At 45.6% G+C, this 144179-nt stretch overlaps 1 protein-coding gene across 1 annotated transcript; it reads left to right on the top strand.

Annotated features, from left to right (window-relative positions):
- Nucleotides 1-43489: 43489 nt before the first annotated feature.
- Nucleotides 43490-126525, top strand: LOC115094706. The gene is made up of 4 exons (XM_029607958.1): nt 43490-43691; nt 76477-76627; nt 90545-90718; nt 125564-126525. Exons 1-4 carry the CDS (start codon nt 43490-43492, stop codon nt 125796-125798), a joined length of 762 nt encoding a protein of 253 aa, XP_029463818.1. The 3' UTR covers nt 125799-126525.
- The last annotated feature ends 17654 nt before the right edge of the window (nt 126526-144179 follow it).

The raw sequence follows: 144179 nt of genomic DNA, 5'->3' as shown, positions 1-144179 counted from the left end.
GTTGTTAATTCAACAAAAAGCATACTTTGAAATGTCTGAATAAAAATGCTAGAAATCTAAAAAATAGGATGGGATAGTTAGCTGTATAGCACTGGATGAAGAGGTAGATATAATTGGCATCTCAGGGACCTGGTGGAAGGAGAATAACCAATGGGACACTGTGATACCAGAGTACAAATTATATTGAAATAATAGGATGAATCAAATTGGTGGAGGGGGGTCACACTATATGTTAAAGAGAGCATTGAGTCAAACAGGATAAAAGTTCTGTAAGAAACAAAATAATATGTTGAATCTTTATGGATAGAAACTCCAGGTGAAAAGGAGAATAAAATAGTAATAGAGGTTTTTTACACCCATGTGGCCAGAATGAACTAACAAACAATGAAATGCTGAAAGAAATTATGGAAGCTAACAAAATCAGCAGCACAGTAATAATGGATAATTATAATTACTCCAGTATTGACTGGTGAATGTTGCATCAGGACATTCTAGAGAAGTAAAGTTCCTAGATGAAATAAATTCCTGCTTCATGGAGCAGCTGGTACAAGAACCAACAAGAGGGGAAACTATTTTAGACCTAGTTCTTAATGGAACACTGGATTTGGTGCGAGAGGTAACAGAGCCCCTTGTCAATAGTTATCAAAACATTATCAAATTTGACTTAATAACCAGAGGGAGCACAAAAAAGAAAGGTACTATGACAGCATTTAACTTTCAAAAAGGTGACTATGATAAAATGAAGAAAATGGTTAGGAAAAAACTGAAAGGAGCAACTGCAAAGGTTAAGAGTTTAGCTCAGGCATGGATGTTATTTAAAAGTACCATCTTAGAAGCCCAGACAAGATGTATTCCACGCATTAGAAAAGATGGAAAGAAGGCTAAACAATTACCAGCATGGTTGAATGGTGAAATGAGTGAGGCTATAATATCTAAAACAACATCATTCAAGTAATGGAAAAGGAATCCAAATGAAGAAAACAGGAAAAAGCATAAGCACTGGCAAGTCAGATACAAAGCATTGATAAGGAAGGCAAACAAAGAATTTGAAAAGAAGCTTGCTGTGGAAGCAAAAAATCATAATAAAAACTTTCTCAGGTATATTCAAGGTAAAAAGCCTGCAAGGGAGTCATTTGGACCATTAGATGATCAAGGGGTAAAAGGAGCACTTAGCCATATCAGAGACTAAATGAATTCTTTGCTTCACTGAGGAATATGTAAGAGATACCCATGCCAGAAATGATATTCAAAGGTGATGATTCAGAGGAACTGACACAAATCTCAGTGAACCTAGAAGTTGTACTAGGGCAAATTTACAAACTAAAGAGTAGCAATCACCTGGACTAGATAGTATACATCCCAGAGTGCTGAAAGAACTGAGAAATGAAATTGCAGACCTGCTATTTGAAATTTGTAAGCTATCATAACATCATGTATTGTTCCTGAAGCCTAGAGGCTTGCCAATGTAAGCCAATTTTTAAAAAGGGATCAAGGGTTGAGCCAGGAAATTACAGACCATTAAATCTGATGTCTGTGCCAGGCAAAATAGTAAACTATGATAAAGAACAAAATTGCTGAGGATATAGATAAGCATAATATAATGGGACAAAATGTAAATGTCAACAAGGATTTAGCCAAATGAAGTCTTGCCTCACAAATTTGCTAAATTTTTTGAGGGCATAAACATGTGGATAAAGGTGAGCCAATTAATATAGTGTATCTTGATTTACAGAAAGCATTTGACAAAGTCCCTCATGAGATTCTTCTTTGGAAATTAAAAAGTCATGGAGTGGGGGCAGTGTCCTATTGTGGATTGCCAAATGGTAAAAGAGAAAATAGAGAGTAGGGCTGAATGGTAAATTTTTCCAGTGGAAAAAGGTGAATAGTAGAGTGTTCCAGGGATCTGTTCTGAGACCACTATTTTTTAACATATTTATAAATGACCTGCAAATGGGAACAACAAGTGAGATGATCAAATTTGCAGATGACACACAATTATTCAAAGTTGTTAAATCACAAGAGGATTGTGAGAAATTGCAAGAGGATATTGCAAACCTGGGAGACTGGGCATGCACTTAGGGAAGAGTAACCTAAATTATAGCTACATAATGCAAGGTTCCATATTAGGAGTCAATCCTCAGGAAAAGGATCTAGGTGTCATCATTGAAAAGACATTGAAATGTTCTGCTCAGTATGCTGCAGCAGCCAAAAAAAAACAAATAGAATGCTAGGGATTATTAGGAAAGGAATGGAGAATAAAACAGAGAATACCATAATGCTTCTGTACTGCTCCATGTTGAGACCTTGAGTATTGTGTGCAGTTTTGGTCACCACTCAAGAAAAATATAGCAGAAATAGAAAAGGTACAGAGAAGGGTGACCAAGATGATAAAGGGGATGGAATAATTCCTTATGAAGTAAAGCTAAAGAGGTTAGGAATCTTCAGCATGGAGAAGAGATGGCTGAGGGGAGATATGATAGAGGTCTATAAAATAGGGATGTGCATCAGGGACGGATACATTAGATTCAGTATTCGTATTCGTCGGGACTCAAATCCGTTACATCCGTTTTCGGGGGCCCCCGATTCGTCCATTAGTTACGTATGGTATTCATTTCCCATTAAAGTTAAAAAAACCCCCATCCCAACCCTTTAAATTTAATTAACTACAACCCTGCATGTGACAGGGGCCGACCAATGGCACTGGTAGTCCCTGTGACATAGTAAGGGCAAAGGCTATTGGCGCAATTTTGAATACGGCAGCCGATGGCCCGAGTGCAGGAGAATGCTCCAGGACCCCCACTGAACCACTAGGGACTTTTGGTAAGTTTTGGGGGGGTCAGGAGGGTGGGGGTTTTATTCGTTAGTAGGGATGTGAATCGTTTTTTGACGATTTAAAATATCGTCCGATATATTTTAAATCGTCAAAAATCGTTAGGGCCACGATACAATACCAATTCCCCCGATTTATCGTCAAAAAATCGTAAATCGGGGGAAGGGGGAGGGCAGGAAAACCGGCACACTAAAACACCCTAAAACCCACCCCCGACCCTTTAAATTAAATCCCCCACCCTCCCGAACCCCCCCCCCAAATGCCTTAAATTACCTGGGGGTCCAGCGGCGGTCTGGAATGGTCTCCTGCAATTGAATCATGTTGTCTTCAGCCGGCGCCATTCTGTGCTGCCATTTTGCAAAATGGCGGCGCAAAATGGCGGCGGCCATAGACCAACACGATTCGACTGCAGGAGGTTGTTCAGGACCCCCGCTGGACTTTTGGCACACCAAAAAAACCCTAAAACCCACCCCGAACCTTTAAAACAAATCCCCCACCCTCCCAAACCCCCCCAAAATGAGATGACCTTGAATTTTAACTGAAATTCCACTGGTAGCCAGTGCAGCTTCTAAGAACAGGAGTAATATGATCATTTCTCTTTAATCCTGATAGAAGCCTGGCTGTTGTATTCCTAAGGAACTACAGATGCTTTAACTAATATAATGGAAGACATTGGTAAAGAGAATTATGAAATCTTAAATGACTAATAACCAGCAAAAGAATGACCAGAGCCAAATCTTTCCTTTCTGAAAAGGGATGTAGCTGACAAATTTTCCTAACTGGTAAACAGAACAACTGCTAAAATCTGATGTTGCAGAGTCAATTGAGAATCCAACTAGATCCCTAAATTTCAAATTGTGTCTTCGGAGTCAATCCCATTCTTGCTACTATTGGTAGAACAGATAATACTTGGTCATGCTTACTGAGCTGAAAAGCCTCAGATTTAGTTCCAACAATGTCACCACTGCTTGTAAACAATTTTTTAAATACCTAATCCCAGATAGATGGGCTGTATAAATAAGAGCAACGATCTGGATATCATCCACATACGTAAAACAATCTACTTCAAAGTCTTGAATTGCTCAACTAAGTGGGGCGAAGTATACATTAAAGAGTAATGGAAAGAATACTGAACCTTTTGGAACTCTACAGCAGGCATTTAACAGGAAAACATATTGTGATACTTTTATACATTTATTTTTTGTATTTTCATATGCACTTAAAAACTCATTACTTATCTCAGGGAAAAGGCTTGACACTTGTTGTTCCATGCGCAATCTACAGATAAGACACGGAAACTCCAAAAATACTAATCAAATGTTGGAATAGTAATCTGTTGTTTATGCACGGAACATGTATTCAGCCTTTCTTCTAAGTTAAGTGTACGGAACCTTTGGTTTCCCTAACTAAAAGGAGAATACCAATTGATTGGGGAGGTCCTGTGTAGAAATAAGTGAGAGAGGTATGGGTATTGCTCCTCCATGTGGGAACTGCAGATGTTGTCACCTAGTTGTTTTTCATAGGGATGTGAATCGTTTTTCAACGATTAAAATTATCGTCCGATAATGTTTATATCGTCTTAAATCGTTATAGAACACGATACAATAGAAATTCTAACGATTTATCGTTAAAAATCGTTAAATCGTGTTAGTGCGCACTAACTCGAGTTAGTGCGCACTAACTCCCCGTTAGTGCGCACTAACTCGATTTAGTGCGCACTAACTGAAAATGATACAAATAAACACTTTCCAGGTCACTGAAGGTCAGTTAGGAATGAATATGTGTTCCTATTGGCTGGCTGCCCTCTTATCTATTGATGTTACCAAGGTTACCACTGAGGTGATGGTTGGGGGGATGGGAAATGGAACTGGAAACTAACGAACACCAACAGAAAATTAAACAAAGTGTTCACACTTCCCAGGTCAGTAAAGGTCACTTAGGAATGAATATGTATGTATGTATTCCTATTGGCTGGCTGTGCTCTTATCTATTGATGTTACCAATATGGTTGGGGGGATGTGAAATGGAAACAGTTGGAAGCTTGACAAAAAAAGTAATGTAATGATCAGCACTCACGTGACTAGAACTTGTTTGTTTATTATTTTTGTTAGCAGGCACCTGAAATGCTAGTGCATGTTGAATTTGCCAATCACTGTGCATTTTAGAAAGGTGGTCCTGGCTGGAACTGTACACAGTTCAAATATATGTAATTGATTGTTGGTAAGTGTATTTTTTAAGTAGCCACACTGGCACCAGTATGTTTACTTTTCCTCCTACTTAACTCACTAGCTCAGCTTTGTAAGAAGGGCTTCTCTGCTTGTGTGTTGTTTTTGTTTGGTGTGAGGAGAGCAGAAACATCAGATCTTTATTCAATCTACTACAGTCATCTCTTACAGTGCCCTATCCCTATTAATACCAGGAGTGTTGTGATCTTCCTGCACACAGTGCCCTAACCCTGATACCAGTCTGAGACAGCTCCCTCCCTGCATTACTAGTGAGAGGCTGGCTTCACAGACAGGGGGGAGCTGCCTGACCCTCACTCTTGACTTCCCCCATGTCCCAGCTAGTGAATGGTGTGTGGGTGAGGGGGGGGGGGGAGGATGGTGAAGTCTGAGACAGCTCCCTCCCTGCATTACTAGTGAGAGGCTGGCTTGACAGACAGGGGGGAGCTGCCTGTCCCTCACTCCTGACTTCCCCCATGTCCCAGCTAGTGAATGGTGTGTGGGTGAGGGGGGGGGGGGTGGATGGTGAAGTCTGAGACAGCTCCCTCCCTGCATTACTAGTGAGAGGCTGGCTTCACAGACAGGGGGGAGCTGCCTGACCCTCACTCCTGACTTCCCCCATGTCCCAGCTAGTGAATGGTGTGTGGGTGAGGGGGGGGGGGGAGGATGGTGAAGTCTGAAACAGCTCCCTCCCTGCATTACTAGTGAGAGGCTGGCTTCACAGACAGGGGGGAGCTGCCTGACCCTCACTCCTGACTTCCCCCATGTCCCAGCTAGTGAATGGTGTGTGGGTGAGGGGGGGGGGGAGGATGGTGAAGTCTGAGACAGCTCCCTCCCTGCATTACTAGTGAGAGGCTGGCTTCACAGACAGGGGGGAGCTGCCTGACCCTCACTCCTGACTTCCCCCATGTCCCAGCTAGTGAATGGTGTGTGGGTGAGGGGGGGGGGGGAGGATGGTGAAGTCTGAGACAGCTCCCTCCCTGCATTACTAGTGAGAGGCTGGCTTCACAGACAGGGGGGAGCTGCCTGACCCTCACTCCTGACTTCCCCCATGTCCCAGCTAGTGAATGGTGTGTGGGTGAGGGGGGGGGGGAGGATGGTGAAGTCTGAGACAGCTCCCTCCCTGCATTACTAGTGAGAGGCTGGCTTCACAGACAGGGGGGAGCTGCCTGACCCTCACTCCTGACTTCCCCCATGTCCCAGCTAGTGAATGGTGTGTGGGTGAGGGGGGGGGGGGTGGATGGTGAAGTCTGAGACAGCTCCCTCCCTGCATTACTAGTGAGAGGCTGGCTTCACAGACAGGGGGGAGCTGCCTGACCCTCACTCCTGACTTCCCCCATGTCCCAGCTAGTGAATGGTGTGTGGGTAAGGGGGGGGGGAAGGATGGTGAAGTCTGAGACAGCTCCCTCCCTGCATTACTAGTGAGAGGCTGGCTTCACAGACAGGGGGGAGCTGCCTGACCCTCACTCCTCCGTGGTATTGTGATCTTCCTGCACACAGTGCCCTATCCCTGATACCAGGGGTGTTGTGATCTTCCTGCATGCAGTGCCCTATCCCTATTAATACCAGGAGTGTTGTGATCTTCCTGCATGCAGTGCCCTATCCCTGATATCGGGATGTGTGCAAGAAGATCACAACACCCCCGGTATCAGGAATAGGGCACTGTGTGCAGGAAGATCACAACACCCCAGTATCAGGAATAGGGCACTGTGTGCAGGAAGATCACAACACCCCTGGTATTAGGATAGGGCACTGTGTGCAGGAAGATCACAACACTCCTGGTATTAATAGGGATAGGGCACTGTGTGCAGGAAGATCACAATACACCTGGTATCAGGGTTAGGGCACAAGTTCTAGTCACATTGACTGATCACATTACTTGTTTTGTCAAGCTACCAACTGTTTCCATTTCCCATCCCCCATATACTGTCAGTAGGAAACTTGGTAACATGAATAAATAAGAGGGCAGCCAATAGGAATACATATTCATTCTTAAACTGACCTTAACTGACCTGAAAAGTGTCAAATTGTATCATTTTCAGTTAGTGCGCACTAACTCCCAGTTAGTGCGCACTAACTCCCGTTAGTGCGCACTAACTCGAGTTAGTGCGCACTAATCGGAAAAAACGATTTTTAACGATTTTTTAACTAAAAAATCGTGCCTAAGACGATTTTCTTGCCCTGCCACACGATTTCTATCGTTAAGACGATATGGAAAACGATTCACATCCCTAGTTTTTCATCCCAAAGCACTAGGGATGTGAATCGTGTGCCTGATCGTTTTAACGATCGGGTTCGGCTGGGGGGTGGGGGGAATCTGATCATTAGAGATGTGAATTGGGATCGGTTCCGATTCCAATTCACATCACTAATTTTTTTTAGTGAGGCCCGCGCTGATAAAAAAAAACCCACCCCGACCCTTTAAAATTACCCCCTTAGCCTCCCCCACTCTTCCAACCTCCCCAAAACTTTTTACACATACCTGGTGGTCCTGGGGCGCTGCGGGGAGCGATCTCCCGTTCCCAGGCCATCAGCTGCGCTAAAACAAAATGGTGCTGATGGCCCTTTGCTCTTACCATGTGACAGGGTGTCCGTGCCATTGGCCGGCCCCTGTCACATGGTAGGAGCCATGTGACAAGGACCGGCCAATGGCACGGATATCCTGTCACATGGTAAGGGCAAAGGGCCATCGGCGCCATCTTTATGAGTGGCAGCCGATGGCCCGAGAGCGGGAGATCGCTCCCCGGACCACCAGGTAATTTTAAAAGGTTTTGGGGGGGGAGATCAGGAGGGTGGGGGAGGCTAAGGGGGTTGGTTTAAAGGGTCGGGTGGGTTTTCTTTTTATTGGGCCATCGGCGCCATTTATATTAGTGGCAGCCAAAATGGAGCCGATGGCCCAAGAGCGGGTGATCGCGCCAGGACCCCCCCCACACTGGACCACCAGGTAATTTAACATTTTGGGGGGGTTCGGGAGGGTGGGGGAGGGTAAGGGATTGGTTTTAAAGGGTCGGGGTGGGTTTAGGGGTTGTTTTGGTGTGCCGGTTTTTCCCGCCCTCCCCCCAAATAATTCCTGTGCCCGATTTAACGATTTTTGATGATAAATCATGGGAATTTGTATTGTATCGCGCACTCTAACAATTTGTGATGATTTAAAAAATATCGACGATTTTTTTAAATCGTCAAAAAACGATTCACATCCCTACAAAGCACCATGTAGCCACATGGATTTTAAGTTTGCATTTTGTTGAAGCAGGAGCTCTCTGCCTCCTGTCTTCCATTTTTCCTAATTTCTAGTAAAGGAGTAAGGAAGTTTTGCCATTAAGGAGTCAGCCTCCATTGACGTGTCTATCCTGTGAGAGCCTTGGTACCCCTTCACAGTGGATTGGGGTGTCTGCTGTGTGAAGTCAGGTCATGTGTTAGGGAAGATTCTGGCAGACATCTATCTCTCCTCGATAGGCTAAAGCTGACTGGTCACCTGCTACAGAGGAAGAATATTTTTGAATTTACTGTCTTTATGCACTCTCTCTTCTGTTTAGAGGTAAGGAAGTTGCATTGCAACCTTCCTGCTTCTTGCTTGATACTTTTCCCACGTTTTTTTGGTTCAGATAATATTTTCATTCTGTTTGGAGTGGATGGCTCTTGGCACCTCAGAATCAGTAAACCAAACCCTTGAGAAATTGAAGTCTTTGATCCTGAGAGAAACAGAAGTGGGCAGAGATTTATTTAAAGGAAGAATCCCAGCAAAGTGCACTACAGGCAAGAAGGATACAAAGTAAAAGTAACAAGAACTTTGTTGCTACTGTATGAAGTATTATCTAATAGGGAATAGATGTTGCGGTTTGTGGACCCTTGGGCTGCCTGCGGATGATAAAGAAATGCTGAGGAGAAGTCCACAGAAGATGTAGTGGCCGGGAGGCGGAACGGAGCCAGGAGACCAACCAGGAGCTTCACCACTGGAAGCTCGAGCTCCCCCCGGGAGAAGCCCGTGAGGACCCGAGCTGCTTGGACTTAGGTGCGGTCTCCCGGAGAGGAAAGTCCAAGGTGGAATCCAGATGTCGCAGTGGAGGCAGAGAAGCAGAACGTATGGGCGGTCCGAAGGTCAGGCCTGGAAGCAGACAGGAACTCCAAAAGACGTACCGAAGTCAGGAACCAGGAAGACAGGCCGAGAAGATCAGGACAAGGCTGGATCAGGAACAAAGGATGGAACTGCAACTTGATGACTCCAGGGAGCGAACCTCATTGCAAGGCACTGGCTTGAAGCTGCAGCTGGGTTTAAATGCCTGCCAGCGTCTGACATCATCCAGGAGGCCAGCCGATGTTTCCCACCACTGTCCCTTTAAATTAAATCCCCTTGTGCGCATGCGCGCCTAAGGGGCGGAGACAGAAAGAACAGCTCAGTGGCATCTCCCTCATGGGTATGCCACCACCGAGAAGGCCTACTAAGGCCCAGGGAGAGCCAGAGGATACTGCGGCATGTGGCGAGGCCCGCGGGAGGTAAGAGCCCAGTCGCCATAACTGCAACTAGGATCGCAACAGTACCCCCCCCCCCCTCTTATGCCCCCTCCTCGGAGGTCCGGGTTTACCAGGATGGTCCAGATGAAACTGGTGCAAGAGAGACTTGTCCAATATGTTGCTGGCAGGCTCCCATGTATCGTCCTCAGGACCACATCCCTCCCAGGATAATAAATACTCCCACCTGCGATGATGGAATCGCACATCCAATACCTCACGTACTTGGTAAATGATCTCCACTGTTGCATCTATCTCAAGTGGTTCAGATGGTTTCCAATGGAACCTGGAAAGAATTACTGGTTTGAGCAAAGCGACATGGAATACATTGTGAATCCTCAATGTATTTGGGAGCCGTAAGTGGTAAGATACTGCACCCACTCTTTCAGCAACTCGGAATGGCCCAAAGAACTTAGGCGCCAGACGCATCGAAGGTAGGCAAAGGTGAATATTATTTGTGCTTAACCAAACTTTGTCTCCTGGCATAAATACTTTAGCCGGACAATGATGTTTGTCGGCAAACTTCTTAGCTGTGGCAGTGGCATGCTGTAGTCTCACTTGAATTGAGTCCCAGAGACCATGGAGTTGTTGAGCCGACATCTGGGCTGCCGGAGATGGTACAACTACGGGCAGTGGTAACGGTAACTTGGGTTGTCTCCCATAAACAAGCTGGAAGGGAGATCTCCCTGTGGCCGAATGGGTGTGATTATTGTAAGAAAATTTGGCCCATGGTAGTAGGGACAGCCAATTATTTTGTCTCTCTGTCACAAAAGCTCGAAGGTAAGCTTTTAGGGAGCGATTAGTGAGCTCTGCTTGTCCATTACTCTAGGGGTAAAATGGGGAGGTGAAATCTAGGCGAACTTCAAATGTTTTGCACAGAGCCCTCCAATACATTGCTGTAAACTGTGGACCTCTCTCATAAATGATGTGAAGCGGCAGTCCATGAACTGGAAAGATGTGTTCCATAAATAGCTAAGCCAACTCCGGCGCTGAAGGAAGCTTGGATAGCGGAACAAAATGAGACATCTTGGAGAATCAATCCACAGTGACCCAAATGACTGTCTTTCCTTCGGATAACAGAAGATCTATTACAAAGTCCGTGGATACGTGTGTCCATGGCTCCACTGGAATTGGCAATGGTTGCAGGAGTCCCCAAGGATGACCTGATAGGGGCTTCTCTTTGACACAAATCGGGCAGGAGCTTACGTACATTCGGATGTCTTGTCCCATGTGAGGCCACCAGTAGTACTGGGAAAGGAGTTCTAACATCTTTACCCTACCAGGGTGGCCAGCTGTGAGTGTGTGCCAATGAAAGAACTTTTTTCCTTAGACGACTGGGAACCACAGTTTTTCCTGTGGGGACTATGTCTGTGCTGGCCACACTAACCTTTACTGGATCTAAGATGTACCAAGGTGGGTTAGCCAATTCTTCAGGCTCTGTAGTATGAGATAATGCATCGGCACATATATTCTTAGTTGCGGGTCTATAACACAGTGAGAAATGGAAGCAACTGAAGAATAGTGACCAGCGGGCCTGTCTGGGGTTCAGACGTTGAGCTCGGCATAAGAATTCCAAATTCTTGTGATCTGTATATACTACAATGGGGTGTAGAGCCCCCTCCAACCACTGTCGCCACTCTTCAAATGCCAACTTGATCGCTAGGAGTTCCTTGTCCCTAATGCCATAGTTCCTCTCTGCTATGGAAATTAGGGATGTGAATCGTGTCCTCGATCGTCTTAACGATCGATTTCGGCTGGGAGGGGGAGGGAATCGTATTGTTGCCGTTTGGGGGGGTAAAATATCGTGAAAAATCGTGAAAAATCGTTAAAAAATCGAAAAATCGAAAAATCGAAAAACCGGCACACTAAAACCCCTAAAACCCACCCCCGACCCTTTAAATTAAATCCCCCACCCTCCCGAACCCCCCCCCCAAATAACTTAAATAACCTGCGGGTCCAGCGGCGGTCCGGAACGGCAGCGGTCCGGAACGGGCTCCTGCTCCTGCATCTTGTCATCTTCGGCCGGCGCCATTTTCCAAAATGGCGCCGAAAAATGGCGGCGGCCATAGATGAAAAAGATTGGACGGCAGGAGGTCCTTCCGGACCCCCCGCTGGACTTTTGGCAAGTCTCGTGGGGGTCAGGAGGCCCCCCACAAGCTGGCCAAAAGTTCCTGGAGGTCCAGCGGGGGTCAGGGAGCGATTTCCCGCCGCGAATCGTTTTCGTACGGAAAATGGCGCCGGCAGGAGATCGACTGCAGGAGGTCGTTCAGCGAGGGTTCCGGCGCCTCGCTGAACGACCTCCTGCAGTCGATCTCCTGCCGGCGCCATTTTCCGTACGGAAAATGGCGCCGGCCATACACGTATGGCCGGCGCCATTTTCCGTACGAAAACGATTCGCGGCGGGAAATCGCTCCCTGACCCCCGCTGGACCTCCAGGAACTTTTGGCCAGCTTGTGGGGGGCCTCCTGACCCCCACGAGACTTGCCAAAAGTCCAGCGGGGGTCCGGAAGGACCTCCTGCCGTCCAATCTTTTTCATCTATGGCCGCCGCCATTTTTCGGCGCCATTTTGGAAAATGGCGCCGGCCGAAGATGACAAGATGCAGGAGCAGGAGCCCGTTCCGGACCGCTGCCGTTCCGGACCGCCGCTGGACCCGTAGGTTATTTAAGTTATTTGGGGGGGGGTTCGGGAGGGTGGGGGATTTAATTTAAAGGGTCGGGGGTGGGTTTTAGGGGGTTTTAATGTGCCGGCTCACGATTCTAACGATTTATAACGATAAATCGTTAGAATCTGTATTGTATTGTGTTCCATAACGGTTTAAGACGATATTAAAATTATCGGACGATAATTTTAATCGTCCTAAAACGATTCACATCCCTAATGGAAATCATTTGAGAGAAATAAGAGCAAGGAAGCAACTTCCCATTGTTGGAAACTAGACTGAGGACTGCACCTACTGCAAGATCATAAGAACATAAGAACATAAGAAAATGCCATACTGGGTCAGCCCATCCATCAAGCCCAGCATCCTGTTTCCAACAGTGGCCAATCCAGGCCATAAGAACCTGGCAAGTACCCAAAAACTAAGTCTATTCCATGTAACCATTGCTAATGGCAGTGGCATCCACTTCCACAACGAAAGTTCGTTGAGGATCTGGGTGATGTAAGCAAGTGTCCAATAGGAAAGCCTTCTTCAAGTCCTCAAACGCAGTGCAGGCCACCAAAGGCCATTCTTTGGCATCAGCTCCTTTCTTGGTGAGAGCTGTGAAGGGTGAAACTCTTTGAGAGTAGTGAGGAATAAACTGCCTATAAAAGTTCACAAACCCAAGAAAACGCTGGAGGGCTTTACTTTCCACAAGCTGAGGCCATTCCTAAATGGCGGACACCTTTTCTGGGTCCATATGGAATACAGTAGATGAAACTATGTAACCCATGAATGGGAGTAACTCCTGCTCAAACAAGCACTTCTTCAATTTTGCAAAGAGACGATTGTCCCTCAAGATCTGTAAGACCTGTCTCATGTGCTGTCGGTGGGTGGACAAGTCCTTGGAGTAGATCAAGACGTCATCCAAATAAACAATGACAGATGTATGTAACATCTCCCAGAGTACCTCATTCATCAGGTTTTGGAAGACTGCTGGGGCATTACATAGCCCGAAGGGCATAACAAGATACTCATAGTGTCCGTCCAAGTATTGAAGGCGGTCTTCCACTTGTCCCCGTGGCGGATTTGCACAAGATTGTAAGTCCCATGGAGATCGAGCTTGGTGAAAACCTTGGCCCCCTGTAGCCGATCGAGCAGTTCAGGAATGAGTGGTAATAGGTATCGATCCCATCATGTGATAGCATTAAGTCCTCTATAGTCGATGCAGGGCCTGAGGGAACGGTCCTTCTTTCCAACGAAAAAGAAGCCTGCTCCAGCTGGAGATTTGGAGGGACGGATGAATCCACGGGCTCGGTTTTCCTTGATGTATTTTGACATAGCTTGCATCTCAGGGAGAGACAGAGGATAAACTCTCCCCCTGGGTGGCGTTGTACCTGGCGATAACTCAATAGCACAGTCGAATGGCTGGTGCTGGGGTAGAAGTTCCGCCCTCTCTTTGGAATATACATCTGCAAACTCTGCATACTGAGAAGATATTGCAAGTGAACTAGTCATTAAGGCCATACTGGGCTGAGGTAACATCGGGAAGAAGGAGGAAAAACAGTTTGAACTCCAGGCTGCCACTTGTAGGGTATCCCAATGGATAATGGGTGAGTGTTTCTGGAGCGAAGGTATCCCCAACACGATGGGATGGACGGCTCTCTCCAAGACCAGGAAAGAGATCTCCTCCGTATGAAGAATACCGATACGGAGGGTTACTGGAATGGTAGATGCAGAGACACACCCAGGAAGTAATGTGCCCCGAATGGAAGTAATCCGTAATGGTGGATCATGAAGAAGAACCAGAATCTGTAGCTGTTGTACTAAGTCAGACAGGATAAAGTTCCCTCCTGCTCCAGAGTCAATACTCGAGGGTTACTGGGACCGTACATTGAGGAGCAGGGTTGATGTAGCCTAGGGACAGCTCCCCTATGACACCTAGGGTTTTGCGTTTTCTGAACGCTCTCAACACTGGGCCAGGAAGTGGCCCTTGCCACCACAGTACAGGCAGAGGCCCAGTGTTCGATGTCGTCTCCTCTCCACTGGCTTGAAGCTGCAGCTGGGTTTAAATACCCTGCCAGCGTCTGATGTCATCCGGGAGGCCAGCCGATGTTTCCCGCCACTCTCCCTTTAAATTGAACCCCCTTGCGTGCGTGAGCCTAAGGGGTGGGTACAGAGAGAACAGCTTGGCGGCGTCTCCCTCATGGGGCCGCCGCCACTGAGAAGGCCTACCAAGGCCCGGGGAGAGCCAGAGGATACTGCAGTGTGTGGAGAGGCCCGCGGGAGGTAAGAACCCAGTCACGGAACCCGTGACCGGGATCACAACAGTAGAAGTGTGTATAATGTTTTTTTTCATGTCCGTTTTGTTTTTGGATTGGGCGTGGGCCATTTCGGTCCACCCTCTGATTGGAATTTATTTTTTGGCAAAATTTTGTTTGCTAAAAAAAAAACCACCCCAACCCTTCCAATTTCATTAAATATAAAGCCCCCCACCCTCTTTGCCCTTACCATGTGTCAGGGGCTGCTGATGCCATTGGACAGACCCTGTCCTCTGCCCCATGGATGACCATCACCATTTTGATTACTGGCAGCCGATGGCCTGGGAGCAGGAAATTGCTCCCAGGCCCCCCACTGGACCACCAGGGACTATGGGTGAGTATTGGGGAATTGAGAGGGTGGGGGGCTTTATATTTAGTGAAATTGGAAGGGTTGGGAGGTTTTTAGGAAAAGCACACAAAATTTCTTGGGTTTTCCTATCATTGGTTTTTTTTTTTTTGCTTCCTAAAATGCAACGAAATAGGAAATATTGTCTTTATTTCCTATTTCATTGCAAATGACTGCATTTCTAATAGGGAGTGAAGTGCCCACCAGGCACTGCCTAATAAATTAAAGTAATTAAAGAGAATTGTGAAAGAGGATCAAACCTGGGACTAAGTTTTGATAAATGATTAGGACTATATATTCTAACTATTTTCAGTGGGGAGACCTGAGAATTAAATTTGGGATTTAAAGAATTGAACTAATTTCAATCTAAAGGAATATTGGACTTGAAGGAACTGGAGTACAAAATAATTCAGGGTAAATACAGAGCTTCCATCAGAAGTAGAGACTTTGCTAAAGGAGTGGAGTCACAAGTTTATTATGTCTTCCTGCTGTCTTATTATTTACTTACCTGAATTATGAAATGAAATGAAGTATAAAATGCATTCAGTCAGCTAAGTTGGAAACCACCATTCTCATGTGTTTATTAGATGCAGAGACTGTGCTAATTATTAGTGCTGGAACAAAGGACAGATAAGGGCTGTGCTTGCAAAACAGCAGGGTATAAGAACTATTGTTTGCCCCCACAATTGGGATCCTGGGACTCAGAACTAGGGATGTGCAATCCTGGTTCGGAGGACCCAAAAAACAATTGGAATTCTTCTGAAATTTCTGAAAAATTTGTTTTTCGGGTTAGCGCACACTAACTCCCATTAGTGCCTGCTAACTTTAAAATGTTAGCGTGTACTAACGGGAGTTAGTGCACAGTAATGGGAGTTAGCGTGCACTAACCTGAAAATCAGGGGTCCCCGAAAAAAAAAAGCCCGAACTGCAGGAAAACGACATTTCTCATGGTGGGCTGAATCCAAAGCCCGAAACGAATATTTTACCCGATGCACATCTCTACTCAGAACTTAAAGGAGAGAATGAGAGACAGTGAAAGATTGGCTTGCAGAAAGAGTCCATCTCTTATTTCCTTTTTCTTTTATGTGCCTCTGGGTGCCAGGGAAAGGATCCATCCCACCCTGGGCTTACATAATTAATGAGTTTTTAAGTGTGTATGAAAAAAAAATCTATGTCTAAAAGTATCACAATCCTTATTAACATTTTCTTCACTTAGTTCTATCTAACAGAGTGTAACCTGAAACAATTGGCACCCCAGATGGGACAATCAATAAATCAATCAGTACTTTTACCTGTGCTGTAAAGGGATGGGAAAGGGCATAGCTAGTTGGCAAAGCACAGAGATTTAATTCTGAAATCCCTGTGCCTGAGTGATTTATGGCAAGATTTGCAGCTTTGGCAAAGTAGGTGCAAAGTCAGTAAAGAGTCTCCTTTGGAGAATGTGCTTGCAGACCTCCTAGATGCTCATTTGCATCCAATTTACAACTATTCAACTCCCCCCCCCCCCCCCCCCCCCCCCCCCCCCCACAGTTCCTATTTCAACTTTGAATAATTTTTGTGTTACAGTCAGTTCAAATACTTATTCACTTCAACTTTCTTCCCAGCCTCAAAATGGTTGAAGCAACCCTGATGTGAATGTATAAGAGGTAAATGTGATGATTATTTGATTAATTACAATTGGTGTTTCTATGTGACTGTTTATGTATTATATAGGCAAGTGAGATTCAGAGGAATAGGATGTCAATGTAAAATGCAAAGGCAACAGTGAATTGAGCATATAGTGGGAATAAAGAGGAAGGAGTCTGATTAAATTGTGATTTAATGTATTTTACAGGTAGTGATACTCATCTTCAGTTCGTTATGGGAAATACCCAAAGGAGAGATTATAATACCTCAGAATGCCCTTTGGTTACAAACTCAGACTGGATGTCTTCAATCCCAAGTGAAACATCTCTCACTGATCTCTCCATTCCTGGCACCAGCTATTCTTTGGCTTTTTATGGTGGAAACGCCTTTCAGTGCCAGAGCTGGCCTCTCTCGACACAATATGAAGCTGGGATACGATTTGTTGATATACATTTGGGACATTTTTGCAACCAGCTGCGTTTGTATTTTCGTCATTATTTTCAAAATATATTGTTTGATGCTGTTTTGACAGAAACTGCTAATTTCTTAAGAAAGCATTTACAGGAAACCATGATTATGCGCATCATACTAGAAAGTTGCGATTCCAGTAACAAAGAAACATTCCATGAAGCGGTAGCCAATTGTATCAAAAATACTGGATCAAATTGGTTCTGGACTCAATCTACCATCCCCAAACTTGGTCAAGTAAGAGGAAAGATCGTCATACTGCAGGATTATGAGGGTCCTGTAAATGGAATCCCCTTAAGAAACTTAAATGTTGCTGAGGATGCTTTTGTAGCAACAATATTTGATATACATTGGAAATGGACCCGTGTTCTAAGAAATTTAAATGCAGCTCAGAATCATGCATATGGTGGAATGTTTCTGACCTTTTCCGCAGGTTTTAGTATGGGAGCTTATCCCTGTACAGTGGCTAACCAAATAAACAAACAACTGTTCTCTTTACTGGATAGCAAGAGAAATCAAAAGACCAGATGGGGAATTATAGCCATGAATTTCCCAAGTTCTAACATAGTCCAGTTGATTATAAAAAGCAACCATGCTGTCTGATTTTCACAAGATTTTACATGTTTAAAACTGTACTTTAGCTATGTAAGTTGGCTTTTGAAAATTGCTACAATATATGCTTCTGAATTATCAATGTTTTACCCACATTAAGTGCACTTAACATGGGTAAATGGCTTTTAAAAATTGCTACAATGGTATGTTACATTTACATGTGCAAATCCTTTAAAAATTCACCTGAGCAGATTTTAAAACTCAGTCAAAATAGTTATTTTCAGTAATGATTTGTAGCATAGAATTTCTGAAAAAAATCATTCAACTGGAGTCCTAGGAAAACATCAAGAATATGTAGTAAAGATGTGAATCAGAACCGGAATCGGTTTGGATTCCGGTTCCGATTCACATGTGATTTTTTTTTTTCATTGGGCCTGATCGCAGTTTTGTTTATCGGCTGCGCCCGAGCCGATAAACAAAAAACCCACCCCTACCCTTTAAAACTAATACCTTGGCTTCCCCCACCCTCCTGACCCCCCAAAAAACGTTTTACAGATACCTGGTGGTCCAGTGGGGGTCCCTGGAGCGATCTCCTGCTCCCGGGCCGTCAGCTGCCACTAATCAAAAATGGCGCCGATGACCCTTTGCCCTTACCATGTGACAGGGTATCCGTGCCATTGGCCGGACCCTTTCACATGGTAGGAGCACTGGATGGCCCGTGCCATCTTGTGCTCCTACCATGTGACAGGGGCTGACCAATGGCACCGGTAGCCCCTGTGACATAGTAAGGGCAAAGGCTATTGGCGCCATTTTGATTACTGGCAGCCGATGGCCCGAGTGCAAGAGATAGCTCCCGGACCCCCGCTGGACCACCAGGGGCTTTTGGCAAGTCTTGAGGGACCCTCTTGACCCCCACAAGACTTGCCAAAAGTCCAGCTTTCAAAAAGGAGATAGAGCAGCTTTTAAACTAGAACAAGGGGGAACGCCGACAGTCACTCAGCAATGCATGGTTCGGAGAAATGTATTTATTTTATTTTATTAATGTTTTATTGTAATTATTTCTGTTTTCTTAACTGTCTTAAGTTAATTTATTATGTAAACCGTTAAGATAGAACTTTTTGTTCTGGGCAACAGTATATAAAAATTGCACAAATAAATACATAAATAAATAAATAAATATCCTTGAAGGATTCTAATGAAACAGGAGAGTTAGGGCATCCCAACAGAGAGGTTCCAATAATAGCAAAAGTAGTACATGTGCCTATATGTAAAATAATCACCAAAGCTAATGATTTCCGAATTATCCCTAACAACTGAAAAGCAGGTTGTTAATACAAACAGAAAACACACTTTGAAATGTCTGTATGCCAATGCCAGAAGTCTAAGAAGTAAGATGGGAGATTTAGAGTGTATAGCAGCAAATGATGAGATTGACATAATTGGCATCACAGAGACTTGGTGAAAGGAGGATAATCAATGGGACAGTGCTATATCAGGGTACAAATTATATCGCAATGATAGGGAGGATCAACTTGGTTGGGGTGTGGCACTTTATGTCCGTGATGGTATAGAGTCCAACAGGATAAAGATCATACAAGAGACTAAATGCTCAGTAGAATCTATATGGGTAGAAATCCCATGTGTGTTGGGTAAGAGTATAGTGATAGGAGTATACTACCGTCCACCTGCACAAAATGGTCAGACAGATGATAAAATGCTAAGAGAAATCAGGGAAGCTAACCAATTTGGCATTGCCATAATATTGGGAGATTTCAATGACCCCAATATTGACTGGGTAAATGTAAAATCTGGACTGCTAGAGACATTAAGTTCCTGGAATGTAATAAATGACTGCTTCATGTAGCAATTGGTTCAGGAACCAACAATAGAGGGAGCTATTTTAGATTTAATTCTTAGTGGAACGCAGGATTTGGTGAGAGAAGTAATGGTGGTGGGGCCACTTGGCAACAGTGATCATAACATGATCAAATTTAAACTAATAACTGGAAGGGGGACAATAAGTAAATCTGCAGTGTTATGCTCAGGAATGTGGAACCTTGGGCCGACGAGGGGATGTTACACCTTGCAGAGGATCCGTAGGTTCTCTCGTCGGGTGGCGAGGCAGGACAGAGGAGGAGAGCAGCTGACCCTTGGCACTGAAGACAGAAGCTACTGTAGAGACGGACAAGGAGATGAGCAGAAGGACGGTCTTCACCACTGGTGGTCTGCGGTCCCCCTGGGAGGAGCCCGTAGGGACCCTAACGCTGGGACTTAGGTGGACCTCGAGAGGTCAGAATAACGGTGCAAAGGCCAACTGGAGCTTCACCCTGGAAGCCAGCGGTCCCCCCAGGAGAAGCCTGTAGGGACCCGGGCCGCTGGGACTTAGGTGGGCCCTTGGAGACAGTAGCCTTGAAGGAGTCCTAGGTCGAGTGCCAGAGGATTAACGCTCACCAGTCCGAGGTCGTGTACCAGAGAGTTACCGCTTGCCGATCCAAAGTCAGGAACCAGAGAATCACCACTTGCCAATCTGAATTCAGGAACCAGAGAATCACCGTAAGCCAATCCGGTCAGGAACCAGGAACACCAAGACGAAACAGGAACCAGAGTCCAAGCGCAGGGAACTCACCGAAGCAAGCAGACTAGACAGCGTTGAAGGACGTTGCCAAATCGAGGAATGGTCAGAGGAAGTCTCCTTATATACTTCCTCTGACCCTAGAGATAAGAACCAGCTGCAGGCAATTAAAGGGGCGAGGTCCCTTTAACTCTGTAAAAAGGGACGTGGCCTCACGTCCAAGCAAGACAGCGGCCATCTTGGAACCGGGCTGCGGAGCAGCAGCTGCCGCGCGGGAGAAGCAGGGACGGCTCTGATCACGGCGGCCAGCCCGAGGGCCCGTGCCGCCGCGCGGCGGTGCAGAGCTCAGGGCAGGGCAGTTGGTCCCGACGCTGCCCTGGTCGTCGGAGGAGGTAGGGGGCCACGCCTGCGGACGGCCGTGGGCGCGGAACACAACATGCAGCTCTAACACTAAACTTTCAAAAGGGAAACTTTGATAAAAGGAGGAAAATAGAAAAAAACTGTAAGGGGCAGCTGCAAAGGTTAAAAGTGTTCAACAGGCATGGACATTGTTTAAAAATACAATCCTAGAGGCAAAGTCCATATGTATTCCACACATTAAGAAAGGTGGAAGGAAGGCAAAACGATTACCATCATGGTTAAAAGGTGAGGTGAAGGAGGCTATTTTAGCCAAAAAAAAATCCTTCAAAAATTGGAAGAAGGATCCATCTGAAGAAAATAGGATAAAACATAAGTATTGCCAAGTTAAATGTAAAACATTGATAAGACAGGCGAAGAGAGAATTTGAAATGAAGTTGGCCACAGAGGCAAAAAACTCATAATAAAAACTTTTTTAAATTTATTGAAGCAAGAAACCTGTGAGGGAGTTGGTTGAACCATTAGATGACCGAGGGGTTAAAGGGGCTTTTAGGGAAGATACGGCCATTGCAGACTAAATGAATTCTTTGCTTCCGTGTTTACTAATGAGGATGCACTACTACAAGGCACTCTAACTGGGCCTCGGTCTTAGCAGGGATAGCTTTCTTCTTTGCCTTCAGAGCCACTGTGGAATAATACCAATTTTAGTTTTTAACCTTGGAGCATAAAGTCAGTTAGCAGAAATTCTGAGCTACAATGATATCTCTGCCCTCATTGCTGAGGAAAAAAACAAAACCTGTAGTTCCGTGAAACATAATGAATTTGCAAGGAAAAGCTTGTGGGGTTGCTTGACTGGCTAGACCCCCCCTTCAAGCCTGCTCAGCTTTTTAAAGATTTTGCTGACAGTGTCTACGGGATGGCCCCCCTTCTTGGAGTGGAGAACTACGGACAGCAGCACTTGAACCTTTACCTAAAGTAAGGATGGAAAAGTACCGTTATCTTGGTACGCTAGGCCTTGGGCTGGAGACAGCTCTCCTACAGACTGCAGCTGTGCTGACTCAAAATTATGTTTTCATAGTAGGGAAGACAAATACATTCCGTTCCCTTGGGTAAAACTGTACTGGCAAGTAATCAAAAAGTCACCCCTTAGCATAATATACTCTAAAACATTATTAAAACATTTTGTCAATAAAACTTTAGCAGTGACTGCTTCACTTAAATGACGTCAGAAGCTATTGTGTATTCAGTGCACTTTTCTAGTCAGTAAACTCTGTCTTCATCTACACACAATGACACACAAACAAAACACATAATGACAGAGAACCACAGACAGAAAACAATTATCGAACATTAAAGTTCAAAAAGTAGGCCTTTTAAAAGTAAAAACAAAAATCTTTGGATCCACAATTAAGCAAACAGATCTGTTCAGAAAAAGAAAACCAAAATCTAGGAGATTCCTGTACGGCAGCTTTTATTCTTGTAAATCTATAAAAGAACAATCTCACATACAAAGAGAGGTTAATTGTAATCTTTTAAATCACATTACAAAGTTTTAAACGGCTAGCTATAAGTAACTGAGCAGCACCGTTAAGGTTAAAAATCACTACTTTGATTATCTTCTAACTAAAGATTCTAATTGATTAATCACGGAAACCAGAATTGTTTACATTCCTTCAAGTGTAGTCATATGTAAAAGCCAGGGGTTTATAACAATTTTTTCCTGTATGTCCTTTCTCAATAACAAATGCCACAAAACTTCTAACTAAATATAAGCCTCCCTTCAACATCCTGTTACGGATGTATGCAATGGCGGATTTTCACTCCCCCCTCCTCTGGATCATTTGCTCCTCTGTTCACAGTGGTGTTTATATTAATCAGAGGAGGATTTGGTTTTATGTTGTTCCCAAAGGATTTCTAAGTCTCACTTAAATCAGTCTTAAAGTGCTCATAGCGTTATATCTCTTTTGCCAAATGGGCAGGGAAAAAAGAATAATAATTTTATTTTTTTTTGTTTCTCCAGTTTTTAGCCAATCCTAACAATAGTCATATCAAAGCTGTGCTCATTTGTGAGCATTGTGGCATGGATATACTTAGAAATCTTATTTTCTATATCACCAAAAGAATTTGTCTGCTAAGGCATTAGAATGCCATGGATTCTTCCCACATACTGCTGCTCCAAAAAGTGCTTTTTCTTAGTTGCTGCTTTTAATTCTAGTTTAGTGTCCTTGTGCTTCCTAACAAACGACACCTTCTGTTGTCACATAATGCTAAAGTTAAATACACAGAGAATGGGATACATAATCATGACACATTTGTGTAAGAGCGACAGAACGAAAAAGTGTTCTACTACTGCAAAGAAAGGAATGATAGGGGCAATAAAAGGTAACGGAGTGTTGCCAGGCACTCCCCTTTTCCTAAACCTGGTATTGTGTGTTACTGGGGTATTGTGTGCTACTGGGGCATCTACCCTATCTGCTATTATCTCACGACACTTTTTATTCTGTCCCTCAATTGTTCTTAAACACTTGTCTAAAGGTTTTAAAGATGTTGGGTCATTATGCTGATAGCCACAGGCTCCAAGTCTTTCATTAATCTGTTCACGGGCTGGGGAATCCAATTCTATAACGGGAGTACAATGAACTCTGTTCGTGATATCAACCCTAGCGGAGTTCCCTGTAGGCTGATATCCAGCTGCCTTTAAAGGCTGGTCACTAACTTTCTGTGTCTGTATAGCGGGAAATTCATGCCCCATTCTATCTTGCTGTGTGAAATCTTCTAACACTTGGGTAGCCTCCTGTTCTACCGCTTGCCGAACAATAAGGCATGCTTGTTCGACAGTATTTACTTTTGACGGGGATTCTACTTCTGCCTCCTCTGCACTGTCTGTATCTGTGGAATCCCAAATATTCCCGTCCCATGTTTTATTTTTCATTTTATTCACTTGTCTACGCTTTCGATATTTATGCTGTGCCAGCCGCACAGCTGCTCGTTCTGCCACTGATTGATAATGGTCTGCTTTCTGGGAAACTGTTTCTAAGTGGCATCGCAACATAATGTTGTCTTTTTGCAGACCATCCATTTCTTTGTCTAGTGCAGCTAATTTCAATTGCAAGCTGTGCTTTTCTTCGTGACACTTTCTGTATCCTGTCAATAAAAGCCAGCCACGTCTTCCTACTGCCTCTAGTTCCTTCCCTTTTTTTACTGGGACTTGTAATTTGTCTACAATATTTACAGGCTCGCTACCTATATCCCATGCTTCTGCCAATCCCACATTCTTTGCCCATTCCTGTGCCAGCACAGAGTAGGGAATTTTTTTCCATCCTGGGATTTTAACATCCACAGGAGTAACAGGTTCGGATGGCTGCTTTGCTTTCCTTGTAAATAAAGCCTTTTGAAATAAAGCCATCCCTACCCTCGTCTCCAAATGTAAGGAATCAGGTAAAAGTAAAATAATATGTTTATTGATATACAATCTTAATAATTCTAAGTACTAAAGGTATACAGTTCTAAGTACTAAAATATACAATTCTAAGCATATACAGTTCTAAGCATTAAGAACAATTCGAAGCATATCCGTCTACTTTTTCTACGCACCAGTAACTGAATATAGTAACCAATGCAAAATAGGCACAAAAAATATATACACGCTAATAGCAAACCAGACAATAAATACAAGAAAAACAACAAATGCTGTAGCGTTAAAACCTTTGGCGCCTTTTTCTCAAAACTATCACCACAATTCACACAGGACTCAGCATCTGCCGAGAACGTGAATCTAAAACTTATCACCACGATTCACACAGGACTCAGCCTCTGCCGAGAACGTGAATCTAAACCCCTTAGGTGCACCTTTCAGCAAGATTCACACATGACTTGGCTTTAAACTGATTACTCCCTGACCACGGCTGATCATTCCGAGTCAAGGGAATCACCAAAGAACGTGAATCTTCTACACTTCACTAGAAACAATCAGAGTTGCTCCCACAAACATATGCGGAAGATGGCCGCATTCTCCACCAAATTGTTTAAAAGGCCCAACGCAAAGTTGGGCCTTTAAGATTGTTTAAAAGAACAACTCTGATTCTACTTTTCGTTATTATTCTTTAATGTAAATCATATACTGTGTATAAACAAACAGAGAGCGATACATACGGGAAGCAAATATATACTTACGTTATAGTAAATAGCACAGCGCTGGCTCTGGTACAGATTCCTTGCTAACCCCACTACATACCAGCTCTGCTTATATAGGTTAAAAAAACAAAGTCAGCAGATCATCTGATTTCTGCTTGCATGCTTCACACCACTAATTATTTTCGCTGTCAGCTTACAAGCAGCTGTTATTTGTCTCCCCTTATCTTATCTCCCCCATCGCAGACAGTTTATAGCTTTCTTCTTCAGAGTCTGGCATTCAAGGTCTCAGGTTTGTGTTTCTGGTATTTTTCCATCAACAGACACACCATCAGTATGTTCAGCAATGGTGGAGAAGCCGGGGATTGAACCCGGGCATAATCAGCAGGAGATATCAGTTCCTGAGATGGTTTTCAGAGGTGATGAGTCAGACGAACTGAACGAAATAACTGTGAACCTGGAAGATATAGTATGCCAGACTGACAAACTAAAGAGTGGCAAATCACCTGGACCGGATGGTATGCATCCTAGGATACTGAAAGAACTAAAAAATGAAATTTCTGATCTATTAGTTAAAATTTGTAACCTATCATTAAATCATCCATTGTACCTGAAGACTGGAGGGTGGCCAATATAATCCCAATATTTAAAAAAGGCACCAGGGAAGATCCGGGTAACTATAAACAGGTAAGCCTGACTTCAGGCTGGGAAAAATAGTGGAAACTATTCTCAAGATGAAAATTGTAGAGCATACAGAAAGCATATAGACTGATAATGAAACACAGTCAACATGGATTTACCCAAGGGAAGTCTTGCCTAACAAATCGGCTTCATTTTTTTGAAGGGGTTAATAAACATGTGAATAAAGGTGAACCGGTAGATGTAGTGTATTTGGATTTTCAGAACGCGTTTGACAAAGACCCTCATGAGAGGCTTCTAAGAAAACTAAAAAGTCATGGGATAGGAGGCAATGTCCTTTCGTGGATTACAAACTGGTTAAAAGACAGGAAACAGAGAGTATGATTAAATAGTCAATTTTCTCAGTGGAAAAGGGTAAACAGTGGAATGCCTCAGAGATCTGTACTTAGACCAGTGCTTTTCAATATATATACAAATGATCTAGAAAGGAATACGACGAGTGAGGTTATCAAATTTGCGGATGATACAAAATTATTCAGAGTAGTTAAATCACAAGCGGATTGTGATACATTACAGGAGGACCTTGCAAGACTGGAAGACTGAGCATCCAAATGGCAGATAAAATTTAATGTGGACAAGTGCAAGGTGTTGCATATAGGGAAAAATAACCCTTGCTGTAGTTACACGATGTTAGGTTCCATATTAGAAACTACCACCCAGGAAAAAGATCTACGCATTATAGTGGATAATACTTTAAAATCGTCGGCTCAGTGTGCTGCAGCAGTCAAAAAAGCAAACAGAATGTTAGGAATTATTAGGAAGGGAATAGTTAATAAAACGGAAAATGTCATAATGCCTCTATATCGCTCCATGGTGAGACCACACCTTGAATACTGTGTACAATTCTTTTTTTTTTCAATTTTTTTCTTTATTGAATTTTTCAAATGATATACATAAAACATAAAAAAAATATGGGGCGGATTTTCAGAGCCCTGCTCGCGTAAATCCGCCCAAAACCGGGCGGATTTACGCGAGCAGGGCCCTGCGCGCCGGGAAGCCTATTTTACATAGGCCTCCCGGCGCGCGCAGAGCCCCGGGACTCGCGTAAGTCCCGGGGTTCTCCGAGGGGGCGTGTCGGGGGCATGTCGGGGGGCGGGCCCGGTCGTCGCGGCGTTTCGGGGGCGTGTCGGCAGCGTTTTAGGGGCGGGTACGGGGGTGTGGCTACGGCCCGAGGCGGTTCGGGGGCGTGGCCGCGCCCTCCATACCCGCCCCCAGGTCGCAGCCCGGCGCGCAGGAGGCCCGCTCGCGCGTGGGGATTTACGCCTCCCAGAGGGAGGCGTAAATCCCCCGACAAAGGTAAGGGGGGGGTTTAGACAGGGCCGGGCGGGTGGGTTAGGTAGGGGAAGGGAGGGGAAGGTGAGGGGAGGGCAAAGGAAAGTTCCCTCCGAGGCCGCTCCGATTTCGGAGCGGCCTTGGAGGGAACGGGGGTAGGCTGCGCGGCTCGGCGCGCGCCGGCTATACAAAATCCATAGCCTTGCGCGCGCCGATCCAGGATTTTAGCAGATACGCGCAGCTCCGCGCGTATCTACTAAAATCCAGCGTACTTTTGTTTGCGCCTGGAGCGCAAACAAAAGTAGGCTATTCGCGCGCCTTTTAAAATCCGCCCCTAAATGTTACTTCACAATCCAAAAATATAATTCTAAATTTGAGAACAAATAATCTTCTCCTATAAAACAAAACATATAGGGGCGGATTTTAAAAGGCGCGCGAATAGCCTACTTTTGTTTGCGCTCCAGGCGCAAACAAAAGTACGCTGGATTTTAGTAGATATGCGCGGAGCCACGCGTATCTGCTAAAATCCTGGATCGGCGCGCGCAAGGCTATGGATTTTGTATAGCCGGCGCGCGCCGAGCCGCGCAGCCTACCCCCGTTCCCTCGGAGCGGCCTCGGAGGGAACTTTCCTTTGCCCTCCCCTCACCTTCCCCTCCCTTCCCCTACCTAACCCACCCGCCCGGCCCTGTCTAAACCCCCCCCTTACCTTTGTTGGGGGATTTACGCCTCCCAGAGGGAGGCGTAAATCCCCGCGCGCCAGCGGGCCTCCTGTGCGCCGGGCCGTGACCTGGGGGTGGGTACGGAGGGCGCGGCCACGCCCCCGGACCGCCCTGGGCCTTAGCCACGCCCCCGTACCCGCCCCCAAAACGCTGCCCACACGCCCCCGAAATGCCGCGACGACCGGGCCCGCCCCCAACACGCCCCCGACACGCCCCCCTCGGAGAACCCCGGGACTTACGCGAGTCCCGGGGCTCTGCGCGCGCCGGGAGGCCTATGTAAAATAGGCTTCCCGGCGCGCAGGGCCCTGCTCGCGTAAATCCGCCCAGTTTTGGGCGGATTTACGCGAGCAGGGCTCTGAAAATCCGCCCCATAATCTTCTAACTTTTCTCAAATTTGGACTCTAATAATGAGGGGGATCTGATTATCAAATAAATTTCCATAATTACAAATCATGTGGAGGGACAACTACATCTTTATTCTCTATTGTATCTCCTAGAGTCATTTCTTGGTTAATTTTTGGATTTGATTTATCTTGCAAGAAATTTTCTAATTGTAACGGTTCATTGAAACTGAATTTCTTACCCTGGAAATTTATAAAACACCTAGATGGATATCTCATATAAAAAGTTGCTCCGATTTCCAGGGTTTTACTTTTCAGTTCCAAGAATCGTTTTCTACGGACCTGAGTATGTTTTGAAACATCTGGAAACATATAAATCTTTTTACCACAAAACTGCAGATCCTTATTTCTAAATAATTTTTCCAATAAACATTCTTTTTCACTCTCAACCATAAAAGATACAAAGAGAGTTGCTCTACTATTGATGATATCTATTGATTCCTGTAAAAATTTAGTAATTCCAATACTATTTTCCTCGCTTATCCTGTTCTTATCATATCGAGGCATAAAATAATATATTTTTGAGAAAGATGGTATATCCTTTTCATCATACATCAAGATTTCTTTTAGATACTTTATTAGCATTTCTCTTGGGGATAGTAACCTCGTTATTGGGAAGTTAACTATTCTTAAGTTTTTTACTCTTATCAGGTTCTCCAAGTTTTCTAAATCATAATGTATCGAAGTATTATCTCTAACTAATACATTTTCTATTTTCTGTAAACTATCTATTTTCCCTGTTGTTTCATTCATCAATATTTCTACAGCACTCAATCTTTTACCTTGTTCTGAAATTGATGTTCTATTAATACTAATAAGAGAAGTGAGAGAAGAATTAACTTGCGTCAAATTCATATCCAATTTCACCAGAACCCTCCACAGATCCGAGAGAGTCACTTTGGAAGGGTCCACAGCCGAAATCTGTGGACTACCAACAGTTACCACTGGACTCCTTTCCTGTGCCACAGTTGACGTATCTCTGAGGCACACAGAAAGGTCAGATACATCTGCCGCAACTTGCACACTTCCTGCACTTGCGTTGGATGCATCTTCCCCATCCAGTTGGTCCTCTCCCGGATTCTTGTGCGGTTGAGGGGGAGTTACTGCATTGCCTGGACTCAGCGAGGCTTCCGACGAGTCTTGCAAACTGTCCATCTTTGGCAGACCCTGCTGACTTACATGGGCGTCCATGGGTCCAAGCTTAGGTGTTGTCGTTGCAGGAGACGAAGTGGTAAATCTGGCCTTCCTTTTGCGGCCCATCAAACTGCAGATGTTTTCTTTCCCAGCCAAATCCCAGTCAAAGCCGGTCTAAGCCGCGCGCGCCTTCGGCACACGCCGGCATCTCTCGGATTTTAAAGACCCGGACTCCTGATGATGACGTATATCGCTCCATGGTGAGACCATACCTTGAATACTGTGTACAATTCTGGTCGCCGCATCTCAAAAAACATATAGTTGCGATGGAGAAGGTACAGAGAAGGGCAACCAAAATGATAAAGGGGATGGAACAGCTCCCCTGTAAGGAAAGGATGAAGAGGTTGGGGCTGTTCAGCTTGGAGAAGGGACGGCTGAGGGGGGATATGATAGAGGTCTTTAAGATCATGAGAGGTCTTGAACGAGTAGAAGTGAATCAGTTATTTACACTTTCGAATAATAGAAGGACTATTGGGCATTCCATGAAGTTAGCAAGTAACACATTTAAGACTAATCGGAGAAAATTATTTTTCACTCAACGCATAATTAAGCTCTGGAATTTGTTGCCAGAGGATGTGGTTAGTGCAGTTAGTGTAGCTGGGTTTAAAAAAGGTTTGGATAAGTTCTTGTAGAAGTCCATTAACGGCTATTAATCAAGTTTACTTAGGGAATAGCCACTGCTATTAATTGCATCAGTAGCATGGGATCTTCTTAGTGTTTGGGTAATTTCCAGGTTCTTGTGGCCTGGTTTGGCCTCTGTTGGAAACAGGATGCTGGGCTTGATGGACCCTTGGTCTGACCCACCATGGCAATTTCTTATGTTCTTATGGAGTTTTTTGGTCTATAAAACGAGACCACATGTTTATATGCAGAAACCAGTTTTATGGATAAACAAACTGTTCCTCACAATAAGCATCATAAAGGTCAGCTATTTTGGGGGCCAAGGATGATCCTATAGCATTGCCATTCTCTGGGAGATAATCTCGCTGCTGAAACATGAAAAATTTGTTATACAGAACAAGGTGTGCCGACTCTAAAATAAACTGAGATGGTATACGCTGTGAAAGGGTCCTTTTCTGTAACACTTCCACTATGGTGTCGTATGGCATTGATGGTGGTAGATTGGAATACAAATATTCTATGTCTAAAGATACCAATAAAATCCCTTGACAAGAACCTGTAAATAACTTAATTTTCTTAAGCCTGTCAAGAATCCTAATATAAGACCAAATGCATGGTACCTCTGATTTTAAAAATTGGTCTATAATTAGTGACAGTGGTTCAATCAGGGAACTATTACCAGAATATAGCCGGCTAAGTTAAGGGCATTCTGGGGGAAGTAGCTGAGAGGAGTTTAGTTAGGGGGTCATTTATTGCGTGCAATAAGCCTGTATCGCATGCAAAAAGGCCCTTTTGGGGTTTTTTAATGTGCCCCTTCTCCCCCCCCCCCAAAATATGATAATAAAACCACATGAAATTCATAGGGTTTCTTCGTTTCTTCGCCTCCTCCTCCCCCGAAACACAACCAAATAGAAAATATCATCTCTATTTCCTATTTCGTTGCAAACCAATGCACATCCCTATTACGCCGCATGATTTAACTATCACGAACAGTTTTGGATTACAAATTAAACAGTTATGCCCAATGGTCTTAATGAGGAATTGGATTGGTCGTCATTAATGAGTGCGTAAAACATCTCCTTCTATTGGTTGCTTTTGAATTCAAAGGTGCAGTATAAGTGTCAGTTGGATTAAGATTTGGTTAGTTCCCGTCTATTCTAAGCAAGTTACCTGGAAGGAAGTAAGAGATTGCGTTTCCCCTGATGAAGGAATCAAAGATTTTGAAACATGGCTGTGTCGGGAGGTCTTTCATGTGGGATGAAAGATCATTCAAGCTGAGCACGGGAAGATTTTCTAACATGTTTAAGATTGAGTAAGTGATTGAAAGTTCAAAGAAGTGAAAAGAATTGATTTCTGCATAAGAAGAATACCTCACCTTATTTATATATTAAAAAGTAAAAAAGTATTCAGGTTGTTGCTAGTGGGATTTTCTGGTTTTTTATAAAAGAGGGAGGTGGTATATTCATGATTATGTAAAACAACCAAATGAGCAGTAGCACCATTAATTTGGTAGGGGTCAAAATATGAAAGGGGTCAAAATATGAAACTACCATATTCCCTCTCTATAATTTTTCAAAAATTTTTCAAAAAAAATTTTTTTTTGATTGCTAGACTGTCTTTTGCACAGAAGGTTTACATCCCGGTATGTAAAGAAATATCAGGGGGTTGGTGTGAATACAGTTGGTACATCCTCATGCAGTCAGGAATTCATGACTGCTTCTAGGAAGGACACATGGCTGGTTTCTAGGTAGGAATGGCTGGTTTCTAGGTAGGAATACACCCATGACAACCACCACACACCTCACCACTTTTTATTGTCTCCCTAACAGCAGAGACCCTGGAGGACTACTCTGACCTTCTACGGTTAACTGTCTCGCTGCCCAACCCTAGTATATGTAAACTCTGGAGTAGATTTAAAAAATTTGCGCGATCGCGTACTTTTGTTCGTGCACCAGGTGCAAACAAAAGTATGCTGGATTTTATAAGATATGCGCTTAGCCGTGCGTATCTTATAAAATCCAGGGTCGGTGCGAGCAAGGGGGGTGCACATTTATGCAACCTGCACGCGCCGAGCCCAGCGCGCGCTGCCTGTTCCCTCCGAGGCCGCTCCGATTTTCAGTGCCATCCAGCCAGTCCTGGATATGGCGTAGGACACACGCTAAGTTATAAGCTCTCCAGTTTGGGCACGCTAATCCCCCTTGCCGATTTGGGAGCTGCAACGTTTGCATACTTGTAGGCAAGACACTATGCTCATAGTCTAGTGGGCTCGTACACCATGGGATCGGTGTGGGACCCATTGCGTGCATTTTTTATGCCCCGGGGCAAGTTAGGCCACTCATGCTCAACATTGTCTCAGGCATTACGAGAAATACCTGTTACGGAAGCAAAGATGGTAATCCAAAATAAATGGGTACGCACAGCCAATATTTACTTGGCTATGTCGGATATTGAGGATATTTTGGTAAACTGTAATAAAATATCAGAAAATGTTGTGCTTCAAGAATTGGGGTTTAAACTCCTACATTGTATGTATATATCCCAGGCTCAGAGATGTGCGGCCCACCTCAGTGAATCCGCAGTCTGTCTTAAATGTAAAAAGGAAATGGGGACATATCTGCATGGGCTATGGGAATGTCCTCAGTTGGAGGTTTTCTGGTCAGAGGTGCTGACGAGCCTGGAACAGATACTCCACACTTCAGTTCCCAAGGACTTGCGGCTGTGCCTTTTCAGATTACCCCACGGAGCCCTGAAAAAGCTGCCAGAGTGTGATGTGCGTTTCCTGGAAAAGGACCTGCTCATAGCGGTACAGACGATCATGTCACAATGGATATCGGCAGAATGGCCCTCTGGTGGGCAATGGCATGCACGTCTGGTGTCGCTATTACAACATGAGTTTTGGACGGCACAAACACAACCGACGGCAAAGCAGGACATTTGTGCTGGGGTCTGGAGCAAGTTTTGGTGGTCCCTCACAAGCTCTACAAGGGATTTGATCCTTACGGTTACTGGATACAAATACAAACATTCGGGAGAGACCGAGTGCTAAGCCTAGAGGGACAATGAGGGGTCAGTACAGGAGTTCTATGACGATTTTGCCATGCTTATGGAATGTGGTGTATGTGGGGGGGGGGGGGGAAAGGGGGGGGAGGGGGGAGGGGTTTCCGCTGTGTTCTAATGTTTTTTAGTGTTCTGTGTTTTATTGTAAAATTGTAATAAAGAAAGAATTAAAAAAAATAATAATAATAAAATTCCACTCCACCCTAAAAAAAACAAAAAAAAAACCTGGCTGTTCAAGCAAGCCTATCAAATAGAGAAGATGAAATAGTGAAGCCGGCAAAGTGAGAGGTATGAACAAATAAAGTGTGTAGCTGTATTTTTATTTTTATGTTTATTTTACTTTATCTTCTCGTCCATCACTATAAGATAGAGTGACACTTTTAAAGTTAGCACTGTTGTAAAACTGAAAACTCCTGGACAATATTGTATCACAAACTAATTATATTGTTTAGAAAACTATGTACCGAACCATTATGGCAATTAATATATTTCAGCATCCTTATTTTATGTGCCCCATTGTAAACCGTTGTGACGGACCCTTCTTAACGACAGTATAGAAAAGATAAAATAAATAAATAAATAAATAAATAAATAAATCTCTGTGGCTAATGTGCACCCAATTGTCAAGGCCTTATAATTTTTATAATGCAGAGTGAATCACCAACAGTTCTTCATAAGGTCCCTACCATCTTGGCCATAAACAGTACTTTCTGTTGTGTTCCGCGCACGTGGACGACCGCGGTCGCGCCCTACTACCTGACCGCGATAGCGACCTGCCGCGACAGCATCAGGAGCGGAGCCTTGGTCCGGAGCCCGTTGTTCCCGCGCATCGGCACGGGCCCCCGGGGTGACTGCCGGGCTGGGAGCCATCCCTGCTCCTCCCGCACGGCATCAGGCAGCTTCTCCCCCACGGCCAGAATCCAAGATGGCCGCCACCATCTTAGGCGCGAGGCCGCGCCTCCTCACCAGATTTAAAGGGACCTGATCCCTTTAACTACCTTCAGCTGTCTCCAATGAGCCAGAGCAGAGGAAGTATAAAAGGAGGCTACCTCTGCTCATTCCTTGACTTGGCAACGATTCCCGTTAGTCAGGTCTGCTTGCTTTGGTGAGTCTTCGTGTGTTTTGGATCCTTGCTCCTTGGTTCCTGTCTCGTCTTAGTGACTCCTGGTTCCTGACTTCGGATTGGCAAGTAGTGATTCCTGGTGTGTGACTTCGGACTGGCAAGCGTCAATCCCTTGATGTGTGACCTCGGACTGGTAAGCGACGACCCTCTGGCACTTGACCTCGAACTTCTTCTGGACCATCGTCTCCAAGGGCCCACCTAAGTCCCAGCGACCCGGGTCCCTACGGGCTCCTCCCGGGGGGACTGCGAGCTTCCAGGGGTGAAGCTCCAGTTAGCCCTTGCATCGACCTCATGACTCCTTGACCTCTCAAAGGTCCACCTAAGTCCCAGCGGCCCGAGTCCCTACGGGCTCCTCCCAGGGGGACCGCGGGCTTCCAGTGGCAAAGACTCAGTTGCTTCCTCGACGTCATGACTCCTCATCTGCTTCCACAGCCACCTCACTCTCCAGTGCCAAGAGTCAGCCGGTCACTTCTTCTGTCCTGCCTCACCACCCGATGGGAGAACCTAGGGACCTACCTCCTAAGGTATACCATCCTCCCATCGGCCCAAGGGTTCACAAGCCTGAGCATAACACTTTCTTTTAAAAGCTTTGTAACATACAAAGCCATCTGGTTGGATATCCGGAAAGTCAATGTTTGGCGATCCTTGGCATACCAGTGAAATCATTTGTACTGTAGATATAATTGTAACACAAAATGTAGAATTTATTCATCTTGCACAAAGTTCATATCTATTTGGCAACTTACAGGCACAGGCATAGGCTAACCAAACAATATCTCATGAGGAATGAGTCCATGTTTACAGTTAGGCATATTTCTTATGTTCATTAAAGCATCAAAGCCGTCTGCGATTGACAGGTGTAACACATCCAAGATGTGTTACACCTGTCAATCGCAGACGGCTGCGACCACTAATGCTCCCCTCTTTCTTTGCTGCCTTGTCATCATTGGGGAGAATGGCGGCCTCCACCAACTATTGCTGTCCTGCCTGGCATTGATGGGACAGCGTGGGTGCTGCCGACCGCCATCTTGCTTCTGGGATCACCTAGCCGCGTGCGAGCATGGGCCAGTCTTATTCACGTCATGGCGGGAACCTCGGGGGCGTCCCCTCCAGATGACGTCATCTCTCCACTGTAGTTAAGTTGGCTGGTCCTGCCTATCGAAGAGTTATCAAGGAGTTCCCTCATTGCTGAATCCACTTTGTCCCTTCGGACTTCTTGTTCCAGTGACTACACTTTGGCGTGAGACGCTCTGGGCCCTTCTTCATCTCTGGCTATCTGCTCCTCAGAGGGCCTTTGCTTTGGACTGCTGTCTGTTCCTGTTTCCCGGGACCCCTCCTGGAACTACCTCTTGTGAGTACCTTCACTATACGGACTTCTACTGTGGGATCCTCTCTGGTGTACCCCCATGCCTCAGGCCACTACCATGTCGTCTCTACAAAGGAACCACTCTGGTACACCCTGTGCTGCAGATCATTGCCGCACCATCGCTACAGGACCCTCACCCGTGTTCCTGTACCTAGGACCACCACCAAACCATCTCTGTGAGAGGAAACCCTCGGTGTACCCTGCACTGCAGGCAACTACCGCATCACCACTACAAAGACACTTCTTCGGCGCACCCCACTCTGTGGTATTCCCTCTGGGTATACCCCTCTGCTCAAAACTTTACTTTTACTGCATCTCCTGCTCCGCGGGCTGTGCCTTTCTTCCTTTCTAATAAAGACTCTGTTCCACAGCTGTGTCTGAAAATGTCATAATGCCTCTGTATCTCTCCATGGTGAGACCGCACCTTGAATACTGTGTACAATTCTGGTTGCCACATCTCAAAAAAGATATAATTGCTATGGAGAAGGTACAGAGAAGGGCTACCAAAATGATAAGGAGAATGGAACAACTCCCCTATGAGGAAAGACTAAAGAGGTTAGGACTTTTCAGCTTGGAGATGAGACGGCTGAGGGGGGATATGATAGAGATGTTTAAAATCATGAGAGGTCTACAATGGGTAGATGTGAATCGGTTATTTACTCTTTCGGATAGTAGAAAGACTAGGGGGCACTCCATGAAGTTAGCATGTGGTACATTTAAAACTAATCGGAGAAAGTTCTTTTTTACTCAACGCACAATTAAACTCTGGAATTTGTTGCCAGAGGATGTGGTTAGTGCAGTTAGTATAGCTATGTTTAAAAAAGGATTGGATAAGTTCTTGGAGGAGAAGTCCATTACCTGCTATTAAGTTCACTTAGAGAATAGCCACTGCCATTAGCAATGGTAACATGGAATAGACTTAGTTTTTGGGTACTTGCCAGGTTCTTATGGCCTGGATTGGCCACTGTTGGAAACAGGATGCTGGGCTTGATGGACCCTTGGTCTGACCCAGTATGGCATTTTCTTATGTTCTTATGTTCTTATGCTGAGACCATGCCTCCCGATGCTGAGGCTCACAGGGCTCCTTCCTATGGGCGGTACCACCTCTCACCTCAGCCCAGGGGTTCACACACCTACAAGTCATATCAGATTGCTAACTCCATGGATTCAGCTGAGGTCTCAGCCATCCAGGTCATCCCTGGCCTGGCCTAATGAATTTCAGAGCAACAAAAGGATTTAGAGACTGGCTAACACCATCAATCAGCTAAGCTCTCGACTGGACTCTGCCTCAATGCCTGTCAAGCCTACTTCCTTTTCTCATGCATTGCCAATCCGGCCCTCCGTGCCTTTGCCGGCACCACCTCATTTTACAGGAGACCCTTGTTATGTAGGGGCTTCTTGAACCAGTGCAGTATGCACTTTTCGCTGCAACCTGCCTATTTCCACGACATAGTGTCCAAAACTATGTACGTCTTGTCCCTCTTGGACAGAAAAGCCCTGGCCTGGGCGTCACCTCTTTGGGAGAGAATTGATCCAATTCTCAACGACTTGACAGGCTTTCTTGCCCTATTTCGCTCCATATTTGACGACCTCACTCGCAAGACCGTCGCTGGATCCGCACTCCTCCTTCTACAACCAGGTGCCAGATCACTGACTATGTTATTGTCCTCAGAATTACATTGGGATCTGGGTTGCCTGCGTGCTATATTCCTGGAAGGTCTAAATTCACACATCAAAGACGAATTAGCAGCATGTGAGCTCCCTGAGGCCCTGGACTTCCTTATCGACCTTGCCGGTCACTTGATCATTGCCTGCGAGAGCAATCACATGAAACTAAGGGATAGAAGAAGATGCCATCAGGGGTTTCACACCCTCGCCCAACACCTACCGCCCAGACTGCTCCCACACCCAGTATCGAGGAAGAAGAATCCATCTATCTGCAAAAGAGAGACATTATCGCCAGAGATCAGGTCTTTGCATGTACTGTGGCCAGCCAGGTCACGCGGTGCCCTCCTGTCCACCCTGTCCAAGAAATTCCCAGGCCTAGGATCCGCCGGAGGGCTCCTCCTAGGTCTAACCGCACCATCTCCTCCACTGTCACTTCCTGTCTCTTTTAACTCGGACACTTTAGAATTCCACACCGTGGCTCTGGTGGACTCCAGTGCCAGTGGGAACTTTATACTCAGACAACTCGTATAGCACCTATGAATCCCCACTGTTTGAACATCTATGCCACTGCTATTGTCTTCAATTCATGGCAAACCATTACCAGATGAAGTTACCTTCTCCACCAAGCCAATCCAACTTCGCACTGGGTCACTGCACACAGAGACCATTTCCTTCTTGGTCTTAGATAAGGCGATACACCCTGTGGTGCTTGGACTGCCATGGTTTCAAATGCACACCCCATTTTGATTGGAACACCTTGCAACTATCTCAATGGGGCGACCATTGCTCAAGGGAGCACAACATCAAATCACGGTTTACACTGACCACAAAAACCTCGAATACTTGCACCATGCGCAACATCTGAATCACAGGCAAGCCTGCTGGTCTCTATTTTTTAACCGGTTCGACTTCCTCTTGCGATACCAGCCAGCTGATAAAAACACCCAAGCCGACACACTCTCCCATTCATTTTTCATGGAAGATGTTCCAGATACGCCGTGTCACATCATTGTCCCTAATAGGGTGCTCCTCTCTGCTACCCACACATTTCCAGCTGGGAAGACAGTGGTTCCCCAACCACTCAGAAAGAAGATCCTCAGACGGGCGCATGACTATCTGCTCACAGGCCATCCTGGACAAGCCAGAATACTTTCTACTCTGCAAAGGTTCTACTGGTGGCCAACCATGAAGAAAAATGTCCAGACTAATGTAGAAATCCACAACAATTAAGGAGCAAACATACATTAAACAGGAGAGGAAGTGCAGTGATTTTTAATGAGTCCCAATAACAACTTTGAAGTTGAGATATTTTAATCTTTTATTGGCGGCAACTCCATTGCTTCACAGAGACACAATATTTAGATGGGGTCCCCCGACACAGACCCGTGTTTCGCCACACGCAGCTGCATCGGGAGGGACGTAATTTACAACGGGATTCTTCAACTATAACAGAGGGAACAATTCAAAAGGGGGAACTCATTACAAAGGATCCAAACAAAACTAAACACAGCTTCTAGCATACACACAAATCAGGAAAGCACTTTAAACTCAAAAAGTTGTTTGTAAAAAATTGTTTTTCAAAACCACTAACAAGTGATACCTGTGAGTGTCAAAATACTCGAAATTACATTTTGAACATGATATAAAAAATAACATTCATATGCAATAACTGAAAAAAATAAATACATAATAATAAAATCCAAAAGGAATTATTACATTGTGGCAATTAATTATATGTAATGTAAACAAAATATTTTACACAATACAGCATGTAATGTAAATTATATGCTCACATAATCTAATCAAATAATGTAAACCAACTTTGTTAAGTGAGTTCGCTCTTATTTTAAGGTGTGCACCCGATGGTGTGTCAAACTTCCTAATAGTGTATGGCATATAACTAGACTCCTCAAGGCAGTAGAGATGCTGAGTGTAATACCAAAACGCCTTAACTAATGATCATGAGCAAGTTAAGTACGGAATGGCAAAAGATAGCACGTCAAGCTTGAACACGGGTCAATAAAATTGGCATATCAGATTTATCCCACGTACCACTTAGTTTTTATCAAGACTAGAAACGGCAAAAAATAATAAATAAAACGTATCGAATTTGAGCATAGAACGGCAGAGACCAGTGTCTCAGATTTAAATCACTCAAGAATTTAAACTTATGTAGAGTCATATCCTACATGAGCTCGGCAAAAACCGCCGGCAGGTCACCCTTGGGGGCTTCTCCAGCGACTTCCTGTAGCCAGCGAGCCGTGGACACATATAGCCATGGACTTCATTGTCGACTTACCACTATCCAGCGGCTACAATACCATCTTAGTCCCTTGGACCGCTTTTCAAAGATGGCTCATTTCGTGGCATTACCCGGTCTACCTTCAGCTCCAAAATTAGCGAAACTATTCATCTGCCACGTCTTTTGCCTCCATGGCCTACCAAAACACAACCTCTCTGATCAAGGGGTCCAATTTACACAAAATTCTGGAGGTCCCTATGCAAAAATTTTGACATCTCCCTGGATCTCACATCAGCCTACCATCCACAGGCCAATGGACAGACAGAGAGGATGAACCATACTTTAAAACAGTTTCTCCAGGCATACGTAAACTCTAGGTGTTGCGATCCCGGGTCGCCCCCGGGATCGGCACTTACCCGCAGCACGGCCCCGACGCGGCTCCGACGTCCCCGGGCCTACACAGGCCTCGCCTGCCACGCGCCTGCTCCGGAGGAGCAGCCGACGTCCTCCCGCGGCTGGCCCCGCCCCTAGGCGCGCGCGCGTGCAGGCTCCTCAGCCTTAAAGGGGCCAGCGCGGGAAAACCTTGTCTCAGCCCGGATGACGTCAGACGCTGCAGGGCTACTTAAGCCCTGCAGCTGCAGCATACCCCTGCCTTGCAACGAGGTTCCACAGGTTCTTCCTGTCTCCTAGTTGCCGCGTTCCTCTGCTTCTTCTCCTGCTGTCCCGGCTGACTCCTGATCCCTTGGCTCCGACCTGGTCCGACTCCTGACTACGCTTCCGCCTGCTCCTCCGACTTCTGGCTGCCACTGCTGCCCTCGGCTCTGACCCGGACTGATTCCTGACTACGCTTCCACCTGCTCCTCCGCCTTTGGCTTCCGCTCCTGATTCTTGGCTCCGACCCGGCTTGACTCTCGACCTCGCTTCTGTCCAGTCCCTTCGGCTTGTCTCCTGGACCTCGTCTTGGACCCATCTGTGTTCCTCCACGCTCCTCTCCGCGGGCCCGAAGATTCTCCTAAGTCCCAGCGGCCGGGCCTCTACGGGCTCCTCCTGGGGGGGCTCCGGCTTCCAGGGCGAATCTCCAAAAGTCCCAGCGGCCGGACTCCTACGAGCTCCTCTCGGGGGGGGGGGGGGGTACCGGTCTCCAGGGTGAAGGTCTTCAGATCCTGGGCCCGACATCTTCCATTCTCTGCTCCACAGCCGAGCCCTTGGTTGCATAGGGCTCCACCTTGGTCCACTGCCCAAGCCTCCTTCCTGGCCATTCGACCGCCTCCCGCTCAGGACGTCTACTGTGTTCCTTCACAGCGTACCATCTTTTCGTTCTGACCGGCCCAAGGGTCCACGAAGTCAACAGATTGCAAGGCCATGGACCCGGCGGACCTTGCCGGCCTCAAAGCTATCCCAGGCATTGCCCAGAAGCTACAACAACAACAGATCTGCCTCGACACACTGATGTCGACGGTACAACGTCTGGCGGATCGGGTTGAGGGGGCCTCCGCAGCCAGTTCCTTGGCATCCACGTCTCAGGCCAATCCGGGTTCCACTGCACCTGTACAGATGCCTGCGCCAGCTCGGTACTCAGGGGACCCGAAGTCGTGCCGGGGGTTCCTCAATCAATGTTACATCCGTTTTGACCTACTGCCCGCGCAATTCCCCACGGATCGAGTCAAGACGACCTACATTATTTCTCTCCTTGATGGGAGACCTTTGGCCTGGGCCTCGTCCCTCTGGGAACGCCAGGATTCCCGATTAAACAACCTTGTGCAGTTCATCAAATCCTTCCGGAGGGTTTTTGATGAACCGTCTCGCGCCTCCACGGCCGCCTCAGAACTGCTTCAGCTGAGACAGGGCAACCGGCCTCTGGAGGAATACGCTATGGAGTTCCAGACCCTCGCCTCCGAACTCGCCTGGGGGGAGGACAGCCTGCATGGAATCTTCCTGGAGGGGCTTTCTCCACGGCTCCAGGATGAACTCGCGGCCCGGGACCTTCCAGACGACCTACAGGAACTCATCGAGTTGGCCGGACGGGTTGATCGACGCATCCAGCGTCGCTTCCGGGAGCGAAGGGCTACCCAGGGACAGACCGGCCGCAGGTCCACACCGCCTCGGGTCCGAGCAGCTCCACCCGCAGCAACGGCTGCCCCGACAGAAGAACCCATGCAATTGGGTCGGGGTCCTCTCTCTTCCGAGGAACGGAAGCGCCGACGCTCGCAGGGCTTATGTCTCTACTGTGGTGGTAAGGGGCACTTCCTGGCTCGCTGCACCAAGTGCCCGGGAAACGCCCGAACCTAGAGTCTAGAGGGGAGTTGATTCTAGGCAGTACCTCTCCGAACTCCCCATGTACCGTTCCGGTAAAACTCTGTCTCCCGGAGGGGGGATTTGACACCTTGGCTCTGCTCGACTCTGGGTCCGGGGGGAATTTTATCCTCCAAGACCTGGTACAACAACTACAGCTTGAGGTCCTGCCCCAGGAACCGCCCGTCCGGGTATCTTCCATCCAGGGGGACCCTCTTCCGGGGACCATTACCACCCGTACCTGCCCACTCCAGCTTCAGGTCGGTCTTCTTCATAGGGAGGAGATTTCTTTTCTTGTCCTCAAAAGATCCATTCACCCGCTCATTTTAGGGCTGCCCTGGCTGAGGGAACATTCACCAGTGATAGACTGGGACTCGCTTCAGATCACCTCATGGGGCCCTGCATGCTTTCAGCGTTGTCTTCCAGCTCGCCCCTTGCAGATGCTCCCGCTCCTGGCAGCTCCGCTGACGGTGCCGCCGCAGTACCATGCCTTCCGGGATGTCTTCTCCAAGGAGAAGGCCGAATTACTTCCTGAACATCGGCCTTTCGACTGCGCGATTAATCTGCTGCCAGGGACTACGCCACCCCGCAGTAGGGTATACCCCCTATCCCTGCCTGAAACTCAGGCCATGTCTACTTACATTAAGGAGAATTTGGACCGGGGGTTTATACGACCATCTAATTCCCCAGCGGGAGCCGGCTTCTTCTTCGTGGCAAAGAAAGATGGGTCTCTGCGACCCTGCATAGACTACCGGGGCCTGAACCAGATAACTCGACGACATCGTTACCCATTGCCCTTGATTCCGGAGCTCTTGGATCGCCTTCAAGGGGCCCGAATTTTCACCAAGCTGGATCTCCGAGGGGCATATAACCTGGTACGGATCCGCCCGGGAGACGAGTGGAAGACCGCCTTTAACACCAGGGACAGCCATTACGAATATCTCGTCATGCCGTTTGGTCTCTGCAACGCCCCGGCCGTGTTCCAAAATTTAATGAACGAGATCCTTCGCGACCTGTTGTATTCCTCCGTTATCGTGTACTTGGATGACGTCTTAATATACTCCCGGGACCTTGACTCTCATCACCAACATGTCCGTCAAGTACTCCTCAGACTAAGAGAAAACCGGTTGTACGCCAAGTTGGAAAAATGCCAATTTGAGCAAGAATCTTTGCCTTTCCTGGGATACATCGTCTTCTCAACTGGCTTCCGCATGGACCCGGATAAAGTCGCCGCCATCGAGAACTGGCCACAGCCACAGGGGGTGAAGGCACTTCAACGCTTCTTAGGCTTCGCCAATTTCTACCGCCAGTTTATTCCACACTACTCCAGTCTAGTGGCTCCGCTGACGGCTCTCACCCGAAAGGGTGCTGATGCTCGAAGGTGGCCTCCCACCGCCGTACAAGCCTTCCAGGACCTGAAGAAAGCCTTTCTACTGGACACCTGCCTCCGGCATCCCGACCCACTGCGCCCATTTGTTGTGGAGGTGGACACCTCCGATGTGGCGGTAGGGGCTGTACTGGCTCAAACGTCCCAGAATGGGAAAACCTGGCCCTGCTCCTACTTCTCACGAAGGTTCTCCCCGGCCGAGAAGAATTACGGTATCGGCGACAAAGAATTACTTGCCATCAAGTTGGCCTTCGAGGAGTGGTGCTAGTGGCTGAAGGGAGCCCAGCATCCCATCATAGTCTACACCGATCACAAGAATTTGGAGTACTTGTGCCGTGCCCAAAGACTCAACCCTCGGCAGGCACGCTGGTCCCTTTTCTTTAGCCGATTCCACTTCTCCCTTCATTATCGACCGGCAGCCAAGAATGTAAGGGCAGATGCTCTCTCCCGAGCTACTGAGACTGAGGACACCCCGGAACCCCTCCAGTACATTTTGGATCCGGCTAAAGTCCGCCTGGCTGCTTCCGAGGTTGGACCCGCAGGAAAGACAGTAGTTCCAGTCCGCTCCTGGAGAAAGGTCTTAGCTTGGGCACACGATTCCCTCACGGCCGGACACCCCGGGATTGCCCGAACCCTTGAGCTCTTAACGGAGTTCTACTGGTGGCCACGGGTCAAGGAAGATGTCCGCCTCTACGTACAATCGTGTCCTACGTGCGCACAACAGAAGCCTCTACCTGGCCGTTCCTGGGGCCTTCTCCAGCCACTCCCCGTTCCTTCGGAGCCGTGGACTCACGTATCCATGGATTTCATAGTAGAACTGCCTCCATCCGAAGGGAAGACGGTAATTTGGGTCACGGTCGACCGATTCTCTAAGATGGCTCATTTTGTGCCTCTAGCCAAGCTGCCCTCCCCCTCCGAATTGGCAGAGCTTTTTGTTCACCATGTCTTCCGTCTACATGGCCTGCCGCTGCATATCGCCTCGGATCGGGGTCCCCAATTCACGGCAAAATACTGGAGGGCCCTCTGTAAGAAATTCGGGGTCCAGCTCGACCTAACCACGGCGTTCCATCCTCAGGGTAACGGTCAAGTTGAACGCACGAATCGAACTCTGAAGGCTTTCCTCCGAGCCTTTGTAGGTGGGCTGCAAGACAACTGGGTTGCCCTCCTACCTTGGGCCGAGTTCTCTTAAAATCGCCATTGACACTCCGCCATGCTGCAGTTCCCCTTCCAATTGGTTTATGGGAAGGTCCCCAAACCTCCACTACCGTTACCTGTGCCGGTCTCTTCGCCAGCAGCGCAACTAATGGCCAGCCAGATTCACACCTTTGGCGCGCCACTCAAGAGAAACTCCACCACACCGCCGACCGGTTCAAGGCTTACGCAGACCGGTCTCGGCGTCCCGCCCCGGTGTTTCTGCCCAGATCTAAGGTGTGGTTGAGCACCAAGAACATCCAACTTCGGACTCCTTCCATGAGGCTAGCGCCCCGGTACATCGGCCCCTTCCGGGTAGCCGAACGGGTTGGAGCGGTTTCCTACCGCCTACGTCTTCCTTCTACCCTTCGGATACATGACGTCTTCCATGTTTCCCTCCTCAAGCCTGTGGTCCTCTCTCGCTTCCGACCGCTGCCTCCGGAGCCCACCGATGTCTCTTCGGATCACGGGGACACATACACAGTAAAGGAGGTATTGGATGTCCGGTTCCGCCGTCACCGCTGGGAGTATCTCCTCTCTTGGGAGGGATATGGACCCGAGGAGAATTCGTGGGAGCCCTCTTCCCACATCTTGGATAAGGCTCTCCTTCTTCAGTTCCATTCCTCTCATCCGGACAAGCCGCGGCCGCCAGGGAGGGGCGTAGGAGGAGGGGTACTGTTGCGATCCCGGGTCGCCCCCAGGATCGGCACTTACCCGCAGCACGGCCCCGACGCGGCTCCGACGTCCCCGGGCCTACACAGGCCTCGCCTGCCACGCTCCTGCTCCGGAGGAGCAGCCGACGTCCTCCCGCAGCTGGCCCCGCCCCTAGGCGCGCGCGCGCACAGGCTCCTCAGCCTTAAAGGGGCCAGCGCGGGAAAACCTTGTCTCAGCCCGGATGACGTCAGACGCTGCAGGGCTACTTAAGCCCTGCAGCTGCAGCATACCCCTGCCTTGCAACGATGTTCCACAGGTTCTTCCTGTCTCCTAGTTGCCGCGTTCCTCTGCTTCTTCTCCTGCTGTCCCGGCTGACTCCTGATCCCTTGGCTCCGACCCGGTCCAACTCCTGACTACGCTTCCGCCTGCTTCTCCGACTTCTGGCTGCCACTGCTGCCCTCGGCTCTGACCCGGACCGATTCCTGACTACGCTTCCGCCTGCTCCTCCGCCTTTGGCTTCCGCTCCTGATTCTTGGCTCCGACCCGGCTTGACTCTCGACCTCGCTTCTGTCCAGTCCCTTCGGCTTGTCTCCTGGACCTCGTCTTGGACCCATCTGTGTTCCTCCACGCTCCTCTCCGTGGGCCCGAAGATTCTCCTAAGTCCCAGCGGCCGGGCCTCTACGGGCTCCTCCTGGGGGGGCTCCGGCTTCCAGGGTGAATCTCCAAAAGTCCCAGCGGCCGGACTCCTACGAGCTCCTCTCGGGGGGGGGGTACCGGTCTCCAGGGTGAAGGTCTTCAGATCCTGGGCCCGACATCTTCCATTCTCTGCTCCACAGCCGAGCCCTTGGTCGCATAGGGCTCCACCTTGGTCCACTGCCCAAGCCTCCTTCCTGGCCGTTCGACCGCCTCCCGCTCAGGACGTCTACTGTGTTCCTTCACAGTGTACCATCTTTTCGTCCTGACCGGCCCAAGGGTCCACGAAGTCAACACTAGGCAGAGTGACTGGTCCAATTTACTCCCCTGGGCCGAGTTTGCTTTAAACTCCCACCAGTCTGCTTCAATTGGATCTTTTCCTTTCCAAATTGTCTATGGACGGCAACCTCTGCCTCCTCTTCCAGTGCCTCTATCTGTGTCATCTCCCACAGCACAGGCCTCGGCGCAAGAACTGCACCAACTATGGGAGCACAGCAAACAACTCCACCAACATGCTGGACAAAAAGCTAAGAAGTTCTACCATGCTCCTCACCTGGCAGCTCCTCAGTTGCACACCGGAGACAAAGTATGGCTCAGTACCTGCTTAATCTGCCTAAAGCTGCCTTCCGTTCGATTTGCGCTCAGATACATCGGGCCTTTTGCAGTACTTCGCCGCTTGGGTCCAGTTACTTACAGCCTTCAGTTACCCTCTTCACTTAAAATCCACAATGCCTTACACATCTCTCTCTTAAAGCCGCTCATCCTGTTGGAATTCTCAAAGAAAACACCTGAACCCCAACCTCTAAGAGCAGAAGAGGACATCACCTATCAGCAGGGCCGGCGGAAGCACTAGGCGAACTAGGCGGTCGCCTAGGGCGCCAGCTTCCCGGGGGCGGCACTGCCCCGGTAAAATTAAGAGAGCCGCGCTCAGCCGCTGCCCCGGTAAAATGAAAAGAGCTGCATTAAGCCGCCGCCCCCCCCGATAAAAATAAAAGAGCCGCTGCCGGCAGCCCGCCCCAAAAGACCCATCTGACCTCCCCCAGCGGTTCGCATGCTCCCGGTCTCTGGTGGAGAGGGTAGCGTCTACAGAGCGGGGTGTGCCAGTGAGGTCCTCAGTAGAGTTGGTATGGAATCGCAGAGCAAAGACATCTAAAGGAGTCCTTCGTAGAAATGGCAATGGCCCATGGAGCATGGTACACCAGGGAGGTCCTTGTAGAGTTGGTAAAGGTCCACAGAGTGGGTACGTCTGAAGGAGTCCTCCATAGTGTTGGTAATGGTCCGCAGAGTGGGGTACACCAGGGAGGTCCTTGGTAGAGCAGGAAGTGGTCTGTAGTGTTGAATACTCACGAACAAGCGGTGTTGGTTCCAGGGAGGCTCCGAGGAAAGGAGCAATCAGAGTTCCAGGCATTAGGCCCTCCGAGGAGTAGATAGCCTGGATGAGGAGAGGGACCCTGAGGACCGGGTACCCAAAATGTCATAAGAACATAAGAACATAAGAAAATGCCATACTGGGTCAGACCAAGGGTCCATCAAGCCCAGCATCCTGTTTCCAACAGTGGCCAATCCAGGCCATAAGAACCTGGCAAGTACCCAAAAACTAAGTCTATTCCATGTAACCATTGCTAATGGCAGTGGCTATTCTCTAAGTGAACTTAATAGCAGGTAATGGACTTCTCCTCCAAGAACTTATCCAATCCTTTTTTAAACACAGCTATACTAACTGCACGAACCACATTCTCTGGCAACAAATTCCAGAGTTTTAATTGTGCGTTGAGTAAAAAAGAACTTTCTCCGATTAGTTTTAAATGTGCCCCATGCTAACTTCATGGAGTGTCCCCTAGTCTTTCTACTATCCGAAAGAGTAAATAACCGATTCACATCTACCCGTTCTAGACCTCTCATGATTTTAAACACCTCTATCATATCCCCCCTCAGTCGTCTCTTCTCCAAGCTGAAAAGTCCTAACCTCTTTAGTCTTTCCTCATCGGGGAGTTGTTCCATTCCCCTTATCATTTTGGTAGCCCTTCTCTGCCCTTCTCTGTACCTCTGTACCACATCAGGAAGCAGTAACTGGAACGCAGAGTCCTCAGGAAGTGAGGCAGAGTTAGCAAGGATGGGTCTCTTTGCCAAGTCATTCATAGGCAGGACCAGCTGGTTTAAATATCCGAGAGGGATGATGTCATCCGGAAGGGATGCCCCCGAGGTTCCCGCCATGACATGGATAAGAATGGCCTGTGCGCACACATGCCTAGATGGACTTGATGGCAATATGGCGGTCAGAGACGTCCATTAGGGGTGTGCATTCGTTTTGAACTTAAATGTAAAACGCTACTTTTTTTTTTTTTAACTTAAAAAAGTGATGAGGCGTAAACGATCGGATTTCCAACTTATTCAACATAGCTATGTTGAATACGTTGGAAATCGCGATTGTTGATCCAAAATAAAAATTTAAACCCCTCACCTTCCTTAATCCCCCCCAAAGACTTACCACAACTCCCTGGTGATCCAGCGAGGAGTCAGGACGCCATTTCTGAACTCCTTTGCGAGGAGCACGTGACGTTGGCGCCACGTCGGAGTGACGCGGCGTCACGTGATTCCCCGCGGGTTCCCTCCGGGAAGGTGGGAGGCGTCGGAAAGAAAGTTCATTCCGAGGCCGCTTCGATTTCAGAGTGGCCTCGGAGGGAAGGAGGCAGGCTGCGTGGCTCAGCACACGCAGGCTGCCGATTTTGCGCAGCCTTGCGTACACCGACCCCGGATTTTAAAAGATACGCGCGGCTACACACATATCTATTAAAATCTGGCGTACTCTTGTTTGTGCCGGTTGTGCGAACAGAAGTACGCACGCGCATACTTTTTTAAAATCTGCCCATTAGGTTTCTAACTCTTTACTCCAACTGTTTCTCTAACTGTCCTTTCTTTTCTTAGATCTAAAGATTCATTCTCTTGCTGATGTCATTGGTACAAATGGTGTACAGCACTGCTCACTATACATGTTCTGTTTTTCTTTTTATGTTTGTTTTTATTTGGGTTCATTTATTTCAATATAAGAGAATTTTTTAAAATATTGTTTATTAATCAATTCCCTTTTTATCTTTTATTTTTTATTTGTGCTGAGTCTCTAATTAGTGTAACTACTCTCACCTGTTCACTTGTATCTAAGGAAGCTTTTGACATCATTCCCTCGTTACTGCTTTACTTTTCAAAGTTATTTTGGTTTATACTACATCAAACATGGGTGTTCGGAACCTACCAAATAGACTATTAATTTAATTCTTTAACTTATTTATTTATTTATTATTTATTTGGCGTATTTTATATACCGACATCAGTTTGCACATCACATCGGTTTACAGGTAACTTAGAAACTTGGACAGTAACAGCTGTCACATAGGCATAGCCTTTACAGAGAAGAAAAACTGCATAAGAAGGTAACCAACAGATTAACTAGGAACAAGTTATCTAGGATAGGATTCTGAGGAATAAGAGGGATTCACTTGTTGAGGTAATTAAACGTATAACTTAACTAAGTACAATAAATTGAGGGGGGAAGAAAAGGGGGGGGGGCGGGAGTGAGAGATTTAGGAGGAAGCTTGGGTCTCAGGTTAAACATTAAACCTGGGGGATAAAGCTTGGGGATAAGGTTAAACACTAAACCTGTGGGAACAGGATAAGAGGATACTGATTAAGAAGGGAGATATTTACACAAAGTTCAAAAATATACAGTATATACACCGAAATTCAGAACATGTCAAATCAAGTGAGGCAGATCTCAGCAATTATTTACATTGGTGGGTGGTATTTGAGGGAAAGACCTGTCGGAAAAGCCAGGTTTTTAGTTTTATTTTGAATTTAGGTGTGGACGTTTCAGTTCGTATGTCTAGAGGCATGGAGTTCCATAGGGTGGGGCCAGCCAGAGAGAATGCTCTTTTTGTTGTGGAGGTGAGTTTGGTAGATTTGATCGAAGGCGGGCGGAGTGTTCCTAGAAAAGTGGAACAAGTTGGTCTAGTGGAGGTGCGCAGCAAAAGTGGAGGGTTGATCCAGTGGGAGTTTTCATATATGATGCTTTTATGAATGAGGGATAAGGTTTTGTATATGATCCTCGATTTGATTGGTATCCAGTAGAGCTCAATAAGTGTTGGTGTAATGTGGTCTCTCTTTCTAGAATTTGTGAGGATGCGTGCTGAGGCATTTTGAAGGAGTAGTAAAGGTTTGGTATAGGTGGCAGGGAGGCCAAGAAGAAGGGCATTACAATAGTCTATTTTGAGAAAATAATAGACTGTAGAATGCTGCGAAAGTCAGTGAAGTATAGCAGAGGTCTGAGTTTTTAAATAGTTTGCAACTTGAAGGAGCAGTCACTAAGGATAGATTTAATAAAGGGTTTAAGGGTAAGCTGGTTGTCAATCATGACACCCAGATTTCGGGTGTGAGTGGGGAAGGTGGTGGATGAGTAGGAAGGGGGAATAGAGGGTGAAGGACGTTTGGAGGAGATGATGAGGAGTTCGGTTTTTTGAGGGTTGAGAGCCAGGTGCATGTTGGTGAGTAAATGGTTGATGGAGGTGAGGCATGATTCCCAGTTTTGGAGAGCGGTTAGAAGGGAATCTGTAAAGGGGAAAAGAATTTGAACATCATCAGCGTAGATGAAGTGCTTGATACCAAGATTGTGAGGAGATTGGTAAGAGGGAGCATGTAAATGTTAAATAGTGTAGAGGAGAGAGAGGAGCCTTGGGAGACACCTCGGTCAAGGCTAATCGGGTCAGATTCGTTGTTATCAATGATGACTGTGTAGTGACAATTTTGTAGGTAAGATTTAATCCAGGAGAGTGCAGTTCCAGATATGGTGATGCTGATGAGGATGTTGATAAGGATATTGTGACTGACAGTATCGAAAGCTGCTGAAATGTCCAGCATGGCAAGAAGATAGGAGTTATCAGTGTCTATTCCTTTGATTATAGTGTCGGTTAGTGAGAGAAACAAGATTTCAGTACTAAGGTGCTTCCGGAAACCATATTGTGTGGAGGGAAGGATATTGTGTTGTTCGAGATAGACAGAAAGGCGAGAATTGACTAGCTTTTCTAGGACTTTAGATAGAAATGGGAGACTGAAAATAGGTCTGAAATTGGATAAACAAGAGGTATCAAGACTGGGTTTCTTGAGGATGGGTTTAACCACAGCTTGCTTTAGTATGTAGGGGACTGTACCTTGTTCTAAGAAACGGTTGAGAGTATTGGAGAGAGGTTTAGCAATAGTTTTGGGAATAGATAGGAGGAGCTTGGTAGGAATAGTTTCAGATGGGTGGGAGGATGGTCTCATTTTTTTAAATATGTTTTCTATTTCCAGGGAGGAGGAAGATTCAAAGGATGAGAGTGTAGTTGACTGATTGATGGTGGGAGGTATGACTTTGTCAGGGTTAAGGGAGAATTGTGCGGTGAGTGAAGAGACTTTGTTTTGAATGAAATGAGCTTGTTCATTGCATCATTTTTTAGATGTTGGTTCTTGTGGTTGTGTTGGAGGGGATCTGGTGAGGTTAGTAATCATGGTAAAGAGAGCCTTGGCATTGCATTGTAGATTATGGATTTTTCTTGCATAATATTCTCATTTAGTTTGGAGAATAGCCTTCCTGTAGTCATGCATGAGTTGATAGTAGGATGTTTTTGTCGCTGGGGAGGGGTGTTTACGCCAGCATCTTTCAGAGGTTCTGAGGAGGATTTTGAGATTCTTGAGTTCGGGTGAGTACCATGGTTTTTTGTTTAGTTGGGCAGGCTTAATGGTTTTCAATGTAACAGGACAGGTTTGGTTCGCGATGCTAAGGGTGACATCGAACCATGAAGAAATGGCTTTTTCAGCTGAAGAGAGATCAAGTTGGTTGGGTAAGTTTGAGCATGCTGTTGTGAGAGTATCTAAGGTACAAGTTTTATGGTATTTAAAGGAGATGGGTTGGGGTGAGAGGGGGGGGCGACTGTTATAAAGCAAGGGTGGTTTTTATGATGGAGTGGTCAGACCATGGTACAGAAAGACATGATGGGGAGTTGATGGTATTGATGTCGGAATTGATGAATATGAGGTCTTGGGTGTGGCCAGCCTTATGGGTGGGGGAGTGTATAATTTGTGTGAAGCCCATCGCTTCAAGAGAGAAAATGAAGGCTTCGCAGGCTGGGGATTGCGGGTTAGAGTCAACATGGAGGTTAAAATCGCCAAGGAGTATAGTAGGGAGGTCAGGGGAGAGTAAATCAGCAAAGAATTCAATGAGAGGAGAGGAGTCATTCTCTAAGAGACCAGGGTGGGTGTAGATAAGGCAGATTTGGAGGAGCTTTGATTAAAAAAAACAATTTTGTATCGTTTGGGAAGGTTGCAGTTTTGGGGAATAAGTTTTAGTTCTTTTTTTGCAGCAAGGAGTAATCCTCCTCCTTTTTTCTTTTTGCGGGGTATAGAGAAAATGTCATAAATATCAGTGGGGAGCTGATTAAGAAGAGAGATATCAGAGGGTTTAAGCCACGTTTCAGTAATGTCGCAGATTTCAGGCTTAGAGTCAGTTAGGAGGTCATGGAGTAAGTGTGTTTTTTTCTGAAGTGACTAGGCATTGAAAAGGAGTAGTGAGATTAGGGAAAGGCCTAGGAATTGCCTGAGGGAGGATATCAGAATGGGAGTCAGTCTTCTTTGCAGTTGGGAGTGAGGGTTAGGTGAAGGGAAGGCGCAGTTTGAGGGAAGTTTTCGCTGAGCAGAGGGGTGGAGAGGAAGGAGAGGGTGTGGGGATTAACTAGTAGTAACTCTTCGAGGAAGGGCCAAGGGGGCAAGAGGAGGTAAAGGAAAAGCAGTGTCAAAACAATGTTATACAGAAAAAGATGCACTATGATAATACTGGGTAATTTTTGTGGACGCACGAAGGGGTGCACAAAGGGGCAGGCCCAGGCGCGCGACACCGGGAGGAGTGCAGCAATTTAAATCCCAGAGGTGTCGCCGTCTGCTGAGGTCACTGCGGCGCCTTGTTTGGATTGGCGGCTGCGAAGAGGAAGGCGGAGTGGAGCAAGGCCCGGAGGAGCGGAGGTCGAAGAGGATCAACCTCGTGATTGGTGGGGAAGCCCGTGAGGGGTAAGAGCGGTGTTGGAGGGCCTTTCCTAAACTTTTAAATCTTTTCTAGTTGTCATAAAACTATTTCTCATATTTTCTTTTGCCTTTTCTAGTATTTTTATTCATTCTAATTCTTTCACCATTCACACAATTATGATGTATGTATGTATTTCATCCAGACTGTATTTAAACTGACTTTACTAGTCTGTATCAGAATGTTATTTAACAGATACTGTCCACAATTCACAATCCCTCTCCCTTTTCAGCACTCACCCAGTAGTTCTCCTCTCTCAGTATTTGCCTCTGTCATGAAAGGAAAAGTCATTAACAGCAAACAGGACTCAAATCAGCTGACTGCTGCTAAACAGCTGATGTTTTCTCTGCTTTCTTCACTCCTGTGCCTTTTCAGCAGTAGCAGTTTCCCCTAGCAACAGCTACAGTTCTGCCAGACTTAGCTCACAGCTCACAACTCCTCTCCTAATTTCTGCTCTGTTTACTTCCTGTTCAGGGCTCAACTTTATTCCCTGCCTCTCTGATTGTATCAAATCTGACTCAATGCTGCCCATCACGTCCTGAGACAAGCAACAGACAGAAACTTCTTTTCCTGACAAAGTGAATACACTGGCTCTCCCCGCAGGTCCTGTTTTCAGGTAAGCTTCTTTCTAATTCATTTATTTATAATATTTACATATTCCCCCCTATTTGAAACGAATGTTGACCTCAACATTCCACTATGATATTATTACTCATTCTTTTTTCATTCATACTTGGTTTCTGGTAAGGTATGTTCTATAGACTGTATAATCAATTATAAATTATACAATTCTATTTCATTTTATGACATATAACACATTTAAATGCACATATAGTCAAATTATTTTAGTTTAACCAATGTTACAACCATGTTGATATTTTTATTTACCATTGTTTATTCTTTGTTGTTTTGAATAGCTGAATAAGACTCAAACTTTATATTGTATCTTAGTTTATGCATTCAAAATATATACATTTTTATTTATGTAGTCTTTCCTTATATTATCTTAATATAATATATAATTTGAATTTAGATGTTTAGGTAATCTTCCTTTATTCACTCTTGTGGACTTTCTTATTGTATTATCTTGTTGTTTATCATTTATGTTACTACATTGTGACCTTGTTTCTTGTATGTCATATTCTCTATTTTCATTATCTTCTTGGTTTATACTTGTTGCATTTTCTAATATATTTCTATTGTCTCTTCTATTGTTACCAGATCGTTTCTATTTCTCTATTTTTTTCTGTTGTTTCCTCTTTTTCATCTTGCTGTACATGTTGTATTTCTTGAGACATACTTTTCTTTTGTTTAACTTGTTTTTCTGGTAGATTATACAGTTTCAATACATTTCTATGTACTGTTTTTGTTTTTCCATCTCTTCTTTTAATTTTATAGACATTTCCAGGTGGATCAAATTTATAAATTACTTCATACGGTTCGGATTCCCAAAAATCTTGAATTTTATTTCTTCCTCTATATTTTACATTCTTTAATAATACTCTATCTCCTATTATAATCAATGTTTCTCTGTGTTTCTTATCTTGTTGAATAGCCTTGTCTCGGTCTTGTTGTAATGATATCATCTGAGCCTTATGAGCATGTTCTGGATTGTTTTCAACATTCAGATGTTTTGTGTTGTTTGCTGAAGTCTGCTTCTGCTCAGAGAGGTGATAAAGTTCCTTTTCCAGCTGTTTGCATTGGGATATAGCAGCATTTCTCTGTTCAATTACTGTATTCATTTCTTCTACAGTTATCTTTTCTTTACACTCTCTGGTCTTGTATATTCGATCAACAATTACAATTCCACTCTTCTCTATTTCTATCCCCGTGTCTGCCTTGTTTACCCTGCTCAGTAATTCCGGTAATATCATATATTTTCTTCAGGGTGAATATTTTCAATCTCCAACAGAGACTGTTGCAATCGTTTTGCTTGTAGAATTTTATTTATTTATTTATTTTTTATTTATTTAGGAACTTTTAATATATACCGATATTCGTGTTCACATCATACCGGTTCACAATAAACTCATGGAGAAATGGAAATAGAAATTACAATAAACCGGAGATGGGGAAGGGGAGCAGAGGAGGAAAAGGGAGAGAGATGGAGTAGGGAGAAAGGCAGTGCCTGAGGGGCGAGAATAACAAGGAGTAAGATAGACGGAGATAAAGGTAGATGGGAACTGAAATAACATTCTTAACAATATCCTTATTGGGATAACTGTATTAACAAAGTATTTACATTTCTGTATATTGCATAATTAACCTTTTCTTGGGGGGTGGAGTGGCTTGATGGGATAAGGCGGTGGGGGGGGGGCAGGGGATTAGGTTTGGTTAGAATCGGGGTAGGCCTGCATGAAGAGCCATGTTTTGATTCCTTTTTTGAAGTGCTTCATCTCTCTTCTCATTGGCTAAACTCAGTCTGGCCATGACAGTTTCATCATGTTCTTGATGAACAAGGTAAATTTCTTCAACCGGAGCTGTAGTCTTTTCAGTGATCTTTGCTTCTAGAGTCTTGTCTTGTATCTCCAAGTCCAGTTTCAGTGTCTCCAATTCCTTGTCTTTCTCAGCCAGTTTACCTTGCAGTTTTTTTATTGTTAACTCCTGTTAATTGTGATAGTTCCTTAAAAATACCTCCTAGGTTTTGCAATATGTTCATTCCTATTATGCCTGGAATTTTCCCTTCTTCTGTAAAGGAATAGTTGACATCTGGTACTATGAATATGCATTTCTTCTGTAGTGTTTGTCCTAAACATGTCACATTGGTTTCCATGCATCCTTTTACCGGTAAATCGAAACCATTTACAGCCATTAATTTTACCCAACTAGCATCTTCCAAATTTGTTGTCTTTTCGAAATGCTCTTTGAAAAAAGATTCTGTGAGTGTTGATACATCTGACCCTTTTACGCTGCCCATTAATATTTCCAATATGGGACGCTTCCCGAAAGCTTTATCTCTTTGCATGTTAGATACTGATGTTTGTCTTACAGAACTTTTCTGTATTTTGCCGGTGTTCATGTTTTCCCTGGGTGATGGAGATGCTATTCTAGAGGTAGACGGAAGCTCTTGTGTCTTTTCTTGTATCACTGGTTGGTATCTGTACCTTTCTGTTATAGGTTTTTCAGATCTGCACCATCTTGCTATGTGACCTGGTTCTTGGCAACGGTAGCAGATTAATTCACCTATCCCATTTCTTAAAGATGTTTTTATTGTAGGACGTTGCCTTACTAATGTATCTATCCCCTGTTCCACATAATAATTTGGTTTCTCTGAATTATTTGGTCTCTCTGAATATGTAACCATATTCTTCGGGCTTAATTTAGCACCAGCATAATTCTGTTTGCTTTGCAAACCCACATTTTGTGAAACATTATAAACTTGTTTAGATAATTCTTCCTGTTTTTCTCTTATATTCTCCTGTTGTGCACACAAGTTAGTTATTATCTTTGTTAGTGTGGCTACTTCTTTAGATAATGTATTATTTTCCTCTTGTTCGATATTAAGTCTTCTTATTGCTACTTCTCCTTTATTTCTGGTAAGTAATCTTGCTGTTTTTTCCTCTTTCTAACTGTGTTTCTTCATCCTCCTCTGCCCAGACTATAGCTTCTTGTATAAGCTCCGAGTAAGTACTGTGTGGATGATTTGTTAATTTTTTCTTCATTTCTTGTCTTAATCCTGTATCTCTGATACCTACAACAAATCTTTCTTTTAGTCTGTTTAAAGCATTCTCTATTTATAGCTCTATTTAATTTCTCTTGCAACTATAAGCATATGTTCTAATGTCTTCATTCAATAATTGTTTTCTTTCATAAAATTCCTGAATCCTTATACTTACCAGAACTTTATCTCCATATACGATTTTTAATTGTTCAAATAAATCTTCTATATTTCTTAAATGATCAGCTGCCATAAATTTAACTGTGTTTCCTGCATGATCAATCAGATGGTCTTTTACTATCTCTATTTGATCTTTGTCTGGTATTCTTAAAACTTTGAGTGCTGCCTTCGTTTTATCTATCCATTCTTCCACAGTAAGGTCACTTTGTTTTCTTGGAACTCCTAAAAAATCAGGTATCTTTTTATCTCTGGGAATATACATGGAAACGGTTCTATGTCCTTCGCCATGCTGAAATCTCTGTTCTTCATGCACTCATCTCCAGCCTTCTTCCATCACCTTTACTCTCTCTTGTAATTGTTCTTGTGTTTTTTCCATTCTCTTTCTCTTTTAAGTATTATTACGTATAATAGAAATCTTCCTAAATCCTGCCCGACTACGCCAAATATGTAATTGGTAAACCAATCCCTGTGGGAAGACTCCTTGTGGCCGAGTGGTGTCAGTAAAGTCATGGCAACAAGTTTGATGTTCAATACACAGGAATATAGTTTACCATTAAATTATAAAGGAACAACTTCACTATTATAATACTAATATTTTACTTTTATTTCTATAAAATTTGCTTTTATAACAGATCAAATGTTATAAACGAAACCCTATATAAACTGAATCATATAAAATAATACAATATAGCCATTTTATATCAAATAAGTAACTACATATGTTTTTTTTGTTGCGGTCCGGGCTCTCGCTCCTGCTCCCGCTTCCAGAGAGCTGGTTTACGGCCTGTGTGGCGGCGTCCCCGCTGGGGCTGCACTGCTGCATGCTCTCCCATGGACGACCTATTTCTAGGCGCGCGTGCGCGCCACTTGGGCACTTTTCTAGGCCGTTTCCCGCCAGATATGACTCCGCCCAAATCCTGACGTCAGACGCCGCGGCCTTGATAAGCCGTCTGCGGTTTTCCAGTCTTTGCCTTGCAACAGGTTAGCTTCCTGTTGTGTTGTGCCCCGGAGTGACTCGTCTTGTTTCATCACTCCGATCCTACTTGCCTGCTACAGTACCTGCTTGGTTCCTGCTTGCCTGCTACAGTATCTGCTTGGTTCCTGCTTGCCTGCTACAGTTCCTGCCTGGTTCCAGAACCCGTACCCAGTTACAGTATCGCTACTGTCCTTGTCTGGTTCCAGTTACCTATCCTGATCCACTACTCGCCTAAGTCCCAGCTGCTGGGCCCCTATTTACAGCAAGCTCAACGTCTGAATCCACGCCAGGCCCACTGGGCACTTTTTTTTACCCGTTTTGATTTTGAAATTCGATATCGACCCACCAACAAGAACATTAAGGCTGATGCCTTATCACAATCTTTTGTCAGCGAGGATATCATAGAGCCTATACAGAACATCATCGATCCTGCCCGTATTATCCTCTGCGACTTTCACGGTTCCCGTTGGCAAGACTGTGGTACCTTCGAGACTTCGCAACAAGGCATTAAAATGGGGACATGATTCCCAAGTGGCTGGGCATTCCGGACAGAAACAAACACTTGCCCTTCTGCAGCGCCACTATTGGTGGCCAGGGATGCGCAAGGACATTCGCGCTTACGTAGATTCTTGTCCTATATGCGCTCAACATAAGAATTCTACAGGGAAGACATGGGGATTGTTACAACCTCTTCCGGTGTCTACTAAACCTTGGTCTCACATTTCGACTGATTTCATTGTCAATCTACCTTCTTCAGAAGGACATACGGTTATATGGGTTGTAGTGGATCAATTTTCCAAAATGGCCCATTTTACACCATTACCCGCCCTCCCATCCGCTCCCCGTTTGGCTCATCTCTTCATGTTACACATTTTTCGTCTCCATGGTATTTCTCAGCACATTACCTCTGACCGTGGATCACAGTTCACAGCTAAATACTGGCAGAGCCTTTGCACTAAGTTTCACATTGCTCTGGATTTCACCACGGCTTTTCATCCCCAAGACAACGGGCAGGCGGAGAGGACCAACCGGTCTTTAAAGCAATTTTTACGAGCTTATGTTAACTCCCGACAAGATGACTGGGCAGAATTTTCCCACAATTTTCATACTTGTACCTCTAGGGGAGCTTCCCCATTTCAAATCGTTTATGGACAGCAATCCGCTCCACCCATACCACTACCTTTGCCGGTCGCCTCTCCGGCGGCCCAGCTTACGCCTTACAACTGAGACAACTATGGAAACATATGCAACAAATGCTACGGAGGGTGGCGAATACGGCCAAGAGATTCGCCGATCGACACAGACGACCTGCACCATGATTCCTTCCTGGAGACAGAGTGTGGCTAAGTACCAGACATATTCGTTTACGAGTCCCCTCCATGAGATTGGCTCCTCGGTACATTGGTCCGTTTCCAGTGATAAGACAATTGGGTCCTGTGACTTATCAATTACATCTACCTCCTACACTTCGTATTCATAACTCCTTTCATGTATCTCTCTTAAAACCCGTACTTCTCACTTGGCCCTCTCGTACGACATAAGAACATAAGAACATAAGAAAATGCCATACTGGGTCAGACCAAGGGTCCATCAAGCCCAGCATCCTGTTTCCAACAGTGGCCAATCCAGGCCATAAGAACCTGGCAAGTACCCAAAAACTAAGTCTATTCCATGTAACCATTGCTAATGGCAGTGGCTATTCTCTAAGTGAACTTAATAGCAGGTAATGGACTTCTCCTCCAAGAACTTATCCAATCCTTTTTTAAACACAGCTATACTAACTGCACGAACCACATTCTCTGGCAACAAATTCCAGAGTTTAATTGTGCGTTGAGTAAAAAATAACTTTCTCCGATTAGTTTTAAATGTGCCCCATGCTAACTTCATGGAGTGTCCCCTAGTCTTTCTACTATCCGAAAGAGAAAATAACCGATTCACATCTACCCGTTCTAGACCTCTCATGATTTTAAACACCTCTATCATATCCCCCCTCAGTCGTCTCTTCTCCAAGCTGAAAAGTCCTAACCTCTTTAGTCTTTCCTCATAGGGGAGTTGTTCCATTCCCCTTATCATTTTGGTAGCCCTTCTCTGTACCTTCTCCATCACAATTATATCTTTTTTGAGATGCGGCGACCAGAATTGTACACAGTATTCAAGGTGCGGTCTCACCATGGAGCGATACAGAGGCATTATGACATTTTCCGTTTTATTCATCATTCCTTTTCTAATAATTCCCAACATTCTGTTTGCTTTTTTGACTGCCGCAGCACACTGAGCCGACGATTTCAATGTGTTATCCACTATGACACCTAGATCTCTTTCTTGGGTTGTAGCACCTAATATGGAACCCAACATTGTGTAATTATAGCATGGGTTATTTTTCCCTATATGCATCACCTTGCACTTATCCACATTAAATTTCATCTGCCATTAGATGCCCAATTTTCCAGTCTCACAAGGTCTTCCTGCAATTTATCACAATCTGCTTGTGATTTAACTACTCTGAACAATTTTGTGTCATCTGCAAATTTGATTATCTCACTCGTCGTATTTCTTTCCAGATCATTTATAAATATATTGAACAGTAAGGGTCCCAATACAGATCCCTGAGGCACTCCACTGTCCACTCCCTTCCACTGAGAAAATTGCCCATTTAATCCTACTCTCTGTTTCCTGTCTTTTAGCCAGTTTGCAATCCACGAAAGGACATCGCCACCTATCCCATGACTTTTTACTTTTCCTAGAAGCCTCTCATGAGGAACTTTGTCAAACGCCTTCTGAAAATCCAAGTATACTATATCTACCGGTTCACCTTTATCCACATGTTTATTAACTCCTTCATAAAAGTGAAGCAGATTTGTGAGGCAAGACTTGCCCTGGGTAAAGCCATGCTGACTTTGTTCCATTAAACCATGTCTTTCTATATGTTCTGTGATTTTGATGTTTAGAACACTTTCCACTATTTTTCCTGGCACTGAAGTCAGGCTAACCGGTCTGTAGTTTCCCGGATCGCCCCTGGAGCCCTTTTTAAATATTGGGGTTACATTTGCTATCCTCCAGTCTTCAGGTACAATGGATGATTTTAATGATAAGTTACAAATTTTTACTAATAGGTCTGAAATTTCATTTTTTAGTTCCTTCAGAACTCTGGGGTGTATACCATCTGGTCCAGGTGATTTACTACTCTTCAGTTTGTCAATCAGGCCTAGCACATCTTCTAGGTTCACCGTGATTTGATTCAGTCCATCTGAATCATTACCCATGAAAACCTTCTCCAATACGGGTACCTCCCCAACATCCTCTTCAGTAAACACCGAAGCAAAGAAATCATTTAATCTTTCCGCGATGGCCTTATCTTCTCTAAGTGCCCCTTTAACCCCTCGATCATCTAACGGTCCAACTGACTCCCTCACAGGCTTTCTGCTTCGGATATATTTAAAAAAGTTTTTACTGTGAGTTTTTGCCTCTACAGCCAACTTCTTTTCAAATTCTCTCTTAGCCTGTCTTATCAATGTCTTACATTTAACTTGCCAATGTTTATGCTTTATCCTATTTTCTTCTGTTGGATCCTTCTTCCAATTTTTGAATGAAGATCTTTTGGCTAAAATAGCTTCTTTCACCTCCCCTTTTAACCATGCCGGTAATCGTTTTGCCTTCTTTCCACCTTTCTTAATGTGTGGAATACATCTGGACTGTGCTTCTAGAATGGTATTTTTTAACAATGACCATGCCTCTTGGACATTTTTTACTTTTGTAGCTGCTCCTTTCAGTTTTTTTCTAACAATTTTTCTCATTTTATCAAAGTTTCCCTTTTGAAAGTTTAGCACGAGAGCCTTGGATTTGCACACTGTTCCTTTTCCAGTCATTAAATCAAATTTGATCATATTATGATCACTATTTCCAAGCGGCCCCACCACCGTTACCTCTCTCACCAAGTCCTGTGCTCCACTGAGAATTAGATCTAAAATTGCTCCCTCTCTCGTCGGTTCCTGAACCAATTGCTCCATAAAGCTATCATTTATTCCATCCAGGAACGTTATCTCTCTAGCATGACCCGATGATACATTTACCCAGTCTATATTGGGGTAATTGAAGTCTACAAAGTCAATAGTGCAAGTAAGAGAGTGAAGTCCCATTCACTAATATCCGAATTTTATTAAACAGAAGTTCATGCTTTATAAATCATTCATATAATACGGCAACTCCATACGGATAACAGCAGAAAATTTAAAGTCCCCCGACACGGTCCCGTGTTTCGCGGAGGCTGCATCGGGAGGGACCAGAGAACCGTGTTATTCACATCTGCAATACAATATACAGTAGTAAGGAATGGAACAAGCACTGCCGTAGGATTTATACAGATTCAGTACACATACCTTTCGGAGTTTTCCTCAGGAGCGCAATCACCCTCTGAATTTCCCAAACTTTTAAAGAGCAAAAAGGCGCGAAGGGCAACTCTCGCGAGATGCTGTAATCAGCAGATATACACCTGTGATGACTAATCTCTACTAGTAAAACTGGTACCATTCGATGTCCTTATTCAGACCGGAGGGGGCAACTGTGTTCAGGGTATAAATCCATCGTTGCTCCCTTCGACTCAGCATGCCAGCGAAATCTCCTCCCCGCAAGGGGGGCGAGACCACCTCCAATACTGAGAAGGAGAGAGCATCGATAAGGTGTTCAGCTTGAAGCCAATGGGACACCAGAGGCTCATCAGTTCTGGAGGACCTAATATTGGAGTAGTGCTCTATGATGCGAGTCTTGATCATCCGGGAGGTCTTACCCACATACAATAGTGGGCAGGGGCATTTAATGACGTAAATGACCCCCTTTGTGCAACAATTAGATTGAAAATTAAATTCAAACACTCGTCCAGTCAAGGGATGTGTAAATGCGGTCAATGATTCCGTGTGGCTGCACATCGTGCAGTGACCACAGGGATTATGTTGACCACTCAGTCGTAATGCCATTTGTGCAGGTGAGGCTGCATGCACAAGACGATCTCGTAAGTTTGTAGCCCGTTTAAAAGTAAACCGTGGGGGACCATGCATTAAATTATTTAAAGACAAGGCTGACCAGTGGCGTTTAATCATATTCGCTATAGCCCTTCCAACAATGTTATCAAAAAATGTTATCAAAAAAGCTTTTAAGCGAGCACTGTATACACACCGCGAGTGGCTCTTTGCACCTCCCACACAGTCTGATGACGTCACACACAACTGTATTCTTCCTTTCTCCATTGTTGGAAGGGCTATAGCGAATATGATTAAACGCCACTGGTCAGCCTTGTCTTTAAATAATTTAATGCATGCTGAGTCGAAGGGAGCAACGATGGATTTATACCCTGAACACAGTTGCCCCCTCTGGTCTGAATAAGGACATCGAATGGTACCAGTTTTACTAGTAGAGATTAGTCATCACAGGTGTATATCTGCTGATTACAGCATCTCGCGAGAGTTGCCCTTCGCGCCTTTTTGCTCTTTAAAAGTTTGGGAAATTCAGAGGGCGATTGCGCTCCTGAGGAAAACTCCGAAAGGTATGTGTACTGAATCTGTATAAATCCTACGGCAGTGCTTGTTCCATTCCTTACTACTGTATATTGTATTGCAGATGTGAATAACACGGTTCTCTGGTCCCTCCCGATGCAGCCTCCGCGAAACACGGGACCGTGTCGGGGGACTTTAAATTTTCTGCTGTTATCCGTATGGAGTTGCCGTATTATATGAATGATTTATAAAGCATGAACTTCTGTTTAATAAAATTCGGATATTAGTGAATGGGACTTCACTCTCTTACTTGCACTATTGACTTTGTGGATTTGCTTATGTGCAAGGTTGCTTCTGTATATTTTCGGTAATTGAAGTCTCCCATTATTACTGCACTACCAATTTGGTTAGCTTCCCTAATTTCTCTTAGCATTTCACTGTCCATCTCACCATCTTGACCAGGTGGACGGTAGTATACCCCTATCACTGTAATCTTCCCTGATACACAAGGGATTTCTACCCATAAAGATTCAATTTTGTATTTAGTCTCATGCAGGATGTTTATCCTGTTGGACTCTATGCCATCCCGGACATAAAGCGCCACACCTCCTCCCGACTGCTCCTCTCTGTCATTGCGATATAATTTGTACCCCGGTATAGCACTGTCCCATTGGTTATCCTCTTTCCACCATGTCTCTGAGATGCCAATTAAGTCTATGTCATCATTTACTGCTATACATTCTAATTCTCCCATCTTACTTCTTAGACTTCTGGCATTAGCATATAAACATTTCAAAGTTTGTTTTTTGTTTGTATTTTTATTCTGCTTTTTAATTGATAGGGATAAGTTAGAATTTTTTAGCTCAGGTGAGTTTTTAGTTACAGGCACTTGGACTACTTTTCTAATTATTGGAACCTCACTGTCGGGATGCCCTAATTCTAATGCATCATTAGTATCCTTTAAAGATACATCTCTCCGAACCATGCGCTGCTGAGCGACTGTCGGCTTTCCCCTTTGTTCTAGTTTAAAAGCTGCTCTATCTCCTTTTTAAAGGTTAGCGCCAGCAGTCTGGTTCCACCCTGGTTAAGGTGGAGCCCATCCCTTCGGAAGAGACTCCCCCTTCCCCAAAAGGTTCCCCAGTTCCTAACAAAACTGAATCCCTCTTCCTTGCACCATCGTCTCATCCACGCATTGAGACTCCGGAGCTCTGCCTGCCTCTGGTGACCTGCGCGTGGAACAGGGAGCATTTCAGACAATGCTACCCTGGAGGTTCTGGATTTAATCTTTCTACCTAAGAGCCTAAATTTGGCTTCCAGAACCTCCCTCCCACATTTTCCTATGTCGTTGGTGCCCACGTGTACCACGACAGCCGGCTCCTCCCCAGCACTGTCTAAAATTCTATCTAGGTGACGCGTGAGGTCCGCCACCTTCGCACCAGGTAGGCATGTTACCAGGCGATCCTCACGCCCACCCGCCACCCAGCTATCTACATTCCTAATAATCGAATCACCAACTATGACGGCCGACCTAACCCTTCCCTCCTGGGCAGTAGGCCTTGGGGAGATATCCTCAGTGCGAAAGGACAATGGATCACCTAGAGAGCAGGTCCTTGCTACAGGATCCTTTCCTGCTACACCTGGTTGGTGCTTTCCCATTATGAGACCTTCTTCCTCCAAGGCAGCACCAGGGCTGCCAGTCTGAAGTTGGGACTGGACTACTATGTCCCTGAAGGTCTCATCTATATACCTCTCTGTCTCCCTCAGCTCCTCCAGGTCTGCCACTCTAGCCTCCAGAGATCGGACTCGTTCTCTTTGAGCCAGGAGCTCTTTGCATCGCATGCACATGTACAACTTCTCACCGGTGGGTAAAAAATCATACATGTGACACTCGATGCAAAAGACTGGGAAGCCCCCCTCTTGCTGCTGGACTGCTGCCTTCATCTCAATTTTGATCAGTTCCTAGTTAAGTTTTAGGTTGCTATGGGAGTAGGAATGTGTCTAAGTTCCTTTAAATGTATTAGTGAATTCACTATATGTCTGGTAGTGGCCTACTGGGGTCTGATTAAATTCTCAATAAAGTTTTTGTTGATGGGGTTTTTTTGTTTTTTTTGTGCAAGTGGCACCTGCCTATAAATTAAGGGATAAGCTTGGGGTGGGTGGGCGAGGGGTGGGAGGGTTGGGAATTTAGTTAGTCAGCCTGAGTGACTCACAGCTCCCTTGATTAACAAATGTTGTTCCCTATTCAAACTTAATCACACTACCTCAACACCTTTCCAAGGTGAGTAACTGAGCTGAACTATTCAACTTTTTTACTTTGGTATATACTGCTCCTAGCTTATTTCTAGCTTCTGGCTACTTTTTTGTGGGGTTTTTTTTTTTTCAATACAATGCACTCAGTTATTATTAAATAAAACACTTAGCTCTTTAAAAGTCTGGAGGACACTTTAATAGTCAGGCAGACTTTTAAAAAATAAACACACTACCTACTGCTACCTTATTGACTGACTAAATACAAACAGTCTAACTTATTTATTTATTTATTTTGAATTTTTATATACCGATATTCCTATAAAGGATATAGATCACACCGGTTTACAAAGAACTTAACTTTCGCTAGGAGGCGATACAATAAACGGTGCATATAAACCATTGAACATTTTAGAAACAATTGGAATTAAGGAACAACAGCAAGCCTATAGCCACAATAAATAAATTGTGAGTCAATCATAAATAAAATAAATAAATAAGATTAAAAAAAAAAAATAATAATAATAATAATAAAATGAATAGTTAAAGTCTTGTATTCATGTTTTAGGATCTGCATCTAGGAGAACCAAGGTTTTCAGGGAAAGTTTGATTAAACAGCCAAGTTTTTAAGTCCTTCTTGAAGGTCAGGAGACACTGTTCTTGACGGAGGTCAGGTGGAAGAGTGTTCCAAAGCGTCGGCCCAGAAGTAGATAATGCTCTTTTGCTTAGTAATGATTTGGTAGGGGGAACATGTAGAGAGCCCAAATAAGCTCTTCTGATAGGTCTTTCAGAGGAATGAGCACGGAATTGATGGCATAGATTGAGAGGGGCAGTTTTATGAATATCTTTATGTATCATCATAAGTACTTTGAACGAAATCCTGGCTTTGATAGGTAACCAGTGTAGGGACTGCAGTATGGGAGAGATATGATCTCTTTTATTTGAATTAGTAAGTAGTCTCGCTGCGGTATTCTGTACCATCTGTAGAGGTTTTATTGTTATTGCAGGGAGCCCAAACAAGAGAGAATTACAATAATCTAATTTGGTAAGGATTAAGGACTGTAGCACTAGTAACTTGTGTATTCACTGCCTACCTACTGCTACCTTATTGACTGACTATTTAAAAATGCAAACAGTCTAACTTGTTTATTCACTACCTGACTATTAAAGGCACAAACACACAAACACACTAAATAATATTCCCAAATAGTTAACTTTGCCCCAATACTTTTAAAAAAGTCAATGTCAATGTCCCAAGCAAAAACTTACTGATTCCTTTCAGCCACCAGCAAGGTGATCCTCTCCTCTCAGTGTTTCCACTGGAATGTTTCTCCAGTGGTAAGGGCTGAAGAGGATACTATTTACCAAGTTTGAGAAGTTCTGGATGTGCGCAGAAGGCCTAAAGGAGGGGGTACTGTTATGGCCACCGGTGGCGGCAAGCCGCAACCAGGGCCAGCCACTCACCAGGGCGGCAGACCGCTCCGCTCGCGGTGACCGCACTCGGCTTCGGTGGGTTCGTTCCGCGGCGGTCCCTGCTGCTCCACCAAACATGGCCGCGGCGTCGGCTGTCCTCCTGCTCGCATCTGGCTCCACCCCCCGCTGGATTCCCCTAGAGCCGCGCGCATGGCAGAAGATAATCCTTAAAGGAGCCACTACAGGAAATAAGATTGGCTCCTTCCTGCAAGCTCCAGCTGTGAGAGAGTATTTAAGGCAAGGCCTGCACCTCAGACCTTGCCTTGGCTTCTTGGCTCCTGGTTGTTCCTGAGTTTGGTTCCTGCGTCTGACCCTCTGTGTTTGATTCCTGACTGGCTATGGTGTATTCTCTGGTTCTCGATCCCTGGACCGGCTGTGGTGTATTCTCTGGCTCTCGACCCCTGGACCGACTGTGGTGTATTCTCTGGCTCTCGACCTCTGGACTCGCTGTGGTGTATTCTCTGGCTCTCGACCCCTAAACCCGCTGTGGTGTATTCTCTGGCTCTCGATCCCTGGACTGGCTGTGGTGTTCCTTAGGCTCTGATTGTCTGGACTGTTCATATCTCTGATCCCACGACCTGCTGGAGGTGCCAGCTATCTGGACCACACAACCTGCAGGAGGCGCCTGCATCCAGATTTCCTGGTCTTCCATCTTGTGAGAGTCCTAGACTTGGCCTCGTCTTCCAGCGACTAGACGCACATTCTTCGCTGGACCAAGGGTTCACATCCCAAGTCATAACATTGGCCTGCTACTGCCTGTCAAGCTTTTGAGACCCTTAAAAAGCCTTGTTAGACACCTGCCTTCATCATCCGGATCCCAGCCGGCCCTCCGTGGTGGAAGTTGATGCCTCCAATGTGGCCGTGGGGGCCGTACTGAGTCAGTACTCTGATTCCGGACAGCTGTTGCCCTGTTCATATTTCTCAAGGAAATTCTCCCCGGCAGAGAGCAACTACTGTGTTGGTAACAAAGAGTTGCTAGCCGTGAAACTTGCCCTGGAAGAATGGAGACAGTGGTTGGAAGGAGCCAACCATCTGGTTAAGATTTACACTGATCACAAAAACCTAGCATTCTTGAAGCAAGCTCAACGCCTGAACCCGAGACAAGCCCGGTGGTCGCTATTTTTTGATCGGTTCGACTTTACCTTACGCTACCGACCCGGCTCGAAGAATATCCGAGCTGATGCGCTTTCATGCTCCTCTGAGGTCGAAGAGATTCCTGACACACCTCAGCACATCCTGGACCCGGAGAAAGTAAGTCTTGCTGCAACCTCAGTGTCCTCCCAAGGGAAGACCGTTGTGCCACGCCGCTCCCGGAGAGTAGTTCTCACCTGGGCCATGACTCCCTCACTGGGGGCCATGCTGGTTTGAAAGGGACCTTAGACTTGCTAAATCATTTCTATTGGTGGCCAACAGTGAGACAGGACGTCCAAGCCTTTGTGGGTTCATGCCCTACCTGTGCTGTTCAAAAGCCGCTCATTGGGAAGCCCAGGGGCCTGTTGCAACCATTGCCCATCCTGGTGGAGCCTTGGACGCACATCTCCACCGATTTCGTCGTGGACCTTCCTGCCTCAGGAGGTAATTCAGTCATTTGGGTAACCGTGGACCGATTTTCCAAGATGGCGCACTTTGTCCCTTTGCCAAAGCTACTTTCTGCACCTGACCTGGCCGGCCTGTCGCTCAGCATATTTTTAAACTTCACGGTCTCCCGCAGGATATAGTCTTCGATCAAGGACCACAGTTTACAGCTTGTTATTGAAAGCCTTATGTAAATGCTTCAATGTGCAACTTAGTCTTTCGTCAGCGTTCCATCCTCAAAGTAATGGGCAGACGGAACGAATCAATCGAACCTTGAAGACTTTTCTCCATGCCTTCGTGAATAAACAACAAGATAATTGGGCCAAGTTACTCCCGTGGGCGGAGTTCTCGTATAATAATCACACGCATCCTGCTACTGAAAGTTCACTGTTTCTTGTTGTTTACGGGAAGCAACTTCGACCACCCCTGCCTTCGCCTGAACCTAGTGCACTCCCGGCAGTGCAACTCTCAGCTTGTCAGCTTCATTCCTTGTGGATCTCTACCCAGGAAAAGATCCGTAAAGCCGCCCTGTCCGCCACGAAATGAGCAGATAGGCATCGTCAGCCAGCACCCATCTTCCTTCCAGGAGACCGTGTCTGGCTTAGCACCAGAAATCTACTGCTATGTATCCAGGGCCGGTGCAAGGGGATTTGGCGCCCTAGGCGAGCCTTCTCCCTTGCGCCCCCCCCCCCCCCCGGTCTCGGTCCCGACCCTTACCTCATTCTCGATCACGCCCGCTGACTGGGGTTTTCTGGGTCGCAAGCAGGTTGGGCACTGCTTGCGGCCTGCCAAACTCCACTCCTCTTTGCCACCACTTGCGGCTCCATATGGCTCGCACCCAGTGGCGCACCAAGGATCTCCGGTGCCCGGGGGCCAATGCATGTGTGTGCCTCTCCAGCATCCCCCCTTAATCCTTCTTGTACTAATGCTTAAGGTCACAGAAAATCAGTGGTGTCTCCAGACAGAAGAATTGGGGGGGGCGCCAAAATGACATTTCTTCATCTCACCCACCTCTATAGCATGGATCCTGCTTTAAAATTGGTTATTAAAAAAAAGTGTTAATAAAAAAGTCCAAAGGGTCCTCTGCGTTATTTTAAAAAGCTGGCCAGTTTCACACTATAAAATTATGTTGATAGCCTCAGTCAACAGATTCTATGTGGCTATGAGAGTGAAGTCAGGAATATATAGGAAGGAACAGAATGTCAATATAAATCCTGTACCTCCAGTTCTGTAACTCTGTGCATCCACTGAAATTCCCCCAAACAATGGAGCTTGGATGTTTCCCTTACAGCTCATCATACTGAAAGATATTTTCAAATTCTGGTGTCACTTCACAGTAACAGCAGCACAAACAGCTTCCACTGCCAGGCACATTGTGAACTAACACAAAACACCACAAAAAAGACACTCAAAATCTATACTGCAATCCCATCATAACATAACAGTAATAACACCAAGGACTCAAACAACAATAACCCTACCTGTGAATAAGCAAGGGTAAATATTACACTGGGTCCTAGAATACCAATACTCCACCTACTGAGGAAACAAAACAAACCCGATTGCTATAGATCCCTATGCTAGCAGAATCTCTCATCATGGTCACACACACAGAGCAGAGACAGACCCTCACCAAATACAGAATACAAAATAAAGGAGCACAAATTAGAAAAAACTGAAATGGAAACCCCAAGAAGCCAGACTCTGTGTATTAACAATGGAAAAACAGAACCACCATTCTTCATAAAACAAATAAAATCAAGAAACATAAAGCATCAGTTATAATAGTAAAACCATACTAATAAAATAATATTTTAAAACTACTGATAAATAGAATTTCTATTAATTAAAATCATATACATTTTTTACAATTTCCTAAAACCAATAAAATATTTCAAAACAGCACATATATCAAATAACACACAATAAAACTAATAAGGATTTTAAAAAGCCCCTGCTGTCCATACATGGGAGCTCTTGATTGAGGTTATCCTCTCTCTCTCACACATACTCACATGTCCATTCTCTCTCACACATACACTGTCACATACATACACATTCATGCTCTTATACCCAACCATAACCTCTCGCTCTCACAGACACTGACACACTCAGGCTCTAAGGCACTCTCTCCCCCTCCACACCCCCCCCCCCCCCAAACTCTTACTCCCCTGGATTTTCTCATACACACTCATGCTCTCACTGGCTCCCTCACATACACACAAACACACACTCCCAGGCAAGCTTCCAATCGTTCTCACACAAACACACACACACACACACAGGCAAGCTCCCAGTCATTCTCACACTGACCCCCAGGCGGGCTCCCATTCATTTTCACACCACTCCCTCCCCATCCCCCAGGCATGCACACATTCATTCTCACACCCAGACCCCCAGGCAGGCACCAATTTATTCTCACACACACACACACATACAGCACAAACAGGCAGGCATCTATTCTCACACATACAAACCCCAGGAAGACACCCATTCATTCTCATACACAGACACACCCTCAGGCAGGCACCCATGCATTCACACACATACACCGCCAGGCAAACTCCCATTCATACACATGCACACACTAAAGGCAGAGACCCCCCTCTCTTTCTTTTGCCAGCAACCTCAGAGCCTCTCTCATTCCTCTGCTGCCACTGTCACTGTTGCTGTATGGCTATTGCGGAGGTGCTGATTGCTACTATTGGCACTGAAGCCCATTCTGCTGCCTCCTCTGTGCAGGCCTCATGGTACATTGTGAGATCCGCATAGAGAAAGTGCTACTCTTGCACATTCCCAAAGATTACATGTTCCAATCAGTAAAAAATAATTTATTTTTTTTTACATTTGCTGTCTGATCTTAGTTTTCTAATCAGTTGGTCACAGGCTTTTTTTTTTTCCACCTTCCCTTTCTTATTTTTTTGCCAATTCCTTTTATAACATATTTCTTTTCTCTCCATCTGTCTTCTTCCCTCAAACACACAGTCAGGTTCTCATTCTCACATGCTTTCTCTCTCTCTCACACACACACATACACAGGCACTCACTCTCACATGCTCTCTCTCATACAATCATGTATACACCGTCTCTCTCTTGCACATGCTGTCTGACTCTGGCACACAGGCTCTCTCTCACTCCCACATGCTGTCTTGCTCAAGCACAGGCTCTCACTGTCACATGCTGTCTCTCTCACACACACACAGAGGCTCTCACATGCTGTCTCTGCAAACATTCAGGTCCTCACTCCCACACACAGTCTCTCAACTCATCTCATACACGCACACATACACACTGTACAAACCCTCAGTCTCTCTCTCACCTCTGGGCCTCCTCTTCACAGCCGCTGCAGGATGGGCTCTGCAGCGGCCCCGGACTTCTCGAGCCGCGCTGCTCCTCTTCTGTACGCGGCTGATGCTCCTCCTCTTTCCTGCCCGCGCGGCTCCGGCAACATTTTTCTTCCGGGGCCGCGCGGGCAGGAAGGAGGAGAAGCTCCTGCATTGGCTGATGCACCTCCTCCTTCCTGCCCGCGCAGCTCCGGCAACATTTTTCTTCCGGGGCCGCGCGGGCAGGAAGGAGCTGGAGCACCAGCATGTTTAGACGCGATTGTTTTCTTCCGGCCGTGGTGACTTGAGCTCCACCACGGCCCCGCCGATCTTCTTGCTGTGTGTATTCGGCACACAGCATAGCAGTAGTTCACCGCTCAGCCGCTATTGGGATGACGTCCACCGGCGGCCATTGGCCATCAGCGGCTCGGCGCCCCCTAATGCTCAGCGCCCTAGGCGATCGCCTAGTTCGCCTAGTGCTTCCGCCGGCCCTGTATGTATCCCATCTATAAGATTAGCTCCAAAGTTCTGTGGCCCTTTTTGAGTCGCCGAACGAGTGGGAGCAGTTTCATACCGTCTACCTACCCTCCTCCATGCGCATACACGACATGATCCATGTGTCATTGCTGAAGCCTCATGTGTTATCCAGGTACCACTCCCGGGCTCCTGAGCCATCAGATCCTTCAGTACCAGACGAAGTCACGTATAAAGTGCGTGAAGTTTTGGATGTCCAGTTCTATCAACACCGATGGGAATACTTGCTTGTCTGGGAGGGCTGCGGATCCGAAGATAATTCTTGGAAACCAGCCCGTAAAATCCTCGACAAGGACTTATTACCCAGTTCCATCTGGACCACCCAAGTAAACCCGGACCGGCTAAGAGGGGGCGTAAGAGGGGAGGTACTGTTGCGGTTCTGGCCATGAGCACCGTGGCCAGGCCCTTACCTCCGGGCTCTCGGTCCTGCTCCCACTTCCAGAGGGCTGGTTTGCAGCCTGTGTGGCAGCGTCCCTGCTGGGGCTGCGCCGCTGTAAGCCCTCCCATGGAAGCCCTGCTCCTAGGCATGCGCGCGTGCCACTTGGGGGCTTTTCTAGGCCGTTTCCCGCCAGAGTTGACTCCACCCAAATCCTGACATCAGACGCCGCGGCCTTGATAAGCCGGCCGCGGTCTTCCAGTCTTTGCTTTGCAACGGGTTAGCTTCCTGGTTCCCTGTTGTGTTGTGCCCCAGAGCGACTCATCTTGTTTCATCGCTCCGATCCTGCTTGCTGCTACAGTACCTGCTTGGTTCCTGCTTGCTTGCTACAGTATCTGCTTGGTTCCTGCTTGCCTGCTACAGTTCCTGCCTGGTTCAAGTACCCGAGTCTTGCTACAGTTCCTGCCTGGTTCTAGTACCCGAGTCTTGCTACAGTGCCTGCCTGGTTCCAGTACCCGAGCCTTGCTACAGTTCCTGCCTGGTTCCAGAACCCGTACCCAGTTACAGTATCACTACTGTCTTTGTCTTGTTCCAGTTACCTGTCCTGATCCACTACTCGCCTAAGTCCCAGTGGCCGGGCCCCTACGGGCTCCTCCTGGGGGGGCTTCGGCTTCCAAGGATGAAGCCACCTAAGTCCCAGAAGTTGGGCTCCTACGGGCTCCTCCCAGGGGAGTACCAACTTACAGGGTGAAGAGCATCTACGTCCTGCCTGAACATCTGCCTCCCGGCCTGCTATTCATTAGAGACATTGACCATCTTTCCCAGGCTCCAGCAGGTCGGCCCAAGGTTCCACTAAACGGAGACTTCTACAACATTTTTTACTTTAGATTTTTCCAAAAGATAATTATTAATAGTCTCTTCATATAATTATCTGGTACTTTGTTTTGACTTTTCTCTCCTAGTAAAGATAATAATACAGTCCATATGCAGAAGATTGATGGTAGTCTTTGTTTTCTCTTCCTTCTTGCTATAAGAATTATTTCAATTGTGAGTTCAGGCCTGGCTATCACTATAGTGTATAAGCAAAGTTACTATCTATTCTTGTTCTTCTACATTTTCTTTTGTTGCTGGCCAGTTATATCTTCTTTCTTTCTTCTTCTTCCTACTATCTACTCTTTAAACAACTCAAAAAACATAAGACTAACTCCCTATACCGCTCCTCGAACTTCCAAAAGCTTGGTCTGAAGTGTACCTAATGTGAATGTCTCTGTTGACTTATTGAAACTTTGTTTGTGTTAACTATATTAAAATAAAGAATAATTATTATCCCTAACTCTAAAATTACAGAACAGCTAATACGGAACATTCACTCATTTGTGTTGTTTTTACTATCCCTTACTAAAGTGACAATAATATGCGAAGTCACTTATAATTATTTTAACTAAACCTATATAAACTTACTTAAATTGTAATGAAAACCATTACAATCACACTTCCCAAACTTCTTTCAATCATTCTTAGCTGTTCTGATATTTATTTCTATTTCCTATACTTAGTAGGCCTTAAGTGAAGAAAACTCAGTCAGCAGTTCCTCTCCATTCAAGGGCTAGCTCCTAACTGACTTACTCTATGAACTGTCACTTGCTATCATTGCAAAGTTATCCCTGCTCTTGATGATGTCATATCAAATAGTTCTGGGAGCTAATTGTTTCTCCCTTTTAATATTGTCTGTTAGTTCCTTTTTTTTTATTATTATTACATACTGATGTTCTTGTTTAATTTTAGGTAGCATTGTTGACTTTTAATAGATCACTAATTTTAAATTCAGTCTTTGCTCTTTAACTAGTTTTAATACTCTTACACTGGCCTCTTTTCTCGTATCCAAGGAAGCCAATGACACGTGTCCCTAGATACGACATCTCCTACTAGCTTGATTATAGGGATTTACACTAAGCTGATGATGATGCACCTGACTATCCTATGTTTTCTGTGAGTTGCAGTCTATACCAATTGATCTTTTAAGAAAGGTTTTTCTTTTCTTTTTATTTCCATAAAACATTTCCTTACTTTTAAAAAATTGTCTCTTTACTATTTAATTTTCCTTTATTTATCAGTACCTTTTAATATGTACTTAGGTATTGAATAAAATTTATATTTTTTTAATTTAAATTTTGTGGGTCTTGGAATTCTTATTTTTATTTTCCTGTACTCTTTATATTTTTCTTTAAAGGTTTCTGCTTGTAATTTCCTTCCCTGTGTAACCCCCTGTGTCTAAAAATAACTATTACAAATAGAATAATTAAAAGCCTTTTCAGAGGATGTTTGCTACATTTGTACAGGTCAATAACCTTCCCTAACCTGCATGCTACTCTTATTTCAGTTTAACATTGACTAATTCTCCTTATTTTTCACTAAATTGGTGCCCCCCCCCCTTCAGAAATCATGGGAAGTTCATGATGTCACTAGTAACTGTCACTGCAACTTGCCTGAACTTTTTACTTCTCTCCCTTAGGCTTCCCTGATCCTGAGTCTCAGTATAGCTTAAAAAAAAAACAAAAACAAAACTTTACAGCACTCACCAGAGACTGTTTCATCAGTGGCAGTGACAACAGTGGGGAAAGGTTTCTTTCATTTTCCTTTCTGTGTCTGAGGAGGTGGGAGAAAGATGTTCCGACAATAGCAGCCCTTTTTAAAATTACTGCTGACCATTACGGGTCAGCTAAATCCTCCCATTCCTGCTTTCACTCTTTGTCTCTGTCACCACTCCAGCCTCTGCTCTCACTCAGCTTGATACAGTAAAGTGGGGCCGTGGTTACCCCGCTCCTAACCCGCTTTCTACTCACTTTCCGGCCGCGTTAGCCCTTCCTGCGATACACTATCCCCTTTAACCCATCCTTACCGCCTCTTTAAATCCCCGGGTAACCCCTTCCACACGTGGCATGTATATCAGATGTAAACGATCAAATTAGCTATTCCCTCCCATACAGTAACGCGCGCCCCGACTATCGCTATTTTACCCTGCCATTTTGCCCCGCGTTTAACCTGCTAACTTACCGCCTACCCTTACCCCTGCGTTAGAGGCGGGGGTAATGGTAGACGGCAAACTTTCCCCCAAAAGGAAACCTCTAAAAACCTAAAATCCCCTCCTCCCGAAGCGACTCAACATTACTTTCTGTTGTTTTCTTACCTTTTGTTGCTTTTGTTGCGCTCCGGCCAATGAAAACACATAGATGGGCGTGCTTTCATTGGCTGGAGCGCCCGTCGATTTGGGTGCTCCGGCCAATGAAAGCACATAGACGGGCGCACGTGACGCATGCCGTGATGTCACGCGCGCCCGCCTATGTGCTTTCATTGGCCGGAGCGCCCAAATCGACGGGCGCTCCGGCCAATGAAAGAACGCTTCGCTCCACTCGTGCCGGAGAGGGCACAGAACAGTGGGCTCTCACCTCACGCCGAGCCAGGAGAACCGGGACCTGCACGGGGGGGGGCAGGAATGCTGCAAGCCGCTTCACAATTTGTCCGAGCCAGGAAGGAAGGAAGGATTGGGGTGGATGGAGCCCTAGCTGTTGTACTGCTGTTGCCGAGCCAGGAGAACCGGGACCTGCAAGGGAGGGACGGCTGCGAGCCGCTTTCGCCGCCGGCTGCCCCCTCCGGAGGGCGGCAGAGAAGGGAAGGGGGTGAAAAGCAACAAAAGGTAAGTTGGCACATGTCGAGCCGCTTCGCGAGGAGGGGATTTTCGGTTTTTAGGTTTTCCTCGGTTAAAGTTGGGATCCACTTCCTGGTGCCTGTCATTTCAAATGTCATTTGAAATGACAGGTACCAGCGCACCCAGGATACTGTATAGGCGCTGTATTAAGTGCCTATACAGTAAAATGGGTTGCGCGGGCCTAACGCTTCGCCTAACGCTTTGCATACGCGGCTTGCATTTGCAAGCAATTTAAATAGAGTATCGAGCGGTATGTGATCAGAACAGTGCGTGGGGCAAACGAGGGTGCGCCCGGCACTGCTGCACTCTTTCTAACGCGGCCTTACTTTATCGACCCGACTGATGGCAGCTATGCTTCCTTGGAAAGTTAATTTATTCACTGCATGACTTCCTCTTTGTGTACACAGTGTCAGTCACTGGGCATCCCTCTTGTTTCTCCTGTGGCTCCTGTAATCAAGACAGTCTTTCTCCCCCTTGTGCTGAGGATGTCAGATAGGATTAACACTTCCTGTTTGAGAAGTTTCTTCACATTGCGGTTTTTTTTTTTAAATTTTTTTCTTCTTGGGCTCAGTGAGTAGATTAGTGACAGCTCTTTTCAGTGTTCTGGGTAGAGTTGTAATTTGGCCTGTCCTTTCATCTTCCCAGTTGCTTAGTGCTCTCTCTGTTGTTTGTTTGTTTTTATAATCACAGTAATCAGCACCTTCCCAGCTTCAGCTCCCAGCCTCTGGCAGTTCTTTGCAGCACAGCAGAGCGCTGCCTTCAGCCCCTGCCCTGCTGCTGTCACTGCCCCCGGCTCTCTCATCACCAGCTGCAATCACCTCCCAATGACTTCCAGGATCAGGTAAGTCTTTATTTTAAAAAAGTTTTATTTAGGGTACTCCCTTTACACCAATCTACTCCATGGAGTCAGAGAAGCAAAAAAGGAGGTGAGCAATAGTGGTCACAGCCGTCTGGGACCAATGGGTGTAACACAAAGTAAAGAACAATGGAGATTGCAGGGTTCTTGCAGAAGTCAGCTCTGAAGTGGACTTATAGCGGAGATTGTTGACACAGTGACAGACAAAGCACAAAATCTGAAAAGATTTAAAAAATATAAAAATCTTAAATAACTTCACTCTGTTAAACAAAAATTAATATTTGTTAACTGTTACACTTCTCACCCTCAGACACCTTACAGTAACCCTCTGCTCATACAAATAAAATTCTGCTTAAAAGGAGAGCTCATTCAATTATCCTTCAGGATATGAACAGAAAACCAATCATTATAGCAATGTTCTTAAAATATATATTAAACAGTTAATTTTAAAGTCCGATGGTAGGCAGTTTCATCTGTGTTCTCCCAGGCAAGCATTTGGATCCAGGAGCAGTAATTTCTGAATTTTAGTTTGGAGGTGACTTCAGATTAGAAGCGCATCAGAACCGTATCAGTAATGAATCTGTTAAAATGTCTCAAGAATAGTTTCTATAAGTGCTTTGTAATATAAAGTTAATCAACACAACTTGGGCTGAATTTTAAAAGGGTTACACGCTTAAGTTAAGGGGGTGTGTCGGGGGGCGTGTCAGGGGTGGCGCGACGTTCGGGGCATTCCGTGGGGCGTGGTGCCGGCCCGGGGGCATTCCGGGGGACATGACTGAGGCCTCTGGACTAGCCCCCGGGTTGGGTGATGGCGTGGCAGCGGGCCATCGGCGCACGTGAGTTACGCCTGCTTGGAGCAGGCATAACTTGTGTGATAAAGGTAGGGGGGTTTTAGATAGGGCCGGGGGGGGGTTCGGTTAGGTAGGGGAAGGGAGGGAATGGGCAGCGTGCGCAGGGCTTGGCGCATGCAAGTTGCACAAATGTGCACCCCCTTGCGCGCGCTGACCCTGGATTTTGTTCACGCCTGGTGCACGAACAAAAGTACGCGCACGCGCTGGGGTAGATTTTATAAATTTACGCGCGTGCGTACTTTTGTTCGCGCACCAGGCGCGGACAAAAGTACTCTGGATTTTATAAGATACGCGCGTAGCCGCGCGTATCTTATAAAATCCGGGGTCGGCGCGCACAAGAGGGTGCACATTTGTGCAACCTGCGCGCGCCGAGCCCGGCGCGCACTGCCTGTTCCCTCCAAGGTCGCTCCAATTTCGGAGCGGCCTTGGAGGGAACTTTCCTTCTGCCTCCCCTCACCTTCCCTTCCCTTCCCCTACCTAATCGACCCCCCCAGCCCTATCTAAACACCCCCCCACCTTTGTTGGCAGATTTACGCCTGCCGAAAGCAAGTGTAAATCTGCGCACGCCAGCGGGCTGCTGGCGCGCCATCACCTGACCCGGGGGCTGGTCCGGAGGCCTCGACCACGCCCCCGGGCCGGCGTCACGCCCCAACACGCCTCCTGCCTCGCCCTCAAATTTGTGCCACCCACCCGACACGCCCCCTTTGCAAAGCCCCGGGACTTACGCGCGTCCCGGGGCTTGTGCGCGCCACCGAGCCTATGCAAAATAGGCTCGGCACGCGCAGGGGGTTTGGGGTAGGTTTTACCCCTCTGAAAATCTACCCCACTGTTTTTTAAAATGTACCCCCTTATTGCTAACAAAGGAAATATAATTTCAAATTAACTTTTTTTTTTTCAATGGTTACAGTTTACTTGCTTATTACAGAAATATAAATTCCATCTGTCTTAATTCATAAATAAACCTTTAGGATGGCAATAAAGTCTAGCAATAATGTCTAGCAAACTTCACTACAGTTAACTGTTTGGGAAGAAATAAAAGGAAGCTTTACCTGTTTAAAAGAAAAATTTTGTTCTACTGAGCTTAAGTTTTGTGCGATTGTTGGGAAGAAATAAAGCCATTAATAGAGATTTAACATATGTGTTATTTCTAATAAGACTTCCTGAAGAAGTTAAAAACTCTTTCTTTTCTAAATCATGAATAACCCCAAAATCATATTGTGATTTTGTATGAACAGTGGCCACAAGATCTTTCGCCAAAATAATGCTCAAGTTAATCTTACCCATACAGCCATTTAAGTTGAGCTGTTTTCAACAGGAATCAGCGCAATTTCAATAATTACAAGATTTCATCACTGCCCTTTTTTCTCAGTAATTCATTATTTCATTAATGTTAACATTTTTATTAGTTTTTGAGAAAATAGCTCACAAAAGACACTTCTTATGAAATAAGTAAAAAAATTGTCTTCATGCCTTTGCCTGAAAACAAGTCTTACATGGTTCATAAGCCTGAAGTGTATTAAGCTTCCTTTTTTTTTGTCTGCAACAAGGAGTCAGTTCCTAAGGGCCGGATTTTAAAAGGATTATGGGTGTAAATCCTCTTGATTTACGCGCGTAACCGGTCCTGTGCGCACCGTGCCTATTTTCAAAACGCCCGGGGACGCACGTAAAGCCCCGGGACGCATGTAAGTCCCGGGGCTTGCAAAAAGGGGCGGGGTGTGGGTGGTCCTGGGTGGTCCGGGGGCAGGGCGAGGGCGAGACCAGAGGCCTCTGACACAGCGGCCATTTGCCGCTGTGTCAAAGGATTACGTGCCGGCAGGCTGCCGGCACGCGCAACCTGCGCTCCAGGCAGGCGCAAAATGTGAAATAAAGATTTTGGGGGGGTTAGAGTAGGGCTGGGGGGGGGGGGGAAGGTTAGGGGAAAGGGAACGGAGGAAGGAAGTGCGGCTCGGCGCACACAAGGTGCACAATCGTGCACCCCCTTGCGCGCGCCTACCCCGGATTTTATAACATGCGCGCGCCTGCTATAAAATCGGGCGTATATGTACGTGTGCCGGGTAGCGCACGCACATGTAGGCCGTGCGTGCTTTTTTAAAAATCTACCCCCTAAGGGTGGGGCTGTTCTCTGTTCAGACTCATAGAAACTAAAGCATAATTCTAAACAATTGAAAATAAAGAAACATTTTTCTAAATGCATGATATTTCCTCTATCATTTAAAGTACGGATATAAACTTAAACAGATCTTCAGAAAAGAAAAGAATTAAAAAATATTTGCCAAACAGGAGTACGATAATCCTGCGCAGACATTGTCATACTCTGTCTCTTTTCTCTTGTTCTGAGGAAGAACTTCCAAAAACATTCACTCTGATTCACATAATATCTCTTCCTATGCAAGGTTACTGGAAAGCCTAAACATTTTATACTTCAGTGTTTGATATATAACTACATTTGTATTCTTGTAGTGAATAGTATGTCTTAATTTAATTTTTTATAGCTAATTCCCTCTTAATTTAAAAGCAAAAATATGAAAGATACATTTATTATTTTCTTATATAGGCAACTTAAGAAATTAAGCTATACTTGTAGCACTATGTAACACTATGAAAGACATACCACACATTCCTGAGGGAAAGGCAAGAAATAAACATTCTAGCTTCTAGATGTCATTTTAATTATTGTATTATTATTCTTTTTTTTTTCTAAACCCAAACAAGATAAATAATAAAATTAATGATTTAACTTTTCTTAAAAATATCTATAATTATGGATAGATGGGTATATTTTGAATTAACTCCTAAGGGCAGGGTTCATCATTTTTTGTGGAATGATAAATCCTGTGAAAAAGGGGGCGGGGCTGTGAAAGGCCACAGCTGTTCACAACTCGGCGGTGCAGCTGACTCCTCCCTGCCCCATCTCCTCCCCTCCCGGTCATTTATATCCTATGGCACGTGAAAAGGCCGCGCGCGCAGGTTTTAAAATCTGCCCCATGTATTTAAAATATAAACTGGATGTTAATTAATTCATGGACAGCATAAATTCTTTTTTAGGCTTGGAAAAAAAAAAGAACTCCATATGTCATCACAGCTACAGTTCTAGATACTAAAAATCAAACAAAAAGATTTTTTTTTCACAAAGCAGTGCAGAAGATTAGTTTTCACAATAGCTGCGTAGAATTATTAAAATAATGTCTTAATAGCTAATGAAGACTACATCTACTAAGACCAGAAATTCAATAATTAATAATAGCAAAGTAGGCGAAGCATACATTTATAACTGTAAAATAGATATTCAGGGGAGTGAATGACAACAAGGTGTAAGGATTACATGTGATTGGACTGCTAGGAAGTACTGTGGCATTTACATATTTTAAATCATGTACCAACCTTATCTTTATTTGAGTGAGGTTTTAATTCTGGCAACAATTGTAAAAATTACATGCAATAAATGATTCAGGTGGTAATGTAATTATAGCACCTTGTTGTAACAAATAGGGCTGGATTTTAATAGCTACGTGTGGGCGTACATTTGTGCGTGCAACCCGCCGAGAAGCCCTGCCTGGACGCCTTCTCCCTAGGCGCACGCGCGCGCGCAATCCGCGCTTATGAAGGCCATTTCCCGCCACTGGAAGCTCCGCCCTATCCACGACGTCAGACGCCGCGGCCTATGTAAGGCCGCCGCGGAGCCCAGGACTTTGCCTTGCAAAGGGGTTCCTTGCGGTTCTCTGTTACCCCGTGCCCCGGAGTGTGCTATTGCGTTAGCAACTCCGTTCCTGTCCGAGACTTGTTTCACTCCGTGCCCAAGTCTTGCTTCTGTCTGGCTTGCTTGCAGTACTCTGTTCTGCTTCAGCTCCTATCTAGTTCCAGTAGCCAGTCCTGCTTGAGTTCCTGTCTGGTTCCAGTTAGCAATTAGGCAATTGCTACGAAATAGCCTAATTCGTCGTGGCTCGGTGGCCCCGAAACCCGAAAAGGATTTTCCCCGAACTTCGGGGAAACTTCGTTTTTCGGGTTTGTGTGGGGAGAGGGGCACATTTTTTTTTTTAAATTAAAAACCACCCGAAACATTAAGATTAAGTATAATACAACCACCCTCCCCCCATCCCGATCCCTCCCCAAGACTTATAACATCCCTGGGGGTCCAGCGGGGTCCCGGGTTCCATTTGTCCCTCCGTGCCCGGTGTGCTACTGCAAGCCGTGCTCCTCAAAATGGTGCTGAATAGCCTCTGAACTACTATGTCACAGGGGCTACCAGCGCCATTGGTCAGCCCCTGTCACATGGCCATCGGCGCCATCTTGTGCTCATACCATGTGACAGGGGCTGACCAATGGCGCCGGTAGCCCCTGTGACATAGTATGGGCAAAGGCTATTGGTGCCATTTTGATTCCTGGCATCCGACGGCACGAGTGCAGGAGATCGCTCCCGGACCCCTGCTGGACCCCCAGGGACTTTTGGCCAGCTTGGGGGGGCCTCCTGACCCCCCCCCCCAAGGCTTGCCAATAATCCCTGGGGGTCCAGCGGGGGTCCGGGAGCAATTTCGTTGTCGGCTGCCAGGAATCAAAATGGCGCCAATAGCCTTTGCCCATACTATGTCACAGGGGCTACCGGCGCCATTGGTCAGCCCCTGTTACATGGTACGAGCACAAGATGGCGCCAATGGCCATGTGACAGGGGCTGACCAATGGCGCCGGTAGCCCCTGTGACATAGTAGTTCAGAGGCTATTCGGCACCATTTTGAGCACGGCTTGCAGTAGCACACCGGGCACGGAGGGACAAATGGAACCCGGGACCCCGCTGGACCCCCAGGGATGTTATGTCTTGGGGAAGGATCGGGATGGTGGTAGTGGGGGGGGGGGGGGTTGTATGTAATGTATTAAAATGAATTTAAATGCTTGGGATGGGTTTTTTTATAGCTTCGTTTCCCGCTTCGTTTTTTGGGCCAGTTTCGGGTTTCCTCGTTTCGTTTTTCAAAAAAACCGAATTTTACCACGAAGTATCCGAGTCAAAAAACGACCCGGTAGAAAAAAATGAAGCACATCTCTAGTAGCCAGTCCTGCTTCAGCTCCTATCTGGTTCCAGTAGCCAGTCCTGCTTCAGTTCCTGTCTGGTTCCAGTAGCCAGTCCTGCTTCAGTTCCTGTCTGGTTCCAGTAGCCAGTCCTGCTTCAGTTCCTGCTTGCTTCAGTCCAAGCCTGCTTCAGTTCCTGCCTGACCCCTGATCCCTGCCTGCCTACTCCAGCTCCAGCCTCCGTGATCTCCTAAAGTCCCAGTGGCCGGGCACCTACGGGCTCCTCCCGGGGGAGTACCGGCTTCCAGGGTGAATCACCTAAGTCCCAGCGGCTGGGCTCCTACGGGCTCCTCCCGGGGGAGTACCGGCTTCCAGGGTGAAGCTCACATCCAGCTCCTGCCTGGTATCCGCCTCCTGAGCTGTCAATCACCAGAGACTATAGTACCCCTCTTCCCAGTCTCTCACAGGTCGGCCCAAGGGTCCACTAAACAGTTCACTCACAATATCAATTTCAAAATCTTCATCGTTGCTGTCACTTAGTTCTTCACCATAATCCTGTTTTTCGAAAGAGGGTATTTCAATGAAAACTGGCACTGGGATTTCAGCTAAATGAGGCACTGGCGTATAGCTGATGGTAGACTAGGATACGCTATAAACATTTATCTTATAAAATCCAGCGTACTTTTGTTCGTGCCTGGTGCGCGAACAAAAGCACGAGGTTTGGCGGAAATTTTTTAAATCTACCCCATTGTGAGGGGCCCAAGACTTATCTTGATCACCAAGTTTTACCTTTATGCAAAATAGGCTTTCCTCACAAATGTGCTGATGTTTGTCCTTTGACTGGGAATAGTGAAACTGCCACCGATATAACAAAATGAATCAGTGTTGTTTAGGCATTTATGACGAGAAATAGCAGAGGCAGACATGATCTGAAGGAAAGGAAATAAGTACGTATGTAATTAAAAAAAAGAATTCTGCTAACTCCTTGTATTCAGACAAGAACTCGGACTACACTTCGAAATAAGATTCACAATATAGAGCAGCACACAACCTCTCACCACACTGTCTCATGTGTAACTGAATAGCCTAGACAAGTATATACCGTATTTTCCGGCGTATAAGACGAGTTTTTAACCCCTGAAAATCTTCTCAAAAGTCGGGGGTCATCTTATACGCCAGGGGTCGTCTTATAGGGCGAATAATTACCGCATTTTTCACTCCATAAGACGCACTTTTTTTCCCCAAAAGTGGGGGGAAAATGTCTGCATCTTATGGAGCAAATATAAAAAAAAAAAAATCTAACAAAACCCCCCACCCTCCTGACCCCCCCTAGACCTGCCAAATTAATTTACTACAAAACACCCCCCCCCCCCCAAGACCTGCCAAAAGTCCCTGGTGTTCCAGCAGGGGTCCAGGAGCGGTCCGGGAGCGATCTCCTGGACTTGGGCCTTCGGCTGCCAGCAAATCAAAATGGCGCCGACGGCCCTTTGCCCTTACTATGTCACTGGGGTCGACCAACGGCAGCGGTAGCTCCTGTGACATAGTAAGGGCAAAGGGCTGTTGGCTGCCAGTAATCAAAATGGCACCGACGGCCCTTTGCCCTTACTATGTCACAGGGCTACCGCTGCCATTGGTCAACCCCAGTGACATAGTAAGGGCAAAGGGCCGTCGGCACCATTTTGATTGCTGGCAGCCGATGGCCCAAGTCCAGAAGATCGCTCCCGGACCGCTCATGGACCCCCGCTGGACCATCAGGGACTTTTGGCAGGTCTTGGAGGGGTCAGGAGGGTGGGGGGTTGTAGAAAACTAATTTGGCAGATCTTGTGGAGGGGTCAGGAGGGTGGGGGGTTGTATTTACTTAATTTGGCAGGTTTTGGAGGGGTCAGGAGGGTGGGGGGTTATATTTAATTAATTTGGCAGGTTTTGGAGGGGTCAGGAGGGTGGGGGCTTGTATTTAATTTGGCAGGTCTTGGGGGGTCAGGAGGGTGGGGGGTTGTATTTAATTTGGCAGGTCTTGGGGGGGTCAGGAGGGTGGGGGAAGCTGAGGGATTAGTTTTAAAGGGTCGGGGTGGGTTTTTTGTTTATCGGCACGGGCGCAGCCGATAAAAAAAAAACCCGATCGGGCCAGACGAAAAAAAACAAAACATGATGTGAATCGGAACCGGAATCAGAACCGATTCCGGTTCCAATTCACAACTCTATTACCGGTACCTCCTTCTCTGCCTCTCAGATCTCGCACATGCACGTCTGCGCCGCTTCACTGCAATCCTCAGGAGCGAGATCTGAGAGGCAGAGAAGGAGGCACCGGTAATAGGATACAAGGGTGGGCCAGAGGGATGCGTTATCGCTCTGATAGTCTTGGAGACAGGGAGGGCTGGGCAGGCAGGGAGAGCTGACCAATCCAAGCAGGATTTGTATACAACAACCAGCCAATCGCCGGTAAGGTACATCGCTTGCCGTGATTGGCTGGTTGTTGTATACTGAATACCACATACAGTATGGTTATGTAGTGACACAGAAGGGTAGTCTTATACGGCGAGTATATCCCAAACTCTATATTTTAACTGGAAAAGTTGGAGGTCATCTTATATGCCCAGTCGTCTTATACACCGGAAAATACGGTACCTGTCGCTAGTCTCCAAGTTCGTCCCTCACCCCTCCCTACTTGAGGGAGGTTTGCTCTCAGCCAATAGGAGAGCACTAGTGCTTCCCTCGATCCAGGCTCGAACCAGCCTAGAGTGGTCGCATTAAGGGGGTCATTTATCAAAGTGCTATATAGGTAACATCAAGCTAGGTTGAGAGAACATTGCACAAATCTCATCTTTGGGTGTTTCCTCACTCCGAAGGTCATCAAATCTTTACAAGAGTGCACTGTTCTGTTCGTCAAGATGAGTCTCATAAAGAGGTATAAATACCTACCTAGCATGAGGGCCTTATCGCTCTCTCCTTCTCTCTCTCTCTCCCCCTCTCTCCCCCCCCCCCCCCCCCCCCCCAGTGGTGGTAGGCTATGCTCTGTCTCCCCTAGCAGCTGCTATTTGCAAAAACATCTTTCCTCCTCCACCCAATGGTCATAGGTAGAAATTATAACAATTCTCGCACTTACAAAGAGCGAAAAAAGTTATCACAGTTTGTGGTAATACCTATGCAAAGCACTAAGATAGCGCACTTTGCGATAAACAGCCTATTACCATAAAACACGTCCCTTTTCCTATCGCATGCGATATTTAGTGCATTTTGATAAATCTAGGCCTAAGATAGGCTGTAGAGAAAAAACTTGATGTAATAGAAGGAAACTAACTGCAGTTTTGAAATCAGCGTGCCTATTTAAATCTAAAACAGCTGAAAAATCGAACTCAACAGGAATTATGTTAAAAATTGTTCCCCATCCCATAAGAACTCAGGAATATTTGAAAAATCAAAATCCATTTTTGCAGTTTGCATATAGCTTATGGCAGCAGTTTCAGGAAAAATGAAAGCTTCACAAGCAGCAATCTCTGCTGTTTGGAGTAGCCTGCACATCACATAAACTTCTCTTGTAGAGAGAGGGGGAAAAAAAACCATTAGGTGTGCAAAATATAGTGCCATGCATAATACATCACATCTTAATAAATCCCTATGAAAAGATGCTGAAAGTAGAAATTCATGTGATGTACGCAAGGAACCCAATTGCACTGGTACAATTTCTGATATTAGTATCAGGGCTGTGACAGTCTCCCCAAATTCCTGTGAATTATAGGGCAGGGCCCCTCTTTGGGAGAATACTCAGGAGCAGTAGTTGAAAGATACTGATGAGGTAGAGATGGAAGTGGGACATGCATTGGACCATCAGAACAATCTCTGTTCAAGTGTCCTGGTTTGTGACAGTAAAAACAAATGATTTCCTTTTTTATTCCTAGTTAGAGGAACTCCCATTCCTCCATTTGTTTTCCCTCCTCAATCCACTTCTACTTTTGTTCAAAATGTCCTTGATTGTTTCCTAAAATTAGGCAAGGAATTTTTAATTTCCACTAAATCATTTCATGGCTATGGTCCATACACTTGCTGTGCATAATTAGGGGCAGATTTTAAAAGGGTTACGCATGCAATATACGCACGTAACCCTTTAAAACCCCTCCTGAGCACGCCGAGCCTAGTTTGCATAGGCCCGGCGACTTGCGCAAGCCCCGGGACGCGCGTAAGTCCCGGGGCTTGAAAAAGGGGGCGGGGAGGGGAGGGGGTGGGGAGGGGCAGAGCCGGGGCCTCCAGGCACAGCGGCCATTTGCCGCTGTGCCCGGGATCACGGGCCAACCATGGACCAGCGCGCGCAACCTACACCTGCCCGGAGGCAGGTCAGGGGTGAGTTAGGTAGGGAAAGGGAGGGGAAGATTGGGGGGCAGAAGGAAATTTCCCTCTGAGGCCGCTCCGATTTCGGAGCGGCCTCGGAGGGAACGGAGGAAGGCTGCGCGGCTCAGCGCACGCAAGGTGCACAAGTGTGCACCCCCTTGCGTGTACCGACCCCGGATTTTATAGCATGCACGTGGTTGCGCACAAATCTATGCCCGCACCTAAATCTTAAATTCCTGCCCTTAGTGTCTGGATTAGCACTGGGTATTATCAGCATATCTTCACTGAACCTTTAGACCTCAAATCATAAGATTTTTGATGATAATAACAATCTGAATAATCAATGCAGCATTAAAGCAGAGGGGGAGATTGGGCTTCTGGATCATTCTCTTTTAATTGCCCACTGATACTTAACTTTTATAATATACAATTGAGGCCTTGTAATTCAACTAAAACGTGTCACAATCCCTTAATTGAATCATCAGTATGATGACCTGAAAACCTAAAATCCCAGGGGTCTTATCATCAGTTAACGGAGGTAACAATTCTTCTGTCCGATTGATCTGACAAACTAATTTTTCCTTGCTGTCCATAAGCCTGTATCTCAAATTCAAGTAACTGTTCATCATGCTATATTTCTATTCCCTCATCAAAAGGGTAATTTGCAATAGGTGCCCCTCCCCTAGTATATGTTCCATGATATCCGCTCTATGGAGGAGGGCAACATCTTCTGTCACCTTTCCAAAGTTTTCACTGGATACAGTGAAATACTGGGATATTCTTTTAACTTAAATAATTTTATACATAGAACATTCAATTTCTTTCTCATATCGTCTAAGTCTGTTTTCATTTTCTTCAAAGATTCAATTCCAGCATTAATAGAAATCTGATTTTGTTTTTCAGCTTCCTTCATCCAACATGAAAAAAAATTCTGTTTTTGATTAATTTTATTTTTCTTTGCTTCTAATTTTTCTTTTTGCTATAAAATTTTTCCATAATAAAAGTCCCTTCTAGTGGAAATTGTAATTTATAATCATCTTTAGTCAAGCCATGCTATTGTTTTCTATTAGGGATGTGAATCGTTTTTTGACGATTTAAAATATCGTCCGATATATTTTAAATCGTCAAAAAATCGTTAGGGCCACGATACAATACCAATTCCCCCGATTTATCGTTAAAAAATCGTAAATCGGGGGAAGGGGGAGGGCAGGAAAACCGGCACACTAAAACCCCCTAAAACCCACCCCCGACCCTTTAAATTAAATCCCCCACCCTCCCGAACCCCCCCCCAATGCTTTAAATTACCTGGGGATCCGGCGGTGGTCCAGAACGGCGGCGGTCCGGAACGGCCCCCTCAATAGAATCGTGTTGTCTTCAGCCGGCGCCATTTTTTAAAATGGCCACCGCAAAATGGCGGCGGCCATAGACAAAAATGATTCGACGCAGGAGGTCATTTCGGACCCCCGCTGGACTTTTGGCAAGTCTTGCAGGGGTCAGGAGGCCCCCCCAAGCTGGCCAAAATTTTCCTGGGAGTCCAGCGGGGTTCCGGGAGCGATTTCTTGCCGCGAATCGTTTTCGTACGGAAAATGGCGCCGGCAGGAGAACGACTGCAGGAGGTCGTTCAGCGGGGGTTCCGGACCGCCGCTGAACGACCTCCTGCAGTCGATTTTGAAAAATGGCGCCGGCTGAAGACAACACGATTCTATTGAGGGGGCCGTTCCAGACCGCCGCCGTTCTGGACCACCGCCGGATCCCAAGGTAATTTAAAGCATTTGGGGGGGGGGTTCGGGAGGGTGGGGGATTTAATTTAAAGGATCGGGGTGGGTTTTAGGGGGGTTTAGTGTGCCGGCTCACGATTTTAATGATTTTTCACGATAGTTTACACACCCAAACGGCAACAATACGATTCCCTCCCCCTCCCAGCCGAAATCAATCGTTAAGACGATCGAGGACACGATTCACATCTCTATTTTCTATACATTTTATCTAATTGGTGCTTAGACAAACAATTTTTCTCTGTGCCATGTGGAGAAATCTGTGAAAAATATACTTCCCATGTTTTAAAATCTAAATCATCACACGGTCATTTTCTGTATCACATACATCTTTATTCATTCATAATCAGTATAATTCTCCATTTGTTCAATATCTTCTCCTCTACTGCCGTCTACTGTCCATATTAAAATCACCACTTGAGATTTTTACAGCAAAATTGTCTTTTACCAAAAGCTTCTATATCGGCATTATACACGTGATTGTAAATCACATTTACAATCAATTTTTCGAAAGACTTCATACTCTCCTCATAAATATTCCTAGCACTTTCTAGGAATAAAATCAGTGTACGATTTGATTACAAAGGGTTCATACTCTCGTGAACCACAATTCTGAAACTTCATATCAAGAATAACAATCAGGAGAACTTCATATACCCTTCTTTAACATTTCTAGAACTCCATATCAAGAAATAAAATTATCTCCTCTCTCCCTAGAGAGGAACATAAAACAAAAAGCCGCCTTATTCTGGTGCCCCTAGCACCACAGCAATCAACAACGAAGGGCTGGAATCTCCATCCATACTCCTCCCCCACTGACGCAACACAAACTGGTCTGGTATTTGCTTCTAAATCACCAACCTTCCACCGCTTTTTGAAAGTTTATTAGCCCAGCAATTAAACTGTGAAAGCAGAAAAAACTGGAGATGTCATTCGTTTATCACGAATTAGGCAATTTCAATGAAATTGCCTAATTCCTTGTGGGTCGGGGGCCCCGAACCCTGAAACGGATTTTTCCCGAACTTCCGGGAAAATCCATTTTTCGGGTTTGTACAGGGAGAGGGGCACATTTTATTTTTTTAAAACCAACGCAAGCATTACAATTAACTATAATACACCCCCCCTCCACCATCCCGATCCCCCCCCAAGACTTACTAACATCCCTGGTGGTCCAGCGGGGTCCCGCGATCGATTTGTCCCGGCGTGCCTGCCTCGTTCAGAATGGCACCAATAGCCTCTGAATTACTATGTCACAGGGGCTACTGGTGCCATTGGTCAGCCCCTGTCACATGGCCATCGGTGCCATCTTGTGCTCCTACCATGTGACAGGCTGACCAATGGCGCCGATAGCCCCTGTGACATAGTATGGGCAAAGGCTATCGCGCCATTTTGGTTACTGGCAGACGACGGCCTGAGGGCAGGAGATCGCTCTGAGACCCCCACTGGACCCCCAGGGACTTTTGGCCAGTTTGGGGGGGCTTCCTTCCCCCCCCCCCCAAGGCTTGCCAAAGATCCCTGGGGGTCCAGCAAGTATCTGGGAGCAATCTCGTTGTCGCCTGCCAGTAATCAAAATGGCACCGATAGCCTTTGCCCATACTATGTCACAGGGGCTACCGGTGCCATTGGTCAGCCCCTATCACATGGTAGGAGCACAAGATGGCGCCGATGGCCATGTGACAGGGGCTGACCAATGGCACCGGTAGCCTCTGTGACATAGTAATTCAGAGGCTATCGGCGCCATTCTGAGCGAGGCAGGCACGATGGGCCACGGAGGGACAAATTGATCGCGGGACCCCGCTGGACCACCAGGGATGTTGGTAAGTCTTGGGGAGGGATCGGGATGGTGGGGGGGAGAGTTATTTAATGTTTTATAGTTTTAATGCTTGGGGTGGGGTTTTTTTTAGCGTTGTTTTCCCCGTGTTGTTTTTTGAGCCGGTTTCGGTTTTCCCTCTTAGGGCCTCATGTTCCACGCCGCTCGCACGTGATAAGGGACCTTTTGCATGCGAAAAGTCCCTTATCACATGCAATACCAGGATGGGGACGGAGTCGGGGCAGATTCGGCCCTGGAAGAGGAGGAGTCGGGGCGTCACCGGGACCGACTCTGCGCCGACGCCGCGGACAGCGAAAAGGTAAGTGTCTTTTCGCGTCAGCTTTCGCTCCCAATAGCTTCACCTCCTATGGTGGTGCTATTGGGTGCGAAACCGGCAGCGATCGCACCGCGACGGTGTGATCACTGCCGGCTAGCGCAGGCCCTCCCCCCATTTCGGCCCCCCACCCCTCATCTTCTAAAGTATCGCAGGCCTGCGATACTTTAGAAAATGAGGGCCCTTAGTTTTTTATTCGTTTGTCAAAAAACTAACCAAGGAAAACCGAACTTTACCCCGAAGAGTCCAACTCAAAAAACGACCCGGTAGAAAAAACGAAGCTCATCTCTAGAAAACACAGATAAGACAGTATTAGAAGTGGGCACAGGGAGAGCAAAAAATATCAAAGGACCAGCAATTAGATAAAAGGTATTGAAAGAAAAAAATACATATATGGAGATGAGACCAGTTAAAAAGCTCCAAAAAGCAGAGTCTAGAGCAGGTTTCAGGCACCAATTGTCATAAAATATTTACACTCCAGACAAAATAACTTCCCAGCGTAATCTCAGCTGTAGGAGGACCTGGTTCTTAAACAGTTCCATTTAGCAACTATTAGTATGGCTTTCATTAAGAAAAAATAAATTATATACAACACTTCATCTTTCATTATATTTATTAGAGATAAAATTCTATATGGCTATGGCATAATTGATCTGTACATCTGCTCCCTCCCTCCAGCCCCCGGGGCTCACCCCTAATATCTTTTATTAACAAGGCTTGTAACCAATCAATGCTTTATTCCCTGATGACAAGCATGCTTACATGAACAACTCCACGTAACTGCAATATTTGTTTTTAAGAATTAATAGTGCACAGAGAGAAAACACATGTTCTAAACATATCTTAAATGGACCATCATACCACCCTCTGCAAATTGTAGGGCCACGACACCCGTTTTTTTCACTTTAGGGTCTTCTTTAATCATCGGTCCTTACTTCACATAAAAATAGTATTTTTATTAATTTTTTGTAATTTTTTATTTTTAAATAAAATGGAGATACTCCCCCATATAAGCAAAGCCCGACGTGATATCCAGTTTCCCATTTGCTGCTTCGGGGGCTATTATTGTATCATTCTTAAAGCCAGGAATTTGTATCTCTGAATGAAGTAGTTACTCTAGTTCTTTTTAATATAACGGTCATAGTATTGACTCAACCTGCTCATTGACGCTGTGATGTTTTGTCCCCAGAAAACAAATTGTGAAAAAAGACAAAAAAATACTAGTTTCTTCTCTCTCTCCACTTGTTTTATGGTTCTTAATTTTGTTGTACCTCTCTATAATCTCAGCCTATTCTCCCATACTCTTCATTTGTTGGTTAGACATAGGTGCTTTTTCCACAAAAATCCTCAATCAGAAGGAAAAAATACAGGCAGAACATAAAAACTACTCAATAGACACCATTCCCATGTTCTGAATGTGGTAAACATTTCTGAAGGAAGAGAGAACTAAAGCAACATAAAAGAGACTATGTTCAGCTATAGAATATGATAAAACCTTATTTTAAATAAACAAAACCTTACATTTTACCAGGAAATTAATCACACTGATGAGAAACTATTTACCAGAGATGAGATTCGTTTTTTACTACCCGTCATTTTTTTGAGTCGGACGCTTCGGGGTAAAGTTCTGTTTTCCTCGGTTAGTTTTCTTGACAAACGAATAAAAAACTAAGAGGGAAAAACGAAACCGGCTCAAAAAGCGACACGGGAAAACAAAGCTAAAAAAAACCCACCCCAAGCATTAAAATTTACTATAAAACATTAAATAAAACATACTATAAAACATTAAACACCCCCCCCCCCCACCATCCCAATCCCTCCCCAAGACTTACCAACATCCCTGGTGGTCCAGCGGGGTCCCGTGAGCGATTTGTCCCTCCGTGCCCGGCGTGCCTGCCTCGCTCAGAATGGTGCCGATAGCCTCTGATCTACTATGTCACAGGGGCTACCGGCACCATTGGTCAGTCCCTGTCACATGGCCATTGGCGCCATCTTGTGCTCCTACCATGTGACAGGGGCTGACCAATGGCGCCGGTAGCCCCTGTGACACAGTATGGGCAAAGGCTATCGGCGCCATTTTGATTACTGGCAGCTGATGATGAGATCGCTCCCGGACCCCCGCTGGACCCCCAGGGACTTTTGGCCAGCTTGGGGGGGCCTCCTGCCCTCGGGCCATCGGCTGCCAGTAACCAAAATGGTGCCAATAGCCTTTGCCCATACTATGTCACAGGGGCTATCGGTGCCATTGGTCAGCCCATGTCACATGGTAGGAGCAACCGACCAATGGCGCCGATAGCCCCTGTGACATAGTATGGGCAAAGGCTATCGGCGCCATTTTGGTTACTGGCAGACGACGGCCCGAGGGCAGGAGATCGCTCCGAGACCCTGCTGGACACCCAGGGACTTTTGGCCAGCTTGGGGGGGCTTCTTGTCCCCCCAAGACTTACCAAACGTCCCTGGGGGTCCAGCGGGGGTCCAGGAGTGATCTCGTCGTCAGCTGCCTTTGTATGAATAAAATAACTCTAAATAAACAGTATATTCAGGTAATTTTTTCTTTTATTCCCTTTGTATGCACATTTTGTATGATTTTTGGGACAAAGGGAGGGTATCTACCTTTAAAAGTTGATGTGATAGAGAAAAACTGGGGTCATTTTTTGATTCAGATGTCAAAAGTTAGTCAAAAACAAGTGTCAGATCTAACTCAACAAAAATTGTGTTCCCCTTAGAGATCCTCTACATAACAGATACCATAAATCAACAAGTAGTACAAAACTGGACTATTTTTATGTTGGTACACCTAAAATATTTGTGACCGATAATGGACCTCTGTTTATTATCAATACATTCCAGCAGTTTGGGTCAGAGTATGACACAATAGGTTTTATTTACCCATGGATGTCCTCTTCATGCCCTTCACACAAATCCATGCAACTTGACACATCCTTAAATGGCTCCTCAGGGCATGGATCTTAATCATGCCACCTACACCTTCCTCAACAGCATTTTTAGAACTGCTCCGGGGCCATAGAATCCTCAGAAATATGGTCAGTTCCAACCAGAGATTCCTCCACATCCTTATCAAATTACTCATTCTCAACAGCACAGCCATCCTTGTAATCAATTTGTCATCCCATCACTTTTTGACTGTTGAGTTTAAGGTTCATGAACATGATCTTTCATTTGTTCCTTCCATTCCATATGATCTTTTTGATGTTAGAACTAATTGTCTTTGTTTTCAGATATAGGGGCGGATTTTAAGAGCCCTGCTCGCGTAAATCCGCCCAGATTTACGCGAGCAGGGCCTTGCGCGCCGGTGGGCCTATGTTCCATAGGCCTACCGGCGCGCGCAGAGCCCCGGGACTCGCGTAAGTCCCGGGGTTTTTCGAGGGGGGCGGGTCGGGGGTGTATCGGGGGGTGTGTTGGATCGGCGCGGCGTTTTGGGGGGGAGACGTGGCGTTTTGGGGGTGGGCCCGGGGGCATGGTTTCGGCCCAGGGCGGTCCGGGGGCGTGGTTCCGGCCTGGGGCAGTCCGGGGGCGTGGCCACGCCCTCCGGAACCGCCCCCAGGTCGCGTAAAACCCCCAACAAAGGTAGGGGGGGTCTAGATAGGGCCGGGGGGGTGGATTAGATAGAGGAAGGGAGGGGAAGGAGAGGGGAGAGCGAAAGCGAGTTCCCTCCAAGGCCGCTCCGATTTCGGAGCGGCCTTGGAGGGAACAGCGGCAGGCTGCGCGGCTCGGCGCGCGCCGGCTACACGAAATCGGCAGCCTTGCGCGCGCTGATCCAGGATTTTAGCGGATACGCGCGGCTCCGGGAGCACGGAGGTAAGGGCCTGGCCGCGGTGCTCGCGGCCAGAACTGCAAAAGGATCCTTCTTCCAATTTTTGAATGAAGATCTTTTGGCTAAAATAGCCTCTTTCACCTCCCCTTTTAACCATGCCGGTAATCGTTTTACCTTCTTTCCACCTTTCTTAATGTGTGGAATACATCTGGACTGTGCTTCTAGAATGGTATTTTTTAACAATGACCACGCCTCTTGGACATTTTTTACTTTTGTAGCTGCTCCTTTCAGTTTTTTTCTAACAATTTTTCTCATTTTATCAAAGTTTCCCTTTTGAAAGTTTAGCACAAGAGCCTTGGATTTGCACACTGTTCCTCTTCCAGTCATTAAATCAAATTTGATCATATTATGATCACTATTGCCAAGCGGCCCCACCACCGTTACCTCTCTCACCAAGTCCTGTGCTCCACTGAGAATTAGATCTAAAATTGCTCCCTTTCTGTTCAGTTACTGAACCAATTGCTCCATAAAGCTATCATTTATTCCATCCAGGAACGTTATCTCTCTAGCATGTCCCGATGATACATTTACCCAGTCAATATTGGGGTAATTGAAGTCTCCCATTATTACTGCACTACCAATTTGGTTAGTTTCCCTAATTTCTCTTAGCATTTCACTGTCCATCTAACCATCTTGACCAGGTGGATGGTAGTATACCCCTATCACTGTAGTCTTCCCTGACACACAAGGGATTTCTACCCATAAAGATTCAATTTTGTATTTAGTCTCATGCAGGATGTTTATCCTGTTGGACTCTATGCCATCCCGGACATAACGCGCCACACCTTCTCCCGGGTGCTCCTCTCTGTCAGTGCGATATAATTTGTACCCCGGTATAGCACTGTCCCATTGGTTATCCTCTTTCCATTATGTCTCTGAGATGCCAATTAAGTCTATGTCATCATTCACTGTTATACATTCTAATTCTCCCATCTTACTTCTTAGACTTCTGGCATTAGCATACAAACATTTCAAAGTTTGTTTTTTGTTTGTATTTTCATTCTGCTTTTTAATTGATAGGGATAAGTTAGAATTTTTTAGCTCAGGTGAGTTTTTAGTTACAGGCACTTGGACTACTTTTCTAATTATTGGAACCTCACTGTCGGGATGCCCTAATTCTAATGCATCATTAGTATCCTTTAAAGATACATCTCTCCGAACCATGCGCTGCTGAGCGACTGTCGGCTTTCCCCTTTGTTCTAGTTTAAAAGCTGCTCTATCTCCTTTTTAAAGGTTAGCGCCAGCAGTCTGGTTCCACCCTGGTTAAGGTGGAGCCCATCCCTTTGGAAAAGACTCCCCCCCTTCCCTAAAAGGTTTCCCAGTTCCTTACAATACTGAATCCCTCTTCCTTGCACCATCGTCTCATCCACGCATTGAGATTCCAGAGCTCTGCCTGCCTCTGGGGACCTGCACATGGAACATTTCAGAGAATGCTACCCTGGAGTTTCTGGATTTAAGCTTTCTACCTAAGAGCCTAAATTTGGCTTCCAGAACCTCCCTCCCACATTTTCCTATGTCGTTGGTACCCACAACAGCCGGCTCCTCCCCAGCACTGTCTAAAATCCTATCTAGGTGATGAGGAGGTGACGAGGAGGCAGAGTAGCTTAGAGAGACAAGTGAGTAAAGGTAATCCCCGCTATCAATCCTTGCTAACTCGATCTGTTAGCAAATGTTGAGAACTTTTACATTGGAAGTGGATGATGTCACTTCAGGGGGGCGCCCCTGAGGTTCGCGCCCTTGCTGGTACATACATCGAAGCGCATGCGCGCGCCCTACGTCATCAGGAACATGGCAGATCCGCAGCATCGAGCCGGTCCAGGGATGCCGGAGAGAAGTGGCATGGAAACGCCGCGGCAGCAAACCGTCCATCAGACCCGGAGGGAGTCGCCACAGAGGTAGAGAGGCGGAGTGAGGGCATCGAGCAGCGACGGACGCAACACTAAGTCAACTTAATTAATAGCAGGTAATGGACTTCTCCTCCAAGAACTTATCCAATCCTTTTTTAAACACAGCTATACTAACTGCACTAACCACATCCTCTGGCAACAAATTCCAGAGTTTAATTGTGCGTTGAGTAAAAAAGAACTTTCTCCGATTAGTTTTAAATGTGCCCCATGCTAACTTCATGGAGTGCCCCCTAGTCTTTCTATTATCCGAAAGACTAAATAACCGATTCACATCTACCCGTTCTAGACCTCTCATGATTTTAAACACCTCTATCATATCCCCCCTCAGCCGTCTCTTCTCCAAGCTGAAAAGTCCTAACCTCTTTAGTCTTTCCTCATAGGGGAGCTGTTCCATTCCCCTTAGCATTTTGATAGCCCTTCTCTGTACCTTCTCCATCGCAATTATATCTTTTTTGAGATGTGGCGACCAGAATTGTACACAGTATTCAAGATGCGGTCTCACCATGGAGCGATACAGAGGCATTATGACATTTTCCGTTTTATTCACCATTCCTTTTCTAATAATTCCCAACATTCTGTTTGCTTTTTTGACTGCCGCAGCACACTGAACCGACGATTTCAATGTGTTATCCACTATAACACACAAACACAGAGATTGATATTTTATTAGACAATGTGGTGAAGCCACCAGAGGTGGCAGTGGTGAGCAGCAGAAGTAGCCCGGCTGGGCTAGTATCCCTCAGGCGCTGGAACAGCGACTCCTCCGGTAGCAGTGCTGTAGTGGAAAGAACTGAGAATAATGAGTACAGTGGAATATGCACAAAGCCCCAGTATGGAGAACCCCAGGATAGGGAGAGCAGGCCCTCGAGGGGCGAGTACCTGATCCCTGAGAGCTGAGAGGCTTGAAGGTAATGTACTCACACAGCGGTTCCACGTAGGAGATGGCACTAGGGCTGGAACGGAGGCAGGCCCTCGAGGAGCGAGTACCAGGTTCCAGGGAACAGCTCTGAGGTGAAGATGGAAGTACTCACTGGTTTTGAAGATAGCAAATCCTTCCAGGCAGAAGAGAAGATAGGAGCAGGAAACATGGGCCCTTGAGGAGCGAGTACCGGTTTCCTGATAGCGACCTGAAAAGCAAGTGAGGCCCCCGAGGAGCGGGTACCCTGTTAGCATTAAGAATCCAATGGAGATTGGAGAGGCAGAGTAGCTGGGTACGGAGAGTGAATCCCATCCGTAAGATTCCCCCTTCTAACTCAAAGGCTAACAAACATCGTAGGCTTTAAATATCCGGGCAGCGTGACATCATCACAGGGTGATGCCCCTGAGGTTCGTGGCAAGTTGGAAATAAGAGTGAGGGCCGTGCAGTGTGCGCGCCCTAAGGTACCAACGAAGCATGGCGGGAGGCAGCACCCAAGCCGGTCCGGGGACGCCGGAGAGGACGGCAGGCAGACGCCATGGCAGCCAGGCGTCCGTCCATAACGAGAGGAGGTGCAAAGAAAGAAAGGTAGGCAGAGTGGAGCCGTCGGGAAGGGACGGTTGCAACAAGCTGCCCTTGCTGCTCACATGTACTGATATGTATTGGCACAAGATTAGTAGATTTATACAGCTAACTTGCTCAGCCAGATAGGGGCTGAATATTTACCTCCCATCATTGTACTCTGTCCCACAACTGCTGGCCATCACTCTGGTTCAATCTGTTCTGGACTCACATCCTTCAGGTGCTCAGCTCCCTTCTCAATTTTTGGTTGAGTTAAGCCAGATGGCACTCACAAAAAATTTCCTTTCTTTTCAAGGAAAATTATTTCCACAGATTAAAGGCACAGCAAAGGGAGCCATTATGGCCCCTGACAGACCGCTGTATGTGGCAGCTTTTGAATAATACTGGCTATGCACCTTGTTTTAACCTATTTTTATTATATTGATAACATTTTCCTGGTTTGGACTGGTAACCGATATGCAATTTTTCATGTTCCTGGACTGGCTGAATAACTATGACCCAAATTTGCAGTTTGTTCATCATCTATCCGCTGCCTTTGATACGGTAAAACACACCATACTTATAGACCAACTAGTCAACATAGGTATCAAAGGCTCAGCTCTCAGCTGGTTTCAGTCCTTCCTAAGCAACAGATCCTATAAAGTCAGGATAAACAACAAGGAATCGCTTCCAGTTCTTTCAGATCAAGGAGTCCCTCAAGGATCTTCACTCTCACCCACCCTCTTCAATATCTATCTCCTCCCTCTTTGCCACCTGCTCTCAAACCTCAAGCTTATCCATTACCTCTACGCAGATGACATCCAAATCCTTATCCCTATTTCAGAATCCCTTCAAAAAACGATCAGCTACTGGAATGACTGTCTACAGCCAATTAAAGACTTACTCTCAAGCCTCAATTTAGTATTGAATGCCAACAAAACTGAAATGCTCATTATCTCCCAAGATCCCCTCACCATCTCTTCAAGCTCCTCTCACCCAAACTCAATTAGCAAGTTCTCACCAGACGTCAGGGATCTTGGAGCCTGGCTAGACAACAATCTAAACCTAAAAAAGTTTGTAAACAATACCGCAAAGGACTGCTTTTACAAACTGCAAGTCCTCAGAAAGCTAAAACCCCTCCTTCACTTCTCTGACTTCCGGCTAGTACTTCAATCCATCATACTATCTAAGCTCGATTATTGCAACTCCCTCCTTCTCGGTCTACCCTCAAATACCATCAAACCCTTACAAATGGTTCAAAACGCCGCTGCCAGAATACTTACAAACTCTAATAAAAGAGATCACATCACTCCAATCCTTCGTAACCTACATTGGCTTCCTATTAACCACAGGATCCTCTATAAAGTGCTCACAATTATTCACAAAGCAACATACAATCTTGCTCCGATCATATTAAGCACCCAACTCCAACCTCATACTTCATCCAGACCAATTAGAAGCGCATACAAAGGCACATTGCAAGCCCCTCAGGTAAAATCATCACTGAGCAAAAGAGCACTATCTTCAGGAGGCCCCCACCAATGGAATGCGCTCCCCCCAGATCTAAGACTAGAACCAAGTCATCAGGAGTTCAAAAAAAAGCTAAAAACATGGCTTTTCCGTCAAGCCTTCCCAGATATCTAATGCTACCTAATCAAGTCTTTTAACCCAAATCATGGGTTATCTCACTGTTTTTTCCTATTACAATTTTTTTCAACTGTACCTTAATTTTTGAGCTCTTTCATCTTTGTATTTATACTTTACTCACACTCCATTTACTCTATCTCTTTTATATTTTTTTTTTTCTATATAATATTTATTACTACATTACTATGTTTAATTGGTTATCTATTCTATTTGTTCCATAATTTATTGTTAGTTCTATTGTTACCTGTTTTATTGTTCAACTGTTCTATGTAAAGCCCACTACTCTTTTTGGGCATTTAAAAGTTGTATGTAAACCGGATTGATTTGTAGTTCCTACAAGAACTTTGGTCTTTAAAAATTAAAAATAAATAAAAAAAAATCTTCATTTACATCAAGTTGCTTTTTTGGACATTCTTATCTCTTTTTGTGATGGCCATTTTCTGAAATCTATATTCAAAATGCCTATTGATAAGAATACTTTATTACCAGTGATGGATTTAGGATTTGTCAGTCCTTTGACACTATTAGTGATATCGTGCCCCCACCCCTACCCTCGGACAAGGGTCAAGAGAGTAGAAGATTGAAGGCACAGCCTTCCATGCTCACCTTAGTTTGTTCCAGGCCTCATCTCCTCTCTCATATCTCTGAATGACAGAAGGATCTTCCTCCCTCTGCCAGAGCATCTGCACAAACATCATCACACTGTGACCATACTGGATGAAAAAGCTTATCTTGCTGCAACAAAGGGAGAGGAAGAGACCATGTATCTGGTGATAAAGTGTTACGATTCTGCCCTGTTTGGGCAGTATCTTCACTTTTTTCCCCTTCCGTAACAGCTGGAGGCTGCCGACGCCTTCAGTTCGCGGCTGTAGCCGCACTGTGACATCAGCGCGGCCTGAAGACTGCTGACAGCTCACTTGCGCGGCCAGAGCCGCGCCGCCATTTTCCAAGCAGCACAGAGGCTGCTGACCCTCTCTTCGTGGCAGGATCCGCTTGAGCATTGCCATGCAGTCTGGAAGCCGCCGACATTACCTTTCCCCCTCCGGAGGGGAGGGCCTGAAGCCCTGGGCTCTCCTGAGGCAGGGAGCCATTCTGGGTCCACCTTCAGTGGCAGGAAGCTGCCTGTGTCTCTGAGGCCTGCTCGGAGGCCCAGCTCCTTCTCCTGCACTCTCAGCGTTGCAGCATGGGAGCTGTCCGATGTCCTGCATCCCCTGCTTCCTTCTAGGGGGCGAGGCCGTGTCTTCCTACCCTTTTTAAAGGGACAGAGAGGGAGGAGGTCCATCAGTGATGTCATCAGGGAGTCGCCTCTTCTTCAGGATAAAAAGCTTCAGTTTTCATTCTTTCCTTGCCTTCGCAAGGTGCCAGTCCTCCTTAGGACTTCTCGTCAGCTGCTTCTCAAGGCACTTTGTTATTTGTGGGATCCCATGTCTTCATGATGTCCTCACGCTACGTCTTCATCTTCATTGTCTCAAGATCTCCAGATGTCTTATCTTGATGTCTTCCTTATCCGGTTGATCTTCCTCCTGGCAGTGCAAGTCTCCATAAGGTTCCAGCGTCTTATTTTAACCTGCATCGTAAAGGCATCCCCTCGAATTTTCACTTTGCCTGGTTCCTTGAAGTCTGCACCCTGTCTCCACTTCACGAATGAACTCTATTTATCTGATCTGTTCCTGCGTGGCCCTGCCTGGCCTTTATCAGCTGTGCGGGGTGCATTTGGAACAGGCTTCGTCAGAGTCTTCACTTCATCTTACTACTTCTTGTATCTTACTACTTCGTGTATCACTTTCAACACCAAAGAGCAATAGCAATGACTTTGCAGACTTCTTTAATGAAAAAATCAAGATCCTCATAAAGAACAACCTAAAAAATGACTCACAAGACCAGAAATTACTGAACATTCAAACAAAAACCTGGTCCAAATTTGAAACAGCATCTTCCTTAGAAATGCAAATGATCATTAAAAAAATGAACCCAGCTAAACACCCTATTGACGCCATACCCATTACAACAATAAAAAATCTCAAACCACTAATAACCAAGACATTAACTAAAATTGTAAACCTTTCCCTCATGGAAGGAAACTACCCAGAATGCCTAAAATCGGCAATCATCAAACCCATTCTAAAAAAGAATAATCTAGATCCAGAAAACCCACTGAACTACAGACCCATATCAAACCTCCCATTCATTGCCAAAATCATTGAGAAAGTTGCCCATACTCGACTCACGGACCATCTAGATGAAAAGAACATCCTCCTACCCGCTCAATTTGGCTTCAGAAAGCAACTGAACACTGAAACCCTACTACTTGCAATGAATGACTTCGTACTCAAAGGTTTTGAAAAAGGCCAAAGTTACCTTCTAATCCTGCTCGACCTATCAGCAGCCTTTGATACAGTAAATCACTCTATATTGATTAATCATCTATCTGAAATAGGAGCTAACAAAACAACCCTTCAATGGTTCTCCTTGTACCTGTCACAAAGATCCTACCAAGTGCTACTTAATGATTCACTCTCAAAGAAAATCAACATAAACACTAGGGTTGTGAATCGGGCTTCGGACGATTGAAAATATCGTATGATATTTTCAAAATCGTCAGAAATCGGGGGCTCCCCCAAAACGATAGGAAAGCCCCACGATATTGTTCATGGGGATTCTCTTATCGTTTTGGGGGAGGGCGGGAAAAATGGCACACAAAAATAACCCCTAAACCCACCCCAACCCTTTAAAACTAATCCCTTAGCTTCCCCCACCCTCCCGACCCCCCAAAAAGTTTTTACAGGTACCTGATGGTCCAGTGGGGGTCCCGGGAGTGATCTCCCGCTCCCGGGCCATCGGCTGCCACTAATCAAAATGGCGCTGATGGCCCTTTGCCCTTACCACGTGACAGGGTATCGTGCCATTGGCCCGGCCATCCAGTGCTCCCTCCATGTGACAGGGGCCGGCCAATGGCACGGATACCCTGTCACATGGTAAGGGCAAAGGCCATCGGTGCCATTTTTATTAGTGGCAGCTGACGGCCCGAGAGCGGGAGATCGCTCCCGGGACCCCCACTGGACTTGGACTACCAGGTACCTGTAAAATGTTTTTTGGGGGGTTGGGAGGGTGGGGGAAGCTAAGGGATTCGTTTTAAAGGATTGGGGTGGGTTTTTTGTTTATCGGCTCGGGCGCAGCCGATAAACAAAACCGCGATCGGGCCGGACGAAAAAAACCCCACGATGTGAATTGGATCCGGAATCCAAACCGATTCTGTTTTCGATTCACATCTCTACTAAACACTGGAGTTCCCCAAGGATCCATTCTTTCAGCGATGCTCTTTAACATCTATCTGCTCTCATTATGCCACTTCCTTTCAAATCTGAATCTAACCCACTTCATCTATGCTGATGATATTCAAATATTAATCCCAATAAAAAAATCACTAGAGGAAACCTGCAAATTAACACCCAATTACGTAAACAGCATAAAGGAAATACTAGCCAACCTAAAACTCATCCTCAACTTCGACAAGACTGAATTAATATTACTAGACAGAAAGAACAATTCTCCTCAAATACCACCGCTCAACTTCATGAACCAAAATTCGATAATATCCCTAATCAACTATGCCTGCAACCTTGGAGTAATAATTGACAGAGAACTTTCACTCAAAAACCATATATCAACAAAAATCAAAGACGGTTATCATAAACTATTTACACTCCGTCATCTAAAACCTTTTCTCTCCAATAATGACTTCAGATCAGTCCTCCAATTACTAATTTTCTCCAACATAGACTACTGCAACTCTCTTCTTCTCAACTTACCTCTAAACACCAGTCGCCCACTCCAGATCCTGCAGAACGCAGCTGCAAGAATCCTCACAGGAGCAAAAAAGCATGACCACATCACCCTAACACTTATTTCACTTCATTGGCTACCAATAAGATACAGGATTGAATACAAAGTCCTATCCATCCTACATAAAACTATATATGAAGAACAAGAAAATTGGCTAAGCCTCTACATACAACTACATACCCCAAATAAGGGACTCCTAAAAACACCACCAACGCACTCAAATCAACTCACTCCAACCCAAAAAAGAGCAATCTCCCTTGGTAGCCCAAAACTTTGGAACTCCCTACCGACTAAGCTCAGAACTCAAGAAAACCTAAAAACCTTCAAAAAAAGAGTTAAAAACTTGGTTGTTCAACAAAGCATACCAACTCACCCAATGAACAACACAACATCATCACCATCCAATACAACCCCATGAATAAATAAATGAAATTCATCACATCTAGGTTTTCATAAATAAGAAATGAAACAAAAAACTGAACTAAATCCTTACACGTTATCCCCTATGCTTAATAACAGTTTGTACTTTGCATCCCTTGTTTAACCCCCCCTTATCCCTGTAACCTTATTTTTGTAAACCGTTATGATGGTGTTATTTTGAAGTTTCCGAATTATGGTATATAAAACTCATTAAATAAATAAATCTCCTATCTTCTCTGTGTGGGGAACCACCAGCGTGGACTGGGACCTGTCTTCATTGGCTGAGTATATGGGAGCGTGATATGCAGTACCGACTCAGCTCTGCCAACTTGTGTGGGGCCCACTAGCGTGGTCAGCGACCAGCCTATCCCAGCTGTGTAGGGCGCGCTGCCTGCATGGTCCGAGACCAGTCCAGCTAGGTTGTGTAGGGCACGTGATGTCCAGTACTGACCAAGCCCTCTTGAAGCAACTCATTGCCTTCCAGAGTTTCTTCATATTCGAGATCAGAGTTCCTCTTCACTCCACGTATCCAGATTGCATTTCTTCATGTCGAAGTCTCGTCCTACTTTGTGTATCCAGAGGGATGTTCCACTTCACATATCCTGGGTTTTATCTCACTTCAAGTCTTCATCTTTGATGTCCTCATTCTCTGATCACTGTCTACCCTGTCGCAGTTGCTGCTCCTTGCGGCAGGTCTGAAAGGGCTTGGAGTAGTCAGAGGACCACTCATGAGACCAACATTGCATTGTTTGGGTCTCTTTCTGCTGTGTACAGATGTGGCTGTGGTTGAGGTCATCACTCTCCATCTTCAACCCATGCTGGGGCACCTCTCACCTGCCTCGGTGCTTGCCGGCGCTCCTCTGTGGCTGTATCGGGGCCCAGGGGCACACGAAAACACCAGAGATGGAACCGCTACCCGTGTTTCCACAACATAAAGTAGTATCTTCTAAGGATACCGCCATCCCTTCCTCTGCCAGAGCATCTCCTCAGCATCTCCTCAGCAAATCTCCAACTGATGAAGCTTCAAAGAACACAGGACCCCACTGGTCGCACAACAAAGGCATTCATGAGACTCTGAACATGGAATCAACTGCAGCAGTATAGAGGGATATATCCTTGATTTATCTTCTCACTTACCATGGCAGAGGATCAGGGTCTTCCCCAGGAGCACAGCATAGAGTTCAGTCCGCCATTTTGACTCCTTCCAGAAGGCATGTTTTTCCTCCAAGTACACTACATCTAATGTTTTCCCTGATCCAACTTTCTGGTCACAGAGTCAAAGAAATTGATCATATTCATCTGACAAGTCCTACCTCTGGTAAAAACCATGCTGCCTCAGATCTTGTAATCCATGGATTCTAGAAATTGTAATATCCTCTGCTTTAGCAGCAATTCCATTAATTTGCTCACCACAGAGGTCAGACCAACAGCCTTTAGTTCACAGCCTCCTTCTCACCCCAGCCCTTACCCTCCCACCCTGCCAGAACCTTAATTTAAAGTTAATCTTCAGCACAGATTGCAGTAGCTGCTTACTGCAATCTGGACCCATTGTTGCATCTGTTGGTATAAGACGGCTTCGACCTCTGTGCCTCAACTTTCTTCCTTCTCTCTCCACTAGTCTTGGGAAGATGGCTGCTGCCACATCATGGCGGGAACCTTGGGGGCGTCTCCCTCGAGTGACGTCATGCCATCCAGGTATTTAGCCTGCCCTTCATTTGCTAACAAACTGAGTTAGCAAGGATTGGAATTCCTCCGTTCTAAGCTACTCTGCCGCTTCCTTGCTGCTGCTGGAAGCCCTCTCTGCCCTCCAGGGCTATTCATCTCTAACTTGGGTACCCGCTCCTCGGGGCCCTTATGCTTTCTTTCAGGTACCTATCTGGGATACCGGGTACTCACTCTTTGAGGGCCTGCTCTCCCTGCCTTGGTGCCTACAACTCTACTACTTCTGCCTGCCAGGATTTCCATCGCTACATCTATCTACTTCAGTGAGTAATCTAACATTGTCAAGTCTGTTCCACCTACAGCTCAGCACTGGGAGCTTGCATCCAGGACTTCCTCTCTTACCTCGCGCTGCCTACCATCTATCTAGAGTGGGACTGGTCTCCTCTGCCAAGGACCCCTGGACTCCTTCTACTGGGTTATCTCACTGCTGCCATCTCCTGGGCAGTATCACCAAGCTGTATAATAAATATTATCATCTGTGTCTATGTGTATAGAGTCTAGCCTAGTACTGCGGTTCCTCTCAGGGCTCCTCCCCATGGGAGTGGCCATCGCCGCAGTACCCAAGAATCCACTCCAACACCTCAAACCATAACACCCATAGGCCCTTCTGTTGCTAGGCACACAGCCTGGAAGCAGAGTCTTCCTGTGAAGTGCATCTAAGCTATGCTGGAATCCTTCATTTCTAGCATATGTGCCTAGCGACGGCAAAAAGACCAGGCCTGAATTGCGGTAAACTGCTACCTTGATCCAAGCTGAAGATTAACTTTAGAATAAAGTACTGGGAGGGTGGGGGGAAGATGAGAGGCCCTAGAGAGATAAAATTAGTTAAAGTTTTACCTGGCTAAGGACTTGGGGGATAGGGGAGGGGACAAGACTGGCGCTGGCCCATATAATTTTTAAATATTACATGGGATGGAAGGGGTTTTAAAGAGGAAGCTGCGGGCTCAGCCTGGTAGGGTTGAGAATTTAGAGCTATAGTGAGATGAATGAGGGTGGTTGTGTTTGGGCCATATAACTTTATGCCTAACCATCAGTATTCAAAAGAATATCCAGTTATATTTAAAGCTATCCGGCTATGGTTAGCTGGATAACTTTAATTGGGAATATTCGATGTGACGTTTATCCCACCCAATATCCAGGCCAGGGCAAGTTATCTGGCTAACTTTAACCAGATAACTTGTCTACTTGCCGGCTTACTGAATATTGCCACCAATATGTTCACATAACTTTAGGGACTGATTCACTAAGGCTTTTCTCCCATTCTATGTCTATGGGAAAAATGCTTAATGAATCAGTTATGTGCAAAAAATTAGAAGGCTTTGTACAGTACATGGACCATTGAACATAAAAGTATATCCAGAACAGTGTCGCGTCTGCTCCATTGGTTTGTATTTTCCTTTATCTTTTTTTATTTTAAATGTTATTGATTTAGTGCAAAATACATGGGTAATCACAGTAGAGCTTTATTTCTTTTAATTTATAGATTTTTCTTAGCCAGATACTAATTTTGGCAGGCAATTTTCTAAAGCCATTTACGCTGGGAAAATGATTTTTTTTTTTTTAATGTCTACCTTGCAAGTGGGCAAAAGAAGATACTTTGTTCCATAATATTCTTATTTTACCAGCATTCTTGTGGAGGCATTCTCGGTATGGGATTACTCTAGGGGAGGCAACGGTGTATTTAGATTTGTAATTTTCAAAAGTATGCATGTTGTTATTCAGGGCAAAAGTATCCACAGAAAATAAGGTGCAGATATTTGTGGGTACTTTTTCCCTAAGCAAATTTGAAAGGGAAAGTGCACACATACAATTTTGATTTCAAAAACTGATGCAAAGCCTGCAGGTAAACGTTCCCACAAACTTTGCATCAAAATGAAGTTTTGAAAATTGCCCCATTAGTTAAGCAGAACATAATCAATAACCAGGTTGATGTTTTTCCATAGAAGGAATTTTTCTTTCAGATATTGAAGGTGTTATTGTTTTAATTTGTCTTCTGGCCATTACTCAAAAAAATAGACACCTATTCTTTTATTTTTCAATTATGTTCAAAGATGTTGCTAAAATCTCTCCATCATTTGTATTTTAAGATCCAACCTAACTGTTTTGGTCATTTTTGTATTGGTAAAACGGTATATAAATTCTTTAAATAAATAAATAAATAAATAAATAAATTCTTTAAAATAAACTCTCATTTTAATGTTGGCATGTTATTTTGTAACCTATGCAATAAACTTTTGCAGCATGTTAATGTATTCTTAAATGATATGGAAAAGGGAACTACAACTGAAGGGATCAAATTTGCAAAGTAATCAAAATTATTCAAAATTGTTAACACAGCAGCATATTGTGATAAAATGCAGAAGGATCTTGTGAGACTAGGAGACTGGGCATCAAAATGGCAGATGAAATTTAATGTGAAAAGTGCAAAGTAATGCACAAAGGGAAAAATAATCCCTGTTACAAGTAAAGAATTTCAGATCTATAGCTTAAAATTTGTAACCTATCATTAAATCATTTATTGTACCTGAAGACTGGAAGGTGGCCAATGTAACCCCAATATTTAAAAAGGGCTCCAGGGGTGATTCAGGAAGCTATAGAACAGTGAGTTTGACTTCAGTGCCGGGAAAAATAGTGGAAACTATTCTAAAGATCAAAATCACAGAGCACATAGAAAGACATGCTTTAATGGAACACAGTCAGCATGGATTTACCCAAAGCAAGTTTTGCCTCACAAATCTGCTTCATTTTTTGAAGGGGTTAATAAACATGTGGATAAAGGTGAGCCAGTAGATGTAGTGTATTTGGATTTTCAGAAGTCGTTTGACAAAGTCCCTCATGAGAGGCTTCTAAGGAAATTAAAAAGTAATGGGATAGGAGGCGGTGTCCTTTTGTGGATTACAAACTGGTTAAAAGATAGGAAACAGAGTAAGATTAAATGGTCATTGTTCTCAGTGGAAAAGTGTAAACAGTGGACTGCCTCAGGAATCTGTACTGGGACCAGTGCTTTTCAATATATTTATAAATGATCAGAAAAGGAATATGACGAGTGAGGTAATCAAATTTGCAGATGATACAAAATTAATCAGAGTAGACAATCACAAGCGGGTTGTGATAAATTGAAGGAGAACCTTGCGAGACTGGAAGCTGGGCATCCAAATGGCAGATGAAATTTAATGTGGACAAGTGCAAGGTGATGCATATAGGGAAAAATAACCCATGCTATAGTCACACGATGTTAGGTTCCATATTAGGAGTTAACACCCAGGAAAATGATCTAGGCATCATAGTAGATAAATTGAAATTGTCAGCTCAGTGTGCTGCAGCAGTCAAAAAAGCAAACAAAAAGTTAGGAATTATTAGGAAGTGAATGATGATTAAAAGGAAAATGTCATAATGCCTTTGTATCGCTCCATGGTGAGACCACATCTTGAGTACTGTGTACAGTAGGGATGTGAATCGTTTATCTGACGATTGAAAATATTCGATATTTTCACTATCGTCAGATATCAGGGGGTCCCCGATAGTGTTAGGAAACCCCACAATTAATTTAGTGGTTTTCTTATCGTTATGGGGGGGAGGGGGCGGGAAGAAAGGACACAACCTAAAAACACAACCTGACCCTTTAAAATGAGTTTGTTAGTATCCCCCCACCCTCCGGACCCCCCCCCCCCCAAATTTTTAAATACCTGGTGGTTCAGCGGGGGTCCCGGGAGCATTCTCCTGGGTTCGGGCTGTCGGCTGTCACTAATCAAAATGGCACTAATGGCCCTTTGCTCTTACCATGTGACAGGGGCTATCGGTGCCATTGGTCGGCCCCTGTCACATGGTAGGTGCACTGGATGGCCCGCGCCATTTTTAAAGATGGCGCCGGCCGTCCATTACTCCTACCATGTGACAGGGACCGGCCAATGGCACGGATACCCTGTCACATGCTAAGGGCAAAGGGCCGTAGACGCCATTTTGTTTACTGGAAGCCGACGGCCCGAGCACGGGAGAATGCTCCCGGGACCCCCGCTGGACCACCAGATATTTACAAATTTTGGGGGGGGGGTCCGGAGGGTGGGGGGATATTAACAAACTCATTTTAAAGAGTCAGCTGTATTTTTTTGTTATCAGCTTGGGCACAGCTGATAAAAAAAACCCCGATCAGACTGCAAGATAAAAATTTCACGATGTGAATCGGAACCGGAATCAGAACCGATACCAGTTCTGATTCACATCTCTAGTGTACAGTTCTGGTTGCCACATCTCAAAAAAGATATAGTTGCAATGGAGAAGGTACAGAGAAAGGCAACCAAAATGATAAAGTGGATGGAACAGCTCCCCTTTGAGGAAAGGCTAAAGAGGTTAGGGCTGTTAGGACCCTTGGGCTTGCTGAGACTACAGGTGTTGTACTGTGGGGACCCACAGTGGGCATCACAGCTGGAAGGAGGCACTGAAGAGGTGTTCCGAAGAAGGCTTCGCCACTGGAAGCCCAAGGTCCCCCCAGGAGCGGCCCGTAGCAACCCGGGCCTCTTGGACTTGGGTGTGACCCTATGCGACCAAGGATCAAGGAAGCAGCCAAAGTGATAGTCGATGGGAGAGGCTGGACCCAGGAGGCCAGAAGAGTCTTCACCCTAGGAAGCCCGCGGCTCCCCCAGGAGGAGCCCATGAGAGCCCGAGCCGCTGGGCCTTAGGAGAATCCTCCAGGCAAGCGAGTACTGGATTCCTGTAGACGACGAGGAAGCTAAAGTCGGAGTCAGTGGACGAAGCAGGATCAGAAGTCAGAGGTCTGAAGCCAAAACCATGGACGGAAGCTGAAGTTGGAGTCAATGGACGAAGCAGTATCAGAAGCCAGAAGTCAGAAGTCCGAAGTCAAGATAGCCGGGAGTCCGGGGACAGCAACTAGCAACTCCTAAAAGTGAACCTCATTGCAAGGTGAGGTAGGAGTGTGGTTGCAGGGTTTAAATATCCCTGCAGTGTCTGACGTCAGCTTGAGGGCAGCGCTGCAGTTTCTCGTGCTGGTCCCTTTAAATGAGGAGCTCCGGCACATGCACGCGCATAGGGGGCAGGGCCAGCCGCGGCAGAACGCTGGCATCTCCCTCTAGCAGGGAGCGCCATGTCGGAGGCCAGAACAGGCCCGAACGAGGCACCAGCGTCCCGGGCAGAAGTAAGTGAAGGTCCCGGGACACGGTCCGGGACCGGAACAGTACTACCCCCCTAACCCCCCTTCCCAGGGGCTTGGGCTTGGCTGGATGATCCAAGTGGAACTGATGGAGGAGATTCTTGTCCAGGATTTGAGACGAATGTTCCCACGAATTCTCCTCTGGACCGTACCCCTCCCACGAGAGGAGGTACTCCCACCGGCGACGGTGGAATTGAACATCCAGAACATCCTTCACGGTATAAGTAGCACCCTGTTCAGCTGTAGAGGTGGTCGGTTCAGGAGGTTTGGCCTGAAATGGGGAGAGGACCACAGGTTTGAGCAGGGACACGTGTAAAACATTATGGATCTTCAGGGTGGACGGCAGTCGTAGCCAATAGGATACTGCCCCAATTCGTTCTGCTACAGTGAAGGGACCGATATAGCGGGGAGCCAGCCGCATGGAGGGAATGCGTAGCTGAATGTTCTTGGTACTTAACCATACCTTATTCCCCGGATGGAAGACCGGAGCAGGTCGTCGTGACCTGTCCGCGTATTCTTTGGCCTTGGCGGCCGTCAGACGAAGTTTCTCCTGGGTGGACCACCAGAGGTTGTGCAGTTGTCGTGCCGTAAGTTGTACTGCAGGAGACACTACCATCAGAGGCAATGGCAATGGAGGCCTGGGGGTCTTTCCATAGAGCAACTGGAAAGGGGACCGGTTAGTTACAGAGTGTTTATGGCGGTTGTATGAGAATTCTGCCCATGGTAACAAGGCGACCCAATCATGTTGAAGGTCTCGATGAAGGCCCAGAGGAAGGCCTTTAGAGTTTGGTTCATACGTTCAGCTTGGCTGTTGCCCTGGGGGTGAAAGGCAGTTGTCAGGTCCAGTTGCACTTTGAATTTCTTGCAAAGAGCCTTCCAATATTTTGCCGTAAACTGAGGACCACGGTATGATGTGATGTGCAACAGGAGTCCATGTAGTCGGAAGATATGCTGTGTAAAAAGGTTAGCCAACTCTGGTGCTGTAGGCAGTTTAGCAAGAGGGACGAAGTGAGCCATCTTTGAGAATCGGTCGACCGTGACCCAGATCATGGTTTTTCCATCAGAGACGGGTAACTCCACAATAAAGTCTGTGGACAGATGAGTCCAGGGCTCAGTAGGAATGGGTAGCGGCTGAAGGAGTCCCCAGGGGCGACCATGCAAAGGTTTCTGCCAGGCACAGGTAGGACATGATTGAACATAGAGCCGAACATGAGCTGAATGTATCTCTCTTGACCTGCGGCCACCAGTAGAATTCAGTCAGAAGTTCTAGTGTCCGGGCAGCTCCTGGATACCCTGTGGTCAGGGAATCATGGGCCCACGCTATCACTTTCCTTCATGAATGAGTGGGCACCGCTGACCTACCTGCGGAAGCCACCTCGGATGCGGCTTGAAGAACTTTGGCCGGGTCCAGGATATATTGAGGCGGGTTGATGGTATCTTCTGTCTCCGTTGTGCGGGAGAGAGCATCCGCTTGGATGTTCTTAGATGCCGGTCTGTAACGGAGGGAAAAATTGAATCAGCTGAAAAAGAGTGACCAGCACACCTGCTGTGGATTAAGACGTTGGGCGCAGCACGGATACTCCAAGTTCTTATGGTCTGTGTAAATGACTACTGGGTGTTGGGCTCCTTCCAACCATTGGCTCCATTCCTCGAATGCTAGTTTGATGGCCAGTAGCTCTTTGTCTCCTATGCCGTAGTTTCTCTCTGCGGGCGAGAATTTGCATGAAAAATAGGAGCATGGCAGGGATTTACCATTCCTGGACAATTGGCTTAGGACGACTCTGACTGCCATGTCAAAGGCATCAACCTCCACGATAAACTGACGTTGAGGGTCCGGATGTCGAAGGCATGTTCCCTGGAGGAAGGCATTCTTCGGTTCCTGAAAGGCTTGTAGGGCCGTTGCCGGCCAATTACTTACGTTGGCCCCCTTTCTAGTGAGGGCTGTCAGCGGGGCCACCATGCGGGAGTAGTGTGGAATAAATTGCCGGTAGAATTTGGCAAAGCTGAGGAACCACTGAAGCGCCTTGACTCCCACAGGTTGAGGCCAATCTTTGATGGACGTGACCTTCTCTTGTTCCATATGGAACCCGTGGAGGATACAATGTACCCCAGAATGGGTAGTGATTCCTGCTCAAATTGGCATTTCTCCAGTTTAGCATAAAGTTGATTATCTCGCAGTTTCTGTAACACTCGTTGGACATCTTGGCGGTGTGTCTCCAAGGCCTTGGAATATATTAATATGTCGTCAAGGTAAACAATTACTGAAGTGTGTAGCATCTCTCTTAGTACCTCATTCATGAGGTTCTGAAAAACCACTGGGGCATTGCAGAGGCCGAAGGGCATGACCAGGTATTCGAAATGGCCATCCCTTGTGTTGAATGTGGTCTTCCACTCGTCACCTAGCTGAATTCTCACCAGATTATACGCCCCACGGAGATCCAATTTTGTGAACACCTTGGCTCCTTGTAGCCGATCCAGTAATTCTGGAATCAATGGTAGTGGGTAGCGGTCACGCTGCGTGATGCTGTTCAGACCACGATAATCGATACAGGGTTGGAGGGACCCGTCCTTAGCTACGAAGAAGAACCCAGCTCTGGCCGGGGAGTTGGACAGTCGAATGAACCCTCGGTCCAGGTTTTCTTGGATATAGGCGGACATGGCTCACGTCTCTGGGAGTGACAACGGATACACCCGTCCACGAGGCGGTGTGGTGCCTAGGATCAAGTTGATAGCACAATCAAAAGGTCGGTGCTCCGGAAGAAGCTCGGCCTTCTCCTTAGAGAAGTCATCGAGGTAACCTTGATGAGTGGGGCAGCAATGTTAATGGAGCAGTCAGGAGAGGTAACGGAGGTCGAGGAACAGTAGTCAAACAAGTGTCAAAGCACGAGGGTCCCTAGTATGCCACATGGAGGATATCCCAACAGATTACCGGAGAGTGCTTCCACAGCCAAGGTAGCCCCAATATGACCGGATGCATGGACTTCTCCAAGATGAGGAATGAAATTTCCTCCACATGCAAGAGACCTGTGCATAGCGTGAAGGGCTTGGTACAAGTAGAGATGGTCCCTGGAAGAGGGGTCCCCTGAATGGAAGACACACGGATGGGGGAGTTTTGTGGTTGGAACCCAATCTGTGGTTGCTGGACTAAGTCCTTGAGGATGAAGTTTCCCCTGGCTCCAGAGTCAATCAGGGCTAGTGTATCAAACTTCCCTTCTGTAAGGAGTAAGGTCACTGGAACGGTACACAGGGAAGCAGGAGTGGTGTTACCTAGGGTTAGCTCCCCGACTATCCCTAGGTCCGGGGCGTTTCCTGGACGCTTGCCACAGCAGGCAAGGAAATGTTCCTTGCCACCACAATACAGGCACAGACCCTGAGACCGACGTCTTCTCTCTCCTCTAGAGAAATTGGGCCCCAGCCCAACTGCATGGGTTCTGCATCTTGAGCCCCCGGAGAGGCAGAAGTGGAGTGCCTGGTTTGGGAGGGTATGGTTCCAGAGCCCCCGGGGCTCTGAGCGGGCTTCCTCTCCCGGAACCGGCGTTGGATACGGCAGTCTACATGACCCGCCAGATCGATAAGATCATTCAAGTCGTCCGGGAAATCCCTAGCCGCCAACTCGTCCTGAAGTCTTGGGGAGAGACCCTCCAGAAATATGCCGTGCAGGCTATCGCTTCCCAAGTTCAACTCAGCTGCAAGGGTCTGAAACTCTACAGCGTACTCAGACAAGGGCCAGTTACCCTGGTGTAGCTGAAGTAATTCAGATGCGGCTGTAGGTCCGCGGGAGGGCTCATCGAAGATCCGTCGGAAAGTGGAAACAAATTGTACCAGATTGGCTAGGCGGGAATCCTGTCGCTCCCATAGCGAAGAGGCCCATGCCAGTGGTTTCCCATCCAATAAGGAATTGATGTAGCTGGTCTTGATCCTATCTGTGGGAAACTGAGCTGGCAGTAGATTGAACCGAATAAAACATTGATTAAGGAACCCTCGGCATAGCTTCGCATCCCCAGAGTACCGCGATGGTGCTGGCAATTGTATGGGCGTGGTCGGTACGGCGTTGGCTCTGGCTACTGGTACCGGAGGGCTGGTATGGTGGTTCCGTCGATTCGGTCAACTAACCTCTGCACGGTCATCATTAGGGATTCGATGAAGGTTTGCTGCTGTTGCAACCTTTGTGCAATACCTGGAATGGCTTTCAGGCTCGAGAGATCCTCCGAGTCCATGGCCTTGCAAACTGTTAGGGTTGTGGACCCTTGGGCCGGCTGAAACTGCAAGTGTTGTACTGTGGGGACCCAGAGTGGGCGTCGCAGCTGGAAGGCAGTGCTGAAGAAGTGTTCTTCACCACTGGAAGCCTGAGGTCCCCCCAGGAGGGGCCCGGGCCTCTTGGACTTAAGTGTGACCCTATGCAACCAAGGATTAAGGAAGCGGCTGAAGCAATGGTCGATGGGAGCGGCTGGGCCCAGGAGGCCAGAAGAGTCTTCACTCTAGGAAGCCTGCAGCTCCCCTGGGAGGAGCCCGTGAGAGCCCGAGCCGCTGGGACTTAGGATAATCCTCCAGGCAAGCGAGTACTGGATACCTGTAGTCGAAGAGGAAGCTGAAGTTGGAGTCAATGGACGAAGCAGGATCAGAAGCCAGAAGTCAGAGGTCTGAAGCCAAAACCAGGGGCAGAAGTTGAAGTTGGAGTCAATGGACGAAGCAGGATCAGAAGCCAGAAGTCAGAAGTCCGAAGTCAAGATAGCTGGGAGTCCGGGGACAGCAACTAGCTACTCCTAAGAGTGAACCTCATTGCAAGGCGAGGTAGGAGTGTGGCTGTAGGGTTTAAATATCCCTACAGTGTCTGACGTCAGCTTGAGGGTGGCACTGGAGTTTCCCGTGCTGGTCCCTTTAAATGAGGAGCTCCGGCGCACGCACGTGCATAGGGGGCGGGGCCAGCCGCGGCAGAACGCCGGTGTCTCCCTCAAGGAGGGAGCGCCGTGTCAGAGGCCAGAACAGGCCCGAATGAGACACCAGCAGACCGGACCGGGGCAGAAGTAAGTGAAGGTCCTGGGGCACGGCCCAGGACCGCAACAAGGGCTGTTCAGCTTGGAGAAGAGACGGCTGAGGGGGGCTATGAGAGAGCACTCTAAAATCAAGAGAGGTCTAGAACGGGTAAATGTGTTTCAGTTATTTACTCTTTCAGATAAAAAAAACTAGGGGGCACTCCATGAAATTTAACAAATAGCACATTTAAAACTAATCAGAGAAAATTGTTTTTCACTCAATGTACAATTAAGCTCTGGAATTTATTGCCAGAGGATGTGGTTAGTGCACTTAGTGTAGCTGGGTTTAAACAAGTTTTTGGATACGTTCTTGGAGGAGAAGTACATTAACTACTATTAATCAAGTTGTCTTAGAGAATAGCCACTGCTATTACTGGCATCAGTAGCATGGGATCTGTTTAGTGTTTGGGTACTTGCCAGGTACTTGTTGCTGGGATTGGCCACTGTTGGAAACAGGATGCTGGGCTTGATGGACCCTTGGTCAGACCCAGTATGGCAATTTCTTATGTTCTTATGTTCTAATACTAGGCTCTGTATTGGCAGTCACCACTGAAGAAAAGGACCAAAGAATCCTTGTAGATAATACACTGAAATCCTCAACTCAATGTGTGTTGGCGCTCACAAAAGCAAATAGAATGTTAGGAATGATCCTAACAGGAATATATTTCTTCATTAAAAATATTTCCATTCTGCAATTTTCAATACAAATTTCTCAATGCAGATAAAAGAAAATATCATATTGCCACTGTATTGAGCCATAGTTTGACCGCACCTTTAGATCTGTGTTGTTGTAGTTACAACGTCTCAAAGCAGAACTAGAAAAAGTGCGGAGGATGGTGCAAAACTAGGTAAATGGAATGAAATAGCTCTTCCATAATGAGACATCTCACAACTTAGGGCTCTTCAGCTTGGAAAAGAAATGGCTGAGAAGGAATATGATAGAAGTTTATAAAATCATGAATGCGGTGGAACGAGTATTTTATTTTTACCTAATTTACATACTTCTTTTTCAGGCACTTCAAGGTAGATTACGCTCGGGTATAAAAAGAACAGTCATTTTTCCTGTCAAATAATACTAAAACAATGGGACACTCATTGAAACCAGCAGATTTAAAATAAATCACAGAAAATACCTTTTCACCCACTGTACATTCAACCTATGGAATCTGTTGCCAGAGGTCATGGTCAAGGTGACTAGCATAGCGGGATTTAAAAGTGTTTTGGACAAGTTCCTAGAGGAAAAGTCCACAAAACATTAATAGCCAGGCAGATTAAAGAAAGACCTTGCTATCCTTAAGAGCAAGTAAACAAGAAATAGGTCTGCTTTAAGGGATCTGCCAGAGATTTGAATCCCAGACTGGCTAGTAGGAGACAAGATGCTGGGCTTGATGGACCTTGGTCTGACCCAGTATGGCATTTCTTATGTTCATATTTTATTATGTCTGCTAGATTGATTGTAAAGTTGAAGCTTGTGTAGAACATGACTGCTAGACTGATTCTTGTTAGATCATGAGGAGAGAGAGAGAGAGAGAGAGACACTCTCATGTTGAATGAACTCCATCTATTGCCTACTGTGGCCAGGATCAAATTCAAGATATTAACAATATGCTTTAAGTGCTGAAGGGAAGGTGACCACTTTATTTAAAAGAAAATGGCACTCCCTGGTTCATGATATAAGTTGCAGTCAAGTGGCTTTGTTGAAAACCCCTCCCCTTTCTAAGCTAAGACGTGTAAAAACAAGAGCTAGGGCTTTTTCTTCATTAGTTCCCACCTTAAGGAATAAACTGTCCTAAGAACTGAGGCATGAAACAAATTATTCTACCTTTCAAAGGGGCTTTAAGACCTGGCTGTTTAACCAATTGGGTCCAGATTGGGTCTTAGCATTTTCCTTAGTACGTTAGGCTTTAAACACATGCGTCTTAATACACAGGCTCCTAGTGTTGTTTTCTAGTGAAATAACACCCAGAATATCTACTATGATATCATTTTTTTTTGTTGATAAAAATAAAACTTGTTCTATCACGTAATGAACTTCGGCCCAGAATTCCCTCAGCTTTGGACACATCCTAAAGATGTGAGTATAAGAGTTCTCCTTTCCCTATATGCTCCTGTTATTAAACAAATTATCACTGTATTTCTAATTAATAGACTGACCTAGTATTTGTTTGCCATTTTCCATCCAAATTCCCAGATGTCGGAAAAGTATGATCTTGTTTTCAAATTTATTGTTCCATTTTTGTAGGTGGTCCCTGCTTTCATGTTCTTCCTACATAGTTAAGGATGCATAAGAGTGTAAGATAAACAAATAGGAGAAAGCATGCAGAGACGTGGCTTCAGGAGTGCTTTCCAACACAGATTTGTAGAAAAGATAGGTGTGGATATGGAGACGTTTGTGGAAGGGGTGGGTTTGAACGGAATGGAGGGTGTGGATATATGAGGGAGTTATAGGGGCATTGTGGAACAGGAAGTGAATGGAGTTGGGTGGGGATGTGGGGGGTATATGGTGTCATGTCTGTGTGAGTACTTAATGAGTGGTATGGTAGTGAAGATGTGCATTTTGGGATGTGGAGGTAGGTATGTATTTGGAGTATAGGACTTTGTGTAGTGTCATTAAGTAGGAACAGGGTATCTGGAAGGATGGATGTTTGGAGTGGGTAGGGGGTTGCGTTGAGGGCGAAGTTTGTAAAGGCTTTGTGTGTATGGGCATATGAGGAGTGTTTTTTTGGGAGTATAGCTATGTGATAGAGTTTGTGTGGGAATGCTTGTGGGTGTTCATTGTATTTGTGTAGATGTATGTATGTGTGTGTGTGTATGTGTGTGTGTGTGTGTGGGGGGGGGGTGTACATATTGGATGTGTGGTGGGGATTGTGCACATAGGGGTGTGATTAGAATAAGTGTATGTATGAGGTGCTATCACTGTCTCCTTGCAGTGACAGTTTTAAGTTTTTGCCACACCTAGGCACTATTGGCACTGTCATAGCCCTCTCCCCACTCCTCACCCCCCACCAAGAAGGTGAGATAAACAAAGCAGAAGATCTCAGGTACTGACCCACAGTTTCCTGCAGCAGGAATTAGAAAAGTCTGAAGACAAACATTTTCTTCTTAATTTTTACATTATAAAAATAATTTTCCAAACTTGTTTGTCTGTAGAATTCATTTCTTTTATTGCATAAGGAAAAGAGAACTCAAGTATCAGTACAGGGAGGAGATTCAGGGATGAGGAGAGGATGAAACGACCAGAGATCGGGAGAGGAGATGGAGGACCGGGGATAGTGGAGAGAGGAATGAGCAGAAGAGAACTGGGATTAGAGAGAGGAAAGAGGATTGGGGATGGGGAAGATGAGAGATGGTGAAGATCAGGAAAGATAGGCAGAAGACTGGGAACTTGGGATGGGGAATCAGAGGAGGGAAGATCTGGTATTAGGGATTAGAAGGAGGATTCCAGGATCTGAGAGAAGAGAAAGGAAGGCAAGGAGATTCCAGGATCTGGGAAATAGGATCTGAGATCAAGGGAGAAAGGATTTGAACTGCAGTGTGAGAGAGAGGATGGGGGAGGAGGGAAGCGTCCTTATTGGGTGCTCCAGTCCTGCTACCTCTTTCATCCCCTCTCTCTACTACCAAATCTGGGGTACAATCCCACAGATACTTGGCACTAATCCCTTTTCTAACTCACACACACACACACACACACACACACACACACACACACTGCCTTCCCTTCTCCTTGTTCCCCCCTCTCTCTCATGCAAACACATGCCGCCCTACCAATCCCCTCTTACCTCCTAACCCCTTTCCTCACCCCTAATGATCCCCCACTCAGCCCCTCTTATCCTCCTCAAAATGACCTCCCTTTACTCCAGGCTCACCTCTCTCTTCCTGTTCCCTGCATCAGGAAGCAAAGGATTCAGTACAGCTGGGAGCCAGCAATTCTTCAGCCAGCCTGCTGCCCTCAGTTTTTTTTGCCATCCTAGGCACAGACCTAGTATGCCTATTGATAGATCCAGGCCTATGTCTGTGAGGGGTATAAATGTGGGTATGTTGGGAGAAGGGGTGTGTGTGTGGGGGGGAGAGTATAAATTTGTTGTAGAGGGAGAAGGAAGGTATAAGAATGTGCATTAGGGGTGTGGGGACTGTATGGATGGTATGGGAATGTGGAAGTGGAGAATGTGTGTGTGTGTGTGTGTGTGTGTGTGTGTGTATGTGAGTGTGTGTGTGTAGGGGGGTATAGGGAAGGGTGTTTGTTTATGTGGTAGTTGCAAGTGAGGGAGTGAGGGCAGTGAAGAAATGTGGATTTGTGTATGAGGGATGTGAGTGGTGTGGTTGTGTGGGTGCAGAGGATGTGTATGTGATGCCTGGCTGTGGGTGAGGGTGTATGGGGACACTATGGGGCATTAAGCTTCTGTATGTGTGCTTTGGGGTCTGTGGATGTGAGAGTGCTGTTGGTGAGTGGGTGGGTGAAGGTGTGTGTGTGCATGTGTCTAGGAAAGTGTGGAAATGTATGGCTGTGTGAAGGTGTGTTTAGGGGGAGTAGGTATAGGGGGTGTGTGTGTGGAGGTTTCTGTGGAGGGGCATTTGGAAGGGGTAAGAGTATGGTAATTTGTAATGGTGTGAGGGAGATAGTGGGGTGTATATGTAGGCAGATGGGGTGTGTGCACTTAGGGAGGCCAATTTTATAATGGTGTGTTGGTGAATGACGTTTGCCTATACCAAGTGGGTATGTTAGGAGAAGGGATGTGTGTGTGTGGGGAGGGGGGGGGGGTTATACATTTGGTGCAGAGGGAGAAGGAAGGTATAAGAATGTGCATTAGGGGTGTGGGGACTGTATGGATGGTATGGGAATGTGGAAGTGGAGAATGTGTGTATATGTGTGTGTGTGTTTAAGTCCACTTTGAAAATTAGGGAGTTCATGCATACGTTAGCGCGGCATAGGTGCACACATTTAAATCTTCTAGGAAGCAGGTGTAAATGTGTATATGTGCATTTATGGGTGTACTTTCAAAAATACGTGCTTAAATGATTTCCTCACCCCAACACCTCTTTGTAGTACATATAAAAGTGCACACAGAATCTCTTCCACATGTACCTTTGTGCATAAAAAAGCCGATTTATATTGATACAACCAGGTATTATGTTCATAAATGCTTCCGAAAATTCACTCCAGAAAGTGCCTTTTTGTTCCATCCTTTGCCAGTTACTCCAGTTATTTTCCCTGTTTCTGTCTCTCCCTGCCTTGCTCTGTCTCAAAGTGCTGGTAGGGTGAGTAGTGGTGGAATGAAGCACAGGTCAGCATCTAAGAGTTTCCCATGGAAAGCAATGAGGATATTTTTTTTTTGCAGGTTTTGTTTCTCTGAAAATACTGATCTGATATTGCTGGTTTTCAAACATGTCTGAGATAATTACCTTCTCTTCCTACATTTCAAATTTTGAGAATTTCCATCCCGTTTTTGGAGAGTTCTGGTGCTTTAAGACAGACGGTCATTCAGACATTGATCCCTTTTGTATAATTCTTTCCAAATGTTAGAAAGAATTAAACAAAAGCAAATCAAGTCTTGTAATTTGAAGAAGTATGCAGGAGGTTCTCAAATTGTGAGGTCTCTTGAGTTATTTATTCTATGCTCATGCAACCATGAAATGGCTAGATAAGTTATGCATGAAGAACATAAGAACCTTGTACAGAACAGCCCTAAACCTCAAACAAGCAATTTAACTTTTTAGCTAAGGTGGTGAAGAATAAGTCACTCAGCTCTTCTCTGTTTCAGCCATGTTTTCAGATGTTTACCATTTTTAATAGCATCCACCCAGACTTCTCTCTGCTTCCATCTGTCTCTTTTGTCTTCTATCATGCCCCTCAGTACTAACAGACCTATTGACCAAACCATGGGCTTTAGCTCCTGTGGTATTCATTCAGTGTACTGAAATTTAGTGAATACTATGCTAGGTTGTGCCTGCAGCCAGAAACATGCAGTAGCATCAATGGGTTACTGCCCATGGGAACATGCATTCCTGTTTCCCCTTCCCCTGGTTGATGCTTAAAGGGGCATTAAGCTCTGACTTATAAACATCACCCTGTAGGGCGATATCTACTGTTTACCAATGATGCACCAGTTATGGATCATGATAGCCATGCACAGCATAAATTCTGACAGGCCTGCAATCTGCTATAGCCTGAGAAGGACTTTTACTCAGGTGAACTTTAAACTACCTTGCATCAGTGGAAACTAAAGGCCTTGTTCCAAACAGTATTAGAGGCCTTGTTTCCAGCAATATGGAAGGTGTTATCAGATGTTCCTGTTTCCAGTTCCTGTGCAAATAAAGAAACCATACTGAAGAGACAATACAACAAGATCCTAAGCAGAATGTCAGGGACAGGCAAGCAGACCCCTACCTTTGCAAAGAGGAGCAGCCTGGAACAATGCTGACACTCTGACCACAGCTTGGGATGACTACGTGACAGTTTCTTCCCCAAAGAAACTGGGGAGGAAAAGGGACCTGCTAATGTGGCAGTCCCCCCCCCCCTCCTGAAGTAATGTGGCAAGAGACCCTCCACCCACGAGGGTACGCATGAGCTTATGCATTTTTATCAGCTGGGAAGTATAAGACAGGGGTGCCAGGAGGCTAAAGGGGGTTCTGTTTCAAAAAGAGGCCCAGTTCCAGGAAAGAAAAGAAGTTCAGTTCCAGAAAAGAAGAACCTTCTGGCAGAGCAACCCGGAAGCCAAAAAGGGAGCAGTAATGCCAGGCACGCCCCCCCCCCCCCCCCCCCCCCACGAAAAACAAGAGTCCCAAATCCTGAATGCAAAACCAGGGAGAAAGTCCTGAGAGCGAGAACCTGTGCTGAGATGTCCCTGGAAGCCAAAGAAGGATCCAAGGGCGACCAGATCTCCCGGCTATCATGAAGGGTGAGAGCCAGCCCAGGCAGCAGGCAAGCACCAGAGCCAGGAAGCAAGCCTCTCCCCTGCCCAAGCTCTCCAGGACTCCAGCCGGAACCTGCGTCTGAAGTGACCAGAGGAACCACCCGAAAATTAGAATCAGGGGTAAGAAGTTAGTCATAAGTATTAGTATCTTAAGCAGGCTAAAGTTTATGACATGTTTTGATACAGAACTTTCTTTAGGGAAAACTGGTGCTTAGTAGCCAGGATGTCAAGGCTAGGAATTATTGTTATTTTCTAAATGCTATGTCCTGCCAAATCTGATAAATAAAAGTCTATTTCTGAGGAACATACACGTTGTCTTTTGCTTGACTTAGGATCGCAAGGAAGGTGGGAGGGCAGCTGGCAGTGTCCTTTACCAGACAGACCCCTGCATCCCCCCTCCCAACCTCCCTAAAACCCTCTGGCAGAGAAAGAAACCCCTCCAGAATATGAACTTCCTGCAGGATACCCTCCAACAAGACCTACTCCTCATTTCACAACACTGCTTCCCACCCAAAATGCAAAAAATGACCCCTCCCTCAATGTGCAGCCATACTTCCTTAAGATCCCAACTTCTTACCATTGGATTATTATGGCATAAATTTTATTTGCAAAAAAAAAGCAAAACAAAAATAACATATCAATATCTGTTGGCAAGGATCAATGGTTATATATGATTGGACACAGCAAATGTTGTTTACAAGATGGGCTATTTGCGATGCTAATAGACCATAATATGAAGGTTCTATAATTGCAAACATTGTTGAGTGAATAGTAGGAGCAACACAATAAGAAAAGTGTATTGATGTTAGATTTAATCTTGGGAGTTTGTATGTTTAGGTTAAAATGAATCATGACATTTATCACAATTCATATTAATCCATGTGTATCTTAATTGGATGATTTGCATGCATTTACATTTGCTACAATTCATTAACTTTTGTCACACATTATCCCTGATTTTTTTTCACATAATTGATAACATAGAAATATATTATCTATCTCATGTGATAATGCATTATATGTGCTGAGCATGCCAATTTCAGTGTTTAACACACTTTAATGCCTAAAGTAATTAATAAGTTTTAGTGTTATGTTTTAGTTATTGTTTTTTTATATGATTCGATGATGCATTTTATTTTCTTACTTTAATTTATTGTACACCGTTATGATGGTTTTACTGAAATAGCGGTTTAAAAATAAATAAACCTATAAACCTATAAACCTATTATCACAGTCCACTAAATAGGTCTGTCAATTAGCTAATTTGCCAACAGAACCTCTAAGTACATGACCAGAAAATAGCTAAACATCAAGGATCTCAGCAGAATACATCAAGGATCTAGGAGTTATTATCGATCCAGAATTATCTCTTAATAAACATATCTTGACGAAAGTAAGAGAGGGCTATTTCAAACTAATGACATTGAAGCGCCTGAAACCCCTACTCTCACAAAATGATTTCCATACAGTCATACAGGCCTTAATATTTGCAAGCACAGACTATTGCAATTCTCTATTTTTAGGTCTCCCCGCCTCCTCCATTCGTCCTCTTCAAGTCCTCCAAAATGCTGCAGCAAGAATTTTAACTGGCAAAAAGAGAACTGACCACATTACTCCTATTTTAATTGACCTTCATTGGTTACCCATTGAATCACGGGTGAAATTTAAAACACTCTGCATTCTGCATAGGCTTATTTATGGTGAACAGGTTCTACAAATAAGGGCTTACTATCCTTACCCTCTGTACACTCAGCGCACCTGAATCAAGTTAGGGAGAGAGCGTTATCACTGGCAGGACCCAAAATCTGGAACACGCTACCAACTATTCTGCGACTTGAGACCAATTTTAGAAAGTTTAAGCGTGATTTAAAAACTTGCGGGTAGATTTTCAAAAAGCGTGATTTGGCGTACTTTTGTTGGCGCATCAGGCGCAAACAAAAATATGCTGGATTTTAGTAGATAACCCACCCCCCCGGCCCTGTCTAAACCCCCCCCTTACCTTTGTCAGGGAATTTACGCCTCCCGGAGGGAGACGTAAATCCCCGCGCACCAGCGGGCCGCTAGCGCGCTGGGACGCGACCTGGGGGCGGGTCCGGAGGGCGCGGCCATGCCCCCGAAACGCTACATCCCGCCCCGAAAACGCCGCGCGGATCGGGCCCGCCCCCGACACGCCCCCCTCGGAAAACCCCGGGACTTACGCGAGTCCCGGGACTCTGCGCGCGCCGGTAGGCCTATGTAAAATAGGCACACTGGCGAGCAGGGCTCTTAAAATCCGCCCCTTGGCTTTTTAGCGAGGCATATACAGTTTGAGCTTAGTGTGCTTTTATGCTTCTATTCTATATTTTATGCCTTTTACTGTTTTAGCCAATTTCTGTTTGCTGCTAATAATAATTTTATTTGCCTTTTATCTCTTTGTTTTATTAGTATACTGTTAGGCCTGAATTTCATGTTTTACTATAGTTGTTATTTATATTACTATTATTCCATGAACTTTCCTATTTTATGATTAAGTTGTTTATTTTAAGAATTTTCTTAGGCCTCACTGATCATATTTACCTTTAGTTATTATTTTTAATAGTTCTTACTTTATGTACAAGAATGTTATGACCGTATTTGTTTTTGTATTATTGATTGTTCTTATTGTTTACTATGTTGTGAACTGTTACAATGGCTTGTCTTAGTGATGGTCTATAAAATCTAATAAATAAATAAACTTACGAGCATGAAATATGATTGGAAAGGCAGGATGCACTTAAGGAAGCAAGCATACAGTAAGACCAAGAAAGATAAAGACAAGCAGCATGTCAGACATTTTTCAGGAAGCAAGAAAACAGCATGTGTCTTTATTGTTTTTATGTATTTATTTTACAGAACTTATAAACCACCATCGGGCCAGAATCTGTTCATGGCGGATTACAACAAAAGACCCAAGCTCAAAGCACAGAAGGATACCAATGTCCTAACAGAGAAACAAGCACAACAAAAAGTGACAGGAGGGAGAATGCACAGGGGAAAAGCAGGACTGAATGACACACACTACACACATAGCAAGTGCCTTACCAGACTGGGACTTAGAGACAAGCACCACACAAAAAGGCATTTGTAGATACACAGACAAGACGTAATGTTGGACAATGACAGACATATATAGGGAAATGTTCATGCGATAAATCTCTACCAGCCAGAATTGGTCTCCTGGGTCCTCATTACCCTAAAGTTTCTCAAGTATTCCAATATTTGTGAAAAACAGCCTTTTAATCATTTATTTTAGATGCAGATACTAAAAGAGAGAATCTCTGCTTTGGAATACAGCACTTTGGGGATGATATTAAAATGGATCTAACTGGATAGCTGGCAAGCTAACTAAATAGTGATTGAAAATATTCCTAAATTGGTCAGCCGCTATCTAAACTGTATTGAAATTTCACCTCAAATTGCCTTAAATATGATGCTACAGTCTAGCACCTTTGCAACTGGAACTATTCATTCTTAGAGTTAAAACAATTAGAACTTAGTCATAATTGTTGATCTATTTAAGGACACATTAGCTTTATCAAATTATATTGTTATCCTGCTGTGTGATGTTTTCTCCCTTTATGCATGTGCCTGGTCCACCTTAAATCCCACATAGAGAGAGAGAGAGAGAGCTCTGTAGATAGGACCCCTGCTGGGCAGGGAGAGTCCAGATGGTGGGACAAACTGGGGCAGAATAAGAGTGTGAGCCCAGCTGAGATCACGAGGCCCTGTATCTCCAGGAGCAACGAGCTCTTGCCCTCTCTAAAGATACACTGTCCTGAAGTAAAGCAATCTGACATTGTGTGAAAGTAATGTATACGAGAATAAAACTTGAAATTGCATTTGAAAAGGCTGGAGTTAGTGTGGTTTTCTGCTCCAGCCTCAGTGATTTGCTCAGTCACCCTCACATAAGGTGTCAGGTCGGGGATAATTTTTCTAAGCTTGGCACAGAAAAACCCCAAGTCTCCACAGGAAGACTGTGAATTGAAATTTGTTGTGTGGCCTGCCAAGAAGTTGGTGGCAAAGTGGTGCTCTAGAAGTGGGTACAAGAGCATAAGAAGTAAGCAGTTGAAGTGTGTGGCTCAGGGAGTACACAGAAACAATGTAGAAAAGAGAAGAGGAAATGTTTGTGGAAATCCTGCCTAAGAAAAGTAGCTGGAACAGAAGAACAGTGCTGCTAGGGTTGCAAAGCGCTGAAAGTCAAAAGCTGGCTAGCTCAAGGAAGAGCACAGAAGACAAAAAAACTGAAACTGTCTTTAAACAGAGAGTGGTCTGTGGGGCCTGAAGGTAAGACGGTTTAGGTTTTCCTTTGCAGATTAAGGAGACACGCTCTGTCTGAAGTTAGAACTACTATACAGTGAAGTTAGTGCTGGAGAAACAGGAATTTCTTTCCTTAATTTTTTACCCTTTAAAGAAAAAAAAAAGAGAGAGAAAAGCAGTTATGCACTGTAGCTGGAACAGGGCATGACCCGGCAGAAAATGAAACTGCTATAGTGTGCACAAGGGGTAACCTCCAGCAGTAAGCTCAGGCTCTGCAAAACAAACTTTAGAAGTTAGCTGAGTAGAAGCATGATGGGACTAAATAGGCATGCATTGATGCAGAGCCTCCTAGAAGGGCAGAAGCAGCTACAGGAGGGAGAAAAGCAGTTACTGAAAATCCTCATAAAGAGCCAGCTGTCCTAGGCTGTTATGGTTTTGAGGTGTTGGAGTGATTCTTGGGTACTGCGGTGATGGCTACTCCCACGGGGAGGAGCCCTGTGAGGAACCACAGTACTAGACTAGACTCGGAATACGCAAACACAGAATATCTGTCTTTTTTGTACAGCAAGAGGATACCACCAGAGGTGGCAGTAGTGAGGTGATCCAGTAAGAGCAGTCCAGGGGCCTTTGGCAGAGGAGACCCATCCCACAATGGTAGATGTTAGCAGCTCTTGGTAGTGGATGCAGGTTCCCAGTGCGGAGCTGTAGATGAGACAGACTGACAAAGGTTAAATTACTCACTAAGTTGGTAGCTGTATAGATGTAGATCCCAGCAGGCAGAAGTAATTGGATTGCAGGCACCAAGGTAGGGAGAGCAGGCCCTCGAGGAGCGAGTACCTGGTATCCCAGATAGACACCTGAAAGAAAGCATAGGGCCCCCGAGGAGCGGGTTCCCAGGTTAGATGAAATACCACGAATGGCAGAGAGAGCTTCCAGTGGCAGCAAGGAAGTGGCAGAGTAGCTTAGACCGGAGGCATTCCAATCCTTGCTAACTCAATTTCTTAGCAAATGAAGGGCAGGCTAAATACCCGGATGGCGTGATGTCACTCGAGGGGGACGCCCCCGAGGTTTCCCGCCATGATGTTTGATAAAGATGTGGGTGGCATGCACGCATACCCTAGGAGGCCCTTAGGAGAAACATGGCGGATAGCTTTGCCATTGCTGTTCCGGGGACGCTGAAGAGAGTGGCATGAAGACAGGGCAGTAGCCATCTTCCCAAGGCTAGCGGGGAGAGCAGAAAGAAAGTTGAGGCACAGAGGTTGAAGCCATCTGAGATCAACGGACGCAACATAGCAAAGGATTAAAAAGAAATTGGAAGCACGCTGTGCTCTTATTGCTTCCTGTGCATAGAAGAACTTGCATTGTCTGAGAGTAGAGAGAAGCCCTGGCAATATCCCTGAGAGAAACACTACAGAGAACCTAGAGGGAACACAGCAGCTGAGTAAGTCTCCTGACTGCAGCTTAACCCTCAAATGGGACTCTGATACAGAGAGAGTTGAAAGCAGCAATAGTGCTGAAGCTAAAGCAGATCCTGAGGGGCAAGAGCCCACAAAGAGGAAGGCAACTGAGCAGGAGGAGTACCAAGGGATTCATCCTGCAATGATTGTGTTGAATGTACTAGAAAGCTCTTCCTGAAGATTCATAGCCTCGCCTGGAAGAGTCAAAACAGAATGCCCAAAAGGGGGCGATGCAAAGTGGCCTGCTGGATGCAGCACTGATTGTCCAGGAGAGACAGCATGGAGAAGCCATATGGAGATGCTGTCATGGACAATCCAGAAGGAAAAGCCATGGAGAGTTATAAGAACATAAGAACATGCCATAATGGATCAGATCAAGGGTCCATCAAGCCCAGCATCCTGTTTCCAACAGAGGCCAATCCAGGCCATAAGAAACCTGGAAAGTACCCAAAAACTAGGTCTATTTCATGTTACCATTACTGCTAATAGCAGTGGCTATTTTCTAAGTCAACTTAATTAAGAGCAGGAAATGGACTTCTGCTCCAAGAACTTATCCAATCCTTTTTTAAACACAACTATACTAACTGAACTAACCACGTCCTCTGGCAACAAATTCCAGAGTTTAATTGTGCATTGAGTAAAAAAGAACTTTCTCCGATAAGTTTTAAATATGACACATGCTAACTTCATGGAGTGCCCCCTAATCTTTCTATTATCTGAAAGACTAAATAACCGATTCACATCTACCCATTCTAGACCTCTCATGATTTTAAACATCTTTATCATATCCCCCCTCAACCATCACGTCTCCAAGCTGAAAAGTCCTAACCTCTTTAGTCTATTCTCCTAGGAGAGCTGTTCCATTCCCCTTATCATTTTGGTAGCCCTTCTCTGTACCTTCTCCATCGCAATTATATCTTTTTTGAGATGCGACAACCAGGATTGTACACAGTATTAAAGGTGGGGGGTCTTACCATGGAGCGATACAGAGGCAATATGACATTTTCCGTTTTATTCACCATTCCCTTCCTAATAATTCCCAACATTCTGTTTGCTTTTTTGACTGCTGCAGCACATTGAACTGACGATTTTAATGTGTTATCCACTATGACGCCTAGATCTCTTTCTTGGGTTATAGCACCTAATATGGAACCCAACATTGTGTAATTATAGCATGGGTTATTTTTCCCTATATGCATCACCTTGCACTTATCCACATTAAATTTCATCTGCCATTTGGATGCCCAATTTTCCAGTCTCACAAGGTCTTCCTGCAATTTATCACAATCTGCTTGTGATTTAACTACTTTGAACAATTTTGTGTCATCTGCAAATTTGATTATCTCACTTGTCGTATTTCTTTCCAGATCATTTATAAATATATTGAAAAGTAAGGGTCCCAATACAGATCCCTGAGGCACTCCACTGTCCACTCCCTTCCACTGAGAAAATTGTCCATTTAATCCTACTCTCTGTTTCCTGTCTTGTAGCTGGTTTGCAATCCATGAAAAGACATTGCCACCTATCCCATGACTTTTTACTTTTCCTAGAAGCCTCTCATGAGGAACTTTGTCAAACGCCTTCTGAAAATCCAAGTATACTATATCTACCGGTTCACCTTTATCCACATGTTTATTAACTCCTTCAAAAAAGTGAAGAAGATTTGTGAGGCAAGACTTGCCCTGGGTAAAGCCATGCTGACTTTGTTCCATTAAACCATGTCTTTCTATATGTTCTGTGATTTTGATGTTTAGAACACTTTCCACTATATTTCCTGGCACTGACGTCAGGCTAACTGGTCTGTAGTTTCCCGGATCGCCCCCGGAGCCCTTTTTAAATATTGGGGTTACATTTGCTATCCTCCAGTCTTCAGGTACAATGGATGATTTTAATGATAAGTTACAAATTTTTACTAATAGGTCTGAAATTTCATTTTTTAGTTCCTTCAGAACTCTGGGGTGTATACCATCCGGTCCGTGTGATTTACTACTCTTCAGTTTATCAATCAGGCCTACCACATCTTCTAGTTCACCGTGATTTGATTCAGTCCATCTGAATCATTACCCATGAAAAACCTTCTCCATTACGGATACCTCCCCAATATCCTCTTCAGTAAACACCGAAGCAAAGAAATCATTTAATCTTTCCACGATGGCCTTATCTTCTCTAAGTGCCCCTTTAACCCCTCAATCATCTAACAGTCCAACTGACTCCCTCACAGGCTTTCTGCTTAAGATATATTTTAAAAAGTTTTTACTGTGAGATTTTGCCTCTACAGCCAACTTCTTTTCAAATTCTCTCTTAGCCTGTCTTATCAATGTCTTACATTTAACTTGCCAACGTTTATGCTTTATCCTATTTTCTTCTGTTGGATCCTTCTTCCAATTTTTGAATGAAGATCTTTTGGCTAAAATAGCTTCTTTCACCTCCCCCTTTTAACCATGCTGGTAATCGTTTGCCTTCTTTCCACCTTTCTTAATGTGTGGAATACATCTGGACTGTGCTTCTAGAATGGTATTTTTTAACAATGACCACACCTCTTGGACATTTTTACTTTTGTAGCTGCTCCTTTCAGTTTTTTTCTAACAATTTTCTCATTTTATCAAAGTTTTCCCTTTTGAAAGTTTAGCACGAGAGTCTTGGATTTGCACACTGTTCCTCTTCCAGTCATTAAATCAAATTTGATCATATTATGATCACTATTGCCAAGCGGCCCCACCACCATTACCTCTCTTACCAAGTCCTGTGCTCTACTGAGAATTAGATCTAAAATTGTTCCCTCTCTCATCGGTTCCTGAACCAGTTGCTCCATAAAGCTATCATTTATTCCATCCAGGAACGTATCTCTCTAGCATGACCCGATGATACATTTACCCCAGTCAATATTGGGATAATTGAAGTCTCCCATTATTACTGCACTATCAATTTGGTTAGCTACCCTAATTTCTCTTAGCATTTCACTGTCCATCTCACCATCTTGACCAGGTGGATGGTAGTATACCCCTATCACTATAGTCTTCCCTGACACACAAGGGATTTCTACCCATAAAGATTCAATTTTGCATTTAGTCTCATGCAGGATGTTTATCCTGTTGGACTCTATGCCATCCCGGACATAAAGCTCCACACCTCCTCCCGAATGCTCCTCTCTGTCATTGCGATATAATTTGTACCCCGGTATAGCCACTGTCCCATTGGTTATCCTCTTTCCCACCATGTCTCTGAGGATGCCAATTAAGTCTATGTCATCATTCACTGCTATACATTCTAATTCTCCATCTTACTTCTTAGACTTCTGGCATTAGCATACAAACATTTCAAAGTTTGTTTTTTGTTTGTATTTTCATTCTGCCTTTTTAATTGATAGGGATAAGTTAGAATTTTTTAGCTCAGGTGAGTTTTTAGTTACAGGCACTTGGACTACTTTTCTATTATTGGAACCTCACTGTCGGGATGCCCCTAATTCTAATGCATCATTATTATCCTTTGAAGATACCTCTCTCTGAACCATGCGCTGCTGAGCAACTGTCGGCTTTCCCCTTTGTTCTAGTTTAAAAGCTGCTCTATCTCCTTTTTAAAGGTTAGCGCCAGCAGTCTGGTTCCACCCTGGTTAAAGTGGAGCCCATCCCTTCGGAAGAGACTCCCCCTTCCCCAAAAGGTTCCCCAGTTCCTAACTAAACTGAATCACTCTTCCTTGCACCATTGTCGCATCCATGCATTGAGACTCCGGAGCTCTGCCTGCCTCTGGTGACCTGCGCGTGGAACAGGGAGCATTTCAGAGAATGCTACCCTGGAGGTTCTGGATTTAAGCTTTCTACCTAAGAGCCTAAATTTGGCTTCCAGAGCCTCCCTCCCACATTTTCCTATGTTGTTGGTGCCCACATGTACCACGACAGCCGGCTCCTCCCCAGCACTGTCTAAAATCCTATCTAGGTGACGCGTGAGGTCCGACACCTTCGCACCAGGTAGGCATGTTACCAGGTGATCCTCACGCCCACCAGCCACCCAGCTGTCTACATTCCTAATAATCGAATCACCAACTATGACGGCCGACGTAACCCTTCCCTCCTGGGCAGTAGGCCTTGGGGAGATATCCTCAGTGCGAAAGGACAATGCATTACCTGCAGAGCAGGTCCTTGCTACAGGATCCTTTCCTGCTGCACCTGGTTGGTGCTCTCCCATCATGAGACCTTCTTCCTCCAAGGCAGCACCAGGACTGCCAGTCTGAAGTTGGGACTTGACTACTATGTCCCTGAAGGTCTCATCTATATACCTCTCTGTCTGCCTCAGCTCCTCCAGTTCTGCCACTCTAGCCTCCAGAGATCGGACTCATTCTCTGAGAGCAAGGAGCTCTTTGCATCGCATGCACATGTACAACTTCTCACCGGTGGGTAAAAAATCATACAGTGTACACTCGATTGCAAAAGACTGGGAAGCCCCCCCCTCTTGCTCCTGGACTGCTGCCTTCATCTCAATTTTGATCAGTTCCTAGTTAAGTTTTAGGTTGCTAATGGGGGTAGGAATGTGTCTAATGTCCCTTTAAATGTATTAGTGAATTCACTATGTGTCTGGGTAATGGCCTACCAGGGTCTGATCGAATTCTCAATAAAGTTTTGTTGATGGTTTTTTTTTAATTTTTGTGAAAGTGGCACCTGCCTATAATTAAGGGATAGCTAAGGGGGTGGGTGGGCGAGGGGTGGCAGGGTTCGGAAATACAAACAGTCTAACTTCAGTTAGTCAGCCTGAGTGAATCACTGCTCTCTTGATTAACAAATGTTGGTCCCTATTCAAAACCCAATCACAGTACCTCAACACCTTTCCAAGGTGAGTAACTGAGCTGAACTATTCAACTTTTTACTTAGGTATACACTTGCTTCTAGCTTATTTCTAGCTTCTGGCTACTTTTTGGGGTTTTTGTTTTTTGTTTTTTTTCAATACAAACACTCAGTTAGTATTAAATACAAACAACTCAGTTCTTTAAAAGTCTGGAGAACACTCAGTTCTGCAGACTTTTAAAAATAAACACACTACCTACTGCTACCTTATTGACTGACTAAAAATACAAACAGTCTAACTTGTTTATTCACTGCCTTTCTGACTATTTAAAGGCATAAACACACTAAATAATATTCCCAAATAGTTAACTTTGCCCCAATACTTTAAAAAGACAATGTCCCCAAGCAAAAACTTACTGATTCCTTTCAGCCACCAGCAAGGTTGATCCTCTCCTCTCAGTGTTCCCATTGGAATGTGGGTTACTGAGCTCTTTCCTTCTAATTTATAATGTGCTTCTAAGGTAAATTAGTGCAAAACAATCCCTTAGGAGATGTACACTTCAGTTAGATTTCCTGAATGACTCACTGCTTTGCTGATTAACAAAGAATAGTACCTATTCACATCAAACACACAACCTTCACAGTTAGTCAGCCTGAGTAACTCACTGCTCTCTTGATTAACAAATGTTGGTCCCTATTCAAACCCAATCACACTACCTCAAACACCTTTCCAAGGTGAGTATCTGAGCTGAACTATTCAACTTTTTTACATAGGTATACACTGCTCCTAGCTTATTTCTAGCTTCTGGCTACTTTTTGGGGGGGTTATTTTGTTTTTTTTCAATACAAGCATTCAGTTAGTATTAAATACAAACACTCAGTTCTTTAAAAGTCTGGAGAACACTCAGTTCTGCAGACTTTTAAAAATAAACACACTACCTACTGCTACCTTATTGACTGACTAAAAATAGTCTAACTTGTTTATTCATTACCTTTCTGACTATTAAAGGCACAAACACACTAAATAATTTTCCCAAATAGTTAACTTTGCCCCAGTACTTTTAAAAAAGACAATGTCCCAAGCAAAAACTTACTGATTCCTTTCAGCCACCAGCAAGGTGATCCTCTCCTCTCAGTATCTCAAAAAAGATATAATTGCAATGGAAAAGGTACAGAGAAGGGCTACCAAAATGATAAGGGGAATGGAATAGCTCCCCTGTGAGGAAAGACTAAAGAGGTTAGGACTTTTCAGCTTGGAGAAGAGACGGCTGAGGGGGGATATGATAGAGATGTTTAAAATTATGAGAGGTCTAGAACGGGTAGATGTGGATCGGTTATTTACTCTTTCGGATAATAGAAAGACTAGGGTCACTCCATGAAGTTAGCATGGGGCACATTTAAAACTAATTGGAGAAAGTTCTTTTTTACTCAACGCACAATTAAACTCTGGAATTTGTTGCCAGAGGATGTGGTTAGTGCAGTTAGTTTAGCTGTGTTTAAAAAAGGATTGGATACGTTCTTGGAGGAGAAGTCCATTACCTGCTATTAAGTTCACTTAGAGAATAGCCACTGCCATTTGCAATGGGAACATGGAGTAGACTTAGTTTTTGGGTACTTGCCAGGTACTTATGGCCTGGATTGGCCACTGTTGGAAACAGGATGCTGGGCTTGATGGACCCTTGGTCTGACCCAGTATGGCATTTTCTTATGTTCTTATGACTTGGCTACTATGTCCCTGAAGGTCTCATCTATATACCTCTCTGTCTGCCTCAGCTCCTCCAGGTCTGTCACTCTAGCCTCCAGAGTTCGGACTCATTCTCTGAGAGCCAGGAGCTCTTTGCATCGCATGCACATGTACAACTTCTCACCGGTGGGTACAAAATCATGCATGTGACACTCAATGCAAAAGACTGGGAAGCCCCCCTCTTGCTGTTGCACTGCTGCCTTCATCTCAATTTTGATCAGTTCCTAGTTATGTTTTAGGTTGCTATGGGAGAAGGAATGTGTCTAACGTCCTTTAAATGTATTAGTGAATTCACTATATGTCTGGTAGTAGCCTACCGGGGTCTGATCAAACTCTCAATAAGTTTTGTTGTTGGTTTTTGGTTTTTTTATTTGTGAAAGTAGCATCTACCTATAAATTAAAGGATGAGCTAGGGATGGGTGGGCAAGAGGTGGGAGGGTTGGGAAATACAGTCTAACTTCAGTTAGTCAGTCAGAGTGACTCACTGCTTTCTTGATTAACAAATATTGGTACCTATTCAAACCAACTCACACTACCTAACCTTTCCAAGGTGAGTAACTGAGCTGAACTTTTCAACCTTTTTACTTAGGTATACACTGCTCCTAGCTTATTTCTAGTTCTGGCTACTTTTTGGGTTTTTTTTGGTTTTTTTTTTTTTTTTTTTTTTAAATACAAACACTTAGGGGTAGATTTTCAGACGAGCGCGAATAGCCTACTTTTGTTTGCGCTCCAGGCGCAAACAAAAGTACGCTGGATTTTAGTAGATACGCGCGTAGTCGCGCGTATCGGCTAAAATCCTGGATCGGCGCGCGCAAGGCTATCGATTTCGTATAGCCTGCGCACGCCGAGCCGCGCAGCCTACCCCCGTTCCCTCCTAGGCCGCTCCGAAATCGGAGCGGCCTAGAAGGGAACTTTCCTTTGCCCTCCCCTCACCTTCCCCTCCCTTCCCCTACCTAACCACCCGCCCGGCCCTGTCTAAACCCCCATCCTACCTTTGTCGGGGGATTTACGCCTCCCAGAGGGAGGCGTAAATCCACGCGCGCGAGCGGGACTCCTGCGCGCCGGGCCGCGACCTGGGGGCGGTACGGAGGGCGCGCCACGCCCCCGGGCCGTAGCCACGCCCCCGTACCCGCCCCCAAAACGCTGCCGACACGCCCCCGAAACGCCGCGACGACCGGGCCCGCCCCCCGACACGCCCCCGACATGCCCCCCTCCGAGAACCCCGGGACTTACGCGAGTCCCGGGGCTCTGCGCGCGCCGGGAGGCCTATGTAAAATAGGCTTCCCGGCGCGCAGGGCCCTGCTCGCGTAAATCCGCCCGGTTTTGGGCGGATTTACGCGAGCAGGGCTCTGAAAATCCGCCCCTTAGTTCTTAAAAGTCTGCAGAACACTCAGTTCTGCAGACTTTTAAAAATAAACACACTACCTACTGCTTACTAGCTGCCTTATTGACTGACTATTTAAAAATACAAACATCCTAACTTGTTTATTCACTGCCTTACTGACTATTAAAAGCACAAACACACTAAACACACTAAACAATATTCCCAAATAGTTAACTTTGCCCCAATACTTTTAAAAAAGACAATGTCCCAAGCAAAAACTTACTGATTCCTTTCAGCCACCAGCAAGGTGATCCTCTCCTCTCAGTGCTCCCCCTGTGTTTGTTATGTAAATAATCAGGGAAAGAAATTTGTTTTGTAGATCCAGCTAATTTGGAAACTTTTTTATTGAATAAAAATCAAGTCGAGAATATAGAGATAGAAGGTCATTTAAATAAAGGTTTACTGCTTCGTTCTCTCATTACTTGACTAATCTAATAAAACCATAAGGTTAATGGGTATCTATTATTTAGTGATATGATTATATACACTTTTTCTTATTCCCCCCAGTTATGTTAATATGTAAACGATATTGTTAATTTTTGATTTAGAATTGTATTGAGTGACTGCCATTGTGATACATATTTCTAGCCTACAGAAGCTTGTAAATTTACAATGTCTGAAGGGATTTCTTTCCATAATTCCTTTTGTATCCTGCAACATTACACTCCTTGTTAAAACCCCCCTGTGCCTCAATCAATAGAAGAAGTAGGATTGTAAATTCTACTACTGGGGAAAAACTTTGGAAACAAAGAGTTCTCTGTGGTGTCCCTTTATTATACAGTCCCCTCTTATTGCTGCCCCAGTCTCATTTCCAGTCATAATCTCTCGCCAAATTTTCAAAGGAGAATGTTATCTTCAAAATGCATATTTTTTTCGTAGTTTCCACATTCTTTTTTGTCTTCGTGAATGGAGATTTGAAATGACAAGAAGAGGATCTGTATGTCAGGTAAGACATTTCAACGTGTTTCATAGGACAAGGGCAGAGATGCTAGTGTGGGTATTGCCTGACGCGTCTTATTAAGGAAATACAAAGTCTCTTCCATAGAAAAGAAGAGACAATGCAGTTTGTTTGCAGAAATGTGTCTAGGTGCACTTTCACAGTATCATGGTCTACACATTTTACTTGAAATTTCCACCTATATTTTGACAGACTACTGTTGAAAGGAATACTGCAGTACCCTGTTAACAGGTCTCCTGATTGGAATCTGGATTATCTATTCCTTTTTGCCAATTCATACCCTATTTGTGATTGATATATTACTGGAAAAATGTTGCAATCAACCCAAACCTACTGTAGTCTGATATGCCAAGATTTTGTGGGAAATCCAATTTTCCTCGATATGCATAGAGGAAAACTCTGATTTCATAAGACCTTGTGATGTTACATAACCATTATCTTTTGCACTGCAGTGGAGAGCTGAGCAAAATATCTAGCTATGACTGAGCTAAAAGCAACCTTTTTTTCTTCCTAAAGTAGGATGGAAATGGATTGCGCTCTTTCTTAACTTCTAGCTTGGGAAGCTAAGCATACCATGCCAAATTAGAAAAGCCTCATGAGAACTGACATTTTCTTTCAAGTGTTCAGTCTGAAGTCTTTGACATGTGATACCAAATCATCTGTGTAGTTAAATAATCACTGCTAATACATTGTGAATCTCAATATATTATGCATCTTCAGCCAACGTGTTCTTAGTAGCTCTTTACTCTTGGAGCAAGACCCTTAAGCTTCTGATCCAAAGTCAGATGCCTTATCAGTTAGGCCACATGGCCTTGGTTGGCCCATTACATCTGAGTGATAAGAAATATAGGGCGGATTTTAAGAGCCCTGCTCGCCTAAATCCGCCCAAATCCGGGCGGATTTAGGCTAGCAGGGCCCTGCGCGCCGGTGCGCCTATGTTCAATAGGCCTACCGGCGCGCGCAGAACCCCGGGACTTGCGCGTAAGTCCCGGGGTTTGGCGAGGGGGGCGTGTCGGGGGCGTGTCGGGGGCGAGCCCGGTCGACGCAGCGTTTTGGGGGCGTCGGCAGCATTTTGGGGGCGGGCCCGGGGGCGTGGTTACGGCCCGGGGCGGTCCGGGGCGTGGCCGTGCCCTCCGTACCCGCCCCCAGGTCGCGTCCCGGCACGCTAGCGGCCCGCTGGCGCACGGGGATTTACGTCTCCCTCTGGGAGGCATAAATCCCCCGACAAAGGTAAGGGGGGGGTTTAGACAGGGCCGGGCGGGTGGGTTAGGTAGGGGAAGGGAGGGGAAGGTGAGGGGAGGGCAAAAGAAAGTTCCCTCCGAGGCCGCTCCGATTTCGGAGCGGCCTCGGAGGGAACGGGGGTAGGCTGCGTGGCTCGGTGTGCGCCGGCTATACGGAATCGATAGCCTTGCGCGCGCCGATCCCGGATTTTAGCGGATACGCGCAGCTACGCGCGTATCCACTAAAATCCCGTGTACTTTTGCTTGCGCCTGATGCGCCAGCAAAAGTACGCCAAATCGCGTGGTTTGAAAAATCTACCCCAGAGGGTTTTTATCCAACACCTAACTTTTTACATCAGTTCCATAAATTTGAAGAAAATACAGATTCCTTTACGTAAGTCTGGAATTCTGTCTGCCAATTATCCCGCCTGTTTAAATAGAAAGGTATTCTAGCCTACAGAAGCCTTGTAAATTTACAAATGTCTGAAGGATTTCTTTCCATAATTCCTTTTGTGTCCTGCAACAGTGCACTTCCTCATTAAAATCCCCTCTGCCTCAATCAAACAGAAGAAGTAGGATTATAAATTCTACTACTGGGAAAAAACTTCAGAAACAAAGGAGTACTCTGTGGTGTCCCTTTATTATTATACAGTCCCTTCTTACTGCTTCTTCCCCAGTCTCTTATTTCCATTCATAACCTCTCACAACATTTTTAAATGGAGAATGTTGTCTTCAAATGCAAATTTTTTTAGTAGTTTCCACATTCTTTTTTGCCTTCATAAATTGAGATTTGAAATGACAAGAGATCTGTATATCAGGTAAGACATGTCAACGTGTTTCATAGGACAAGGGCAGAGATGCTAGTGTGGTATTGCCTGACACGTCTTATTAAAGAAATACAAAGTCTCTTCTATAGAAAAGAAGAGACAATGCAATTTGTTTGCAGATATGTGTCTAGGTGCACTTTCACAGTATCATAGTCTACACATTTGTCTTGAAGTTTCCACCTATAGTTTGACAGACCACTGGTGAAAGGAATACTTGCTGTACCCTGTTAACAGGTCTGCTGATGGAATATGGATCATTAATTCCTTTTGCCAATTTGTACCCTATTTCTGATTGATATATTACTGGAAAAATGTTGCAATCAACCCAAACCCACTGTAGTCCGATATGCTGAGATTTTGTGGAGAAAATTAGTTTTCCTCGATAGCATAGTGGAAAATTCTGATTTTCATAAGACCTTGTGAGGTTACATAACCATTAATCTTTTGCACTGCAGTGGAGAGCTGAGAAAAGTATCTAGTTATGACTGAGCTAAAAGCACCTTTTTTTCTTCTTACAGTAAGATGCAAATGGATTCACTCTTTCTTATCTTCTAGCTTGGGAAGCTAAGCATACTCTGCCAAATTAGAAAAGCTTCATGAGAACTGACATTTTCTTTCAAGTATTCAGTGTGAAGTATTTGACATGGGATACAAATCATCTGTGTAGTGCAAATAATCACTGCTAATACATTGTGAATCTCAATCCTTTATTCATCTTCAGCAGACTCTTCTGATGTTCTTAGTTAGCTCTTTCCTCTAGGAGCAAAACCTCCTTTTTTATCCATGAAGGTACTTGAAGCCATAACTTTTCAATGCAAAGTCAGACACCTTACCCATTAGGCCACAGTTGGTTCACTAAGTTTGGTCCAAATTCAGATGCCTTATCCATTAAGCCACACGGCCAGGGTTAGTTCATTGAATCTGATACAAAGTCAGATGCCTTATCCATAAGGCCACACGGCCTTGGTTGGGACATTACATCTGATGTGATAAGAATTATAGGGTTTTCATCCAACACCTATCTTTTCACAACAGTTCCATAAATTTTGAATAAAATACAGATTCCTTTATGTAAATCTGGAATTTTCTCTGCAATTTATCCTACCTCTTTAGATAGAAAGGTATTCTGGCCTACAGAAGCCTTGTAAATTTACAAATGTCTGAAGGATTTCTTTCCATAATTTCTTTTGTATCCTGCAACAGTGCACTTCCTCTTTAAACCCCCTGTGCCTCAATCAAATAGAAGAAGTAGGATTGTAAATTCTACTACTGAGAAAAAGCTTCGGAAACAAAGGAGTACTCTGTGGTGTCCCTTTATTATACAGTCCTGCGTTCCTTGATCCTGTGTTGTTCCTGCATTTCTTGATGTCGTGTTGTTCTAGTGTTCCTGCATTCCTTGATCCAGTGCCTGTTCCAGTGTTCCTGCGTTCCTGTGTTGTTCCAGTGCTTCTGTGTTCCTGTGTTCCTGTGTTGTTCTAGTGCTCCTGCGTTCCTGTGTTCCCGTGGTCCTCTCTGTGTCCCAGCATCTGTCCTGATTCCTGCTCCACGTTCCTCCTCTCAGTAGTACCTTCTCGGACTGATACACATTACTGACCTCTGCTTGCCTGACCACTTTTGACCGCTGCCTGGACCTGACCTCTGCTTGCCTTTGACTATGTTGACCACTGCCTGATACTGACCTGTTGTAAATCCAGAGGTGGATCCTTCCTTGGGCCGACCGTTGATGGAAGATGGTCAGGAGGCAGTTCTGGTAAGCAGGCAGACAGGTAGACTGGCAGGCAGGCAGGTAGACTGGCAGGCAGGCAGGAAGGCTGGCAGGCAAGCAGGTAGACTGGCAGGCAGGCAGGTAGACTGGTAGGCAGGTAGGCAGGCTGGCAGGCAAGCAAGTAGACTGGTAGGCAGGCAGGTAGACTGGCAGGCAGGCAGGTAGACTGGTAGGCAGGCAGGCAGGCTGGCAGGCAAGCAGGCTTCTTGGTAACTGTGTTGCAAGGCAAGGAAACCTAGGAGACGCCGGGTTTAAATCCCCCCAGCATCTGATGTCACAGAAGGGGATGACGTCATAGAAGGAGGCGTGTCACAACACTGACCTTTGCTTGCCTTTGACCACATTGGTCGCTGCCTGGAACTGACCTTTGCTTGCCTTTGACTGCGCTCAGACTAATCTTGGAACTGACCCTTGCTTTGTTTGACCATCCTCGGATGGATACCCTGGCTTTGACCCTTGTGCTCTACTCAGATACTCTATTTGCTCCTCCTGTGACCACCAGACCAGCCTGCTCTGACACTGCCCATGGCCTTCTTCAAACTAGATCACTAGGCACTGTTTATCCTGCCCGAAGGACCTTCAGTTCCTGTTTCCTTTCAGAAGTCTCCGGTGATCCTTGTTCGGATCTAGTTCATCTTTTCTCCACCAGCCGCGCACCTTTGCTCATGGTGGGCACACCTCTCCGCTACCTCTCCGGGAGACCCTCAGAGGCCCACCTAATCCCAGGCAGTTCGGGTACCCAAGGGCTCAACCCGTGGAAACCCCGGATTGCTACTGGTGAAGCCCCAGCTAGCCTCTGTCTCCTTGTATGCTCTGCCTCCTGGTGGAAGGTGCTCTCTGGGTCTGACCAGAGGGCCATACCAATCCTGCAGCAGGCCAAGGGTCCACCTTCAGCGCAACAGGTTACCAAGGCCATGGACTTGGCAGAGTCCCCTGCCTTGCGAGCCATCCCTGGTCTGGTTACATATGTCCGGGAACAGCAACAATTCATCAAGGCATTGGCCACCTCAGTGGAGAGACTGCATTCTCAACTCGAAGTGTCTGCTATGGCCAACCCAGGGGCTCTCGCTCACAGCTCGTCCTTTGCTTCATCGCCCTCGTGGGCATTGCTGGCTCTCTCAGCTCCTTGCCGTTTCAATGGGGATCCTCATCTCTGTCGAGGTTTTATCAAACAATGCTACATGCAGTTCTCACTGCAACCTTCTCTCTTTCCGGATGAAGTGACGAAAATCACGTTCATCCTATCTCGTCTGGAGGGGAAGGTCCTGGCATGGGCCTCCCAGCTTTGGGAGCACTCCGACTCAATATTACAGCAGCTCCCTCAATTTATCTCAGCATTCCGACACACCTTCAATGACCAAGGCCGACAGGCAGTTGCCAGCCACCATCTCCTCCACCTCCGCCAGGGATCACAGTCTCTCTCTCTGAATACAATGTGGAGTTCCGAACCCTGGCAACAGATTTGGGGTGGTAGGAAGACTGCCTGCGGGCACTCTATCTCGAGGGACTGTCACCCACTCTAAAAGACGAATTGGCCGCCGGAGAGATTCCTTCGTCGTTGGAGGACCTTATCTCTTTGGTTGGGCGGACCGACCACCGTCTCCAGGAATGGCATCGGGAAGTAAAAGCTAACCAACCTCCAGCCCTGCAACCATCCCAGTCTGCGAGCCCTAGGTTAAAGGCATTGCTGGCGGGATCTCCTCCCCAGGAAGAACCGATGCAGATAAACCGTGGTCGCCTTACTCCCAAGGATAGGGATGTGCAGGCAAAAAGTTTTCGTTGCGTACGCAATAGGTATTCATGGGGGGGTCAATTCCGTTTCATGCGGAAGTATGGAGAATTCAATAAGTTGTCGATCTGTAAATACGTTACTACTAAATTAACTACAACCCCCCACCCTCCTGACCCCCCCAAGACTTACCAAAACTTCCTAGTGGTCCAGCGGTGGGATCCGGGAACTCACTCACACCCTCGGTGCTAGTTTCATCACGGCGCCGATAGCCTTTGTCACAGGGGCTACCGGTGCCATTGGTCAGCCCCTGTCACATGGCCATCGGCGCCATCTTGTGCTCCTACCATGTGACAGGGGCTGACCAATGACACCGGTAGCCCCTGTGACATAGTATGGGCAAAGGCTATTGGCACCATTTTGAGTCCTGGCGTCGGATGGCAGGTCGCTCCGGGACCCCCGTTGGACCCACAGGGACTTTTGGCCAGCTTGGGGGGGCCTCCTGACCCCCACAAGACTTGCCAAAAGTCCAGCGGGGGTCCGGGAGCGACCTCCTTGCACGCTGGCTGTCCGATCCCAATACTGAAAATGGCGCCGATCGCCTTTGCCCTCACTATGACGGCGATCGGCGCCATTTTGAGTATTGGCGGGACGGCGATTTTGAGTCTCAAAATGGCGCCGATCGCGTCATAGTGAGGGCAAAGGCGATCGGCGCCATTTTGAGTATTGGGATCGGACGGCCGGCATGAAAGGAGGTCGCTCCCGGACCCCCGCTGGACTTTTGGCAAGTCTTGTGGGGGTCAGGAGGCCCCCCCAAGCTGGCCAAAAGTCCCTGTGGGTCCAACGGGGGTCCTGGAGCTACCTGCCGACCGATGCCAGGACTCAAAATGGCACCGATAGCCTTTGCCCATACTATGTCACAGGGGCTACCGGTGCCATTGGTCAGCCCCTGTCACATGGTAGGAGTACAAGATGGCGCTGATGGCCATGTGACAGGGGCTGACCAATGGCACCGGTAGCCCCTGTGACAAAGGCTATCGGCGCCATGATGAAACTAGCACCGAGGGTGTGAGTGAGTTCCCGGACCCCACCGCTGGACCACCAGGGAGTTTTGGTAAGTCTTGGGGGGGTCAGGAGGGTGGGGGGTTTAAATTTTTATTTAGGCCGAATAAAACAGAAATCTGTTTAATACGTGGGGATTCGCGATGCGTTTCGCCTCCCCACGTATTTAACAGATAGCAAAAAATAAGTTGTGGATTACAAATACGTGGAAAACGGATGCACACCTCTACCCAAGGAACACCTCTGAAGAAGGAAGTCAGGTCTCTGCCTCTACTGTGGGGTTCTGGCCAT

This window comes from Rhinatrema bivittatum, chromosome 6 (genome assembly GCF_901001135.1).
Source record: "Rhinatrema bivittatum chromosome 6, aRhiBiv1.1, whole genome shotgun sequence".
Taxonomy (NCBI): Eukaryota; Metazoa; Chordata; class Amphibia; order Gymnophiona; family Rhinatrematidae; genus Rhinatrema; species Rhinatrema bivittatum.
Note: the sequence above shows the minus strand (reverse complement) of the source record. Positions and strands in the feature narration are given on the sequence as shown.

Bases quoted from the DNA above. Each gene is read 5' to 3' on its own strand.
- LOC115094706 (XM_029607958.1), top strand. From the start codon at position 43,490: ATGGCTCATTTTGTGCCTCTAGCCAAGCTGCCCTCCCCCTCCGAATTG. The intron at 43,692-76,476 runs GTAACGGTCAAG...TTATAATCACAG, and splicing joins CACGGCGTTCCATCCTCAGG to TAATCAGCACCTTCCCAGCT. The intron at 90,719-125,563 runs GTAAGTGTCTTT...TTTATTTTACAG, and splicing joins ACGCCGCGGACAGCGAAAAG to AACTTATAAACCACCATCGG.